This window comes from Neodiprion fabricii, chromosome 7, assembly GCF_021155785.1.
Source record: "Neodiprion fabricii isolate iyNeoFabr1 chromosome 7, iyNeoFabr1.1, whole genome shotgun sequence".
In the NCBI taxonomy this organism is placed as follows: Eukaryota; Metazoa; Arthropoda; class Insecta; order Hymenoptera; family Diprionidae; genus Neodiprion; species Neodiprion fabricii.
The window spans coordinates 19,599,701-19,739,507 of record NC_060245.1 but is presented as its reverse complement, the minus strand read 5'-3'; the positions used below and the strand labels follow the sequence as shown (position 1 = coordinate 19,739,507).

General features: G+C 38.6%; 13 protein-coding genes across 28 annotated transcripts; 10 read left to right on the top strand and 3 right to left on the bottom strand.

The window, feature by feature from the left end:
• Positions 1–30,837: 30,837 nt before the first annotated feature.
• LOC124186238 (EH domain-binding protein 1) lies at positions 30,838–40,482 on the bottom strand. The gene is made up of 18 exons (XM_046577766.1): positions 39,660–40,482; positions 37,689–37,896; positions 37,294–37,475; positions 36,999–37,210; positions 36,656–36,797; positions 36,320–36,553; positions 36,044–36,233; positions 35,802–35,968; positions 35,483–35,705; positions 35,115–35,309; positions 34,889–34,978; positions 34,696–34,809; positions 34,398–34,607; positions 33,955–34,101; positions 33,632–33,849; positions 33,335–33,523; positions 32,947–33,088; positions 30,838–32,788 (listed from the first exon to the last, which is right to left on the bottom strand). Exons 1-17 carry the CDS (start codon positions 39,761–39,763, stop codon positions 33,007–33,009), a joined length of 2,907 nt encoding a protein of 968 aa, XP_046433722.1. The 5' UTR covers positions 39,764–40,482; the 3' UTR covers positions 30,838–32,788; positions 32,947–33,006.
• Positions 40,483–44,384: 3,902 nt separating this feature from the next.
• On the top strand, positions 44,385–54,032 carry LOC124187074. Its single transcript, XM_046579325.1, has 13 exons — positions 44,385–44,888; positions 45,022–45,237; positions 45,327–45,696; positions 45,793–46,130; positions 46,204–46,437; positions 46,525–46,776; positions 46,853–47,016; positions 50,594–50,879; positions 51,838–52,207; positions 52,296–52,633; positions 52,756–52,986; positions 53,077–53,328; positions 53,398–54,032. Exons 2-13 carry the CDS (start codon positions 45,051–45,053, stop codon positions 53,559–53,561), a joined length of 3,186 nt encoding a protein of 1,061 aa, XP_046435281.1. The 5' UTR covers positions 44,385–44,888; positions 45,022–45,050; the 3' UTR covers positions 53,562–54,032.
• A 1,456-nt stretch (positions 54,033–55,488) lies between these two features.
• LOC124187072 lies at positions 55,489–65,849 on the top strand. Its single transcript, XM_046579322.1, has 17 exons — positions 55,489–55,913; positions 55,972–56,258; positions 56,322–56,512; positions 57,295–57,478; positions 57,865–58,175; positions 58,256–58,625; positions 58,679–59,019; positions 59,084–59,317; positions 59,399–59,650; positions 59,732–59,893; positions 60,221–60,248; positions 62,759–62,970; positions 63,050–63,419; positions 63,488–63,822; positions 63,895–64,128; positions 64,206–64,457; positions 64,523–65,849. Exons 5-17 carry the CDS (start codon positions 57,986–57,988, stop codon positions 64,684–64,686), a joined length of 3,144 nt encoding a protein of 1,047 aa, XP_046435278.1. The 5' UTR covers positions 55,489–55,913; positions 55,972–56,258; positions 56,322–56,512; positions 57,295–57,478; positions 57,865–57,985; the 3' UTR covers positions 64,687–65,849.
• LOC124187073 (cytochrome P450 6k1-like) lies at positions 55,508–56,224 on the top strand. The gene is made up of 3 exons (XM_046579323.1): positions 55,508–55,571; positions 55,680–55,913; positions 56,007–56,224. Exons 1-3 carry the CDS (start codon positions 55,508–55,510, stop codon positions 56,222–56,224), a joined length of 516 nt encoding a protein of 171 aa, XP_046435279.1.
• Positions 65,850–66,014: 165 nt separating the features above from the next.
• LOC124185930 (probable cytochrome P450 6a14) lies at positions 66,015–68,796 on the top strand. 3 transcript variants are annotated; one of them, XM_046577155.1, is made up of 7 exons: positions 66,015–66,191; positions 66,469–66,761; positions 66,852–67,221; positions 67,453–67,790; positions 67,857–68,090; positions 68,190–68,441; positions 68,515–68,796. In XM_046577155.1, exons 2-7 carry the CDS (start codon positions 66,575–66,577, stop codon positions 68,679–68,681), a joined length of 1,548 nt encoding a protein of 515 aa, XP_046433111.1. In that variant the 5' UTR covers positions 66,015–66,191; positions 66,469–66,574; the 3' UTR covers positions 68,682–68,796. The 3 variants fall into 3 exon arrangements, with proteins under 3 accessions (XP_046433111.1, XP_046433112.1, XP_046433113.1); XM_046577156.1 differs by lacking the exon at positions 66,469–66,761 and having other exon boundaries at positions 66,017–66,191; XM_046577157.1 differs by lacking the exon at positions 66,015–66,191 and having other exon boundaries at positions 66,621–66,732.
• Positions 68,797–71,471: 2,675 nt separating this feature from the next.
• Positions 71,472–73,844, top strand: LOC124186806 (probable cytochrome P450 6a13). Its single transcript, XM_046578828.1, has 6 exons — positions 71,472–71,794; positions 71,881–72,250; positions 72,622–72,959; positions 73,038–73,268; positions 73,346–73,597; positions 73,663–73,844. The coding sequence occupies exons 1-6, from the start codon at positions 71,605–71,607 to the stop codon at positions 73,833–73,835; spliced, it is 1,554 nt and encodes a 517-aa protein (XP_046434784.1). The 5' UTR covers positions 71,472–71,604; the 3' UTR covers positions 73,836–73,844.
• Positions 73,845–76,228: 2,384 nt separating this feature from the next.
• On the top strand, positions 76,229–79,392 carry LOC124187071 (cytochrome P450 6A1-like). Its single transcript, XM_046579321.1, has 6 exons — positions 76,229–76,826; positions 76,918–77,287; positions 77,657–77,994; positions 78,068–78,301; positions 78,396–78,647; positions 78,692–79,392. Exons 1-6 carry the CDS (start codon positions 76,640–76,642, stop codon positions 78,898–78,900), a joined length of 1,590 nt encoding a protein of 529 aa, XP_046435277.1. The 5' UTR covers positions 76,229–76,639; the 3' UTR covers positions 78,901–79,392.
• Positions 79,393–79,959: 567 nt separating this feature from the next.
• Positions 79,960–89,899, top strand: LOC124187070. Its single transcript, XM_046579319.1, has 13 exons — positions 79,960–80,113; positions 81,156–81,403; positions 81,481–81,850; positions 82,202–82,539; positions 82,611–82,844; positions 82,939–83,190; positions 83,255–83,418; positions 86,729–86,927; positions 87,016–87,385; positions 87,809–88,146; positions 88,220–88,453; positions 88,549–88,800; positions 89,646–89,899. The coding sequence occupies exons 2-13, from the start codon at positions 81,217–81,219 to the stop codon at positions 89,810–89,812; spliced, it is 3,105 nt and encodes a 1,034-aa protein (XP_046435275.1). The 5' UTR covers positions 79,960–80,113; positions 81,156–81,216; the 3' UTR covers positions 89,813–89,899.
• A 145-nt stretch (positions 89,900–90,044) lies between these two features.
• On the top strand, positions 90,045–96,782 carry LOC124186801 (probable cytochrome P450 6a14). 5 transcript variants are annotated; one of them, XM_046578815.1, is made up of 8 exons: positions 90,045–90,220; positions 92,499–92,595; positions 93,010–93,230; positions 93,903–94,272; positions 94,340–94,686; positions 94,749–94,982; positions 95,248–95,499; positions 95,573–96,782. In XM_046578815.1, the coding sequence occupies exons 3-8, from the start codon at positions 93,044–93,046 to the stop codon at positions 95,737–95,739; spliced, it is 1,557 nt and encodes a 518-aa protein (XP_046434771.1). In that variant the 5' UTR covers positions 90,045–90,220; positions 92,499–92,595; positions 93,010–93,043; the 3' UTR covers positions 95,740–96,782. The 5 variants fall into 5 exon arrangements, with proteins under 5 accessions (XP_046434771.1, XP_046434772.1, XP_046434773.1 ...); XM_046578813.1 differs by lacking the exon at positions 90,045–90,220 and adding an exon at positions 91,457–91,720; XM_046578816.1 differs by lacking the exon at positions 92,499–92,595.
• An 883-nt stretch (positions 96,783–97,665) lies between these two features.
• LOC124186804 (cytochrome P450 6a2-like) lies at positions 97,666–101,128 on the top strand. 2 transcript variants are annotated; one of them, XM_046578824.1, is made up of 6 exons: positions 97,666–98,291; positions 98,906–99,134; positions 99,219–99,556; positions 99,641–99,871; positions 99,964–100,215; positions 100,717–101,128. In XM_046578824.1, the coding sequence occupies exons 1-6, from the start codon at positions 98,105–98,107 to the stop codon at positions 100,881–100,883; spliced, it is 1,404 nt and encodes a 467-aa protein (XP_046434780.1). In that variant the 5' UTR covers positions 97,666–98,104; the 3' UTR covers positions 100,884–101,128. The 2 variants fall into 2 exon arrangements, with proteins under 2 accessions (XP_046434780.1, XP_046434779.1); XM_046578823.1 differs by having other exon boundaries at positions 98,765–99,134.
• A 152-nt stretch (positions 101,129–101,280) lies between these two features.
• On the top strand, positions 101,281–105,194 carry LOC124186803 (cytochrome P450 6k1-like). 4 transcript variants are annotated; one of them, XM_046578820.1, is made up of 9 exons: positions 101,281–101,997; positions 102,107–102,178; positions 102,389–102,521; positions 102,611–102,884; positions 103,200–103,569; positions 103,648–103,985; positions 104,074–104,307; positions 104,386–104,637; positions 104,712–105,194. In XM_046578820.1, exons 4-9 carry the CDS (start codon positions 102,698–102,700, stop codon positions 104,876–104,878), a joined length of 1,548 nt encoding a protein of 515 aa, XP_046434776.1. In that variant the 5' UTR covers positions 101,281–101,997; positions 102,107–102,178; positions 102,389–102,521; positions 102,611–102,697; the 3' UTR covers positions 104,879–105,194. The 4 variants fall into 4 exon arrangements, with proteins under 4 accessions (XP_046434776.1, XP_046434775.1, XP_046434778.1 ...); XM_046578819.1 differs by lacking the exon at positions 102,107–102,178; XM_046578822.1 differs by lacking the exons at positions 101,281–101,997; positions 102,107–102,178; positions 102,389–102,521 and having other exon boundaries at positions 102,743–102,884; positions 103,235–103,569.
• On the bottom strand, positions 104,839–114,056 carry LOC124186805 (odorant receptor 13a-like). 2 transcript variants are annotated; one of them, XM_046578826.1, is made up of 6 exons: positions 111,764–114,056; positions 109,963–110,348; positions 109,788–109,887; positions 109,393–109,503; positions 105,415–105,570; positions 104,839–105,279 (listed from the first exon to the last, which is right to left on the bottom strand). In XM_046578826.1, exons 1-6 carry the CDS (start codon positions 112,133–112,135, stop codon positions 105,229–105,231), a joined length of 1,176 nt encoding a protein of 391 aa, XP_046434782.1. In that variant the 5' UTR covers positions 112,136–114,056; the 3' UTR covers positions 104,839–105,228. The 2 variants fall into 2 exon arrangements, with proteins under 2 accessions (XP_046434782.1, XP_046434781.1); XM_046578825.1 differs by lacking the exons at positions 109,393–109,503; positions 109,788–109,887; positions 109,963–110,348; positions 111,764–114,056 and adding exons at positions 105,679–105,789; positions 105,871–105,970; positions 106,312–106,697; positions 106,860–107,257 and having other exon boundaries at positions 104,839–105,570.
• Positions 114,057–114,291: 235 nt separating this feature from the next.
• LOC124186800 (ADAMTS-like protein 4) lies at positions 114,292–139,536 on the bottom strand. 5 transcript variants are annotated; one of them, XM_046578810.1, is made up of 13 exons: positions 139,519–139,536; positions 129,394–129,668; positions 122,753–122,906; positions 121,728–121,897; positions 119,282–119,378; positions 119,093–119,144; positions 118,512–118,657; positions 118,209–118,338; positions 116,990–117,254; positions 116,377–116,601; positions 115,827–115,985; positions 115,154–115,330; positions 114,292–114,562 (listed from the first exon to the last, which is right to left on the bottom strand). In XM_046578810.1, the coding sequence occupies exons 2-13, from the start codon at positions 129,448–129,450 to the stop codon at positions 114,305–114,307; spliced, it is 1,890 nt and encodes a 629-aa protein (XP_046434766.1). In that variant the 5' UTR covers positions 129,451–129,668; positions 139,519–139,536; the 3' UTR covers positions 114,292–114,304. The 5 variants fall into 5 exon arrangements, with proteins under 5 accessions (XP_046434766.1, XP_046434768.1, XP_046434764.1 ...); XM_046578812.1 differs by lacking the exon at positions 139,519–139,536 and adding an exon at positions 139,372–139,451 and having other exon boundaries at positions 118,512–118,654; XM_046578808.1 differs by lacking the exon at positions 139,519–139,536 and adding an exon at positions 139,372–139,450.
• Between the last annotated feature and the right edge of the window lie 271 nt (positions 139,537–139,807).

Here is a 139,807-nt window from a genome sequence, read left to right as displayed (position 1 = left end):
CACCCAGGAACTCAGAAAACGCAGCGAAAAGAGCGTGGGATCAACAGGAGAGAAATTACGAAGGAAAATGCACCTGCTGAAAAATGTCGAAAACACAGGTTTTCGATTTTTGGCTGTAACTTTTGATGCGTTGATCGCAGCGTATCGGGACTGCGCCCAATCGATTTCTCCTGCAAAATTACGTCCGAATAGTGCCGCAATTAATTTATTCCAGCACTTTTCAAAATCGCGAAAATTTTCGCCAAAAATGCAAAGGGGTTAGCCTTGCTTTTTTTTTGGCCGAAAAATTTTTGGTCTCAGATTTGATTCAAACGACCGTTTTCTGACCAATCGGACACCCAGGAACTCAGAAAACGCAGCGAAAAGAGCGTGGGATCAACAGGAGAGAAATTACGAAGGAAAATGCACCTGCTGAAAAATGTCGAAAACACAGGTTTTCGATTTTTGGCTGTAACTTTTGATGCGTTGATCGCAGCGTATCGGGACTGCGCCCAATCGATTTCTCCTGCAAAATTACGTCCGAGTAGTGCCGCAATTAATTTATTCCAGCACTTTTCAGAATCGCGAAAATTTTCGCCAAAAATGCAAAGGGGTTAGCCTTGCTTTTTTTTTGGCCGAAAAATTTTTGGTCTCAGATTTGATTCAAACGACCGTTTTCTGACCAATCGGACACCCAGGAACTCAGAAAACGCAGCGAAAAGAGCGTGGGATCAACAGGAGAGAAATTACGAAGGAAAATGCACCTGCTGAAAAATGTCGAAAACACAGGTTTTCGATTTTTGGCTGTAACTTTTGATGCGTTGATCGCAGCGTATCGGGACTGCGCCCAATCGATTTCTCCTGCAAAATTACGTCCGAATAGTGCCGCAATTAATTTATTCCAGCACTTTTCAAAATCGCGAAAATTTTCGCCAAAAATGCAAAGGGGTTAGCCTTGCTTTTTTTTTGGCCGAAAAATTTTTGGTCTCAGATTTGATTCAAACGACCGTTTTCTGACCAATCGGACACCCAGGAACTCAGAAAACGCAGCGAAAAGAGCGTGGGATCAACAGGAGAGAAATTACGAAGGAAAATGCACCTGCTGAAAAATGTCGAAAACACAGGTTTTCGATTTTTGGCTGTAACTTTTGATGCGTTGATCGCAGCGTATCGGGACTGCGCCCAATCGATTTCTCCTGCATAATTACGTCCGAATAGTGCCGCAATTAATTTATTCCAGCACTTTTCAAAATCGCGAAAATTTTCGCCAAAAATGCAAAGGGGTTAGCCTTGCTTTTTTTTTGGCCGAAAAATTTTTGGTCTCAGATTTGATTCAAACGACCGTTTTCCGACCAATCGGACACCCAGGAACTCAGAAAACGCAGCGAAAAGAGCGTGGGATCAACAGGAGAGAAATTACGAAGGAAAATGCACCTGCTGAAAAATGTCGAAAACACAAGTTTTCGATTTTTGGCTGTAACTTTTGATGCGTTGATCGCAGCGTATCGGGACTGCGCCCAATCGATTTCTCCTGCAAAATTACGTCCGAATAGTGCCGCAATTAATTTATTCCAGCACTTTTCAAAATCGCGAAAATTTTCGGCAAAAATGCAAAGGGGTTAGCCTTGCTTTTTTTTTGGCCGAAAAATTTTTGGTCTCAGATTTGATTCAAACGACCGTTTTCTGACCAATCGGACACCCAGGAACTCAGAAAACGCAGCGAAAAGAGCGTGGGATCAACAGGAGAGAAATTACGAAGGAAAATGCACCTGCTGAAAAATGTCGAAAACACAGGTTTTCGATTTTTGGCTGTAACTTCTGATGCGTTGATCGCAGCGTATCGGGACTGCGCCCAATCGATTTCTCCTGCAGAATTACGTCCGAATAGTGCCGCAATTAATTTATTCCAGCACTTTTCAAAATCGCGAGAATTTTCGCCAAAAATGCAAAGGGGTTAGCCTTGCTTTTTTTTTGGCCGAAAAATTTTTGGTCTCAGATTTGATTCGAACGACCGTTTTCTGACCAATCGGACACCCAGGAACTCAGAAAACGCAGCGAAAAGAGCGTGGGATCAACAGGAGAGAAATTACGAAGGAAAATGCACCTGCTGTAAAATGTCGAAGACACAGGTTTTCGATTTTTGGCTGTAACTTTTGATGCGTTGATCGCAGCGTATCGGGACTGCGCCCAATCGATTTCTCCTGCAAAATTACGTCCGAATAGTGCCGCAATTAATTTATTCCAGCACTTTTCAAAATCGCGAAAATTTTCGCCAAAAATGCAAAGGGGTTAGCCTTGCTTTTTTTTTGGCCGAAAAATTTTTGGTCTCAGATTTGATTCAAACGACCGTTTTCTGACCAATCGGACACCCAGGAACTCAGAAAACGCAGCGAAAAGAGCGTGGGATCAACAGGAGAGAAATTACGAAGGAAAATGCACCTGCTGAAAAATGTCGAAAACACAGGTTTTCGATTTTTGGCTGTAACTTTTGATGCGTTGATCGCAGCGTATCGGGACTGCGCCCAATCGATTTCTCCTGCAAAATTACGTCCGAATAGTGCCGCAATTAATTTATTCCAGCACTTTTCAGAATCGCGAAAATTTTCGCCAAAAATGCAAAGGGGTTAGCCTTGCTTTTTTTTTGGCCAAAAAATTTTTGGTCTCAGATTTGATTCAAACGACCGTTTTCTGACCAATCGGACACCCAGGAACTCAGAAAACGCAGCGAAAAGAGCGTGGGATCAACAGGAGAGAAATTACGAAGGAAAATGCATCTGCTGAAAAATGTCGAAAACACAGGTTTTCGATTTTTGGCTGTAACTTTTGATGCGTTGATCGCAGCGTATCGGGACTGCGCCCAATCGATTTCTCCTGCAAAATTACGCCCGAATAGTGCCGCAATTAATTTATTCCAGCACTTTTCAAAATCGCGAAAATTTTCGCCAAAAATGCAAAGGGGTTAGCCTTGCTTTTTTTTTGGCCGAAAAATTTTTGGTCTCAGATTTGATTCAAACGACCGTTTTCTGACCAATCGGACACCCAGGAACTCAGAAAACGCAGCGAAAAGAGCGTGGGATCAACAGGAGAGAAATTACGAAGGAAAATGCACCTGCTGAAAAATGTCGAAAACACAGGTTTTCGATTTTTGGCTGTAACTTTTGATGCGTTGATCGCAGCGTATCGGGACTGCGCCCAATCGATTTCTCCTGCAAAATTACGTCCGAATAGTGCCGCAATTAATTTATTCCAGCACTTTTCAAAATCGCGAAAATTTTCGCCAAAAATGCAAAGGGGTTAGCCTTGCTTTTTTTTTGGCCGAAAAATTTTTGGTCTCAGATTTGATTCGAACGACCGTTTTCTGACCAATCGGACACCCAGGAACTCAGAAAACGCAGCGAAAAGAGCGTGGGATCAACAGGAGAGAAATTACGAAGGAAAATGCACCTGCTGTAAAATGTCGAAGACACAGGTTTTCGATTTTTGGCTGTAACTTTTGATGCGTTGATCGCAGCGTATCGGGACTGCGCCCAATCGATTTCTCCTGCAAAATTACGTCCGAATAGTGCCGCAATTAATTTATTCCAGCACTTTTCAAAATCGCGAAAATTTTCGCCAAAAATGCAAAGGGGTTAGCCTTGCTTTTTTTTTGGCCGAAAAATTTTTGGTCTCAGATTTGATTCAAACGACCGTTTTCTGACCAATCGGACACCCAGGAACTCAGAAAACGCAGCGAAAAGAGCGTGGGATCAACAGGAGAGAAATTACGAAGGAAAATGCACCTGCTGAAAAATGTCGAAAACACAGGTTTTCGATTTTTGGCTGTAACTTTTGATGCGTTGATCGCAGCGTATCGGGACTGCGCCCAATCGATTTCTCCTGCAAAATTACGTCCGAATAGTGCCGCAATTAATTTATTCCAGCACTTTTCAGAATCGCGAAAATTTTCGCCAAAAATGCAAAGGGGTTAGCCTTGCTTTTTTTTTGGCCAAAAAATTTTTGGTCTCAGATTTGATTCAAACGACCGTTTTCTGACCAATCGGACACCCAGGAACTCAGAAAACGCAGCGAAAAGAGCGTGGGATCAACAGGAGAGAAATTACGAAGGAAAATGCATCTGCTGAAAAATGTCGAAAACACAGGTTTTCGATTTTTGGCTGTAACTTTTGATGCGTTGATCGCAGCGTATCGGGACTGCGCCCAATCGATTTCTCCTGCAAAATTACGCCCGAATAGTGCCGCAATTAATTTATTCCAGCACTTTTCAAAATCGCGAAAATTTTCGCCAAAAATGCAAAGGGGTTAGCCTTGCTTTTTTTTTGGCCGAAAAATTTTTGGTCTCAGATTTGATTCAAACGACCGTTTTCTGACCAATCGGACACCCAGGAACTCAGAAAACGCAGCGAAAAGAGCGTGGGATCAACAGGAGAGAAATTACGAAGGAAAATGCACCTGCTGAAAAATGTCGAAAACACAGGTTTTCGATTTTTGGCTGTAACTTTTGATGCGTTGATCGCAGCGTATCGGGACTGCGCCCAATCGATTTCTCCTGCAAAATTACGTCCGAATAGTGCCGCAATTAATTTATTCCAGCACTTTTCAAAATCGCGAAAATTTTCGCCAAAAATGCAAAGGGGTTAGCCTTGCTTTTTTTTTGGCCGAAAAATTTTTGGTCTCAGATTTGATTCAAACGACCGTTTTCTGACCAATCGGACACCCAGGAACTCAGAAAACGCAGCGAAAAGAGCGTGGGATCAACAGGAGAGAAATTACGAAGGAAAATGCACCTGCTGAAAAATGTCGAAAACACAGGTTTTCGATTTTTGGCTGTAACTTTTGATGCGTTGATCGCAGCGTATCGGGACTGCGCCCAATCGATTTCTCCTGCAAAATTACGTCCGAATAGTGCCGCAATTAATTTATTCCAGCACTTTTCAAAATCGCGAAAATTTTCGCCAAAAATGCAAAGGGGTTAGCCTTGCTTTTTTTTTGGCCGAAAAATTTTTGGTCTCAGATTTGATTCGAACGACCGTTTTCTGACCAATCGGACACCCAGGAACTCAGAAAACGCAGCGAAAAGAGCGTGGGATCAACAGGAGAGAAATTACGAAGGAAAATGCACCTGCTGAAAAATGTCGAAAACACAGGTTTTCGATTTTTGGCTGTAACTTTTGATGCGTTGATCGCAGCGTATCGGGACTGCGCCCAATCGATTTCTCCTGCAAAATTACGTCCGAATAGTGCCGCAATTAATTTATTCCAGCACTTTTCAGAATCGCGAGAATTTTCGCCAAAAATGCAAAGGGGTTAGCCTTGCTTTTTTTTTTGGCGAAAAATTTTTGGTCTCAGATTTGATTCAAACGACCGTTTTCTGACCAATCGGACACCCAGGAACTCAGAAAACGCAGCGAAAAGAGCGTGGGATCAACAGGAGAGAAATTACGAAGGAAAATGCACCTGCTGAAAAATGTCGAAAACACAGGTTTTCGATTTTTGGCTGTAACTTTTGATGCGTTGATCGCAGCGTATCGGGACTGCGCCCAATCGATTTCTCCTGCAGAATTACGTCCGAATAGTGCCGCAATTAATTTATTCCAGCACTTTTCAAAATCGCGTAAATTTTCGCCAAAAATGCAAAGGGGTTAGCCTTGCTTTTTTTTTGGACGAAAAATTTTTGGTCTCAGATTTGATTCAAACGACCGTTTTCTGACCAATCGGACACCCAGGAACTCAGAAAACGCAGCGAAAAGAGCGTGGGATCAACAGGAGAGAAATTACGAAGGAAAATGCACCTGCTGAAAAATGTCGAAAACACAGGTTTTCGATTTTTGGCTGTAACTTTTGATGCGTTGATCGCAGCGTATCGGGACTGCGCCCAATCGATTTCTCCTGCAAAATTACGTCCGAATAGTGCCGCAATTAATTTATTCCAGCACTTTTCAAAATCGCGAAAATTTTCGCCAAAAATGCAAAGGGGTTAGCCTTGCTTTTTTTTTGGCCGAAAAATTTTTGGTCTCAGATTTGATTCAAACGACCGTTTTCTGACCAATCGGACACCCAGGAACTCAGAAAACGCAGCGAAAAGAGCGTGGGATCAACAGGAGAGAAATTACGAAGGAAAATGCACCTGCTGAAAAATGTCGAAAACACAGGTTTTCGATTTTTGGCTGTAACTTTTGATGCGTTGATCGCAGCGTATCGGGACTGCGCCCAATCGATTTCTCCTGCAAAATTACGTCCGAATAGTGCCGCAATTAATTTATTCCAGCACTTTTCAGAATCGCGAGAATTTTCGCCAAAAATGCAATGGGGTTAGCCTTGCTTTTTTTTTGGCCGAAAAATTTTTGGTCTCAGATTTGATTCAAACGACCGTTTTCTGACCAATCGGACACACAGGAACTCAGAAAACGCAGCGAAAAGAGCGTGGGATCAACAGGAGAGAAATTACGAAGGAAAATGCACCTGCTGAAAAATGTCGAAAACACAGGTTTTCGATTTTTGGCTGTAACTTTTGATGCGTTGATCGCAGCGTATCGGGACTGCGCCCAATCGATTTCTCCTGCAAAATTACGTCCGAATAGTGCCGCAATTAATTTATTCCAGCACTTTTCAAAATCGCGAAAATTTTCGCCAAAAATGCAAAGGGGTTAGCCTTGCTTTTTTTTTGGCCGAAAAATTTTTGGTCTCAGATTTGATTCAAACGACCGTTTTCTGACCAATCGGACACCCAGGAACTCAGAAAACGCAGCGAAAAGAGCGTGGGATCAACAGGAGAGAAATTACGAAGGAAAATGCACCTGCTGAAAAATGTCGAAAACACAGGTTTTCGATTTTTGGCTGTAACTTTTGATGCGTTGATCGCAGCGTATCGGGACTGCGCCCAATCGATTTCTCCTGCAAAATTACGTCCGAATAGTGCCGCAATTAATTTATTCCAGCACTTTTCAAAATCGCGAAAATTTTCGCCAAAAATGCAAAGGGGTTAGCCTTGCTTTTTTTTTGGCCGAAAAATTTTTGGTCTCAGATTTGATTCAAACGACCGTTTTCTGACCAATCGGACACCCAGGAACTCAGAAAACGCAGCGAAAAGAGCGTGGGATCAACAGGAGAGAAATTACGAAGGAAAATGCACCTGCTGAAAAATGTCGAAAACACAGGTTTTCGATTTTTGGCTGTAACTTTTGATGCGTCGATCGCAGCGTATCGGGACTGCGCCCAATCGATTTCTCCTGCAAAATTACGTCCGAATAGTGCCGCAATTAATTTATTCCAGCACTTTTCAAAATCGCGAAAATTTTCGCCAAAAATGCAAAGGGGTTAGCCTTGCTTTTTTTTTGGCCGAAAAATTTTTGGTCTCAGATTTGATTCAAACGACCGTTTTCCGACCAATCGGACACCCAGGAACTCAGAAAACGCAGCGAAAAGAGCGTGGGATCAACAGGAGAGAAATTACGAAGGAAAATGCACCTGCTGAAAAATGTCGAAAACACAAGTTTTCGATTTTTGGCTGTAACTTTTGATGCGTTGATCGCAGCGTATCGGGACTGCGCCCAATCGATTCCTCCTGCAAAATTACGTCCGAATAGTGCCGCAATTAATTTATTCCAGCACTTTTCAAAATCGCGAAAATTTTCGGCAAAAATGCAAAGGGGTTAGCCTTGCTTTTTTTTTGGCCGAAAAATTTTTGGTCTCAGATTTGATTCAAACGACCGTTTTCTGACCAATCGGACACCCAGGAACTCAGAAAACGCAGCGAAAAGAGCGTGGGATCAACAGGAGAGAAATTACGAAGGAAAATGCACCTGCTGAAAAATGTCGAAAACACAGGTTTTCGATTTTTGGCTGTAACTTTTGATGCGTTGATCGCAGCGTATCGGGACTGCGCCCAATCGATTTCTCCTGCAGAATTACGTCCGAATAGTGCCGCAATTAATTTATTCCAGCACTTTTCAAAATCGCGTAAATTTTCGCCAAAAATGCAAAGGGGTTAGCCTTGCTTTTTTTTTGGACGAAAAATTTTTGGTCTCAGATTTGATTCAAACGACCGTTTTCTGACCAATCGGACACCCAGGAACTCAGAAAACGCAGCGAAAAGAGCGTGGGATCAACAGGAGAGAAATTACGAAGGAAAATGCACCTGCTGAAAAATGTCGAAAACACAGGTTTTCGATTTTTGGCTGTAACTTTTGATGCGTTGATCGCAGCGTATCGGGACTGCGCCCAATCGATTTCTCCTGCAAAATTACGTCCGAATAGTGCCGCAATTAATTTATTCCAGCACTTTTCAAAATCGCGAAAATTTTCGCCAAAAATGCAAAGGGGTTAGCCTTGCTTTTTTTTTGGCCGAAAAATTTTTGGTCTCAGATTTGATTCAAACGACCGTTTTCTGACCAATCGGACACCCAGGAACTCAGAAAACGCAGCGAAAAGAGCGTGGGATCAACAGGAGAGAAATTACGAAGGAAAATGCACCTGCTGAAAAATGTCGAAAACACAGGTTTTCGATTTTTGGCTGTAACTTTTGATGCGTCGATCGCAGCGTATCGGGACTGCGCCCAATCGATTTCTCCTGCAAAATTACGTCCGAATAGTGCCGCAATTAATTTATTCCAGCACTTTTCAAAATCGCGAAAATTTTCGCCAAAAATGCAAAGGGGTTAGCCTTGCTTTTTTTTTGGCCGAAAAATTTTTGGTCTCAGATTTGATTCAAACGACCGTTTTCCGACCAATCGGACACCCAGGAACTCAGAAAACGCAGCGAAAAGAGCGTGGGATCAACAGGAGAGAAATTACGAAGGAAAATGCACCTGCTGAAAAATGTCGAAAACACAAGTTTTTGATTTTTGGCTGTAACTTCTGATGCGTTGATCGCAGCGTATCGGGACTGCGCCCAATCGATTCCTCCTGCAAAATTACGTCCGAATAGTGCCGCAATTAATTTATTCCAGCACTTTTCAAAATCGCGAAAATTTTCGGCAAAAATGCAAAGGGGTTAGCCTTGCTTTTTTTTTGGCCAAAAAATTTTTGGTCTCAGATTTGATTCAAACGACCGTTTTCTGACCGATCGGACACCCAGGAACTCAGAAAACGCAGCGAAAAGAGCGTGGGATCAACAGGAGAGAAATTACGAAGGAAAATGCACCTGCTGTAAAATGTCGAAGACACAGGTTTTCGATTTTTGGCTGTAACTTTTGATGCGTTGATCGCAGCGTATCGGGACTGCGCCCAATCGATTTCTCCTGCAAAATTACGTCCGAATAGTGCCGCAATTAATTTATTCCAGCACTTTTCAAAATCGCGAAAATTTTCGCCAAAAATGCAAAGGGGTTAGCCTTGCTTTTTTTTTGGCCGAAAAATTTTTGGTCTCAGATTTGATTCAAACGACCGTTTTCTGACCAATCGGACACCCAGGAACTCAGAAAACGCAGCGAAAAGAGCGTGGGATCAACAGGAGAGAAATTACGAAGGAAAATGCACCTGCTGAAAAATGTCGAAAACACAGGTTTTCGATTTTTGGCTGTAACTTTTGATGCGTTGATCGCAGCGTATCGGGACTGCGCCCAATCGATTTCTCCTGCAAAATTACGTCCGAATAGTGCCGCAATTAATTTATTCCAGCACTTTTCAAAATCGCGAAAATTTTCGCCAAAAATGCAAAGGGGTTAGCCTTGCTTTTTTTTTGGCCGAAAAATTTTTGGTCTCAGATTTGATTCAAACGACCGTTTTCTGACCAATCGGACACCCAGGAACTCAGAAAACGCAACGAAAAGAGCGTGGGATCAACAGGAGAGAAATTACGAAGGAAAATGCACCTGCTGAAAAATGTCGAAAACACAGGTTTTCGATTTTTGGCTGTAACTTTTGATGCGTTGATCGCAGCGTATCGGGACTGCGCCCAATCGATTTCTCCTGCAAAATTACGTCCGAATAGTGCCGCAATTAATTTATTCCAGCACTTTTCAGAATCGCGAGAATTTTCGCCAAAAATGCAATGGGGTTAGCCTTGCTTTTTTTTTGGCCGAAAAATTTTTGGTCTCAGATTTGATTCAAACGACCGTTTTCTGACCAATCGGACACACAGGAACTCAGAAAACGCAGCGAAAAGAGCGTGGGATCAACAGGAGAGAAATTACGAAGGAAAATGCACCTGCTGAAAAATGTCGAAAACACAGGTTTTCGATTTTTGGCTGTAACTTTTGATGCGTTGATCGCAGCGTATCGGGACTGCGCCCAATCGATTTCACCTGCAAAATTACGTCCGAATAGTGCCGCAATTAATTTATTCCAGCACTTTTCAAAATCGCGAAAATTTTCGCCAAAAATGCAAAGGGGTTAGCCTTGCTTTTTTTTTGGCCGAAAAATTTTTGGTCTCAGATTTGATTCAAACGACCGTTTTCTGACCAATCGGACACCCAGGAACTCAGAAAACGCAGCGAAAAGAGCGTGGGATCAACAGGAGAGAAATTACGAAGGAAAATGCACCTGCTGAAAAATGTCGAAAACACAGGTTTTCGATTTTTGGCTGTAACTTTTGATGCGTTGATCGCAGCGTATCGGGACTGCGCCCAATCGATTTCTCCTGCAAAATTACGTCCGAATAGTGCCGCAATTAATTTATTCCAGCACTTTTCAAAATCGCGAAAATTTTCGCCAAAAATGCAAAGGGGTTAGCCTTGCTTTTTTTTTGGCCGAAAAATTTTTGGTCTCAGATTTGATTCAAACGACCGTTTTCTGACCAATCGGACACCCAGGAACTCAGAAAACGCAGCGAAAAGAGCGTGGGATCAACAGGAGAGAAATTACGAAGGAAAATGCACCTGCTGAAAAATGTCGAAAACACAGGTTTTCGATTTTTGGCTGTAACTTTTGATGCGTCGATCGCAGCGTATCGGGACTGCGCCCAATCGATTTCTCCTGCAAAATTACGTCCGAATAGTGCCGCAATTAATTTATTCCAGCACTTTTCAAAATCGCGAAAATTTTCGCCAAAAATGCAAAGGGGTTAGCCTTGCTTTTTTTTTGGCCGAAAAATTTTTGGTCTCAGATTTGATTCAAACGACCGTTTTCCGACCAATCGGACACCCAGGAACTCAGAAAACGCAGCGAAAAGAGCGTGGGATCAACAGGAGAGAAATTACGAAGGAAAATGCACCTGCTGAAAAATGTCGAAAACACAAGTTTTTGATTTTTGGCTGTAACTTCTGATGCGTTGATCGCAGCGTATCGGGACTGCGCCCAATCGATTCCTCCTGCAAAATTACGTCCGAATAGTGCCGCAATTAATTTATTCCAGCACTTTTCAAAATCGCGAAAATTTTCGGCAAAAATGCAAAGGGGTTAGCCTTGCTTTTTTTTTGGCCAAAAAATTTTTGGTCTCAGATTTGATTCAAACGACCGTTTTCTGACCGATCGGACACCCAGGAACTCAGAAAACGCAGCGAAAAGAGCGTGGGATCAACAGGAGAGAAATTACGAAGGAAAATGCACCTGCTGTAAAATGTCGAAGACACAGGTTTTCGATTTTTGGCTGTAACTTTTGATGCGTTGATCGCAGCGTATCGGGACTGCGCCCAATCGATTTCTCCTGCAAAATTACGTCCGAATAGTGCCGCAATTAATTTATTCCAGCACTTTTCAAAATCGCGAAAATTTTCGCCAAAAATGCAAAGGGGTTAGCCTTGCTTTTTTTTTGGCCGAAAAATTTTTGGTCTCAGATTTGATTCAAACGACCGTTTTCTGACCAATCGGACACCCAGGAACTCAGAAAACGCAGCGAAAAGAGCGTGGGATCAACAGGAGAGAAATTACGAAGGAAAATGCACCTGCTGAAAAATGTCGAAAACACAGGTTTTCGATTTTTGGCTGTAACTTTTGATGCGTTGATCGCAGCGTATCGGGACTGCGCCCAATCGATTTCTCCTGCAAAATTACGTCCGAATAGTGCCGCAATTAATTTATTCCAGCACTTTTCAGAATCGCGAGAATTTTCGCCAAAAATGCAAAGGGGTTAGCCTTGCTTTTTTTTTGGCCGAAAAATTTTTGGTCTCAGATTTGATTCAAACGACCGTTTTCTGACCAATCGGACACCCAGGAACTCAGAAAACGCAGCGAAAAGAGCGTGGGATCAACAGGAGAGAAATTACGAAGGAAAATGCACCTGCTGAAAAATGTCGAAAACACAGGTTTTCGATTTTTGGCTGTAACTTTTGATGCGTTGATCGCAGCGTATCGGGACTGCGCCCAATCGATTTCTCCTGCAGAATTACGTCCGAATAGTGCCGCAATTAATTTATTCCAGCACTTTTCAAAATCGCGTAAATTTTCGCCAAAAATGCAAAGGGGTTAGCCTTGCTTTTTTTTTGGACGAAAAATTTTTGGTCTCAGATTTGATTCAAACGACCGTTTTCTGACCAATCGGACACCCAGGAACTCAGAAAACGCAGCGAAAAGAGCGTGGGATCAACAGGAGAGAAATTACGAAGGAAAATGCACCTGCTGAAAAATGTCGAAAACACAGGTTTTCGATTTTTGGCTGTAACTTTTGATGCGTTGATCGCAGCGTATCGGGACTGCGCCCAATCGATTTCTCCTGCAAAATTACGTCCGAATAGTGCCGCAATTAATTTATTCCAGCACTTTTCAAAATCGCGAAAATTTTCGCCAAAAATGCAAAGGGGTTAGCCTTGCTTTTTTTTTGGCCGAAAAATTTTTGGTCTCAGATTTGATTCAAACGACCGTTTTCTGACCAATCGGACACCCAGGAACTCAGAAAACGCAGCGAAAAGAGCGTGGGATCAACAGGAGAGAAATTACGAAGGAAAATGCACCTGCTGAAAAATGTCGAAAACACAGGTTTTCGATTTTTGGCTGTAACTTTTGATGCGTTGATCGCAGCGTATCGGGACTGCGCCCAATCGATTTCTCCTGCAAAATTACGTCCGAATAGTGCCGCAATTAATTTATTCCAGCACTTTTCAGAATCGCGAGAATTTTCGCCAAAAATGCAATGGGGTTAGCCTTGCTTTTTTTTTGGCCGAAAAATTTTTGGTTTCAGATTTGATTCAAACGACCGTTTTCTGACTAATCGGACACCCAGGAACTCAGAAAACGCAGCGAAAAGAGCGTGGGATCAACAGGAGAGAAATTACGAAGGAAAATGCACCTGCTGAAAAATGTCGAAAACACAGGTTTTCGATTTTTGGCTGTAACTTTTGATGCGTTGATCGCAGCGTATCGGGACTGCGCCCAATCGATTTCTCCTGCAAAATTACGTCCGAATAGTGCCGCAATTAATTTATTCCAGCACTTTTCAAAATCGCGAAAATTTTCGCCAAAAATGCAAAGGGGTTAGCCTTGCTTTTTTTTTGGCCGAAAAATTTTTGGTCTCAGATTTGATTCAAACGACCGTTTTCTGACCAATCGGACACCCAGGAACTCAGAAAACGCAGCGAAAAGAGCGTGGGATCAACAGGAGAGAAATTACGAAGGAAAATGCACCTGCTGAAAAATGTCGAAAACACAGGTTTTCGATTTTTGGCTGTAACTTTTGATGCGTCGATCGCAGCGTATCGGGACTGCGCCCAATCGATTTCTCCTGCAAAATTACGTCCGAATAGTGCCGCAATTAATTTATTCCAGCACTTTTCAAAATCGCGAAAATTTTCGCCAAAAATGCAAAGGGGTTAGCCTTGCTTTTTTTTTGGCCGAAAAATTTTTGGTCTCAGATTTGATTCAAACGACCGTTTTCCGACCAATCGGACACCCAGGAACTCAGAAAACGCAGCGAAAAGAGCGTGGGATCAACAGGAGAGAAATTACGAAGGAAAATGCACCTGCTGAAAAATGTCGAAAACACAAGTTTTCGATTTTTGGCTGTAACTTTTGATGCGTTGATCGCAGCGTATCGGGACTGCGCCCAATCGATTCCTCCTGCAAAATTACGTCCGAATAGTGCCGCAATTAATTTATTCCAGCACTTTTCAAAACCGCGAAAATTTTCGGCAAAAATGCAAAGGGGTTAGCCTTGCTTTTTTTTTGGCCGAAAAATTTTTGGTCTCAGATTTGATTCAAACGACCGTTTTCTGACCAATCGGACACCCAGGAACTCAGAAAACGCAGCGAAAAGAGCGTGGGATCAACAGGAGAGAAATTACGAAGGAAAATGCACCTGCTGTAAAATGTCGAAGACACAGGTTTTCGATTTTTGGCTGTAACTTTTGATGCGTTGATCGCAGCGTATCGGGACTGCGCCCAATCGATTTCTCCTGCAAAATTACGTCCGAATAGTGCCGCAATTAATTTATTCCAGCACTTTTCAAAATCGCGAAAATTTTCGCCAAAAATGCAAAGGGGTTAGCCTTGCTTTTTTTTTGGCCGAAAAATTTTTGGTCTCAGATTTGATTCAAACGACCGTTTTCTGACCAATCGGACACCCAGGAACTCAGAAAACGCAGCGAAAAGAGCGTGGGATCAACAGGAGAGAAATTACGAAGGAAAATGCACCTGCTGAAAAATGTCGAAAACACAGGTTTTCGATTTTTGGCTGTAACTTTTGATGCGTTGATCGCAGCGTATCGGGACTGCGACCAATCGATTTCTCCTGCAAAATTACGTCCGAATAGTGCCGCAATTAATTTATTCCAGCACTTTTCAGAATCGCGAGAATTTTCGCCAAAAATGCAATGGGGTTAGCCTTGCTTTTTTTTTGGCCGAAAAATTTTTGGTCTCAGATTTGATTCAAACGACCGTTTTCTGACCAATCGGACACACAGGAACTCAGAAAACGCAGCGAAAAGAGCGTGGGATCAACAGGAGAGAAATTACGAAGGAAAATGCACCTGCTGAAAAATGTCGAAAACACAGGTTTTCGATTTTTGGCTGTAACTTTTGATGCGTTGATCGCAGCGTATCGGGACTGCGCCCAATCGATTTCTCCTGCAAAATTACGTCCGAATAGTGCCGCAATTAATTTATTCCAGCACTTTTCAAAATCGCGAAAATTTTCGCCAAAAATGCAAAGGGGTTAGCCTTGCTTTTTTTTTGGCCGAAAAATTTTTGGTCTCAGATTTGATTCAAACGACCGTTTTCTGACCAATCGGACACCCAGGAACTCAGAAAACGCAGCGAAAAGAGCGTGGGATCAACAGGAGAGAAATTACGAAAGAAAATGCACCTGCTGAAAAATGTCGAAAACACAGGTTTTCGTTTTTCGGCTGTAACTTTTGATGCGTTGATCGCAGCGTATCGGGACTGCGCCCAATCGATTTCTCCTGCAAAATTACGTCCGAATAGTGCCGCAATTAATTTATTCCAGCACTTTTCAAAATCGCGAAAATTTTCGCCAAAAATGCAAAGGGGTTAGCCTAGCTTTTTTTTTGGCCGAAAAATTTTTGGTTTTAGATTTGATTCAAACGACCGTTTTCTGACCAATCGGACACCCAGGAACTCAGAAAACGCAGCGAAAAGAGCGTGGGATCAACAGGAGAGAAATTACGAAGGAAAATGCACCTGCTGAAAAATGTCGAAAACACAGGTTTTCGATTTTTGGCTGTAACTTTTGATGCGTTGATCGCAGCGTATCGGGACTGCGCCCAATCGATTTCTCCTGCAAAATTACGTCCGAATAGTGCCGCAATTAATTTATTCCAGCACTTTTCAAAATCGCGAAAATTTTCGCCAAAAATGCAAAGGGGTTAGCCTTGCTTTTTTTTTGGCCGAAAAATTTTTGGTCTCAGATTTGATTCAAACGACCGTTTTCTGACCAATCGGACACCCAGGAACTCAGAAAACGCAGCGAAAAGAGCGTGGGATCAACAGGAGAGAAATTACGAAGGAAAATGCACCTGCTGAAAAATGTCGAAAACACAGGTTTTCGATTTTTGGCTGTAACTTTTGATGCGTTGATCGCAGCGTATCGGGACTGCGCCCAATCGATTTCTCCTGCAAAATTACGTCCGAATAGTGCCGCAATTAATTTATTCCAGCACTTTTCAGAATCGCGAGAATTTTCGCCAAAAATGCAAAGGGGTTAGCCTTGCTTTTTTTTTGGCCGAAAAATTTTTGGTCTCAGATTTGATTCAAACGACCGTTTTCTGACCAATCGGACACCCAGGAACTCAGAAAACGCAGCGAAAAGAGCGTGGGATCAACAGGAGAGAAATTACGAAGGAAAATGCACCTGCTGAAAAATGTCGAAAACACAGGTTTTCGATTTTTGGCTGTAACTTTTGATGCGTTGATCGCAGCGTATCGGGACTGCGCCCAATCGATTTCTCCTGCAGAATTACGTCCGAATAGTGCCGCAATTAATTTATTCCAGCACTTTTCAAAATCGCGTAAATTCTCGCCAAAAATGCAAAGGGGTTAGCCTTGCTTTTTTTTTGGACGAAAAATTTTTGGTCTCAGATTTGATTCAAACGACCGTTTTCTGACCAATCGGACACCCAGGAACTCAGAAAACGCAGCGAAAAGAGCGTGGGATCAACAGGAGAGAAATTACGAAGGAAAATGCACCTGCTGAAAAATGTCGAAAACACAGGTTTTCGATTTTTGGCTGTAACTTTTGATGCGTTGATCGCAGCGTATCGGGACTGCGCCCAATCGATTTCTCCTGCAAAATTACGTCCGAATAGTGCCGCAATTAATTTATTCCAGCACTTTTCAAAATCGCGAAAATTTTCGCCAAAAATGCAAAGGGGTTAGCCTTGCTTTTTTTTTGGCCGAAAAATTTTTGGTCTCAGATTTGATTCAAACGACCGTTTTCTGACCAATCGGACACCCAGGAACTCAGAAAACGCAGCGAAAAGAGCGTGGGATCAACAGGAGAGAAATTACGAAGGAAAATGCACCTGCTGAAAAATGTCGAAAACACAGGTTTTCGATTTTTGGCTGTAACTTTTGATGCGTTGATCGCAGCGTATCGGGACTGCGCCCAATCGATTTCTCCTGCAAAATTACGTCCGAATAGTGCCGCAATTAATTTATTCCAGCACTTTTCAGAATCGCGAGAATTTTCGCCAAAAATGCAATGGGGTTAGCCTTGCTTTTTTTTTGGCCGAAAAATTTTTGGTCTCAGATTTGATTCAAACGACCGTTTTCTGACCAATCGGACACCCAGGAACTCAGAAAACGCAGCGAAAAGAGCGTGGGATCAACAGGAGAGAAATTACGAAGGAAAATGCACCTGCTGAAAAATGTCGAAAACACAGGTTTTCGATTTTTGGCTGTAACTTTTGATGCGTTGATCGCAGCGTATCGGGACTGCGCCCAATCGATTTCTCCTGCAAAATTACGTCCGAATAGTGCCGCAATTAATTTATTCCAGCACTTTTCAAAATCGCGAAAATTTTCGCCAAAAATGCAAAGGGGTTAGCCTTGCTTTTTTTTTGGCCGAAAAATTTTTGGTCTCAGATTTGATTCAAACGACCGTTTTCTGACCAATCGGACACCCAGGAACTCAGAAAACGCAGCGAAAAGAGCGTGGGATCAACAGGAGAGAAATTACGAAGGAAAATGCACCTGCTGAAAAATGTCGAAAACACAGGTTTTCGATTTTTGGCTGTAACTTTTGATGCGTCGATCGCAGCGTATCGGGACTGCGCCCAATCGATTTCTCCTGCAAAATTACGTCCGAATAGTGCCGCAATTAATTTATTCCAGCACTTTTCAAAATCGCGAAAATTTTCGCCAAAAATGCAAAGGGGTTAGCCTTGCTTTTTTTTTGGCCGAAAAATTTTTGGTCTCAGATTTGATTCAAACGACCGTTTTCCGACCAATCGGACACCCAGGAACTCAGAAAACGCAGCGAAAAGAGCGTGGGATCAACAGGAGAGAAATTACGAAGGAAAATGCACCTGCTGAAAAATGTCGAAAACACAAGTTTTCGATTTTTGGCTGTAACTTTTGATGCGTTGATCGCAGCGTATCGGGACTGCGCCCAATCGATTCCTCCTGCAAAATTACGTCCGAATAGTGCCGCAATTAATTTATTCCAGCACTTTTCAAAATCGCGAAAATTTTCGGCAAAAATGCAAAGGGGTTAGCCTTGCTTTTTTTTTGGCCGAAAAATTTTTGGTCTCAGATTTGATTCAAACGACCGTTTTCTGACCAATCGGACACCCAGGAACTCAGAAAACGCAGCGAAAAGAGCGTGGGATCAACAGGAGAGAAATTACGAAGGAAAATGCACCTGCTGAAAAATGTCGAAAACACAGGTTTTCGATTTTTGGCTGTAACTTTTGATGCGTTGATCGCAGCGTATCGGGACTGCGCCCAATCGATTTCTCCTGCAAAATTACGTCCGAATAGTGCCGCAATTAATTTATTCCAGCACTTTTCAAAATCGCGAAAATTTTCGCCAAAAATGCAAAGGGGTTAGCCTTGCTTTTTTTTTGGCCGAAAAATTTTTGGTCTCAGATTTGATTCAAACGACCGTTTTCTGACCAATCGGACACCCAGGAACTCAGAAAACGCAGCGAAAAGAGCGTGGGATCAACAGGAGAGAAATTACGAAGGAAAATGCACCTGCTGAAAAATGTCGAAAACACAGGTTTTCGATTTTTGGCTGTAACTTTTGATGCGTTGATCGCAGCGTATCGGGACTGCGCCCAATCGATTTCTCCTGCAAAATTACGTCCGAATAGTGCCGCAATTAATTTATTCCAGCACTTTTCAAAATCGCGAAAATTTTCGCCAAAAATGCAAAGGGGTTAGCCTTGCTTTTTTTTTGGCCGAAAAATTTTTGGTCTCAGATTTGATTCAAACGACCGTTTTCTGACCAATCGGACACCCAGGAACTCAGAAAACGCAGCGAAAAGAGCGTGGGATCAACAGGAGAGAAATTACGAAGGAAAATGCACCTGCTGAAAAATGTCGAAAACACAGGTTTTCGTTTTTCGGCTGTAACTTTTGATGCGTTGATCGCAGCGTATCGGGACTGCGCCCAATCGATTTCTCCTGCAAAATTACGTCCGAATAGTGCCGCAATTAATTTATTCCAGCACTTTTCAAAATCGCGAAAATTTTCGCCAAAAATGCAAAGGGGTTAGCCTTGCTTTTTTTTTGGCCGAAAAATTTTTGGTCTCAGATTTGATTCAAACGACCGTTTTCTGACCAATCGGACACCCAGGAACTCAGAAAACGCAGCGAAAAGAGCGTGGGATCAACAGGAGAGAAATTACGAAGGAAAATGCACCTGCTGAAAAATGTCGAAAACACAGGTTTTCGATTTTTGGCTGTAACTTTTGATGCGTTGATCGCAGCGTATCGGGACTGCGCCCAATCGATTTCTCCTGCAAAATTACGTCCGAATAGTGCCGCAATTAATTTATTCCAGCACTTTTCAAAATCGCGAAAATTTTCGCCAAAAATGCAAAGGGGTTAGCCTTGCTTTTTTTTTGGCCGAAAAATTTTTGGTCTCAGATTTGATTCAAACGACCGTTTTCTGACCAATCGGACACCCAGGAACTCAGAAAACGCAGCGAAAAGAGCGTGGGATCAACAGGAGAGAAATTACGAAGGAAAATGCACCTGCTGAAAAATGTCGAAAACACAGGTTTTCGTTTTTCGGCTGTAACTTTTGATGCGTTGATCGCAGCGTATCGGGACTGCGCCCAATCGATTTCTCCTGCAAAATTACGTCCGAATAGTGCCGCAATTAATTTATTCCAGCACTTTTCAAAATCGCGAAAATTTTCGCCAAAAATGCAAAGGGGTTAGCCTTGCTTTTTTTTTGGCCGAAAAATTTTTGGTCTCAGATTTGATTCAAACGACCGTTTTCTGACCAATCGGACACCCAGGAACTCAGAAAACGCAACGAAAAGAGCGTGGGATCAACAGGAGAGAAATTACGAAGGAAAATGCACCTGCTGAAAAATGTCGAAAACACAGGTTTTCGATTTTTGGCTGTAACTTTTGATGCGTTGATCGCAGCGTATCGGGACTGCGCCCAATCGATTTCTCCTGCAAAATTACGTCCGAATAGTGCCGCAATTAATTTATTCCAGCACTTTTCAAAATCGCGAAAATTTTCGCCAAAAGTGCAAAGGGGTTAGCCTTGCTTTTTTTTTGGACGAAAAATTTTTGGTCTCAGATTTGATTCAAACGACCGTTTTCTGACCAATCGGACACCCAGGAACTCAGAAAACGCAGCGAAAAGAGCGTGGGATCAACAGGAGAGAAATTACGAAGGAAAATGCACCTGCTGAAAAATGTCGAAAACACAGGTTTTCGATTTTTGGCTGTAACTTTTGATGCGTTGATCGCAGCGTATCGGGACTGCGCCCAATCGATTTCTCCTGCAAAATTACGTCCGAATAGTGCCGCAATTAATTTATTCCAGCACTTTTCAAAATCGCGAAAATTTTCGCCAAAAATGCAAAGGGGTTAGCCTTGCTTTTTTTTTGGCCGAAAAATTTTTGGTCTCAGATTTGATTCAAACGACCGTTTTCTGACCAATCGGACACCCAGGAACTCAGAAAACGCAGCGAAAAGAGCGTGGGATCAACAGGAGAGAAATTACGAAAAAAAATGCACCTGCTGAAAAATGTCGAAAACACAGGTTTTCGATTTTTGGCTGTAACTTTTGATGCGTTGATCGCAGCGTATCGGGACTGCGCCCAATCGATTTCTCCTGCAAAATTACGTCCGAATAGTGCCGCAATTAATTTATTCCAGCACTTTTCAAAATCGCGAAAATTTTCGCCAAAAATGCAAAGGGGTTAGCCTTGCTTTTTTTTTGGCCGAAAAATTTTTGGTCTTAGATTTGATTCAAACGACCGTTTTCTGACCAATCGGACACCCAGGAACTCAGAAAACGCAGCGAAAAGAGCGTGGGATCAACAGGAGAGAAATTACGAAGGAAAATGCACCTGCTGAAAAATGTCGAAAACACAGGTTTTCGATTTTTGGCTGTAACTTTTGATGCGTTGATCGCAGCGTATCGGGACTGCGCCCAATCGATTTCTCCTGCAAAATTACGTCCGAATAGTGCCGCAATTAATTTATTCCAGCACTTTTCAAAATCGCGAAAATTTTCGCCAAAAATGCAAAGGGGTTAGCCTTGCTTTTTTTTTGGCCGAAAAATTTTTGGTCTCAGATTTGATTCAAACGACCGTTTTCTGACCAATCGGACACCCAGGAACTCAGAAAACGCAGCGAAAAGAGCGTGGGATCAACAGGAGAGAAATTACGAAGGAAAATGCACCTGCTGAAAAATGTCGAAAACACAGGTTTTCGATTTTTGGCTGTAACTTTTGATGCGTTGATCGCAGCGTATCGGGACTGCGCCCAATCGATTTCTCCTGCAAAATTACGTCCGAATAGTGCCGCAATTAATTTATTCCAGCACTTTTCAGAATCGCGAAAATTTTTGCCAAAAATGCAAAGGGGTTAGCCTTGCTTTTTTTTTGGCCGAAAAATTTTTGGTCCCAGATTTGATTCAAACGACCGTTTTCTGACCAATCGGACACCCAGGAACTCAGAAAACGCAGCGAAAAGAGCGTGGGATCAACAGGAGAGAAATTACGAAAGAAAATGCACCTGCTGAAAAATGTCGAAAACACAGGTTTTCGTTTTTCGGCTGTAACTTTTGATGCGTTGATCGCAGCGTATCGGGACTGCGCCCAATCGATTTCTCCTGCAAAATTACGTCCGAATAGTGCCGCAATTAATTTATTCCAGCACTTTTCAAAATCGCGAAAATTTTCGCCAAAAATGCAAAGGGGTTAGCCTTGCTTTTTTTTTGGCCGAAAAATTTTTGGTCTCAGATTTGATTCAAACGACCGTTTTCTGACCAATCGGACACCCAGGAACTCAGAAAACGCAGCGAAAAGAGCGTGGGATCAACAGGAGAGAAATTACGAAGGAAAATGCACCTGCTGAAAAATGTCGAAAACACAGGTTTTCGATTTTTGGCTGTAACTTTTGATGCGTTGATCGCAGCGTATCGGGACTGCGCCCAATCGATTTCTCCTGCAAAATTACGTCCGAATAGTGCCGCAATTAATTTATTCCAGCACTTTTCAAAATCGCGAAAATTTTCGCCAAAAATGCAAAGGGGTTAGCCTTGCTTTTTTTTTGGCCGAAAAATTTTTGGTCTCAGATTTGATTCAAACGACCGTTTTCTGACCAATCGGACACCCAGGAACTCAGAAAACGCAGCGAAAAGAGCGTGGGATCAACAGGAGAGAAATTACGAAGGAAAATGCACCTGCTGAAAAATGTCGAAAACACAGGTTTTCGATTTTTGGCTGTAACTTTTGATGCGTTGATCGCAGCGTATCGGGACTGCGCCCAATCGATTTCTCCTGCAAAATTACGTCCGAATAGTGCCGCAATTAATTTATTCCAGCACTTTTCAAAATCGCGAAAATTTTCGCCAAAAATGCAAAGGGGTTAGCCTTGCTTTTTTTTTGGCCGAAAAATTTTTGGTCTCAGATTTGATTCAAACGACCGTTTTCTGACCAATCGGACACCCAGGAACTCAGAAAACGCAGCGAAAAGAGCGTGGGATCAACAGGAGAGAAATTACGAAGGAAAATGCACCTGCTGAAAAATGTCGAAAACACAGGTTTTCGATTTTTGGCTGTAACTTTTGATGCGTTGATCGCAGCGTATCGGGACTGCGCCCAATCGATTTCTCCTGCAAAATTACGTCCGAATAGTGCCGCAATTAATTTATTCCAGCACTTTTCAAAATCGCGAAAATTTTCGCCAAAAATGCAAAGGGGTTAGCCTTGCTTTTTTTTGGCCGAAAAATTTTTGGTCTCAGATTTGATTCAAACGACCGTTTTCTGACCAATCGGACACCCAGGAACTCAGAAAACGCAGCGAAAAGAGCGTGGGATCAACAGGAGAGAAATTACGAAGGAAAATGCACCCGCTGAAAAATGTCGAAAACACAGGTTTTCGTTTTTCGGCTGTAACTTTTGATGCGTTGATCGCAGCGTATCGGGACTGCGCCCAATCGATTTCTCCTGCAAAATTACGTCCGAATAGTGCCGCAATTAATTTATTCCAGCACTTTTCAAAATCGCGAAAATTTTCGCCAAAAATGCAAAGGGGTTAGCCTTGCTTTTTTTTTGGCCGAAAAATTTTTGGTCTCAGATTTGATTCAAACGACCGTTTTCTGACCAATCGGACACCCAGGAACTCAGAAAACGCAGCGAAAAGAGCGTGGGATCAACAGGAGAGAAATTACGAAGGAAAATGCACCTGCTGAAAAATGTCGAAAACACAGGTTTTCGATTTTTGGCTGTAACTTTTGATGCGTTGATCGCAGCGTATCGGGACTGCGCCCAATCGATTTCTCCTGCAAAATTACGTCCGAATAGTGCCGCAATTAATTTATTCCAGCACTTTTCAAAATCGCGAAAATTTTCGCCAAAAATGCAAAGGGGTTAGCCTTGCTTTTTTTTGGCCGAAAAATTTTTGGTCTCAGATTTGATTCAAACGACCGTTTTCTGACCAATCGGACACCCAGGAACTCAGAAAACGCAGCGAAAAGAGCGTGGGATCAACAGGAGAGAAATTACGAAGGAAAATGCACCTGCTGAAAAATGTCGAAAACACAGGTTTTCGTTTTTCGGCTGTAACTTTTGATGCGTTGATCGCAGCGTATCGGGACTGCGCCCAATCGATTTCTCCTGCAAAATTACGTCCGAATAGTGCCGCAATTAATTTATTCCAGCACTTTTCAAAATCGCGAAAATTTTCGCCAAAAATGCAAAGGGGTTAGCCTTGCTTTTTTTTTGGCCGAAAAATTTTTGGTCTCAGATTTGATTCAAACGACCGTTTTCTGACCAATCGGACACCCAGGAACTCAGAAAACGCAGCGAAAAGAGCGTGGGATCAACAGGAGAGAAATTACGAAGGAAAATGCACCTGCTGAAAAATGTCGAAAACACAGGTTTTCGATTTTTGGCTGTAACTTTTGATGCGTTGATCGCAGCGTATCGGGACTGCGCCCAATCGATTTCTCCTGCAAAATTACGTCCGAATAGTGCCGCAATTAATTTATTCCAGCACTTTTCAAAATCGCGAAAATTTTCGCCAAAAATGCAAAGGGGTTAGCCTTGCTTTTTTTTTGGCCGAAAAATTTTTGGTCTCAGATTTGATTCAAACGACCGTTTTCTGACCAATCGGACACCCAGGAACTCAGAAAACGCAGCGAAAAGAGCGTGGGATCAACAGGAGAGAAATTACGAAGGAAAATGCACCTGCTGAAAAATGTCGAAAACACAGGTTTTCGATTTTTGGCTGTAACTTTTGATCCGTTGATCGCAGCGTATCGGGACTGCGCCCAATCGATTTCTCCTGCAAAATTACGTCCGAATAGTGCCGCAATTAATTTATTCCAGCACTTTTCAAAATCGCGAAAATTTTCGCCAAAAATGCAAAGGGGTTAGCCTTGCTTTTTTTTTGGCCGAAAAATTTTTGGTCTCAGATTTGATTCAAACGACCGTTTTCTGACCAATCGGACACCCAGGAACTCAGAAAACGCAGCGAAAAGAGCGTGGGATCAACAAGAGAGAAATTACGCAGGAAAATGCACCTGCTGAAAAATGTCGAAAACACAGGTTTTCGATTTTTGGCTGTAACTTTTGATGCGTTGATCGCAGCGTATCGGGACTGCGCCCAATCGATTTCTCCTGCAAAATTGCGTCCGAATAGTGCCGCAATTAATTTATTCCAGCACTTTTCAAAATCGCGAAAATTTTCGCCAAAAATGCAAAGGGGTTAGCCTTGCTTTTTTTTTGGACGAAAAATTTTTGGTCTCAGATTTGATTCAAACGACCGTTTTCTGACCAATCGGACACCCAGGAACTCAGAAAACGCAGCGAAAAGAGCGTGGGATCAACAGGAGAGAAATTACGAAGGAAAATGCACCTGCTGAAAAATGTCGAAAACACAGGTTTTCGATTTTTGGCTGTAACTTTTGATGCGTTGATCGCAGCGTATCGGGACTGCGCCCAATCGATTTCTCCTGCAAAATTACGTCCGAATAGTGCCGCAATTAATTTATTCCAGCACTTTTCAAAATCGCGAAAATTTTCGCCAAAAATGCAAAGGGGTTAGCCTTGCTTTTTTTTTGGCCGAAAAATTTTTGGTCTCAGATTTGATTCAAACGACCGTTTTCTGACCAATCGGACACCCAGGAACTCAGAAAACGCAGCGAAAAGAGCGTGGGATCAACAGGAGAGAAATTACGAAGGAAAATGCACCTGCTGAAAAATGTCGAAAACACAGGTTTTCGATTTTTGGCTGTAACTTTTGATGCGTTGATCGCAGCGTATCGGGACTGCGCCCAATCGATTTCTCCTGCAGAATTACGTCCGAATAGTGCCGCAATTAATTTATTCCAGCACTTTTCAAAATCGCGAGAATTTTCGCCAAAAATGCAAAGGGGTTAGCCTTGCTTTTTTTTTGGACGAAAAATTTTTGGTCTCAGATTTGATTCAAACGACCGTTTTCTGACCAATCGGACACCCAGGAACTCAGAAAACGCAGCGAAAAGAGCGTGGGATCAACAGGAGAGAAATTACGAAGGAAAATGCACCTGCTGAAAAATGTCGAAAACACAGGTTTTCGATTTTTGGCTGTAACTTTTGATGCGTTGATCGCAGCGTATCGGGACTGCGCCCAATCGATTTCTCCTGCAAAATTACGTCCGAATAGTGCCGCAATTAATTTATTCCAGCACTTTTCAAAATCGCGAAAATTTTCGCCAAAAATGCAAAGGGGTTAGCCTTGCTTTTTTTTTGGCCGAAAAATTTTTGGTCTCAGATTTGATTCAAACGACCGTTTTCTGACCAATCGGACACCCAGGAACTCAGAAAACGCAGCGAAAAGAGCGTGGGATCAACAGGAGAGAAATTACGAAGGAAAATGCACCTGCTGAAAAATGTCGAAAACACAGGTTTTCGATTTTTGGCTGTAACTTTTGATGCGTTGATCGCAGCGTATCGGGACTGCGCCCAATCGATTTCTCCTGCAAAATTACGTCCGAATAGTGCCGCAATTAATTTATTCCAGCACTTTTCAAAATCGCGAAAATTTTCGCCAAAAATGCAAAGGGGTTAGCCTTGCTTTTTTTTTGGCCGAAAAATTTTTGGTCTCAGATTTGATTCAAACGACCGTTTTCTGACCAATCGGACACCCAGGAACTCAGAAAACGCAGCGAAAAGAGCGTGGGATCAACAGGAGAGAAATTACGAAGGAAAATGCACCTGCTGAAAAATGTCGAAAACACAGGTTTTCGATTTTTGGCTGTAACTTTTGATGCGTTGATCGCAGCGTATCGGGACTGCGCCCAATCGATTTCTCCTGCAAAATTACGTCCGAATAGTGCCGCAATTAATTTATTCCAGCACTTTTCAAAATCGCGAAAATTTTCGCCAAAAATGCAAAGGGGTTAGCCTTGCTTTTTTTTTGGCCGAAAAATTTTTGGTCTCAGATTTGATTCAAACGACCGTTTTCTGACCAATCGGACACCCAGGAACTCAGAAAACGCAGCGAAAAGAGCGTGGGATCAACAGGAGAGAAATTACGAAGGAAAATGCACCTGCTGAAAAATGTCGAAAACACAGGTTTTCGATTTTTGGCTGTAACTTTTGATGCGTTGATCGCAGCGTATCGGGACTGCGCCCAATCGATTTCTCCTGCAAAATTACGTCCGAATAGTGCCGCAATTAATTTATTCCAGCACTTTTCAAAATCGCGAAAATTTTCGCCAAAAATGCAAAGGGGTTAGCCTTGCTTTTTTTTGGCCGAAAAATTTTTGGTCTCAGATTTGATTCAAACGACCGTTTTCTGACCAATCGGACACCCAGGAACTCAGAAAACGCAGCGAAAAGAGCGTGGGATCAACAGGAGAGAAATTACGAAGGAAAATGCACCTGCTGAAAAATGTCGAAAACACAGGTTTTCGTTTTTCGGCTGTAACTTTTGATGCGTTGATCGCAGCGTATCGGGACTGCGCCCAATCGATTTCTCCTGCAAAATTACGTCCGAATAGTGCCGCAATTAATTTATTCCAGCACTTTTCAAAATCGCGAAAATTTTCGCCAAAAATGCAAAGGGGTTAGCCTTGCTTTTTTTTTGGCCGAAAAATTTTTGGTCTCAGATTTGATTCAAACGACCGTTTTCTGACCAATCGGACACCCAGGAACTCAGAAAACGCAGCGAAAAGAGCGTGGGATCAACAGGAGAGAAATTACGAAGGAAAATGCACCTGCTGAAAAATGTCGAAAACACAGGTTTTCGATTTTTGGCTGTAACTTTTGATGCGTTGATCGCAGCGTATCGGGACTGCGCCCAATCGATTTCTCCTGCAAAATTACGTCCGAATAGTGCCGCAATTAATTTATTCCAGCACTTTTCAAAATCGCGAAAATTTTCGCCAAAAATGCAAAGGGGTTAGCCTTGCTTTTTTTTTGGCCGAAAAATTTTTGGTCTCAGATTTGATTCAAACGACCGTTTTCTGACCAATCGGACACCCAGGAACTCAGAAAACGCAGCGAAAAGAGCGTGGGATCAACAGGAGAGAAATTACGAAGGAAAATGCACCTGCTGAAAAATGTCGAAAACACAGGTTTTCGATTTTTGGCTGTAACTTTTGATCCGTTGATCGCAGCGTATCGGGACTGCGCCCAATCGATTTCTCCTGCAAAATTACGTCCGAATAGTGCCGCAATTAATTTATTCCAGCACTTTTCAAAATCGCGAAAATTTTCGCCAAAAATGCAAAGGGGTTAGCCTTGCTTTTTTTTTGGCCGAAAAATTTTTGGTCTCAGATTTGATTCAAACGACCGTTTTCTGACCAATCGGACACCCAGGAACTCAGAAAACGCAGCGAAAAGAGCGTGGGATCAACAAGAGAGAAATTACGCAGGAAAATGCACCTGCTGAAAAATGTCGAAAACACAGGTTTTCGATTTTTGGCTGTAACTTTTGATGCGTTGATCGCAGCGTATCGGGACTGCGCCCAATCGATTTCTCCTGCAAAATTGCGTCCGAATAGTGCCGCAATTAATTTATTCCAGCACTTTTCAAAATCGCGAAAATTTTCGCCAAAAATGCAAAGGGGTTAGCCTTGCTTTTTTTTTGGACGAAAAATTTTTGGTCTCAGATTTGATTCAAACGACCGTTTTCTGACCAATCGGACACCCAGGAACTCAGAAAACGCAGCGAAAAGAGCGTGGGATCAACAGGAGAGAAATTACGAAGGAAAATGCACCTGCTGAAAAATGTCGAAAACACAGGTTTTCGATTTTTGGCTGTAACTTTTGATGCGTTGATCGCAGCGTATCGGGACTGCGCCCAATCGATTTCTCCTGCAAAATTACGTCCGAATAGTGCCGCAATTAATTTATTCCAGCACTTTTCAAAATCGCGAAAATTTTCGCCAAAAATGCAAAGGGGTTAGCCTTGCTTTTTTTTTGGCCGAAAAATTTTTGGTCTCAGATTTGATTCAAACGACCGTTTTCTGACCAATCGGACACCCAGGAACTCAGAAAACGCAGCGAAAAGAGCGTGGGATCAACAGGAGAGAAATTACGAAGGAAAATGCACCTGCTGAAAAATGTCGAAAACACAGGTTTTCGATTTTTGGCTGTAACTTTTGATGCGTTGATCGCAGCGTATCGGGACTGCGCCCAATCGATTTCTCCTGCAGAATTACGTCCGAATAGTGCCGCAATTAATTTATTCCAGCACTTTTCAAAATCGCGAGAATTTTCGCCAAAAATGCAAAGGGGTTAGCCTTGCTTTTTTTTTGGACGAAAAATTTTTGGTCTCAGATTTGATTCAAACGACCGTTTTCTGACCAATCGGACACCCAGGAACTCAGAAAACGCAGCGAAAAGAGCGTGGGATCAACAGGAGAGAAATTACGAAGGAAAATGCACCTGCTGAAAAATGTCGAAAACACAGGTTTTCGATTTTTGGCTGTAACTTTTGATGCGTTGATCGCAGCGTATCGGGACTGCGCCCAATCGATTTCTCCTGCAAAATTACGTCCGAATAGTGCCGCAATTAATTTATTCCAGCACTTTTCAAAATCGCGAAAATTTTCGCCAAAAATGCAAAGGGGTTAGCCTTGCTTTTTTTTTGGCCGAAAAATTTTTGGTCTCAGATTTGATTCAAACGACCGTTTTCTGACCAATCGGACACCCAGGAACTCAGAAAACGCAGCGAAAAGAGCGTGGGATCAACAGGAGAGAAATTACGAAGGAAAATGCACCTGCTGAAAAATGTCGAAAACACAGGTTTTCGATTTTTGGCTGTAACTTTTGATGCGTTGATCGCAGCGTATCGGGACTGCGCCCAATCGATTTCTCCTGCAAAATTACGTCCGAATAGTGCCGCAATTAATTTATTCCAGCACTTTTCAAAATCGCGAAAATTTTCGCCAAAAATGCAAAGGGGTTAGCCTTGCTTTTTTTTTGGCCGAAAAATTTTTGGTCTCAGATTTGATTCAAACGACCGTTTTCTGACCAATCGGACACCCAGGAACTCAGAAAACGCAGCGAAAAGAGCGTGGGATCAACAGGAGAGAAATTACGAAGGAAAATGCACCTGCTGTAAAATGTCGAAGACACAGGTTTTCGATTTTTGGCTGTAACTTTTGATGCGTTGATCGCAGCGTATCGGGACTGCGCCCAATCGATTTCTCCTGCAAAATTACGTCCGAATAGTGCCGCAATTAATTTATTCCAGCACTTTTCAAAATCGCGAAAATTTTCGCCAAAAATGCAAAGGGGTTAGCCTTGCTTTTTTTTTGGCCGAAAAATTTTTGGTCTCAGATTTGATTCAAACGACCGTTTTCTGACCAATCGGACACCCAGGAACTCAGAAAACGCAGCGAAAAGAGCGTGGGATCAACAGGAGAGAAATTACGAAGGAAAATGCACCTGCTGAAAAATGTCGAAAACACAGGTTTTCGATTTTTGGCTGTAACTTTTGATGCGTTGATCGCAGCGTATCGGGACTGCGCCCAATCGATTTCTCCTGCAAAATTACGTCCGAATAGTGCCGCAATTAATTTATTCCAGCACTTTTCAAATTGGCGAAAATTTTCGCAAAAATGCAAACGAGCAAAGAGCCTAGGACCAACAGCAGAGTTATTACGGTCCAAATCTCTCCTCTTTCAGATGTACGTGTCTACTGATATAGCTGCTTAACGTCGCTACTATTTTCGCAATCTCACGTTGCCTCCTTTCAGCGGTTTATTGTTTCGTTCCAAGACCACGAGCAATTATTCTTCTTTGAATATCGAGTTGCCGCAACTCTTGAGACACATCTGAGAATTCTTGCCTTTCATAAGTTTAGTATGATATTGTTTCAACTTCGGTATGTCGTTCAAAAGGAATGAATCTCGCCTCCAGCAAGCCATGACATTGCAAGCATTGACATGTTTCGAGTTTCTCTCGACTGAAGCGTTCTACACAAACTTTCCCGCATTGCCGTAAGGATAAAACTAAACGTACTAATGATTCAATCATCTAAAGTAATTGGGTGCAGACCGACAGAAACTTGCAGCAGTCATCATTGACCGATTCAATAATCTTGTACAGTCAATTGATCAAAATAGTTTGTCCCAAGACGAATATCAATGAGAAAATAGAAATGTTAACACACTGTAAATAACGCCAAATAGTCCAGGATGCATCATCATTGTGCTTTATTACCAATGTTTTATAGATATATATATCATATATATGTATGTAAACAAAGATAATGCGTGAATTTCTACTAAGAGTAAATTATGAATCATAATTACACATACGTACATATATCACAGGTAGCAATTCATGGAGATTAATTCTTTAGCTAACATAGATAACTGTAACAATGGGTTACACATTGTTGGCAAGAATAAGTATATTTCTTGTATTTTTTGTATACAAACACATGAGTAGACATTCACGATGTCCTTGTATGATGACATAAATAAAAATTTGTCTGAGCGATGAACGAATGGATATTATAGTTTAAACAGTATGCTTTGATAACCAAAAAATTACATTGATACAGTATTACAATGCCGCTATAATAAATGTTATTTAAATAATCACATGTGAGCTCGCTGATTTACGATCTCTCTTGCCAAATTTCATGTGGAGTTAGAAATTGAGTGGATCAATTAAAAACCAAAAGTTGATTCAATAGAATTTTTCAGACCACTCAACTCGCTATAAATACATGTCAAGGAAACGATCAGTCTAGAAACAATGCTATTTTTCACAGTTTTTCATTCTTTCACACGATTTCGTTAAACTCTTATTTGAGTAAGTAAATCGATTCACATTTAAATAACATGGAGGCATGTCGCGTACTTTTAGAACTGGTGTTACTAGTAATAGCATGAATAACGAAGAGATAAATATTATTGTTTAATCTTTGTGTGATTGTAAAATTCAGAAGTAGTTTAAAATGCGTGATGTAATTTTTGTTACAAAAAACTGTACTCAATTGTAATTATTATACTATTTTGTATGTACAATACACAATGTTAATAAATATTTTCTGAAACTATGATTGCCAAGATATTCGTGTAATATATAGGTATTCTTTCTCCGTTTCAAATAGTGAAGCGTGACTGTAATTGATTGTACGTGTTTATTATTTTTCTTTGCTTTTCAAAACTTTTCTTTCGTGACTCGTTCGTCATATTCACCATATATTTGGTTCTGCCTTGGATCATTCGCTATTATATTGCCAGTCAATTAAAATATCGTCGTAGCGACGTTTATAAGTATGCCCTTAGTAACAGAGCACCGTTAATTTAAAGCTCATCATTTATTTATGTATATAAGTAGTAAGAAGTATAATACCTATGTAACAGAGTTGCGTCGTTATTTGATGTAAATAATATATTTAAAAACCGGATAAATTTTTGTCTGTTTCATAAATTATTTTTTGCTCTTTCTGTCAGCATTACAGCTAGAAGAACACGACGATGATCTGTATATAATACAAGATAGTCTTGTGTTCTAGTGAGATATGAGTAACTAATGAAAACTATGGTATTCAAGACATCGACTCAAATATTACAATAGTATTATAGATGAATCAGAGTAAAAAGTAATAGAAAAAAGAAAAAGAAAAGACTAATCAACATACGTATGTATGTATGTATGTATGTATGTATAATACATTATATACTATGGCACCGTACTTGAGTATGCTTCTGATATTTTTATAATAATACAAAAAAAAAGAAAAGACTGAGTAACAATAACAATAAGTAACTAGAGAGAAAAACGAGGGTATAAACAAGAATACAGCACACACGAAAAGACAACCTTCAGAATTTCAAACAATTAGGAATTAACAGCTACTTATGCCATAGATATAAACTTAATAAACATAAATTATTTATAATTCAGTAGCCAACTATTATAACTAATCAATAAATTGCTTTTCTTTTTTTTTCCTCATGTTTACGAGTTGCAGATTGCGAACATGAATAGAGGTGATGCACAAATCGACAAATTTTGTTTTCCTCAAATAGACTATTCAATTTTAAAAATTTTTAAACTGTAATAATAAATCAATGCGTGAATACAATAATAAAACTTTCTATTTAAGAATTTATCAATATTTTAAATTTACACTCGTTGAAGATATCAATAAATGAATCTATTGTACAGGTGTAACCTATACGTTTAATTGTAAATTATTTACTAACCGTTGTGTTTTCATTTTCTTTTTTTTAATTCCTACTGTCATATATTATATTATCAATAGGCTGATTAGGACAGATTAAGTGTGTATTCATTCTTTGGCAGCTCCACAGCAACACTGGACGTACCTTAACAAACAATTCGAGTTATATGTAAAAGCTGTTTGTTCAAGTAAAAAAATACGTATATACAGAATATATGATCTTTAGGAAATGTTTTCAAAGTACAAACTAACAACGTCACAGCAATGTCAATAAAATTCATTAAATCAAAACTACCGACAGACCTTGACCACATGACGTATCGTCATTCTTGAAATAATCTTTGACAAGCAGTATAGGCATTCTCACTGGACGACGCAGTTTTTGTTACGTTGAGCCAATCCAGCTCGCGAAAGATCACGCTCGATCTCATCGTCATCCTCGATGCTGTGTTGAGAAAAAATACGACACAAATGTTACAAATAAATATTACAACAGATAGTAATTTTCTTGATTGTACCAAAAACTCTGAAGACTAAAGCATAAACTTATGAAAATGTTTTTATTAAGAAATAATCAGGTCAATAATCCTATTATTTCAGGATACTTAAAATGATATTTCACGTGTAAATCATTGTCACATAATACCAGTGAAAATTATGTTTGATGAAAAATAATATTAAAAGCACTTACGCTCGTTCCTGATTATCAAGGTGATGCACAAGTTCGTCTCTCTTGTTTACTATCGATACCAATTCTTCCAAAAGAAGATTCTCGCGAATCTTTTGCTCTGGCGTTTTTTGCCAATCACAAACGTCCAAGATGCTGCGAAGTTCTCGGTTCAACAGTTCTGAACGACGTTCCAGATCATCTTCTTTTTCTCTGCAGGCGTGAAAAGAGAAAGGAAAATAGAAAATTATAAATATTGAATAGAACATGAATCAGGATGCGTATAAATGCGTTAGGTGTATTTCTTTCGTCTGTGCTTACAAAATATTCAGTTGCATCTGCCTTCTAAGAAGAGCATTCTTCTTGTTGACTAGAGTGAACCACAGAGACATCAATCTTTCCGTTTCTTCTTCGTTATCGCTTTCCATCGCCGCTCTAAGCTGTTTTTCCAACTTTCCAGCCTGTACGTCTATCTGATTCTGCTCTCTCTCGAGAGCCTCCAACTCGTTTTGGATGTACGTTGTCATGTCCTTTCCAAACTGCGTTAAAATAAGTATTGAATATATTAGGTAAAGAGATACTGAAATTGAACTAACACCGAGTCTCAAAAGTTGTTCAATTGACAATATTAACGAGCTACATACCCCACGAGTTGAATAGATGCTACCGTCAGGACTAGTATGCTCAGGTGATATTCTGTCCATAATTTTCGAAAATGACGACAGCGGCGATTTCTTTTCTCCGTCTGTTGTCCCTGTTGCACTTGTAGGAACATTGCCATTGTGTTCAGACTGAAATTTGAAGGACCAAGTGATTCGAAGCTCGGTATTTAAAATATATTTGTTTAATAGCATTATTTCACAAAATTTCACAGTTAAAAACCATGAGGTATGAGACTGTATCGCAACTTTAGAATTATTTGCAATTCAGTGAAAAATAAAAACATGCAAAATGTACTTTCATTTTGCAAACCCAACAACTCGGTCATTCTGAAATTGCAAAATCGTAATCGATGTTCTTTCAATGCTTTGCTGTGTTAACTCACCAACTTGAACTTCGTTTAAAATCATATAAACATTTGAAGTACCTTAATGCTCAATCTATCCCCAGGAGTTGAAGGTGTAGAAGGAGTAGTGCTGCGACGTGGACTGTTGTTTTGATCGTCGATGTTCCTTGTTTCGGTAGAATTTTCATCACCGATTTGACTAGTATTTACCGCTGCTCCCATTCTGGCTTCAGCTATCAAGCGCCGGGCTCTTTCGCGTAGCTGAAGCTGCCTCTCAGCGTCGCTTTGCCCCTGAAAGTTGGTGCATGACACAAGTCATTTCATTCTCGTGATATTGTTACGCTGTACTTTTAATACACGGGTACTTTTCTATACCAACCTCAACGGGACTTGCGGCAGCAGAATTGATTGGTGGTTGTTTGGCTTGATTTCTTGCCTGTTCCAAAAGTTGTCTAGCTCTTTCCTTAAGCTCATCATGTCGAGTGACAAGAGGCTGAGCAGAGAAACACAGATTAACTGATGCATTCCCATTTTCATACCATAGATTCAATCGCTAAATAATCAATAATTACATGCGGTAGTCGTGGGTCAGTAGAAGTCGGAGATGTGCCACGGCATTCCGAACTCCCTCGGCTACTTCTGTCAATCGAATGCAACGAGTCCTGAAACGAAATGTGATCTTTGTCGTTACACCAGTTACTGACAAAAAAAAACCCATCTTTTCTTTTTCATTCAATACAAGATTCCTAAGCATTAACGCGAAAGGCTTTGCTAATTACACAAAATAAGCACACTAACGGTGTCTCGTGTAGAGGACTGTGATTTTGCTATGGAAATCGATTGCGACGATTTATCCTGGACAACTTGGAGCTCTTCCTCGTCATCGGAACCGAAGGGATCCGTTAGTTGTCTGCGTGTCATTAAAACTGGCCTCTGCTGCTGCTGCGGTGGTTGTGGTTGAGTTATTTGACCGGTTCTAGATGGGGATTTACTCTGAAATAAAATATCGAGTCAAGTAACAGAGAACTGTCTAATCGATCGGGATTCAGATGTTCAGAGGAAATATTTCATTGCCATTCACCTGGCTCAACGAATTTTTGAGAGAAGAAAGTTTACCGAGTGTTGTAATTGTGCCTGAAACAAAAATAAAGTATCTAAAAATGCACCTTTTCTCTCGCCGCATGCTTTTCTTTAGTGGGCGACAGAACTTTGCCCAGAAAACTTTTCGAGCCAGCCAAAATTATGTCCTTAACGTCTTTCACGCTTGAAGGTGATTTATCTTTGCCGTGCTGATCGTGATCCATAAGATCGGTATTAAGACTCAGATGTAGTTTGTTCTTAAGACTTTCTATACCGCTTTCGTCCCGTTTCAAGTCGAACGGATTTGATCTGCAAAGTACAACGGATCTGAATTATACCAGATTCTTTGTCATCACAAAAAAAAAAAAATATATTCAAACGATTAAGAATTTTGAATCCCCTTACCTTCTGTTACCGTCACTCTTGTTATTCCGTTGCTCACTCTGCTCTTTTTTACGTAAATTTATTATTTCCTGACCAAACAATTGTACCGTAACATCAGTGTTGTTGTCTGTATTAAATCTGCCGATCATGTAGGAAGATTCGTCCGCTGTTTTGCCAATTTGTTGTACCTGAATTAGATAACGTTCAGATTATTATAAACTACGTAATATTCGTCTGTTGGCGGAATAAATTTTTTCACAAACCTCAAGCTCGTGTCCAGTAAAGTGAGCTCTGAGTTGGTACAGGTACGTCATGACGGCCAGTTTGTCAGGTACAGTTAAAATTTCCATATCAGCCGGCTCTATCACTCGGGGTATGCCCAATGCTTCTCCCGCATCAAAAGCCTTTTTGCAATTGCCCTTGACATCGTGCAGCAATAAAGTATCAACATCTCTGTAAGTGAAAATAAAACAAAGGTGTGTCATTTCATCAGTTCAAGGATAAAATGCATGATGGGATTTATCCAGAAGTTAGCTAACATTAAATCAGGTCTGAAATGATGGATAATAGCGCAGAAAGCCATGCCGTTGCGCCAGGAAGTGGTGAGGTTGGTAACTTTGACTCCTGGGTAATTTTTTGTCACATCTTTGCACCACTCGAGGAGATCTTGACCAGGCGTTGTCTCCCGAAACCTTGGAGGGACGTCCGAAATTCCCTTTTTCAAATCCAGCGGCTGTAGCGATAGTCTCACCGAGGATTGCTCAACGTTTTTGCTAAAAAGTCAAGCAGATATTTTTATTCTCGGACTGAAAAAGACCAGTTATTTGTATTTTTATAAACAATTAGAATATTTATCTTGCGCAACAGACACTTACTCGTTCTCAATCGCAACGTTATCTTTGGACGGAGATTTTTCTACTTTATCATCACCGCCGCTTCCCATCTGAGCGATGTCTCTTGTAAACGGATTGTTGTTATCATTAACCGGTGTTGTCTCATCCTTTGACAAGCTAGCAACTGATTAATCAAAAGCAGAGGAAATATTGTTAGCGATTTATCACGATCGTCATTTGCCATTTGAATATATCCGCATCATTCGACTAAAAATTTATTCATAAAAACAGTTACTACATTTCTTTGTCACGGTATTTTAGCGGATTCATTCAAAAAGGCTTTAAAATTAATTGTAGTCAGTTAGAAACTGTTCTAATCAATTACCGCTTATCGGTGTGCTGGCAATTTCACTCTCTGTTAGGCTGTTAGTGAGTAGATCCAACTGCGCGGAAATGTCGAGAACCTCTTCCAGAGATTTACCACCAATTTCCTCAACGTCCTCAGGGATATCTTCATTGTCAAAATCGTCCAACGGCGCGATGTCGCTGTTATTATTAACCGACATCAAACTGGCCATGCTTTGCATGTCCTCGTCCCTATCAAATGAGAAAGGAGCATTCTGTCAGGATAGTTTTGAACATTTGATCATAAATTTGTATCGATCGAGCAAATTTCTTACGTCGCCTTTCCCTCCCTGAGAAATACGCATGACAAAGTGCACTCCAATGTGGCGCTGACAATTTTTTTCGACGTTGGTTTCAGTTCTAATTTTAGTTGCTGCTGACTCGATTCAAGGGAAGCATATTTTTTCATATTTATACTCGTCGCTGCGACGTGTCGCCGTTTTCCTGTTGTTGAAACCTGAATTTATGTGCATAAGAATTAGATACTCGAGAAGTGTTTCTCAATTTTGCAATAAAAATAATATCGAGGTTTCTCGTAATTTAATTTTTCAACCAGCATTAAGTTCAACGCACGAATTTCGATTGAAAATAAGACTACCATTATGTTCATACATATACTTTATAGAGACAGTAAAACCTGGATGAAAGGTTTTTGCAAACATTGCCTTACATCTTCGATGACAAAAGTCCACTCTTTGTCTTCCAGTTCGTGAGTTCGTGGATCCTTGAATAGGGTAACGGAAACTATGTGATTGTCTGGTACAGGCCAGCTGATGTTTCCCTTCAAGGGATCGCTGAGGGTCGGTTCCCATTGCAGAGGCTCAGAACTGACTCTTCTACTACGCCTGGTCCACACAACGCTCAACTTATTTGGCGTCCTGCATCAGACATAAACATAAACAATTAAAATATAAACTAGAACGACTAAAATTTGTACTAGCTCATTAAAAATCTGTAAAAAAAAAAATAAAAAATAAAACTGGACGATCAACATCCCAAGTCAAATTTTGTGTCTCCAAATTTTAGAATATACTTGGAACGGTGTAAGGAAAAAGTCTTTCTAATGCATCGAAATTTTAGCCATGATTCTTTATTTTTTGTGCATCGTTGGTTTTGATCACTGAGATTGATCTTTTGACTCAAAGTATCGACTGCAGGATCAGGGTAAATATAAAACATCTGCTTTTATTTCTTTGAAATAATATATGAAATTAATGTATGTGTATTCAAAGAATACTTTACGTCACTTGGTATGTTATCTGATTCTATATGAGCTAATTCCGCTTGTCGATAAATAGAAGAATGATAAAATACTACCTCTGGTTATTTAGAAGGAAACGTTTGATTTGACGTAAAAGTAAGAGATAAGATTTGCAAGATTATTATTCTTGGAAACTTTATTTTGCACTAAATTCTCATGATCTTCAAGCTCCTTTTCTTGCCCAGTTTGTTAGTTTTTCTATTATACGTATATTCAATTGACTTAGGATATCTCGGCGACTTATCAATATTTACAAATATTGACAAGCTTGAATTTCAATATTTTCTGGTCAAATTTCAACAGATTTTGGTAACTCAGAAGTGACTTTCAGACAGATGTTTCATGTGATGATTTTAGTAACGTACCCAGCGTAAATTTAGGCACAACTTTAACACACGTGTCGATAATAAACGAGGTTGAAGTTAGTAACGTTAACGTAACGAAACGTCGGGAAATACTATTTTCTTATTTTTGCAATGATTTTAAAAGAACTAAAATTACAAAATATGAATGCGTTTTGTTTTATTACGGTTTACTAAATTTTAAACAGTTCCAAAACTGTACAATAACCATTTTTTCTCGGTATAAATCTTTACAGTAATGTTACTAACTTTAAAAAGATAATAACAAGTTGGATTTGAAATGAGTGAATATATTATCATGTTGAGAAGTCACAAACAGGAAACAGACATAGAGCTGTTTATTTATACCTTGTGTTGCGTCACTTAGATTCCTTATCAACTGGACGGAATTTCCCTAATGCGACATTAAAATTAGTTCTTTCGCCAGAGATATCCGTCGTAAAATAAAACTGATTGTTGACGAACAAGAGGGCAAAACAAATGTCGAAACAATAACAAACGTACGCCTTTTTGATTCTAGATCCAAAAATACCTCATGCACCAAGCTGAAAGTGGAGGGCTTCTGTAATAAATCGTGCAAGTCATGGAACGGAGATATCGTCCACAAAAAGTGGAGGAAAGAAAAGAGGAAAAAACTAATTTGAGTTAAACGTAAATGCGTAGATGCGAATCATCGTGGGAATGAGTGACATGCACAAGGACGAAAATATTAATAAAAATTGAAACGTATACGCGTTGAAATTATTCCAAAGCACGCTGAGAGACAAAGTGTCAAATTTCGGCTGCTGTCGTTGCAGATATAAAAGAAGGCTGAAGTTAGTAATGTCAACGTAACGAAACATCGTGTTTATTTAAAACGAATTTCAAGCAGTTGTCTTTTCAAAATATGAACATGTTTACTTTGCTATTATTTAATAGCTGAATTTCCGTAAATGCCAAGGGTCCAAGTAAAAACTTTTTCTGAACATGTTGCTTTGCATCATAAATATTTTACTTTCTCTCTCTCTCTCTCTCTTACCATTTCGACGTAGTTTCCAAATTTACTTCGTGATAAGATACGGTGAACTGAAACTTTGCGGCTCTTTTGTTAACCCTTTGAAGTCTCTTCCACACGGAGCTCATACTTTCTTCACTTCTATTATCTCTCTGTTACCAAGTGTTGAAAATCTCCTTTGCAACAGCAGTGTTCGAGATCGAATCATAAAAAAGTGAATCACCAGCTCTCCACCGGCTGTTAATAATATTCTAGGATAAATTTGAGCCCGTTCATTTCTCGGAATATTATGACCAATACTGGTACAGGTGGGCAGGCAGGTAGAACTAGAATGTCATGTATTCGCTGTAACAGTCAAATAATCACGTGGGTGAATCGAACCTCGGTTAGATCATATACCCTTTATTCCCGAGATTCCGAACGATTATTCGCTGCTCATGAATGTCTTAGGTCATCGACGCAAGGTTCTTTAATCATGCATCAGCGTTTGACATTTCGCATCGCATGTGTTGTGTGTGCCAGGGTATATATCACACTCTTACACTTTTAGACATCTATCGTGCCTCGACCCTGAACCGAGCTTGAGCTATATTCCGTCTGCTTTTTTACACCACTTTTTACGCAATTGCAGACGATTATCGGATCGCGCGAATCGACCTGCCTTGCGGCTCACGGGTTGGACTCGGTTTTTATCTTATTTATTTATCACTCGGCGTTCACGTTTCACAAATTCTCGATGCGCCAAACCCGACCGCACAACACATCGTCGCAATGTGCCTCCGTTCCTAATTACGATGCACCGAATGTGCCTAGCGCTACTACGGCTCCAGGGTATCAAGAGGGGAATATACCGTCTATTGATCGCAGATTACGCTGTTACGTGATGAGAAACTCCTAAGAGAAACTGGGAGCTCGATTATGACGTTACGTCATCAGCGGGAAATACTTACAACCCAACATGACTACCAACTGTCAGTTAAAAATCACCATGATAAACGCACGAACCTACTACCTACATTACCGACGCTTGGTTACGTTCAACTTAATCAGTAAAGACGTTGACTAATCATTGCTATTGAATGGTATGAGTTCGTGTATTCCTCGGTCGGTAATGATAGCAGCCGTAAGGTGCTTTGAATTGATTCTATTTGTCGGTATATCATTTTTCCGACTAGGTAAAATTCGGTTTTCGGTACGTTTCTGAAATGGTATTTGACACTTTGTTGAACTACTGAATTACAAAATTTGATGAATAATTTATCATCATTCAAGGGCATAGAGTGTGGGAGGACGAGGACAGGCCCGAATCACTCTAGTTTTTCACAATTATTCCCACTAATGGCTATGACGTGATTTACTACGTCACTTCTAATTATGGCTTAAAGAGGAAATCTCTGAGATTTATTGATATGCATAGGCGGTTACACGAAGTTCAAAAAAGTTGCGATTACTCAACGATTTGGCGACTGGCGAGGATATTCCGAATTATGCGCTACACTTTTTACTTACAATAAAAAGCATCCTCGCATCACAATTAAAATGCGTGAAAAATTATTTATCAGTTCAAGAATCATTTTCGAATGAGTCGGGAAACCGCATGTCAAGTAATTCATATGTAGGAGAATTCGCAGTGTTATCCCAAAACCGCATATTCAGTCGCCACTTGAATTTCAGCGGAAAATCATGATTGTCCCTATGTTTCCATCTCGCACTCGTGCAGTGACATTGCGACTCCACTTGTTTCACTTGAGCCGCACTAAACACGCACTGACGCGGGAACTGTAGAGTGTACAAAATTACTAGTGCAAAGTGGTCGCGCTCTAAGTGCCGTCAAGTGGTAAACGCTAATAGACAGAAAGTGTAAAATCATCGTAACATGATGGAATGTAAACTAGATATCATTTTATTTACGAATCTGTACGAGGACAGATTACCCTTTAACTCCATATCTAGTATTATAACGAACCTAAATCTGATTATTTATAGATTAATTGAATTTTCGTTACTTCGTTGAATGTAAATAATAGTCCTTTAAAATTTAACAAAATGTCAATCGTGAAAGATCCTTCTATTATTTTCAATCTGCTGAACAGGATGTGCACCAGTACGGTCAAAAATTTCCGTAAAATTCAGGTGGAAAGGGCACACAATATATATAGGAATGACTTTGTGACGATCCTCAGTTTAATCATATCAATTCAATCACACGGTTTACGATGGACATTTTTCTATATCACTGCAACTATGTAAATCAAATTGAAAAAGAAAGTTCTCATGCTACAACTGCATTCTTTTGAACAACAGTAAATATAATATTGTCAAGTCAACTTTGTCATTTCGATCCAATGTCTAAAAGCTCCGTTACATAGAAGCTAGAAGGGGTAATGTAAAACCCTAAAAAAAAATCACACACCAAGAATAATTTGTTCCCAATACTTCAAAAGTGTTCCCAATACACAGACAGTTGAAACCGAGAAGCTACACGCATAACATGTAGGCATAACAGGCACACAAAGTATATAATCAACCAATAATGTGATAAGAAATATTTATACAAAATATTTATCCAACATATTCCACCGTGCGCTTACAATCAACCAAAACTCATATCCATCTCCACTTTCAACGACTGTAATCATCAGATACGCAAAAGTCACGCTGAATTTAGTAACATGCAACATCGTTCTGTACACTGTTCTCATCGTTCAGGAATCCAGTTGGTGATACTCACCAATTTATTCCTTCTAATTTCAGAATGTATTTCTTTTTTCAACAATGGGTCACTTACAAAGTCTTAAATCATCGTCTTCGCTTCTCTAACGTAGCTTTTTCGATTAATGTTTTCATTCACCATATACATACCTACATAAATTTCAACGTCTCTCTGTCTACGTGTCCGTGTGTTCGCTTATAACTGCAGAACTGCTGAAAACCGACTTTGATTCTTTCTTTTTTCTGCGGATAGCTAAAAACGTCTGACAAGATTTTAGGCTATATTTCGTTAGAACCGGTTTAACAGTTTCGAAGATAGAACGATTTTTGGAAGCCAAGTCGGAACGGGATGCCACACTTGTGCGAACGCTGATCAAACTCTTACAGATACGGAAAAGATATTTTCAAAAGTCTTCAAGGTCTTGATGAGCTCTACAATTAAAGTCTACGAGAGCATATGGCGATATATAATAATTTTGCAACAACAAGTATTAGAAAATATTCTTCGGTGGAGCTGTAACGGGCTGGTAATTTAGTACGTATGAATATGATGGTTATTATAGTCATATATAGTCATATAGATAAAACATCACCAATGTATTAACTATAATAAGCAGTGTATTCATATAATAAGCATTCTACAATGTCACGCAATGTTTTTCCGCTGACAAGTCAAAATGTAATACACTTTGCAAATTTACATTGTATAATCTACAACACTGGTCACATAATAAAAGGATTTATTCCCACCAATTTGCGTTAGTTCTTTTTTTTTTTTTTGCAGTGCAAACATTAGATTTGGCGCAGATATTCTCTCGTGAACGAAGGCCATGAAAACAAAGCATCCTCTGACATTTACCGGCTAGAAATATTTCGCGTGCCACAAATAATTAAGTTGATGATGAATGGTGCCTTCGGGACTTTCATCAACAATAAAATAATAATAATAATAATAATAATAATAATAATAACATGCGTGAAAAATAGTTCGATATGGTCAAGCCATGCTCTTTGTTAATCATGCGGCAAATGGCTGCCGGGAACTCGGAGCAGGAATTGTAGATTTTTGTTTTTTTTTACGAAAATTGCAAAACAAACTTTTCTCGGTTTAACTGTTTAAATACGGTGGAAAATTGATATCCGAAAGTATAAATAAGCTAAACCGAACTAAAGAATCTTCTATACCGATATTTTGATCAAATCTATTCACGATTACTTCATAGGAGTAAGACTGGTTTTTGTTTGTTGAATTTATTTCATAAAATATCAGTCAGAACTGATTACCGAGATAATTGACTGCCGACCTTACTCAAATGACACACGAAGACTCGAGAAACACGAAAATTTTGTTTCAATTATCGCGTCCATTCGTTACGAAATAAAAAATTCCTCATGTACAAAAAACAGATTTTTGTCCACTTTGAAAATTTCTTGCGGTGTCGATACAAATCGTTCCAATTCCGTGCTGGATACATATAATGGATGTAGAAGCGACTCAGTTGTGTAGGGAAGCTGTCCAAAATTATTACAGTTATTATCTTGCTGCCGAAACCCAGATTCGTTCAACGCATGATGACTGAGCGAAAATTTGACCTGTAATTATTTGCATACGGTACAACAGCATGATGGATATCTTGAGCAAAAACTTTGGGGATTCTACTTTTTACGCCGTTGGGATTATCCGATTTATAAAATATTTAAATATTTTGATGATGTGAGGATGAAGATCAATGATGAACAAATTCTCGTTCACGATGCAGAATCATTATTCTACCGAACTTCAAGTTCAACTTCGTACATCTATCAATCCGATTCAATCGCATATAAATCAACAGCTAAACTATCAATGGAGATACTTACGTAGTTGAAGATACATATATGTAAATTTGTGCGTAATTTTTGTTATTTTTTACCAAGGCTATTCCTATTTGGTCCGCTGTGATTATCAGCCACTCATGTTTTTATAGATAGAACGTGCTAGCAACCGAATACCCAAGTGGGGATTCTGCTGATATAAGGATCTATTCTTTGGCCGAAGATTGGCAGTCGGAAATTCTTTTCTACCTTAATTTGAACCGAAAACCCGGAGATCGTGCACATGGAGTAAAAAATTATTAAAAAGTCGCGAGTTTACGCGATTGTGAGAAACATTATTTCGGTATAAACATAATCGGAATACTGTTGAATCATCGTGAGTATTTGGCGAAATTAATCTGCTGGTAGGTCGTGAACGTCACACGTCGTTAGACGAATCACTCTCAAGACTTGGGGGAAATATTTGTTGTTAGTCGGGTCACCGTGGGGTTATCACGAGAGATTCGCAGAGGCATTTTGATTTGCTAAAACCCCGTATAAAAGCCGCGGAGGACGGCAGTGTGGAGCATTGTTTCGCGAACAATCTCTAAGAACTTATCGTTCCTTCGTCAAAGCAGCGATACGATTGTATAAAGAGAATCGCTCCAAGAAATTTGAAGTGAACATCCAAGAAGCGTAAGAAGAAAGCATTGCGCGACACAATAGGTGAAAAATATCAAATCATCCGTGAGTTTATCCAGGCCTAATTTTGCTCGATATTGCCTCAGAAGGACATAAAAGTAGATTGCAAGTGTTCCCGGATTGATCACGAATCTTTTCTCCACAAAACTATATAAGTAATTGTGTCGAATATTTTCAGCCCTCTGATTGGTATCGGATATCGAAACGATGGCGCTTTACTCGGCGTTCTTTCTTGTTGAATTCTTGGGGATAATAATTGCGGTCCTCTGTGCCATTTACGTCTACTTCAAGTATGTGGCCTTCGATTATTGGAGTTCAAGAAATGTCGTATCCTATGAGACAATTGTTCCTTTTGGCAGTATGTGGCCTGTGTTTTCAGTCAAATATTCGATGGGTGAGTCAACGGTCTTTCCGATACAAATTTACTTTGGTTCCGAAGTCATTTCGAAACACTATAGCACAAACTTCGTATCTCTGTTACAGGTGAATTTTTCCGCGATGCGTACTTGAAGTTTAAGAAAAACCCTTTTTTCGGTGTCTACACCTTTCACAAGCCTGCGCTTGTGATCAACGATCCCGATATCATACGCCTTGTTCTTACAAAGGATTTTACGCACTTTCACGATCGTGGAGTATATTCCGAGGAAAAGATCGATCCTCTGTCGGCACATCTGTTTGCGGTCCCTGGTGCGAAATGGAAGTACTTGAGGACCAAGTTTAGCCCCACATTCACTTCAAGTAAAATGAAGCAAATGTTTTTCACCGTCAAAGATTGTTCTGAGACACTCGCCGCGTTTGTGGCGGATAAAGCGAAGAATTCGGAATTGGTCGAAGTGAAAGATCTCGTAGCAAGGTTGGTTTATAATTGGTTGAATAATTACAAATTTAATTGAAATCAATTTAACGTTGTTTAGTGGGAATTAACGTTACCTTATTTTTTTCAATGAAGGTTCTCCACCGACGTTATAGCCTCAACGGCCTTCGGTCTAGACTGCAAAAGCATTGAAAATCCTGATGTGGAATTTCGAAAGATGGGTCGAAAAGCTTTTGCGACCAGACCATTGACAAATTTTCTATCATTTTTCGCCCCGTCCATATTGAAAACATTCCGTATGCCTGTAACCGACAAGGATGTTACCAAGTTCTTTATCAGTGCATTCAAGGAAACCGTCGAGTACAGGCAAGCCAATAACATAGTTCGAAAGGACTTCATGGATCTTATCATGCAGCTGATGAACAAAGGCTACGTGAAAAATGACGACGAGCTGAAACCGGCGCAATCATCAGGTAATCTTTCGTTTCGTTGATTTTCAAATAATTGAAACGGGGAAATGAACTGAGAATTATTTTGCCTGCGCAGCGCTTGACTCTGAAAGAATCACAATGATGGAAGGAGCTGCTCAAGCTTTCGTCTTCTGGTTGGCTGGCTTCGAGACATCTTCATCAACCGTGACCCACTGTCTTTACGAGTTGGCGTTACATCAAGACTTGCAAGACAAAGTGGCCGATGAAATAAACACAGTTCTACAAGAATTAGGAGGCGTATCTTACGACAGCGTCAAGGCGATGCCCTACCTTGCCAAGGTCGTTGACGGTTGGTTTCTTTCAATAACAATTCCTTCAACCACAACCACCGAGTCCCATAACGAAGTGCTGTACAATGTTCTCTCGCTTTTTTCAGAAACCCTGAGAAAGTATCCATCAGTACCAATTCTGAACAGAGAGTGCACGAAAGAGTTTGAGCTGCCCGGCACTGGTTTGCGTATCGAAAAAGGGACTGCGATAGTCATCCCAGTCCTCGGGATTCAATCGGACCCAGACATTTATCCAGAACCAGAAAAGTTCGACCCCGAACGATTCAATGAGGAGAACGTCGCAAGTAGACATCAGTACACTTATTTACCGTTTGGTGAGGGGCCGAGGAACTGCATCGGTAAGTTGATCTTGTGGCTCTCAAATATGACTAATTCGATTGGATATAAACTGATTGATTTTTGATGTTTTCGCAGGCATGAGGTTCGGTCTGGTACAGACGAAGGTTGCGATCATCAGTTTGCTTTCCAAATACCGTTTCAAACCTGGACCAAATCTGAAAGTACCGATGGTCATGGACAAAGGAAATCTCGTGCACTGCCCTGACAGTAATGGAATAGTCCTTCGCATCGAAGAGCGATAATCAGCTTTATCATAAACATTCTTTTATATCACCGTAACTACGTAAGTCAAGTTGAAAAATAAAGTTCTTATGCTACAACTGCATTCTTTTGAAAAAAAAAGTATATATTATACTTGATTGCCTTTACTTTCGGACAAACTTGTTCAACACACTCAAGTCAATTTCGTCATTTTGGCTCAATGTCTAAAAGCTTTGTTACCCGGAACCTAGGCGAGGTTTAAAAGCTTGTAAAGAGATAGAATAAAACCTTCGAAAGAATCACAGATGAAGAATCGAAGAAGAATCGAGATGAAGTAGTGCTTCGCGCCGAAGAGCGATAACGTACATTGGCCGTACTTGTAAAAGTAAAATAGAAAATGCTAGTCTTTTTATGACAAAAATTTAGTCCATCTAACCGTATCAGGGTGATCCTTATTTGGTGGTGGAGAAATTTAGATTGGAACGCCATCCCAATCTGTTCAAAATCATTGAACAAATCTCTGTGTAAAGTCTCAAGCCGCTACATCAACCGGAAGACATGCCTCAAAACTGCGAAAGCTTGAAATAAAAAATACCAGTGATTTTTATAACAATTTATTTCGTTTTTTATGACTTTGGTATAAATAAAAAGAACGATTTGAAACTTGACAGAGTTGTTGCTTAAAATGATGGGAACAAACGATAAAAATTAAAAAATGTTGAAATTATTATTTTATTATATGTATACTACTCCAAAGATATAACTTCTGACGAAAATGTCTTTCAGGTCCGAGAAATAACATCTTTATAGATTCTTAGGAATTTCGTAATAATGATTTGTCACCTAATTAGAATCTATAAAGCAAACCCTGGCCGGAACCAAAATCAGAACAACGTACAGCAACTTTTCTGTAAACCTGGGTGCTCAGCGCGACTAGATAGGCAACTGAACCAATGTAAGAGGTCCGCCACGCTATTTATAAAAGCACGTGACTTGGCAGCTGACGCAAACTCAGTCGATAAGGTATGCAAATCTTTTCAGAACTGGTAGTACAGACATAAGATGTAATTTCGGTTGCTTATCTGTTGGCGCTGGTTTACAGATAACTCCTGGTAGATACGAAATGACTATACGAATTCGCACGTGGCTTTTTATCAATCCTACTTACTCTTATCTGCCAAACGACACGAAACGAGTATTGGTATCGAGGTATTACGCGTATGAAGTGTTTGCGTAATCGTATGATAATGTTACAGTTGCAGTAAAATGTTAGGTTCCATTGGCATCCAAACTAAGATAGAGTATTTGCATCGAAATTTTATCGAATCACGTGAATGTATTTCGAAAGTGGTTGGACGGGATTTGAAAAATGTCTCAACCCAACACCAAATTTAAACTGCATCAGCGCCTTTCTGACAATGACGTTTAAATTCGCAAAATCTTGCATTATATGCTCTCTGTCGATAAGATTTATAACCTTTGGCTAAAGGAGTTTGAAAAACATTGATAACAAACCGGTAGTTCCTATTGAAAGCAATTGGTGCCGATCGACGGCAGATAGCGATCAATCGATATGAGAAATTTGTCAATTACTTCGAACCTCAAAATAATCTTCGGCTGGAGAATTTACGAGTCAATTTTTCCACGATGCGTTCTTGTAATTAACAAACCAGCCAGTTTTCGGATGTTCCTCCATTTCACAACTGAGATTACTGACTGTTTCATGTTTGACATTTATGATTCAAAATCATTCGTATTAACCTGTGCAGGGAAAAAAGAGTACGATTTAACTGTTTTGAATTTAGACTTAAGCCCGGTTTACAGATCTTGTCGTGTCCAGGTTTACGAACTTTGATGATCTGCTCGTGTGCATTTCTCGCTCAGCATGTCCATGCCAACTATCAATACGCATGATTTTAATTATTCTTTTTTTTACAGAACACTTCAGTTTAAATACATATTCATAAACAAGCACAGATTCTTTGAATCGATTCTCAAGGTTCGAGCTTACAATACTTTTACTCACTGAATTTTACAAAATCTGATTTTTGATTCGTAATCACCGACCTCAATACCACAGAATACTATCCTGTTGTAAAAAAGTTGACTCGGCACAGTAACTTGTGAATAAAAAGGCTTATCGCATACCAACCGCAAGATTGTATCGGGATTCTCTAGAAAGTCTGAAGTGCGTGAAATCTCAAGGAACGTTGTAACCTTAATCGTCAACGGATATGTGAGGACTGATTGCAAGTCATTCCACTAGGGGGAACTTATCTGGCTTAATCTTTTAATTCACGCTGGGACACTCAGCGTCCCACCATTCTTTTGCAGCGTTTTAATTACTCAACTACAGTTTTGGTAACACCTGCCGAATCTTTTTTGTTGCACATGATCGCTGAAATATTTATAAAAATTTCTAAAAAAAACACAAAATTTATTTATTTATTTATTTATTTATTGCAAAAATAGCACATGGAAACAAATGCTCGAAATTAGTACTTTTCCACGAAAAAAGCATTTTCTGCTAATCTACCGTGAAAATTCAAATGTCAATTTTTGCGCAAACTTAATACAAACCGAAAATTTTTTCTTGTTTCTGTCTGTACGTCATATTGAATCCGCGATTTTGAATTCTCGAATTTCGAGTTCAGATTCGTAATCAGTGACCCCGAAAACCAAGTACCGTCAAGTTTTTATCAAAATCAAATCACTTTTTGAACATATGTTCGCCATATTGAATCCGCCATTTTGAATTTTGGAATTTCACGTTCAGATTTATAATCAGCGACCCCAAAAGCCCATGGATACAAAATTTCAAGTGAATCACATGTACGGAAAAATGTATACATGAAATGGTTACTTTTCTTAAATCATTTGTCTGTCAAATTGGAACTGATAAGGATACTCAAAGTGAAGTGAGGTTATGTATCATGCCTTACAGCATATTATCACGACGTTTTTGGGTGACTTGACCAGCAGGTTATCTGAAATGATTAGATATCGCGATGAAACATCAAATACGTTTACGGCACTAACTCTGTCTTACTCAAATCTTCGGAACTTGACAGTGTTTTTTTTTCCAAATTCAGTGAAATAAACATATCGCTGAGTGCGCGAAAGTCTCGATTCAATCTCATCAAAATCATGTTCCAGACAAAACCTACTCACAGTACCTACTCAAGTAACTACTCATCTTGATCATTTGATGAGGGTACATAATTTTGTCAATATAGAAGTTCGAATGAACGAGGTGCTCAGGCCATGTTTAATTCTTTAGTGAATGTATGGTAGGCACTTTTGTAAACACGTTCAACATTTAAGAATGGAATTATCTCGTCACTGTTTGCACTTCCTCAGATAGCTATGCATTGAGAGTAAGGCAGTGGAGGAAGTCACCTGGAAATTCCGGGAAAAACCGAGTGGGGGAAGAGGGGATGGCAAAGTATATAACCCGATAACATGTTTCACGTAGAGCTCCGGTCTCGAGTGGAGGTTGACTAATATTGCGACGATGCATGGAGTTGGTTTCGCGTTGTTTCGAACAAAACAAAAGAACTGAACAAAGAGATTTTTCTGCGCAGGATTAAAGATTCACGAAATCCGGTGCTGTGAGAAAAGTTTTATCGAAGTGAAGATTTTCAGGTTGAAAAGCCTGACAAACGTAGAAAAGTTTTTAAATTATATTTCTGTACATTGGAAGGTACAGAAAACATGGTGGTTCACTCCAGCTATTTCCTCCTGGAATTTGCCGGGATAATAATTGCCCTTGTCATATCTGTCTATGCCTACCTAAAATATGTGTCCTTCAGCTACTGGAGTTCGAGAAATGTAATTTCTCCAAAGCCGATCATTCCTTTTGGCCACATCAAGCCCGTCACAACAAGAAAACGTTCAATAGGTATAACAAAGTGCCGTCAAGTGTTTTTGCATCAGCCGAACTATAAATGATTGATTTGTATATACAGAGTGATTCAATTCAAACTGTAATAATGGGAGGAGCTGTGTCGATGAATGAAGCCCAACCCCTCAGCCAATCTAACGAATGTTCAGTATATACGCCTGTGAATAAACATGACTTTCACATGCCAAGGTGAACCTAATTGTCGACATTTCGTGCTGCCGTCTTTTCATTTTTGCCACATCTTCGTTACCGTTTGTTATTCACGGTGGTTATCTATATGTAGTCTTCGAATCTTACTTTGACAACAACAATAATGACTTCTCGACGTTATACCAAAGATTTGCCAGATTGGCTTGATGAGTACGGTGCTAATTCATCCACTAAGCTCCTTCCATTTCTGGAGTTTCAAATGACTCACTCCGTATCGACGACTGCGTCGATCAAGCGACTATCTCGGGTTTCGCTTGCAAAACCGGTTATCTCGGTTTCCGCTTGAAGAACCGCCTATTCTGGACTGCACGTGAAGAACCGGTTATCTCCAGCTAAGGTTGAATGAAAAACCGGCTGTTTCGTTCGTGAAATTTTTGCGGCGTAAATTTAGTTGGTAGAATAGTTAGACTCCATACAAAACTCCTCGCTGCAAGAATGCAAATAATACCTACTCCAACCATTGATTCAAATCTCCGTTCGAAGCTTTTTCTCCTTAATGGGCACATTTTGTCACCTCGCCCCTGCATGTAGAAATATAATAATACAATATCCCCAAAACGGAGCTTGCATGAATTTCGGAGCGCAACGGCGAGTTTTGTACGGAGTCTAACATTGATAACAACTGAATTTACGGTGAAAAAATGTCACGAGCGAGACAGATAATTTTTCCACCCAGCCATTGGTATGTGCCCTTTTAACCGAGGATTAATTTCGTGAGTGTAAATAATTTTCTGGTATGTCGCAGGTGAACTTTTCCAAGATATCTACTCGGAGTATAAGAAACATCCAATTATTGGCGTTTACTTGTTTACCCGGCCTAACCTCGTCATCGCCGATCTAGACCTCTTACGCTTTGTTCTTACAAAAGAATTTCCGCATTTCCACGACCGTGGGGTTTACTGCGATGAAAAGACTGAACCACTGTCCGGACATTTGTTCTCACTGCCTGGTGCCAAATGGAGATTTTTGAGGAACAAGTTCTCTCCCACGTTCACTTCCAGCAAGATAAAACAAATGTTCCCTACGGTTAAAGAAACTTCCAACAGACTTTCACTGATAGTCGAGAAAAAAGCTCAAAACTCTGAAGTGATTGAGATAAAAGATCTTATGGCAAGGTCAGTTTACCTCTATAGAGGTCCAGGTTTCATTGAGCTGGTAGAAATGTATCCAAGTACTAACCATCTTCCGTTTCTCTCGTCAAAGGTTTTCCACCGACGTGATCGCTTCAGTGGCTTTCGGTATTGATTGTAACAGCCTAGAAAATCCAGATGCTGAATTCCGGGCGATGGGTAGAAAGTTTTTTGCCCCAAGAAAGGGTATACTCGGACTTGTTTTTGCTTTTCCAATTTTGCGTAAACTGGTTAAATTTACCGCGATTCCCGAGGATGTCACCAATTTTTTCATGGGCGCTTTCAAGGAAGCAGTAGAATATAGAACGGCCAATAACGTCGTTCGAAGAGACTTTTTAGACTTGGTCATACAGCTTATATATAAAGGCTACGTTCATAATGACGACGAAAAAGCACCGCTGCCTGGGACAGGTATTTTGCCAATTTTTGCTTTGGATTACTTACATAAGATTCCTCTCTCATGTGTAGTAGTTTCTGTTTTACAAAAAATAGAAGAGAGAAAGTTGTCATAGTTTTTATTTAAAAAAAAAAAGTCGACGAGCAGAAGATTACCATGGACGAAGGAGCAGCGCAAGCATTCGTCTTCTGGGTTGGTGGCTTTGACACATCATCGTCAACGGTGACCCATTGCCTCTACGAGTTGGCGCTGAATCAGGAATTGCAGGAGAAAACAGCCGCGGAAATAATCAGAGTCCTTGAAGAATACGGGGACGTAACTTACGAGTCCATCAGAGCGATGCCCCATCTTCACAAAGTCGTTTCTGGCAAGTTGTTCTCAACAGTATATTTTACACATTGCGGAACGGCTCGGTCCTTTGACCAAACATCAGTTAATGTTCAACCGTGATCCACAGAAACGCTGAGGAAGTACCCAGTCGTTCCGTTGCTCAACAGAGAGTGCACCGAGGATATTGACCTGCCTGGTACCGGCTTCCGAGCAACCAAAGGTACTAAGATTATTGTCCCGGTTCTTGGAATCCATTGGGACCCCGACCTATATCCAGAACCAGAGAAATTCGACCCGGAACGGTTTAATGAGGAAAACATTGCCAAGAGACACCCGTACGCTTACTTGCCATTTGGCGAGGGCCCAAGGAACTGCATCGGTACGTTGGTGTTGTAGCCTTCGATTATTAACACAGGTTCAAACTGATTTGATTCCGTTTTAATTGCAGGTATGAGGTTCGGGTTGGTGCAGTCTAAAGTTGGCCTGATCAGGATGTTGTCAAAGTTCCGTTTCACTCCAGGTCCGAACTTGGACGTGCCTTTAATAATGGACAAGGCAAACTTTGTGCAGATGGCCTTAAACGGGGTAACATTGCGTGTCCAAATGCGATAATGCGACGGAGTCAATGTGTAATATTTGTGCCATGTAAGTTTAAGATTCCCTGTTTGGAAAAACGATACCTGTATATACATTTCACAGGTTTCGAGAACAAAACTTTTAAAGAAGGTGGTGGAAAAAATTTTTTACAGTTACCGCTGGGATTTAGTGATTATCTGAGGTTGATAACGTCACATTTTAGCTATCACAATATAAAATCCATCCGCCGTAAGATCAGTCGTTTCTTACAATATTACTGTATATGCTCTAAGATGTACAGTTATAGTGGCAGATAATGAAAAAGCAACTTCTTACTCTAATTGGTTATTACGGTTATAATACGTTTGGTGGATGCTTTGAGTGAAACTGGATGCTCGGACCAAATATCCCAGGCTACACTTGATGTTCTAAAAAATCCGCAGCAAACATATCTCTGCAAGATTTTAAATATTTCAGTTACAAAATAAATAAATAAATAAAAATCAATTTTTCACTACTTACGTCGGTTGCGCATGAATTAGTCTCTTAGTCTCTTCAGTTTCAAAATAACATATTATCGAAGACTGACACGATCATTAAGGCAATTTGGAAAACAAAATTACAAATTCTAAAGTCAAACAATGAAAATTTTTCTCGTTTCTCGTCTTTTCTGAGTTTCATGTGACTTGAACAAATTAGAGATCTACGATTGTCAGCAGTGAAATGGTGAATGAAATTATTATTTTAGTTGAAATGATAAGTAATATGACAAACCCTTCAGATCATGTTTTCTACCCAAATAAAGTACCATTATATCACTCTCCCAATATCGATTTGTACCAACAGATAACTAAACCATTGTTCCAATACTTCACAAAATGGTTTAAGTGCGAGTACTGCTAAAACATTCAAAAATCATAAGTACTTAACATCCCAGCCAACATCTGCGCACGGGAAAGAGCTAAGTCACAGAATTTCTATCCGCACCTAATGCATTTGCGATTGTATCGAAATTCTTTTCTACGATAACGGGTGACCAAATTTTTTGATGGATTAAGTCAACAATGACATGTCTTTATTCTTTCTTTCACGCAAGGATAACTTTGATACTGGCGATTAGACAACACGAGAGTGTATTTTCTTCGGTATTCAAGTTGTGTTAATTGATTTTTGTATCTCTTGAAGAGTCAAGAGCTAATTGTTTTGGTTGTTATACCTTCCAGTACAATTTATTACCAACGTTGAGAAAAAAAAATGCTGCATTATCCATCAGAGATGAGATGAAACATGCTGTACGTTCCTTTCAGTTACGGAACGCCTTTGCTAGATCCCATTTACTTCTGTTATTTATAATTTTTATTTTATATTGAACAACTTGACCCTTCATTTTGTTTGTTTCTTCCACTTCCTACTTATTTTTCCATAATCTTAAAATCTGATATGTGTTGCAATACTCGACGTTTCCTAACATCGTCATTGTAGTATTGAACATAATTATCTCGGCAGATAACCATACGAGGGTTCCAGTAAAGTTAGTAAACAAATACTTATATTTATGCATAACGAAGTGATTTTGAAGAGAAACGGTGGGAGATGTATCCGTGTTAGACTGAGTTTTAAAGTGAACCGTTGCATCCACGAGAAATCATACGAATAGATGCATCGTTCGTTAAAACAACTTCCGCATGTTGAAGCCACGCATTTCCGAAAGTAAGGTATTAATCGTCAGTGAATTACCGTCTCAGTGACGGGCTGATGCCAAGCGACTCAAAGAATTTGTAATCGAAAACGGAAAAAATCTGCAAAAGCATTTTGAGATTCCTTTTTTACGTTAATAAAAACTGAAAAAATGATCATTTGTTCCGACTATTTTCTCGTCGAATTTATCGGCGTAATAATTGCTGGCACATTTGCCGCCTATGCTTACGTCGAAGGTATTCGTTATTCAGCTACTGGGGTTCAAGAATTTTTTGGACTCGGTTATGCAGTTGATGAACAAAGGTTACATAAAAAATGACGATGAGAGGTCATCAGCGGCCGTACCAGGTAAAAATAATAAACTTTTCGTAATTGATGAACTCCAAGATTCTTTAAAGACGCAGTGATTTCCATATCACTGTAGATCAACATTCTAAGAATTTTGTCTCACCCAAGATGATCGCGAGGAAAAAATCACAATGCTCCAGGGAGCCGCGCAGACTTATATCTTTTGGGTTGACGGCTTCGACACGTCATCATCAACGATGACGCATTGCCTCTACGAGTTGGCACTGCATCGAGAGATCCAGGACAAATTGGCCGAAGAAATCAACGACATCCTTGAAGAATTCGGAAGCCTTTCCTACCAGAGTGTGAAGGCGATACCGTATCTTCACAAAGTTGTTTCCGGTAAGCGTTTCGTAGTTTTTCTTCCATTTCAATAAAAAACATGCTTTTCTTTTAACAGGTGTACCATCAATTTTTTCTTCACCATCTACGCAGAAACACTGAGAAAGTACCCGGTCACTCCGATACTCAACAGAGAGTGCATCGAAGAAATTGAGTTACCGGGGACCGGGCACCGAATTACAAAGGGAACTCCATTGATCATTCCTGTTTTTGGACTCCATTCGCACCCCGAAATATATCCAGAACCAGAAAAATTCAACCCCGAAAAATTCAGCGAGGAGAATATCGCCCAGAAATATCAGTACGCTTAATTACCGTTTGGTGAAGGGCCGTGGAATTGCATTGGTACGTTGCGACCAACATTTTTCGTCGTAAGATCATATGAATTAGTTTTTCTTTCCATTGCAGACTAAAGTTGGACTCGTCAGCTTGCTGTCCAAGTATCGCTTCACATTAGGCCCGGGTGTGAAAGTACCTCTGATGATAGTCAAGACTAACTTTGTCCAGGTTCCCGCAAACGGAGTGACACTCCGAATCCAAATGCGATAATACCGTGCAGTAGTAGAGACCTGATATTTAATCGTGACTACAACGAACAGGTGGACTTTTTTTCTCGAATACATTTGACATGAAATTGTGTTGCTGCAATTCGAGAACGATTCGTGAGTCTTTGGGCAAGTGTATTGATTAAAATTTTATAAGGTCTGTAAGTAAAGTAGAAATGGCAAATATGGAAAAAAAAAAGTTTTGAACAATTGATGAATAAATTTAAATAGTTATGAACTTAATCCGACTCGTAACTTTAATTTGAAACACCAAAAAATTGTTTTTCTGTGGCAACAAATAGTTTTCGCAAACCAAACCGATAATCGTAAAAGAAGATACACTTGCTTGTTTAGAAACATTGATGAAGATGAAAAAATCTTATATTTCGCAAAATCTGACGCTGGCGTCGGAAACAGTTTTTTGCTACTTTTCAGCTATACCTTTTTTTTGTCATGATAGTTTAAATAACCTGAATAGCACGTGTTAATTATAATAGATATTTCTCCTCTGAGAAATAATCAAGTTTGATTTAATTAAATTGCCAATGCTCGGATCAGTTCATAACAGCACTGTACGTTGAATTTGATTTACAAAATTAACACACTTCTCGGCGCCGGTCACTTCGTTGTATTTGAGATTTGCTTCGAGGCTGAAGCTCTACCAAATACCGAGAAATAAAGTAGCAGTTAATCGTCAAATCGTCCAAAATTATTCAAAAACTCGTGATAACAGAACACGGTACGCGAATGCATAACCTTTCCTACCTCGCTCGCTCTATTGGGACTCATCATTCGCAAAATATACTGATGTTAATTGTGTGGATACCTGATTCCAGATTTCATTCACCAGCCTGAGCGAGAAAGAAATAGAAAAAGTAAGAAAGACTGTGGTCAGATTAGATTGTAACGGAGTTAGGTTGACCTTGTAGATGCGGATATATTACCAGTCGCATCATGGATTCTCCAAGTATGTAACATGCAAATGCATATACTAAAGTCGTAAATATGGAAATCAGTAAGGTAAAAGTCCCGAGTTCAGTAGGAGTTTTAAAACACATTCGACATAGCATGTGATAAACATTAGCAAGGAATAATCAGCATTTGCAATTCAATGAGATCACTCTTGTTTGTCCTGAGAAAGAACGCGTGGTGAACACTGATTTACGGTCAGCATATAGAATGACAATTATGCTTTGATGAAAACTTCGGTTTTTACCTCACGAACCACGGATTATTACCTAACAATTTGACCTTCTCTTTTTCAATCGATCAATGTGCATGATACACGGATTTGGATACCAGCACTAATATTTTAGACTATACATAATCTTGAGTGCGAATACCTCGACCGTTGACTTGTTGAATCATTCTAAAGCGTAGTCTGTTACATAATCCAAAATTCGCAGTATAGCTTAGGCCATGGATACCAACACGAAAAAAGGAGTGTATAAAGTGGCCGAACTAACTTGAGGTGGTCGTATCAGCAGTCACAGCTCGACGTCAATTGGAATCTTGCATTATAAAAACATGGGGAATCACTTGGAATATCTGCTCGTTGAACTATTCGGATTGACAATCGCTGTGGTCGGTGGTGTGTACATCTATCTGCAATATGTGACCTACAATTACTGGCATTCGAGAAACGTTGATTACGTCAAGCCAATAATTGTCCCATTTGGAAGCTTGTGGCCCGTATTATCAGTCCAGACTTCGCTTGGTGAGTAAAACTAATCGATTAGACGATGAGGTTAAGATAATTCGATTTCCGAACAATCTTTACTTTTGTTCATATGGCAGCCGAATTCCTTCGCGAAACGTACATGAAATTCAAAAACAGCCGAGTCGTCGGTATCTACACGTTTTACAGGCCCATGCTTGTCGTAAACGATCCGGAGCTGATACGTTTCATTCTGACGAAGGAGTTTTCCCACTTTCATGACCGTGGCTTATACATAAACGAGAAAGCCGATCCTGTTCTTGGGAATCTCTTTTTGGTACCAGGGGCGAAATGGAAGCATCTGAGGACCAAGTTTACTCCGACCTTCACTGCAAGCAAGATGAAGCAAATGTTTTTCACCATCAAAAACTGTTCCGATACTCTGGCTTCCTCCGTTTTGAGTACAGCCAGCAAATCTGAACTTATCGAGGTCAAGGATCTGATGGCAAGGTCAGTCTACTCTGATGAACCAATTTCACGATACGTAATGATCGCGATTGCAGGTTTTCCACTGACGTGATCGCGTCAGCAGCCTTCGGCGTCCAGTGCAACAGCATCGAGAATCCAGATGCAGAGTTCCGGAAGTGGGGCAGAAAGGTCTTCGAGCCAAGACCATTGAGAAACGCGCTTGCGATAATGTTCCCGAGCATCATGCATCTCCTCAACATCCGAGTAATCGACCAGGAAATATCCAACTTTTTCATAAACGCTTTCAAGGAGACGGTGCAGTACAGAACGGCCAACAACGTGGCTAGGAAGGACTTTTTGGGTCTGGTTATGCAACTCATCGACAAGGGCTACTTACAAAGTGACGAAAATACGGAATCGGTTGACACAACGTCGGGTATGATGATAATCAAACTCGCGAAAAACGCAGAAACTGTATTGCCTTTAATCCCGACTCGTAGATGCCGACAAAGTGAAGATTACAATGTTGGAAGGAGCTGCTCAAGCCTTTGTGTTCTGGCTGGCCGGCTTTGAGACGTCTTCAACAACGGCAACCTACTGCCTTTACGAAATGGCACTGAATCCTGATATCCAAGAAAAAGTTGCCGAGGAGATAAACACCGTGTTGGTCAAGTTTGGGGGCATAAATTACGAAAGCATCAAGGAGATGCACTATCTTCACAAAGTTGTGTCCGGTACGTTTTTTCGAATAATTATCACTCAATTTCGTACCGCAAATAAAGACAATCGCTAGTGACAATTTTTTCCGCCAACAGAAACGCTGAGGAAGTATCCTTCGCTTCCGGTTCTCAACAGAGAGTGTACCAAGGATATTGAACTTCCTGATACCGGACTTTGCGTCACAAAGGGAACTCCGATTCTCATTCCCGTATTGGGGCTTCACCGAGATCCCGAAATTTATCCAAGCCCGGAGAAATTCGACCCCGAAAGATTCACCGAAGAGAACATCGCCAAGAGGCACCAGTTCTCTTATTTGGCATTCGGCGAGGGGCCCAGAAACTGTATTGGTATGTTACTTTCGTCACTCTGCATATCGCGAAGCTTCAACCAATGTCGTTCGCTTGCTTTTATTTTCCGTATCGTTTTAGGCATGAGGTTCGGTTTGATTCAGACGAAGGTTGGCCTCGTCAGCCTACTCTCCAGATACCGATTCAAGCCAAGTCCGAACTTGAAAGTACCGATCGAACTGGACAAGGGGAACTTTGTTCTTAGTCCGAAAGGAGGAGTGAAACTTCGAATCGAAAAACGATAATGCTTCAAAGCCTAATTTAGCATTTATAAATATTTGAATTATAATTCAAATCAATGGAAATGGAAATATAATACTATAAAATCATGGTAAAACTAACAAGTAATGCATAAATAATACAAAGAAGAATAAGAAATTACGCAATTCAAATTATATCCTATACATACAATACCATCTCAACGCATCCAGCCGCTACTACCAAAAGTTGAAATTGCTGTCTCTGCTGACCTCATAAATTATGTAATACGAAAACACGCGGCGTTCTAAATGCTCAACATATGAAAAATATGGTTTTACCAATGATCATACTTACTGTATCCTGATTCAGCTGTAATATTTACGGTTATGTTGGCTGCGTCAGTCGTTCCAATTTGCGTTGTGCGCCACCGAAATTCTGTATGGTGTTACCTTACAAGAAGCATAAACAATTACGGGAATTTATATTATTTCAGGATCAAACAAACAAGTTTATACACATTGGACCTGTTGGTTCACTTCACGATAGCGTGGTGGAACCACATTTGTTTACATAAATGCCTGATCGGACAAAATGGGAAGCCTGGGTGCAGGGTAAACTGGAGATATTGGCTCGTGTATATTCATGCCCTATCAATGCGGTAAACAAATAAAAGTCAGGGTATTGAACCAAAGTGGATTATTTATCGATTCCAAATGCCCAGTAATTACAAAAGCAAGTCAAACCGGCAGTCATAATCCGACGATTATTCTAATGTTGACGATGCGAGCGCAGACAATGTGTGTGACTGTTCAGATAAATAATAAATGGTGTTTTTGTAACTTTTACTCAACTGCAAGAGTAATTGTCGTTTGTGCAATAAGTTATTTCATTCCCACTGTAAGTAAATATTTTTTTTCATCATTTTCCCGTGGTCCCCATTTTACCTGCACCTTCGGGCAAAATGGGGATTTCTCTACTTGAAGATAAAATAATATTTTTGATCCAATGATAAAACATTCGTAATTTACCTCTTGATGGTGGCCAGATAAAGTTCCACAGATGACGGAAATGAGTAGACAATGTCTCATTCATCGGAATAGCCAAATTATATCCATTCCCTTACTAACGTCCCCATTTGACCCGGCTCTCCCCCACGTGAAGAAGAATAACGTTTCAACTCGTAGAAAATTATCATCGAGGCTAGCTGGAGTCTCTCACTAATTGTGAAGTATCATGGATACTTCGGTACCCACCCATCGTTACGAATAGAATGCATCGACACGTTGAGTCATTTCGGTGCTGCAGCGCATTGGTTTCCTAATCTTTAGGCAGATGAGATAATTCTTCGTAAGCGTGTCGGAGATATTTTCATGAATAATGTTAACGAGTCTATTTTCATGTTATCAAGTTCGAAATAATCCACAAGTCACGGCGTCAAAACACTTATCTTGGACGTGCAGTTAATGAGGTAAAGAAACAAAGAACGGCCTTAAGGGTACCAGTACATCCTCTTTCAAAAGATAATCAACGTAGTTCTTGACCAAAGTTCATTTCATATCGAAAGAACGTTTTGTGAAAAAAATTTCTGTCGCACGGATTTTTCTACACCGATGACCGAATTCGTTCTTTTGACGCATCATGTCCTTCGAAGTCACCATTCCTCATCGTATTAACGTAAGGAATTGGAAAAGAAAAATCTGTCGATTGATTTATGTTTAAATTACTATGCGTTTCTACAGAGTTTCAATAAGTTCAAAGGTTAAAAAGAATTAGTCCATTTCCAAAACCACAACTCAAATCGATTCCTTGATAAATACGTTAAAGGTGACTGTATCACTCCCAAATCTAGAATAAATTAGGCTTCGCTTTCCGTAGAAACGAACTCTGAGGGATCGCATTCTGTAGAGTAAGATTTCTCCAGAAAAAATCCTGTAAGATATTTTCCGTAGGACTTTTACTCTGCAGGATAGATTTTTGCAGAATCAGAGGCCTGGTCGTTTTTATTTTCGATGCCCTATGTTCGACAATAAGGAATGGTTGATTGAAAGATATGAGGCATCGTGAGGATGAATTGCATCATCGAGGTAGAAAATTTCTTGTCAAACAAATTTTGTATTTTCAACATTTTTTTTTTTTTTTGCTGTTAAATAAACTTTGATTATGAAACAAGTCGTTTTGGACTACATTAATTTATTGTAAAAAAAAAAACTGTACTGGGCGCCTTAGTTAAAAATTGTTTCCTTCTCTTCTTTCAGAAGCAATTATTAGCAAATTGAGTTTTTGGCTATTATACAATTCGATTGCGTTATTAATCCTAAAACAAGTCATTCTCACATGCTACTTTTGGCCCACGGGTTCCACAATATGTTTCCAAGTTATTCTTGCCCACATTTAATTACTCATTAGATTTTAGATAGGTCTTAAGATAAGACGCAATCGTTTCTCAGTCCGACTAAACGTCTCTTGGCCATGTACGGTGTTTGTTTGAGTTTCGTATACTTTGAAACTGTTTTCTTCAAATTGCTCTGAAAAACAATATCGTGATGATTGGAAAAATTTGAAAACATGATAACGCCGACGTCGAGGCTCTACCGATATTGTCAACCATTCCAATGAAGTAACTGAAACTAAAGTTACAGCTATTACTTACCACACTCCACAGTGCGCTTGTCGATACGGAAGTGGTTCGATGTCTATATAAAGGCTTTCTGTAAGCCTATGTGCTACGTATTTGACGGGATATGAAAAGTATCGAACGACCGTTGCTACTCTCTAGTTTATCAACTTTTGATGTGCCAAGTGCGTTTCCAACACTATAGTCCTTGGATGTAGTGCCGCTACCTTTGATTTCCTATAACACCCTAGATGTAGTTGATTACATTTGTGAGCATCCTTATCTGTCTGAAGAATTAATTCTCCAGTGTCTATCATGATGGTGTTTTTCACGGACAACTATCTTCTCCAAATTCTTGGTGTGATAATTGCAATAATCGGTGCCGCCTACATGTACCTAAAACACATCGTCTACAATTACTGGAGTTCGAGAGGGATTATTCAGGGTGAAACAACAGTACCGTTCGGCAACTTGTTACCGGTCCTCATGTCCAAGCAGTCAATCGGTGCGTTACAACTTGATATTCAACAGCCGAAATTCCATCTAACATCCATTTTTAATCCATCCGCTCGTTTTGTTCTCAGGTGAAATGCTGCGCGACGGGTACGACCGATTTAAGAGCAAACGCGTCTTCGGTATCTATTCATTCCATAGACCAACCCTGGTAATCTGTGACCCAGACCTGATCCGCTTCGTGCTGACAAAGGAGTTCACAAAATTTCACGACCGCGGAATGTACGTAAACGAGGAAGTGGACCCGATGTCGTCCCACCTTTTCCTACTTGGTGGTGTGAGGTGGAAAAAGATGAGGGCAAAGTTATTGTCAACGTTCACGTCCGTTAAAATGAAGAACTATTTCGGCGCGGTTAAGGATTGCACTGATAATCTCGTCCGGTGCGTTGCCGATGAAGTGGAGAAGAGCGATCTCGTTGAAGTGAAGGACATCATGGCCAGGTGAGTGATCGACCTTGCGGAACTGGGAGTCGTTCAGCGATGGTTCAGCGAAGAATCCTCGGTTACAGGTTCACCACTGACGTCATCGCCTCCATCGCGTTCGGAATAAACGGCAACAGTCTGCAGAACCCACATTCTGAGTTTCTTTTTTGGGGTCGTAAGACGTTGGAGCCAAATCCAATCAGAAACACGCTGCTGTCAGCGTGCCCACCGATTTTGAAGCTGCTGAATCTCAGCACAACCGACAAAGGAGCTTCAGACTTCTTTATGAAAACGTTCAAGGACATGGTGGCGTATAGAAAGTCTGCTAAAGTGGTGAGAAATGACTTTATGGACCTGCTTATGCAGCTGATGGATAAGGGCTATGTCCAGGTTGACGACGGCAAGGACACCCAGGGCTCAGGTAGGACGTCAAGTCGCTCGAAAAAAGTCAAACTGCATTGACGATGGTTCTTCTATTTCTTGCATCGTGCAGAGGAAACTGGTGGACGGATCACTGTCGAGGAAGGAGCTGCTCAATCCTTCGTCTTCTGGTTAGCCGGATTCGAAACTTCGTCAACAACGGCAACCTACTGCCTCTACGAAATGGCACTGAATCCTGAAATCCAGGAGAAAGTTGCCGAGGAAATAAACAGCGTCCTCAAACAGTTCGGGGGAATAACTTACGAGAGTATCGCAAAGATGGTTTACCTTCACAAAGTTGTTTCTGGTTTGTTGATCCAGCCTCTGTTTATCAAATCATCTATCGGGATTAAATGCTCACTTCCTTTCTCTCGCGTTTCACAGAGACCCTAAGGAAGTATCCTATCGTTCCGCAACTCAACAGGGAGTGCAATCAGGACGTTGACTTGCCCAATAGCGGCTTCAACGTTCCGGCGGGTACCCCGATATTCATTCCGGTGTTTGGCATCCACAGGGATCCAAAATTTTACCCTGAGCCAGAGAAATTCGACCCGGAACGTTTCAGCGATGAGAATATCGCCAAGCGGCACCGTTACGCTTATCTACCTTTTGGCGAAGGGCCTAGAACTTGCATCGGTGAGTTTCTTACGTGAATATCAAACATAATGCATCACCGTTTTTTCCTAAATTTATTTTTACAGGAATGAGATTCGGCTATCTTCAGACGAAAATGGGCCTCATTGTCCTGCTTGCAAAGTATCGCTTCAAGCCCGCTCCGGATATGAAAGTACCTCTGCCTCTGGATAAAGGAAAGTTGTTGCATGGACCCATAGGCGGAGTAACGCTTCTGCTCGAAGAAAGATAGTGGAGGATGAAACAATATTTGTCCGACTGTAGTAACGAGATGTTTACTTCGTTTAATTAACTTTGGATAGACTGGGCCGCGTGCTGCCACTTGACGATAACAACTGTCCATATGGACATGCGTCTCGATTTTCCTTTTTCTCCTTGCTCAGTGAGAGAAAAAAAATGTTCAGCAACTATTGTGGAACGTTGACGTCTGTGTATAAATCTGAAACTATAATTTAATCGATACGCAGATTATAAAGAATAAGTGATATTGATTGTTGAAACGTTTGATCAACTTACATTTTCACTGTTAGAACTTTCCAAAACAATTGTAATGTCAGGAAGCACGTTAGAAAACTGCACGCTAAAGAATGAACTCTAAGGAGCGATGCAGTAGGCAAGGGAGGAGTACAAAAATGCGAAGGACCAAAAAGTCGACGAAACGAAATCCTGAAAGTCAAACCACCAACAATTAAAAACGTAGAGAAACAACAAATACGAAAAGATGACTGGTAGAAAAATAAAAATTGACAACGCAAAAATGCATAAAGAAAGTTGTAGCGCAATTTTTTTGTTTTTGAGTATGGCCAAGATTGCGAATGGCAAATAACATGAGTCATGTCTTTGTACGAGAGTTAAATTATTGTGGCGAGTTTTGGTCTTCCGTAAATAAATAATGGCCATCCTAAATCCGACCCATAACGGTATGTGTTTCCTCGAGTACTCGTCGAATAAATTGTTTCATAACGTTATCGAAACTATGCAGAATGTATTTTACGACCATTACTTAGTTATGATAATTACTTCTTATTTCATACTGTATAATAGGCTGCATCTTCAGCGAGTTGACTGTGCGAACTGGCAGGAAGCAAATATCATACGTATACTTATATCCAGAATATTGATGCTCGTGTAATATCAGATAACACTGTAATCTTCGAGAAATTGACGCGTTCTATCAAAGTCAGAATTTATAAAACTTGAAGAAATTCTGGAGCTTTTTTCGAATAAATATAGCGAAAGCATATTGCTGAATTAAACATAAGAAATGACGTTACAAACAGCTTTATAATCTAAGACCATCATGCGGAACTCCATTCATAATATTGGTAATGAATAACGCATCAATTTTTTTAAATGCTCCAAATTTCTTGCAACACGGTATGAAACTGACACATTGTACAAGTCACGTTAAACATTGAAGAATAAATATTTTATGTAAACAAACCGATAAGATAATATGATAAGAATTTAATTAACGTCATTTTATTTCCATATTCTTTCCAAATTAATCATACATATAGCAGCAACATCTTTGTTTTGTTTACACATAATTCCAAATACTCACGGTCTTTCGCAACCATCGGCGATAACATTAACATCAACGCGCCGTCTAAGTGATCAGTAGACTAGACACCACCGATAGAGCGTACTCAAAACACTAAGGCTCATTCATTCCGCGTTAGGACATCTTGAATTTTACCCCAGGAAAACTGAACCATCTCGATGCGCAATATTAAGGTACGAGGTCGACGGTATAATAACATTTCCTAAAACCGTGAAAAAAAGATTTCATAATTAATCATATGGCGGTATTTACTTTGGAGCTCGATGGAAAACTGTTGCAATCGTTTACCGAATCGTGAAATCGGTTGGAAAAGCATAGTGTATTTACTTTCTCAAGTGTGTTTAATTTTTTAGTAATATGTAGAGTGAAAAAATGTCTCCAAATTTGATAGACACTATCAGCATAAGAATTAGTGCTCTAGTTGAAACATTTGATGACCGTTCATTGCAGATGAGCCTGTATCGTCAATCATAGAGAGCCGATCTTGAGCCGGTTACACAGCGTTCGTCTCCAAATTACAAACATAAGTCATTGATCGTACGAAGTTAGTGGAACAATGGGGCTGATTTCGACGAACTTACTTTTCCATCTTTTTGGAATAACGATCACGATCGCTGGTGCAATATATCTGTACCTGAAACACGTCACTTATCATTATTGGAGATCTAAGGGAATCGCGCAGTCCGAACCTGTAGTTCCGTTCGGGAGTGTATGGCCAGTACTCACTGCAGAAAAATCTGTGGGTAAGGGGAATCAGTTTATAAGAAATTTTTATTCTATGGGCATGCGTAGTTGCAGACGTAGTTGAAACATTTATCATTCACGTGTTCCAGGTCAACTGATGCGCGACCTGTATTTGGAGTTCAAACGGAACCGTATCTTTGGCATCTATTCCTTCCACAAGCCAACACTGGTGGTCTGCGATCCTGAGATAATCCGGTTCATAATGACGAAGGAGTTCACGGCCTTCCAGGACCGTGGCCTGTACCACAACGAGAAGATCGATCCGATATCGGGCCACTTATTCCTCCTCGGTGGTCCGAAGTGGAAGCGCCTAAGAGTTAAGTTCACGCCGACCTTCACGACTGGTAAAATGAAGCAAATGTTCGGAATATTGAAGGAAATCGCGGAGAAACTCAGCAAGTGCATTGCCAAGGAGGCCAACCAAAACGGCGTTGTAGAAATCAAGGATATCATGGCGAGGTACGTGAAGTCAATACGTATTGTAGTGCATAGTATCGAGATAGGTCAAAGTGAATTGTGGTCAAAGTGAAAAAACGGCACTCTAACCACGGCAATATTTGACACCTTCGGTATTTTCACCGTTCGGAATGAGGTTATTCTACGTATACTTGACGATGCAAAATTGTATAGTTAAAAAGATTGATGTGCACAAGCACTGTGATACTCACCGTTTCTGATTCGTAAGGGCAGGTTTTCCACGGATGTGATAGCTTCGGTGGCGTTCGGAATTGACTGCAACAGCTTAGAGAACCCAGATGCGGAGTTCCGCGAATGGGGCCGGAAACTACTTACGCCCAAGCCAGTGAGGAATACACTGATGAGTTTGTGTCCGTCGATCATGACAATGTTACATGTCAAAACCATTGACACAGGTCCTTCGAATTTCATAATAAACACCTTCAAGGATACCGTCAATTACAGGATGGCTAACAATGTGGTACGAAACGACTTTTTGGACCTGGTTATCCAGCTGATGACCAAGGGTTGCGTAAATTCGGATGACGGAAATGAAGTGCAACGGGATCCAAGTAGGTGATCGTTTACTTTTCTTTCAAGTTTCTCGCACAGCGAAAATATAGAATATAACTATTCAGTCGGGGCCAGTGAAACGATTACCATGCTGGAGGGAGCAGCTCAAGTCTTCATTTTCTGGCTTGGCGGTTTCGAAACGTCTTCTAGCGCTGCCACTCATTGTCTCTACGAGATGGCAATGAATCAAGACATTCAAGAGAAGCTTGCCAAAGAAATTAATACCGTGTTAGAAAAGTTTGGAGGCTTGACGTACGATACCATCATGAAAATGCCCTACCTGGACAAGGTAGTTTCTGGTCAGTGAACGAGAATAATTTTCAAATATTTATCTTCGTGCTATCTGAATCACCCTGTCGTCAGTTCCCAACCAAAGTACTATGATCCATGTTTCACAGAAACGCTCAGGAAGTATCCTTCCTTCCCTATCCTAAACAGAGAGTGCAACAGGGAAGTCGAGCTGCCGGAAACCGGATTCATTGTCCCAACTGGAACCCCGATAATCGTTCCAGTATTGGGGATCCATTGGGACCCCGAAATTTACCCTGACCCGGATAGATTTGATCCCGAACGTTTCAGCGAAGAGAACATCGCTAAGAGACATCGTTATTCATATTTACCATTTGGCGAAGGGCCCAGAAATTGCATAGGTGAGCAATAACTGCGATCTCAACTTATCATGAGATGTACGTCCACTGGTAGTCATTTTTGTCTGTTTCAAAGGAATGAGGTTCGGCCTTCTTCAGACAAAAATCGGTATCATCACCTTGCTTTCCAAGTTCCGTTTCAAGCCAACACCGGACACCAAAGTTCCTCTACCTCTGGATACAGGAAACTTTCTACTCATGTCGCTTGGTGGGGTGACATTACGTCTCGAGAAACGACACTGAGGGTCAATAAAAATAGTGTCTTATCACACGTTCACCTCTGCTGCTCAGGAATTCAGCAGTTTTGTCGGTGACTTGTTCTTACAGTGAAAAATAAACTGGCCTTACGTTGAAAGAATTGTTATTGCATTTCATTGTCCGTTTTCCGACCCTGCCAATTCTCACTTTAAATTTTTTTGCTACTCCAGAAGGGATGAGTGACCATATAAATACCATGTGACCGTAGAGTAACATTCATATCATCGACGTTTGTTGACAATACCAAAACAGCACTAACCTTGGTGTACCACTAAGGATATTTGATTACCATTCATTGCAAATATGTAATTAGCTTTTACAGTCACCGTGAAGTACACAATTTGAACCACGGTCATGCGTATTTGGTCAAGTTGATTTGTTCAGAGTAGTTGGATGTCGGTAGTAAAGCAATTCGTTTTGGTACAAGTGTCAAAAACTAGGATTGGAGCTACATTTTTGGCATATTGAGAGATGAGTATTTCAAGTGACGTTTAAAAAATTTATAATCAACTTAAAAGAGGTCGTAAACGATCCCAGCCGACTTTAAAACTGCGCTCTTCAGCTACAAATGGACATTATCGAATGGGGACCATGAGCATAATTCAGTTCAATATCTGACAGTGAGGTTGAGCCGGCGGGAGCATCAGTTGCTTGCTGGCTATAGCGCAGAACAATTAAAAGGAACAGCTGGGATCGCTAACGACCCCACTCTCATGCTGCCCTTGGTGTTTCGTGGCAGTGAGTGAATTTTACTTGTTGCACTTAAATAAAAATATTGGAAACCTGGATACCTAATTGAATTTTTCACCAACCATAGTTCGGTGAAATTAAATTCGCACTTCACCATTCGTTTCCGTATTAAGAAAAAAACAAAACGATCGATGTACTTACAAGTTTCATTTTTGCTTTAAGAACGATTTTACGAACAAGAAACGTATGGGATCGACACCACTCACGAGATGGAATTAAGGTCAAGTGAAATAAGATAGACCCCACCCCCACGCCCTCCTGCCATTTTTATTTTCGATCACACCTATCAATAGACATGTCGCCATAACATCATCAGCGTTGTATACAAAAAAAAAAAAAAAAAAACTTCATATTCACGGGAAAAATACATTTTCTAATGAAGTTTTGATGTTGCGACACTAATTTTGTTATAACGAGTCGTGGAATTCCAAGAAATCAATTCTCACGAAATTTAGTATAACGTTACACAGCAAAATATGTTTCCCAGATTAACCGTAGAATTTGTCAAGATTGTTTCTTCGAAATCACAGCGTTATTATGAGATTTTTAAAAATACTACTATCACCATGAACGCTTTCAATTTTAGTGAAATTTAGTCCCTCGGACGGGTGGGGGGGCTGACTATACACGGCACTCGGCCCTCCTCTCCTTGATCATGAAAATTTTGAAAAATTGCACAAGGATTTTTTAAAAGCGAATTAGGTGCTCCCTCAGATTATGGTACGATAAAATTTCGCGTCAACTATCCCTTAAAATGATGTTTTTATAACGAAAAAACGACTTGGAAGAACGCATGGATGAAAACCATGACCATATGTACCGAATGATGGAATATAATTTCAGGAATACCATGTGCAATTCGAAAAAGTTTTAACTAGCATCAAAAAATTGATGCACAATGAATTTGCTAGTGATATAACTATCCATTTCTTCCAAGGTGAAAGGATATTGAAACGATATGGCGTTTCGCTATTTCCTTGTATTCAAAACCATCACTCCAAATCACAACAATTCCCATTGTATAAATTTCCGATCTTAAACCGCCGTTACTTCACATTCTCTAACTATTTTCGATATTGCCACTCCAATCTATTGTTCATTCTATATTCAACTAATTGGCTGTACCTGGAATTCATTTTGACTCGAACGGTGGTCAGTAATAAGCAGGTTCGACATCGCTCATCGTCAGAATCGGTGATGGATGTTGAATGGCTTTCATTCCACTTTAATTCGTAAGTTGAATCGCACACACGTACGAAGACTGAGTAAGTATGATTTCTATTGACTACACAAAGCGTATTTTCATAATCGGTCAACGATAAAACGACACAGTCCGAATATCATCTGACTGAAGTCGGAGATCTTTCATACTCGGATCATCTCTTTGCTGACACCGATGGTATACACCATATATAACATGTTATAATGCAAAGAACTTTTAAAAAAAAAAGTAACACGAAAAATTTTGAGGCTTGATTTGCGTACAGGATTTGGTGGAATGGCCCATATATTTAAACAACCTGTTGAGAATAATCTTTACTAATATTAGGTAGAATTTTCAATAAAATTCTCACTCCAATTTACAGTTCACATTTCTTTACGGTTCATGTGATGTACTTATTTGTGACTTCGAAAAGAATACGGTTCTATCACTTTTGTATCATGACGGTATAACCTGGTTACCAGGTATTAACCATGTTTTGTTTTTTATCACTAACCCAACTTCCTTCTTTAATAATGTGAAAATCAAACAGGCTTCCTCGCATTTGAATAAAATTTTTGCAATGAAAACAATTGTTGAATCCGTTGTGAACTGTTGAATGAATCATGAAATCAAAACATATTTCATCATTTCTATAAGCCGCATTTAATCAGCTTAAGGCTCGAACGAACGTGAGCTGATGAGTCTATCCTTGAAAAATATACTCTTCGAAATTGATGCTTATTAGGCAAAAGTGAAAGTGAAAAATATAAATCATGACACGTCTTATCGAAAAGCTCATTCATCCAAGATACAATCCCTTCTCCCCTTAATTTGAACGTTCAACGGTGTTCTTTATTTCATCCACAAAATCTTGAATATCATTTCAGGTTGCACGGTCAGTAATATAAGTCTCAAAATCTCCATGGTCAGGGACATACCTTACCAGTGCGTTGAATGATGGGGCTTGTTTCGGAAAATTTGCTTCTTCAGCTTGTGGGAATAATAATTACAATCGCTGGTGCGATATATCTTTACCTGAAACATGTCGCTTACCATTACTGGAGTTCGATGGGAATCGCGCAGTCTACACCTACTATTCCATTTGGAAACCTGTGGCCGGTCATTACTGCAAAAAAGTCCGTGGGTAAGGAAGCCAGTTGACAAATTTTCAAAACATGCAACGGAAAAGTGCCGAATATGAACTCTATACTTATCGTTGACGTGTCTCAGGCCAACTGATGCGTGACCTGTACTTGGACCGCAGGGAGAACCGCATGTTTGGAGTCTATTCCTTCCACAAGCCAGCACTGGTGGTCTGCGATCCTGAGATAATCCGGTTCATAATGACGAAGGAGTTCACAGCGTTCCAGGACCGAGGGTTGTACCACAACGAGAAAATTGATCCGATGTCTGGCCAGCTATTCTTGCTCAGTGGTCCGAAGTGGAGGCCCCTCAGAGTGAAGTTTACGTCGACGTTCACCACCGGGAAAATAAAACAGATGTTTCCACTGGTGAAAGAAGTCGCGGAGAAACTTGGGAAGTGGACGGCCAAGGAGGTGGACCAAATCGGCGTTGTCGAAGTCAAGGATCTCATAGCCAGGTCGGTCGAATCAATAACCCGTACTATTTGATTGAAATGGAGATGGGGCAGAATGTTCAGATCGATGTTTCTGTCGGTTATCATGAGGCTGAAAAATCAAAATTGCTGAAAGTTTCGGTAGCCGAAGATTTTTTTTCTCTGATTAATGGTGTTAATGTCGTACGAATATATTTTACTGTGAATAAGATCTGTAGATAAATACATACTTTCATTTGGGAGTTTGAATGCAAGCCTTGTTTTTGAAACCTTTGAGATTTTGATCATCTGACCCGGAGAGATTTGACGTAATTATCGACCTGAATTTATGCCAGTCGAGATTTTGACCCGCATTAGCACCCTGAGACATTACCATTTTTTATTTACGAGTGCAGATTTAACACGGATGTAATAACTGCGGTAGCCTTCGGCCTTGACAGCAGTAGCTTGGAGAACCCGGAAGCGGAGTTCCGCGCTTGGGGCCGGAAACTCCTTGAACCTAAAATTTTTAAAAATATGCTGATGACACTGTATCCGTCGATCATGACGGCATTGAACATCAGTTTTAATGACAAAGGTACTTCCGATTTCATAATAAATATCGTCAAGGACACTATCGCTCATAGAACGGCCAATCACGTGATTCGAAAGGACTTCATGGACCTGGTTATCCAGTTAATAACTAAGGGCTTTGTGAACTCTGACGACGGCAAAGACAGGAGTCAAGATCCAGGTAGACGATGTTTTGCTTTCTTCGAAGTACTGTAAAAGTGAAAGTTTAGATACTTAATGCCGTTTGCCGATAACGTAGCTGCCAGTGAGAAGATCACTCTATTGGAAGGAGCAGCTCAGGTCTTTGTATTCTGGGTTGCCGGCTTCGAGACGTCTTCTAGCGCCGCCACTCACTGTCTCTACGAGATGGCGATGAATCAGGACATTCAGGAGAAGCTTGCCGAGGAAATTAATACCGTGTTAGAAAAATTCGGAAGCTTGACATACGACAGCATTATGGAAATGTCCTATCTTGACAAGGTTATTTCAGGTCAGTTAACGAAAGTACTTTGCAGATAATCATCTTCCCACCAATTGAATCAAAGTGTCATAATCAATGTTTCGCAGAAACGCTCAGGAAGTATCCTTCCTTCCCAATCCTAAACAGGCAGTGCAACAGGGAAGTCGAGCTGCCCGAGACCGGGTTTGTGGTCCCAGTTGGAACCCCGATAATCTTTCCAGTGCTGGGAATCCACCATGACCCCGAAATCTATCCCGAGCCGGAGAGATTTGATCCGGAACGTTTTAACCAAGAGAATATTGCAAAGCGACACCAATACGCTTACCTGCCTTTTGGAAAAGGGCCCAGAAATTGCATCGGTGAGTTTTTCCCCGTGTCTCGACTTAGATACATGTCTACTCAGTCATTTCTATTTCTTTTATAGGCATGAGGTTCGGACTCCTTCAAACGAAAATCGGTATCATCACTCTGCTTTCCGAGTATCGTTTCAAGCCAGGACCGGACACCAAAGACCACCTACCCACCGAAACAAAAAGTTTTTTTCTCACTCCTCGTGGTAAAGTGACGCTACGTATTGAGAAACGGCAAAAAAAATGAGTAGAACTGAAAAATATGTATGTTCTTTTCAATTACAGTTGTGTCTATACTTTTCAGAGATCTTGTACATTCAATGATGAAAAATGATACGAAAGTAAAATTACATTATTCCGAAAATTTCTCACTAGTTTTCATCGCCCATCACACATATTGACATAGCATAGTATCATTGAAATCAATAAATAGAGTATTTTACTACACTTTCGTATGAGCTGTTCAAGGATTGAACAGTTTTGTAAGTTATTCGTTGTAACGTATGAATTACTTGAAAATGCATTGCGCTTTGCTCAGAGAAATATTATCGCGTTTCATAATCCATCCTCTACCAGTACTCGACGCAAGTATAGGTACAGTTAGAACCAGGACCTATTCGTCCAGATTTCACTGAACTGTTCAGACAGATGCCAAAATCCAAACAGCCCCAATTCCAGAAAATCCTCGCGATTTTGTCTAACCCAGAAATGGCACAGGATTTGCCGGGTACAAATTTCCGAGCGTTCATCGTCGGTACTTCAATCTCTAGCTAATATGAATATTCCCATTATAATCTATGAACTCTTTTATATTTATGATAAAATTATAATATACATATTTCATCATTCTGTTAGCCACATTTTACTTACCTAAGGTTCAAATTTCAACGTAATCTAATGAGTCTATCCGTGTCAAATATGTCCCCTCATAATTGATGCCATTTTCTGTGGTGAGATAAAAAAAAAAAAATGCGGTTGATCAGACTGATCATGAGACATCTCATTAATTTTTGGAAGATCAATCGCTCGCACAAGGCACTCTGATTACGAACGACCGGCGTTAGAAAAAGAAGTCTGTTGTTACTCTCTTGCCAATGGTGCTTAGAAATTGAGTTATTTTGTATGTTGATCGCGTTCATGATGTAGAAAAAAACTGACTTTAGTCGAGGTAAGTATTGTTGAAATTCTTGATTCTACTTTCAAGATATTCAACTACCATTCATTGATAATTATCTGCCTGAACTGTTACTCACATAAATATTTTATCGCCACGACATGATTACGCACGCATGAATCTCCGATCTTCAAGCGCAGTTTGTACAGTCTATGTACCTATTTTAAATTTTGCCCATATAGTCTAGCGATTACTCTACAGTATACTTATTTGGTGTATTCGGAATTCAATTTGACCTATACAGTGGTGAAGACGAGTGTACGCATTAGCACATGATGGATGGCTCTCACTTTACCTCTAGTCGTGGCCCGAGTCACATGCATTTACGAAAATTGTGAAAAGTCCGACTTCTATTTACAACAAACGGTATATTTTCATTGCCGATTACCGAGAATAAAACAATTCAAGTACCATCGGAACTGCGACTAGAATACTCAGCTGTATGAAGGATTCCATCTAGCCGAGTGAAAAGCTTGAATATTCGTATAATAGGTACGTTGTTATTGATATTGGAAAACAAAAGGCACGTCACGTTACGGGGTAATTTTCTGAAATAGTTGACCTGAAACACCTAAACTCCTGAACTCTGTTTCGATCTTGAGAAGACGATATCATTTTGAAATTTCCAAATACTTCGAGTGAGATCAGCCATTTAATTTTCACCTCAACGATGTGTCGTCCAAATATTTCGTATAAAAAAATTTCCACCCTTCATACTGAAAGTAGATTATTCCAAGAATAATTATGCATCACATTTGAAAATATTTTACGTGTTCCTATTCATTAATAAAACATTTCAGCGTTGGTTTCACTCAAATCCATCAAGCGTATCAAGAAATCACCCCGCTGGGTGCCCATATTTGGGGGGTCGTTTTCACCCCTTTGAACCATTTATTAGCAAATAAATAAATAAAATTGTCTCTTAGTTTTCGATGCATAAAAACGGACATGAAATGGATTAAAATCGGAGGAGTTCCTTGTGAGACAGTTTTCATGATCATGGGTTTTATTGACATGAAAAATATTACGTAGAGACAATTGAAATCGTACCCGATAATCGACACGTCGTTATAAGATTATTAATAACGTGTGTTACAATAACTGAAGCCAGGCTTTCTATCGCAATCGTGAACCGGGATTAAGTAAACGACAAAAACATATATTTGAAAAACCGTCCGAGTGCGCATCGCTAATTTCGAACTATAATGTGTTATTCATTTGAAATTGAAGGTAGTTAGTTTGAGATTATTACACTTGGCGTTGTTAATGTAACCTAGAGATTACAGCGTTCTAGCGCAGACGTAATAGACTGTATTTTCATATGAAACAAACCAATTACGTTGGAATTTTGAAGGCTGCAGTCGAAATACAAATGTGTCGCATTCTGTTCTATACAAATATGCTGGTATGAAAACCTTATGAATTGTACGTGCTGTAAAGAAAAGTACTCCCGTAATAATCTCGATATATTCAATGACGTTACACAATTCATTGGACACTCGTATGCGAAATTGTGTTCATGACAGACAATTGTTTGACTCATTGCTGATTATGCAATTCAACATACAGTCAAAATGACTTTCTGCATTTTTCTTGTGCTGGTTATAATATTCTATCAACGTGAGGTGAAACATCAGCGCAATCTAGGGAGTCTATCCGTACAAAAGATGCACCCTCAGATTATTGCTAATGAAAATAGTGATGAAAACAAAAACGATTCATTGTCCGAGTAGAAATAAAGTTTACAATGGGGGATTCAATAAAAGTCTCAATTGAATCAAGTTAGTGATAAAGTGTAATTCCAGGTTGCGTGGTCAGCAACATAAGTCCAGGAATAGCCTTGCAATCAAGGGGCCCCCTGATTAATTTTTGGAACGATGGGACTTTTTTCGGCAAACTTGCTCCTCCAGCTTCTGGGGCTGATAACTGCGATCTCTGTTGCGACATATCTTTATTTGAAACACGTCGCTTATCATTACTGGAGTTCAAAAGGAATCACGCAGTCTGAACCTGTCATCCCGTTTGGTAGCTTATGGCCGGTTCTTACGACGAAAAAATCTGTGGGTAAGGAGAATTCGTTTGAAACATTCGATTTTATGGAAAAACAAAGTCCCAGATAAGGTTCGGATATTCATCACTCGTAACTATGTTCCAGGTCAACTTATGAGCGACCTGTATTCAAAATTCAAGAAAAACCGCATATTCGGAATTTACTCGTTTCACAAAGCCAGCCTCGTGGTCTGTGACCCCGAAGTGATCCGGTTCATACTGACGAAGGAGTTCAGTGCGTTCCAGGACCGCGGCATGTATCGCAATGAAAAGCTCGAACCACTTATGGGAAACATATTCCTAGTCGAAGGTTTGAAGTGGCGACGTCTCAGGGCCAAGTTCTCACCAACGTTCACGACCGTGAAAACGAAGAACATCTTCTCGACGGTAAGAAAAATTGCGGACAACCTCAGCAAGCAGATAGTCAAGGAGACCAACCGGAGCGACCTCGTTGAGATGAAGGACCTCATGGCCAGGTAGGTCGGATGAAAAAATCGACACGCTTGTTTTTTTTTTACGTGACAGCTAGAAGATGATCAGACACTCATCGTTGATGTTTGTTTCGAATTTCAATAGTCTAAGCGGTCAAAAGTATCAGTGGCTCCGAGTTCCAAAAATTTTTTTTTCCACTTTGGGTAGTTTTTATGGTTTATCAGAAGGTTCGACCTTCTGGAACTTCGGACAGGTGCGAATCCTTATTACCTTAGGATTTCTACGATTCTGTTCTAATGCTATATCTGTATAGATTGGTCATAATGGTCGGCATGGTGTTATACTATTTAAATCTATAACTAATGGACAATATGGACAATTACCGATCATTATTTATTGTGCCATGCTAAAAGATTTTCCACAGATGTGATCGCGTTGGCTGCTTTCGGGATTAAAAGCAAAAGCCTGGAGAATCCGCAAGCGGAGTTTCATGTCTGTGGCCGAAAGCTCGTCGAGCCTAAGCCAGTGAGGAATGCACTTGCCACACTGTGTCCATCGGTGATGAAGATATTCAACATAAAATATCTTGACAAAGAAATTTCAAATTTGATAATCACCGTCTGTAAGAACACCGTCGAATACAGGAGGACGAACAACGTCGTCCGAAACGACTTCATGGACCTGGTCATTCAGCTGATGACCAAGGGTTACGTGAACTCTGATGACGGTAAAAACACGCAACAGGATCCAGGTGAGCGATTGATTCTTTCTTTCTTGATAGTCCACAGTGGTGGAAATCCAAGAAGTAATTCATATTGATCTAGTGACTGACAATGAGAAGATCACCTTGCTGGAAGCAGCGGCTCAAGTCTTCATTTTCTGGTTTGGTGGATTCGAGACCTCTTCTACCGCCGCCACTTACTGCCTCTACGAGATGGCAATGAATCAGGTCATACAAGAGAAGCTTGCCGATGAAATTAACAGCGTGATACAGAAGTTCGGCAGCTTAACATACGATTCCATCACGGAAATGACGTATCTTGACAAAGTGATCTCAGGTCGATAAACGAAAAAAGTTTAAAAATACTGATTCGTATAGTTGCACCAAGTTACTCGTTTTCCCATCAATGATTTTATATTCGTTCCTCACAGAAACCCTCAGAAAGTATCCATCCTTCATGATCCTGAACAGGGAGTGCAACAGGGAAGTCGAGCTGCCCGAGACCGGGTTTGTCGTCCCGGTTGGAACCCCGATAGTCGTTCCGGTGTTGGGTATCCACCACGACCCCGACATTTACCCTGAACCGGAAAAATTTGATCCGGAACGCTTCAACCAAGAAAATACCGCCAAGCGACACCGATACGCGTACCTCCCGTTTGGCCAAGGGCCCAGAAACTGCATAGGTGAGTTGCAACCGCCATCCCGACTTGGATACACGTCCACTCAGTCGTTTCTGTCCCTTCAACAGGCATGAAGTTTGGCCTCCTTCAAACAAAAATTGGTATCATCACTCTGCTCTCCGAGTATCGTTTCAAGCCAGGACCGGACACCAAAGTTCCCCTACCTGCCGATACAGGAAATTTTTTTCTGACTCCGCAAGGTAGAGTGACGCTACGTGTTGAAAAAAGGGAGAAAAATAAAAAGAATCAACTGTAACAATAGGTCATTTTTTGCATCGCTATGTATATATTACCGTCTATGTTCTACAAAAATTTTCTAATTCCGAGAAAGAAAAATGGTGTGAAAGTAAACTCACGTCATACCTTACATTCTTGCTACATCTCAGTACCCATTGACTGAAATTTTCGTCACATAGCATACGGCCAATACCATATAAGATTGGTAGATCAGATGACCCTGAATCCAAAAGTGCAAATTTCAAACACCTTACACGCAGCATACAATCCCCGCGCATCTTAAAGAATGCCAAAAAATTAGCCTATCTCAAAATTATCATCTCTTCTAATTTTCGAAATGTAGGTAAATGATAGTTCTGAGGTACCGAAAACATGCTTTCGGCTATCGACAGCACAGCGCTTATGAATTGAAGTTGAAGGAACTTCCAAATAAATTGTATAAAATGAAAGTGCATGACAAATGGGTGCCTACACTAATCGTCAATAGAATGGCTATGTTATGAGAATGTACGTTAGGCTATGAAATAACCTCCAATAAAACTTTCAGAAAACTTGTAATTACAGTAACTTAGCATGTGTAAATAGATTCGTATCTTCGTCGTTTACTTTTGTCACTTACTCTACAATACTTTGATTTATCAAAGTATCAACAAGAAGAGAAACAATTAAATCAAACAGCTTATAAACAATCTTGACAGTAAGCAATTCCCCCAAATTTCAATATAACAGCAAAAAGTAGATCCATTTGTTTTAATTTTTCAGTCAATAAAATAGAGGCGCTTAAATTGAAGTTTTGCCGGAAGCACCAATTTCGCCAATATAAAAATAATATGATTCATTGTTATTACAGTAGGAGATTTCCAAGTTTGATTGCTTGTCGAGGCATGAAAAGTTACCGCGCAATTTAAAATATCCGATTCAGAGGATCTTCCATAGATTACATAACGCTGTAATGGGATAGTACGTACATAGGCTTCCCTTTACTGTACCGTAGAATTTAGCGTTATGTAATTTATCGAACCTCGCTTGCCGTTTACTTCAGATAAGATTACGTTCACTCGGTGGCGTCATCGTGAAATTCACAATTTTAACTGCGACTGTTCCTCTGATATCTGTTCGAAGAGGGGATTCACGGTCAAGTTTGCATATGGATGTTTCGCGAGAACACAAGCCTCGATCATTAAGCAACTGTTCGGTTCGCATCGACATTGTAATAACATTTCAACTTACCGGTGAGTTGTATTTTTCTTCATAATATTAATTAAAAAATGGTTTTATAATTACGAATTTCGTGAAGTATAACGTAAATGTGTTTTGCTGCTTGGGAATAAATACTCGAAGTAAATAGCGAGGAATAAACTTCTAAATTATACCATGGATCGATCGTGTTAGCACAACGGTTATTGTTGGGACACTCCTTGCCAATTTGATCTGGGTTTGGCCATTTTTTATATGTATGACTCTTCTGACTCCGGAAGACATTCACTATTTCTCAACTTCCTGTTCCTGTATTTTTTTTTTCTGGTTTTAAGAAAAAAAAAACCATAAGAGGTTATTACAATCATCGGGAAAGTAAAAACTTGTATTTTTACTATGTCTAGACATTTTAAGGTCTAGAGAATAAGCTCTGAGCATTTTCATATGGACGCGCGTGTGTGTATGTATGTAATCGCTCGATCAACAGGATTTTTCTTAACTTGGAACTGATTAGATTTTTAATTCAATCAGTCGAGCGGTTTTCAAGTTATTCGAATAACAACACAAAGTTAAAAAAAAAAAAAAAATTATGATATCTCGAGAATGGAATACAATCAGCGCAACTTTTTCTTAGCCTAGAACGTTACGTAATTTTAGAAGTATCAAAACGTTCGAAAAAATTTCGATAATCCGAATCAATTCCGAAACATGTAAAATACGAAAAACACCGAATGCCTTTGACAGTTGGGACAATTATATAAAAAATCGTCTCGTTCCGAGAGGTCAAAAGTTGGACCCACGTCGAATCGGCATAGAATGATGGTGCATTCATAGCGTTGAATCTTAGCGTTGAAAGTCCTATTCAAGCGAAAGAAATGAGCAAACCGATTTACGTTTTATTTTTTCATCGGAATATCAATGAATAAATTTTCTTACGTCAATAACAAGTAGAAAGAAATCACCGTAAAATCCTAATGAAAGTTACTGCGAACCACATGAGAAATAATGCGAATAATATTATTAAGAATCTCGTAAATATACCAAAAAACCGATTATCCGTAATTCTTGTCTGTGCAGGAAACAGAACAAATGTTTAAATAACGTGGGTCAGGATAATTCCAAAAAATTTCGTAAAGCGATGGGGTTTGTTTCGGCAAACCTGCTTCTCCAGCTCCTGGGAATAATAATTACGATTGTTGGTGCGATATATCTATATTTGAAACATGTCGCTTACCATTACTGGAATGCGAAGGGCATCCCGCAGGCTGAACCTGTCATTCCATTTGGGAATCTGTGGCCCGTCCTAACGGGGAAGAAATCCATTGGTAAGTCTGAACCTTTTATCCTATAGCAAAAAGAAGCCCCATGTGCGGTAGGGAAGCTTATCATTCAAATGAGACAGGTCAACTGATGGGCGAACTGTACTTGGACTTCAGGAAGAACCGCATCTTTGGAGTCTATTCATTCTACAAGCCCACACTGGTGGTCTGCGACCCCGAGATAATAAAGTTCATGATGACGAAAGAGTTCACGGCTTTCCAAGACCGCGGCATGTTCCACAACGAAAAAATTGATCCAATGTCGGGTCACCTGTTCCTTCTCGGTGGTCCAAAGTGGAAACGCCTGAGAGCAAAGTTCACGCCGACCTTCACAACGGGAAAAATAAAGCAGATGTTCCCGACAGTGAAGGAAATCGCGGACAACCTCGACAAACGCATGCGTAAAGAGGCCAACCAGAGCAGCGTCGTCGAAGTCAAGGATCTCGTTGCCAGGTAGGTTCGAATCAGTATGCACACTACTGATGAAAATGGAGATGGTTAAAAGTGTTTGGAAAATGGTGTTATCAACGAAACGCATCAATCCGGATCTTCGAAATTCTGCAGAGTTCTAATTTCTAAAAGTGTACTGGGATTAGTAGTATTTAAATATCTTGCACAGATTTTTTATGGTAAATCATTAATTCCCACCAGTTGAAATTTTAAAACGTTACTGGTTTTGACTGGGCTGATTGACGTCGGGACTAAAGCGATTGAACGTAATAGTAGACCTAGGTTTATACTATTGGAGATGTTGAACCGCACTTGCATGTTTAAATGCTTGTCGTTTCTGATCCATCCGTACAGGTTTTCCACGGATGTAATAGCTTCGGTAGCTTTCGGGATCGATTGCAACAGCCTGGAAAACCCGGATGCAGAATTTCGCGCCTGGGGTCGGAAGTTTCTCGAGCCTCAACCAGTGAAGAATGTGATGATGACGTTATGCCCGTCGATAATGATGATGCTGCACTTCAAGACCGTTGATGATGGTACTTGCAACTTTATAATAAACACCTTCAATGATACCGTCAAGTACAGAACGGAAAACAATGTGGTTCGGAAGGACTTTATGGACCTCGTTATCCAGCTGATGACCAAGGGCTACGTCAAATCTGATGACGACAAAGACACGGAACGGGATCCAGGTGGATGATCGCTTATCCCCCCCAAGATTCTAATCGAGCAAAATTTTAGAATATGTTCCTTAACGATCTAGCCTCTGCGAGTGAGAAGATCACTATGCTGGAAGGAGCGGCTCAGGCCTTCGTTTTCTGGCTTGGCGGTTTCGAGACTTCTTCTTCGACCGCGACTCACTGTCTCTACGAGATGGCGATAAATCCGGACATCCAGGAGAAACTTTTTAGAGAAATTGACATCGTTCTAGAAAAGTTTGGAGGTTTGACTTACGACGCAATCGCGGAAATGCCCTATCTTGACAAAGTGGTTTCAGGTCAGCCAACTAGAAGTATTTAAAATCAATCATACGTACCATCCGAATTACGGACATGCCTATAACCAAAGTGTTCATAATCCATGTTTTGCAGAAACCCTCAGGAAATATCCTTCCTTCCCAATCTTGAACAGAGAGTGCAACAGGGAAGTCGAGTTGCCAGAAACCGGATTCGTTGTCCCAACCGGAACCCCGATCGTATTTCCCGTGATGGGGATCCATTGGAACCCTGACATTTACCCTGACCCGGAGAAATTCGACCCGGAACGATTCAGCGAGGAGAACATCGCCAAGAGACATCGTTATGCTTATCTTCCGTTTGGCGAAGGCCCCAGGAATTGCATCGGTGAGTTTCAACTACGATCTCGACTAAGATACAGATCCGCTGAATTGCTTTAACTTTTTCACAGGTATGAGGTTCGGCCTTTTTCAAACGAAAATCAGTCTCATCACCCTGCTTTCCAAGTATCGTTTCAAACCAGCACCAGAGACCAAAGTACCCCTACCTGTGGATACAGGAAATTTCCTACTCATGTCAGTTGGTGGAGTGCCACTGCGAGTCGAAGAACGTAATTAGATGCTTGGAAACTTTTGCAGTTGTTCTCTTTTGTACGGCAAAAATAAATTGACCTTTTTTAGAGAATTGTTATTATAATTCATTATACATCCTTTCATTCGTCATTATTCATGTTTTGTTTTTCTTTGTCATCTCCAACAGTGAGTATAATCGACTATACGAACCTTGAAAAGTAATTATATATAGTTGCAGCAGACCAATTGGCATCACAGTACATTAATAATGATTAGCCTTCACAGTTACTCAGGCATATGCGTGTACAACTTAAACCAAGGTTATATTTATTTGGCTACCTCGATTTACTCACAAGCACAATTAATTCCAAATAGTCCCAATCATGCCATTTCCTTGTCATTTTATTCACACTTCTTCGTTCGCCAATTTATTGTAATATCTCTGCTACAGTCTGTTATTTGTTCTAGAATTTATCAATTAACTTTATATAACGCCAGTGTGGTTAACCCGTAATTTTTTCCCTGAGTTCCGTACGTGAAGTAATCATTTCTGCGGCACAACAAAAAAAAAGATCATCGGATTACAAAAAAGCACACTTTTACGTCTTGGTAGTAAAAAGTGATCTTTTTTGTATCCCACTGCAAAAGAAACTTGTAAACCATACTTTTGTTACATAAAGTATCGTGTACACATTGCAGGCAGAGTCTTTCTCACCTCTCGTGCATTTGCAATATATTCGTCATCGGCTCGCGAATGCATTTGATTCACAATCTAGTATTTATAGAAATTTGGATTGACTTGTGCGATGACGAGTGCGTCTTACATATCAGACGGCATCATCGGTATATGTCTAATGGCTTTTATTTCACCTCTGGCAGTAGACTGAATTGCTTAAACATCATTAGTAAATGCGCACTGTAATAATGATACACAAATTGGTTTTCGAAATCGTGACGTACGATTAATTAACGAGAAAAATATACGTACTTAGGGGGCTTCAGGGATTTTATGAGAATCTTCGTGTCGTTAACTTAGTATTAAAACGTTACTTCTCGACGCAACATGTTTTTCTTTAAGATTCGAATTGGCTGGCAAAACTCTGTGACTGTATGTTTGAGATCAACTAATGTCCAACCTGTGCTTCAAAGTTTAGGAAAAACCGCGTTTTCGTAGTCAATTCATTCCGAATTTTGCAATTTTATTTTTTTCATCAAACCGTTTTCGAGATCAACGAAGAACTTTACCTGACTCTACCCATTTCATGGCGATGAAAAGTATTGTGAAATAAATTGTTTCTCAAGCTTGATTTTTCGTGAGGTAAAGACATACTCATTTTATTTCAAAAAATTTTTGTAACTCTTGAACTTACGTTAAAAAAATTTATATAGCAATTTCAAACCTTGTTAGCGTGTTCAGCTACTTAATTTTAGGATTTTGTAAAAATATCACAACACAACGACACTCTTGTCTCTTGAATGCTATATACCATGTACGTACCATGTCAAGCTTACTAAATGCATCGTAAAATAAAAAATATCGATGACTATTTTTGCATGAATAATACGTGTCTAGTTTTATTCACCAGCATAAAACCTACGGAATGACCTCCAGCTGTTTTCAGCGAGCATTTTATAATATACAACGTGAAGTTTACACTTGTTCTGCAATAAGGATTCAATCTACCGAGTGAAAATAAAGATCAAGTAAAATTAGATGATGTATGGTTTTTTAAAATTTAATTTAATTTAATTTAATTTATTTGTCTATTTATTTATCTTGTCTGTATCGAATGCCTTCCGCATATCAAATATACTTTCGAATGCGATTGTTGGATGAGGTACGAAAAATTTAAGTCTCATTGCGAGTTGTTATGTCCGATTATCGCTTGCTACCGATAAGCGTTAATAACCGTTGGTTGTGCGACGCACTTCATCAACAAGGTCAATCTCATTTACAGACAAAATGAAATTCGTAATCTAAGCACGCCGATTCTTTAGGCATGTATTGGGAGAGGGGATTTGATAGCGAATGTGCAGATGAAATTTCTTGAGTCAGTAGTCATTGTCGTTGGCTACAACTGTTCTATTCATGCCTGGATTGCGATAATATTTCACCTTATGCGTGAGTTGAGCATTTTTCTAAACTGATTCTGAAATTGTTGATAAATAAGACGTACGTAATGTTATGTAAATGAATTTTATTTCTCTTGAATAAATGTTTGAAGAAAATTAAATAGGTACAATAGACCTCTGAATTATACGAAAGATCGACCGAATTTTCCAGAATCCAATATACGCTGTAATTCAGACGGTGGGTTTTGGACAAGTAATCGAAAGTGATTTGTTATACATGTTTATTGTACATTGATTTTAATCTAAATTTTTGCGCGGTATAATTCAATAATTGCATTAAAAACAAGTCGGATCTGTAAAAATAGAACATTAACTTTCGCTAAATTTCCCGAATCTGTGCGAATCGGTTTTTACGTTTGGAATGAATCATTTCAACGAAAATTAAATACGCCAACCGCAATTCATCTAAGATTTTCTTCTTACGAAGTATTCATGCACCAATAATAACGAATGACAAGCCCTACGAATAGTTCTTTTCGCGATACTTTTAGCCGCCATGAAAATGGAAGAGTTCGTCTGTCTGTCCGAGAAAATTCCACGATGATTTCGAAAATAGTTGAATGAAAAATCTGAATTTGAAAGAACTTGACAACAAAATGAAAACGTATTGAAATAAGAATTGAAGAAAAATTTTTTTTTCTGAGCGAGCAAGACATTAATAAATTTTTGAAAGAATAACTAAATGCACTCCGAAAAATTTAATCGTTTATTTTGAAACAGTAATAAAGAGGAAAGGATACAAGTTCTTCGGATATACATTGAAAATCGATTCATTTCCGGTAGAAACAAAACTTAAAATTGAACGAGACGTGGCAGTTTTTTATCATCGTTATTTGGTCGTGAAATCCTGTAAGTTTTAGATTTTTTTATTGAGCCGTTTCCGAGATCATCCTGGTAGTTTATCGGAAATTTTTTTTTTAAACCTGTTTTTCGGTTGCCTAGAAGTTTAAAAACGTTAAAATTCGTTGAAATTAGAAAAAAAAAAAAAGTGATTTCGACCGAAACCAATATTTTTGTCACAACCCCAAAGGCGATGAAGAGTAAAAAGAAATCACCATAAACTCATCGTACGAAGTGTGAATAACGTGACGAACAAATAATGTGTATAAATTTATTAGAATTTTCATAAATCCATCAAGAAAATGATCATCTGTAATTTCAGATCGTGCGTTGGGCAAAACAAATCATTAAGTATTTTTGTTCCGTGGAACCCCTGATAAGTTCGTAATACGATGGGACTCATTTCGGCAAACTTGTTCCTTCAGTTTCTGGGAGTAATAATTTCTATTGTCGGTGCGATATATCTTTACTTGAAACATGTCGCTTACCATTACTGGAGTTCAAAAGGAATCGCGCAGTCTGAACCTGTCGTTCCGTTTGGGACTATCTGGCCAGTACTTACAGCAAAACTGTCCGTGGGTAAGGAGAATGAACTGTGACTTTTTTTATTCTATAGGGGAAAGAAGTCACAGATACGATTTCAAGGTTTATCGTTTGCATATTGCAGGTCAACTGATGCGCGACCTGTATTTGAAATTCAGGAAGAACCGCGTCTTCGGTGTCTACTCGTTCCACATACCCAACCTCGTGGTCTGCGATCCTGAGATAATTCGATTCATAATGACGAAGGAATTCACGGCCTTCCAGGACCGCGGCATGTATCACAACGAACAGCTTGACCCAATGACAGGTAACCTGTTCCTGCTTGGTGGTCCGAAATGGCGGCATCTCAGGGTTAAGTTCACGCCAACCTTCACGACTGGAAAAATAAAGTACATGTTCACGACGGTGAAGGATATTGCGGACAACCTCAGCAAGCGGATAGCCACGGAGACCAGCCAGAGCGACCTCGTCGAGGTCAAGGATCTCATGGCCAGGTAGGTCCAATCAAATCATCGACAGTAGTATGACTTAATTTTTAGTCTACTACAACATATTTCAAAAGAAATCAAATCGGAAAGATTGATCTGGGATACCTTCTTTGTAAGTTGGAGGAGGTGTAAAAAATCCGAACTGATTATAACGAATGATCTCATCAGTCCGAATGGTTCTAATTTTGAAGTTTTGTTTGAAACTACATGGCTTTATGCGCAATGAAAATTCTTTGCAATCAGTTAAGTTCGATACGAAAACTTTAGCCTTCCGCGAGTTCTAGCCAGTAGAAATTTTGAATCATCAGAACTTTGGCAATCCAGACCGAAGAGATTCGAAGTGATAATCGACGTAGATTTACATACTGTTCGTGTTTTTTACTTCTCTTAGCAAAATGATTACTTGTCGTTTCTGATTTACGAGTGCAGATTCTCTACTGATGTAATCGCCTCAGTCGCTTTCGGTATCGAATGCAATAGCCTGGAGAACCCGAAAGCAGAGTTTCGCTCCTGGGGTCGTAAATTACTCGAGCCTAATCCACTAAAAAATACAATGATGGCACTGTGTCCATCGATCATGCAGTTATTCAAGATCAAGTTTCTCGACGAAGGCGCTTCCAATTTCATAATAAACGCCTTCAAGGACACCGTCGAATATAGAACGGCCAATAATGTGGTTCGAAAGGACTTTATGGAACTCGTTATCCAACTGCTGACCAAGGGCTACGTCAATCCTGACGATGAAAAGGACGCGCAGCCGGACGCAAGTAGGTGACTGATTACTTCCTTCTCGAGGGTCTAAGAAAGTAAAAATTTAAAACTTATCTGAGAACGCTGCAGTGCCTTCAACCGACAAGATCACAATGCTGGAAGGAGCTGCACAGGCCTTCGTATTCTGGGTTGGCGGCTTTGAGACGTCATCGTCTACCGCGACTCACTGCCTCTACGAGATGGCGATGAATCCGGACATCCAGGATAAACTGGCCGAGGAAATGAACGTGGTGTTGGAAAAGTTTGGCGGTCTTTCGTACGACGCCATCATGGAAATGACCTATCTTCACAAAGTAGTTTCTGGTCAGTGAACGATAAGAATTTGAAAACAGTTATTCTAATGCCATTTGAATCGTTCAATTCACTCTCGACCAAACTTTCATGATCCACGTTTACAGAAACTCTCAGGAAGTATCCATCCATCCCAGTCCTGAACAGAGAGTGCAACCGGGAAATTGAGTTGCCTGGGACTGGATTCGTCGTCCCAGTTGGGACCCCGATACTCTTTCCAGTATTGGGGATCCATTGGGATCCCGAATATTACCCTGAGCCAGAGAAATTCGACCCGGAACGTTTCAGCGAAGAGAACATCGCCAAGAGACATCGTTATGCTTACTTACCGTTTGGCGAAGGGCCCAGGAATTGTATCGGTGAGTTTTAACGGCCGTCTCGACTTAACAAAGAAATACACGGATCCCGGGGTAGCCAAATTTGGTAAAATTTTTCACTCGTTAAACTAGATAGAATTTTATTAGACCCTCTATTTTTTTTTTTTTTTTCGTTGCACGGGCAGCGATACCTGAGACATCACAGAACGCTTATATTGTTTTTTAAAATTTTTTATTCCCTGTATTTTGATAACCTTCATGTAAATTTTCATGAAATTATTTCCTTCCAACAGAATGTACTGGATGGAACTTATCGTTAAAAAAACAACGATATAATGCGGGTATTATCATTATATTATACGCTATCATAAGCAGCACAAAGTATCAATCTTTGTCAGAAATAGCATTAGCACACGCGCGCTGGTGATAATCATCGTAAAAGCATTTAAAACAAAACACAAAACGGAAAGCCGGAGCAGATAATTGATTATGAATCGAGAAATTAATTTTTAAAGAATTTTTCCTTTTGCTCAATTCGAGGTCTTCCACTAATAAAGTCACGTAGTTTTGTATTCCTTTTATTGGAATATTTACATAATATACAAATCGTAAGTGCATCCAGTATCCATTCTGTTGGATGAAAATAATTTCATTAAAATGTCCTTGAAAGTAACAAAAACACGAATAAACAAATTTTTACATAACAAACCCTGTGTGGTTTCTCAAGAACTGCTGTCCATGGGATGGAAAAAAATACGAGTATAACGAAATTCGATCTACTTTCACCAGTTCAAATTTTATCAACATCAATCACCCCCGATTCGTGTATTTCCCTTGTTAGATTGTTAGATACAAGTGCACCGAGTCCTTTCCTGACCTCCTTGCAGGCATGAGGTTCGGTCTTCTTCAAACAAAAATCGGCCTGATCACCCTGCTTTCGAAGTATCGTTTGAAGCCAGGACCCGATACGAAATCACCCCTGGTCATGGACACCGGAAATTTTCTACAAATGCCACTTGGCGGTATGAAGCTCAGAGTTGAGGAAAGATGTTAAGACGAGTAACGATATTTTCCGATAGAACAGTGAATTAAATAATAATAACAACAGAAATAAGATGCCAAGGATTTAATTCTAACGAAATTAGCATTATTTTCTTATTTCTTTACCCAGGAATGGTTCATCCATTGCTCGAGTCAAAAACTCATTTTAGTATAATTTATGTGATTTTTTCACCCCATTTCCTTCAACACTTCAAAACATTTTGCTAATGATATTTTGTGATATCGCCATGTGTGCGTCAAAAAAAGTAAGCCCCGCAGTACCATTCTTACCACGAACAAAACTCCTCAGTATCCCGCTCTGCTTTGAGCAGTGCAGACGGTACTTGAGTTCTGTGTCATTTTGCGCGTTCGTGTTTAATCGACGAAACCGCAGTGTTTCTCCAAGAAAAGCTATTTTCAGGTATGTGTGTTTGAGCGTTACCGGAATGAATGCTTTTCAATTATTTTCGATCACAATCCACTCTGAGTCCATATCGGCCGCATAATGAAATTTAATAATGTGTTTTTCGGTGGAAAATTATAGGAATCAAAAAGTAATTGACAGAAAACTTTGTAACGTAGAAAATTTCAAGAGTTCAAATAAGACCCAATGTTGAAAAGTTCACAAACATCACGCGGTACTGTTGGTAGACAGTCTGACAACAAAATTGAAAGTGGTCTTTTTGAGGGATAGTGCAAAACAACGTCTAGCACATCGATCAACGACGTATTATTAGTTGGACCAACGATTCAACAAGACCTGTTCTCGATTGTGCTACACTTCAGACAGCACAAGGACGCTGTAACAGCGGACATTGAAAAAATGTATCGCCAGATACTCGTTCACCAGGACCATCGAGATCTCCAACCCATAATTTGGAGACGATGGCCTGAAGAATCTTTACGAACGTTCCAAACGAATACGGTGATCTAGGGACTTGCATCATCGCCGTTTCTCGCAATTCGCTGCCTGCACCAATCAGCAAAGGACAACCAGAACATTTTCACGGAGGCTAGTTGCGTAATTACGGAAGATTTTTACATTCCGGTTGAGGATCCCACGCCGAGGGCCCTGCGGATGGGACGAAGGTGTTTCTGGGTCTCTTTCAAACCCTGCCGGAGCACGCATGGAGATATTTGTTACTACCTCCCACCCTCCTAGGTTCAGTCGGTATTTTACATGTTTGTTTAGCCATAAAGTCAGTCGCCGTCTGAGTCATATCGTCGAGTCATCGTCGAGTTATCGTACGCGGAGGTGCACTTTCACTCACGTTATTGAAGACGCGATTTCGTGAATACACTTTATTCTCGAACCACTAGTAACTAAATAACATGACTTGGTTGAAATTCATAAGTGAAAGTTATGTACATTAATTCATTAACACAAATCAAGAGAATACAAGCGAATCAGGAGAACCTGCTCTTGTTCAACGCGTTATTCCAACACACTACAAGGTGTGAAAGTCGAGCAACAGTATATCGCAGGAACAAAATAAACCTTAAATTCCTTATCGCTGATTTTACAGAGTATGAAAAAGCGACTCTAAAGAGCATCGTTTTATTAATTTGCGATATAATCGAGGTTAAACCTTCGATTCGACCTTGAATGAGTTCATACAACAGTATTGTTGCAGTGAGTTGAGTATAATTTATGTGGTTTTTTTCTCCCTATTTTTTCAACACTTTAAAACAACTTGCTAATGATATTTGGTGATATCGCCATGTGTGCGTCAAAAAAAGTAAGGCCCGCAGTACCATTCTTACAACGAACAAAACTCCTCAGTATCCCGCTCTGCTTTGAGCAGTACAGACGGTACTTGAGTTCTGTGCCATTTCGCGCGTTCGTGTTTGATCAACGGAATTATTCCGAGCCGACACAAAGATGAAACCGTAGTGTTTCTCCAAGAAAAGCTATTTTCAGGTATGTGTGTTTGAGCGTCATACCGGTCAAAGATTTTTTTGTCAATAGTTGATTGAAGAACGATCTGCAAAGAAAATTCGGCTAAATAAATTTTCTATACCGAACAACACGTGGTCATCGCTTTCATCCATTTAGATCGTCTCTGCAACTGTATTATTTCATAAACAAATTTTTTTTCAATAAATAAAGTGGAGGTTGGTATCAAAAATTTCAGAATGATACTAAAATAACACATTCTACGAGTTTAATTATTATTCTTTGTTATATTTCGAAAACAAAATTCGTCCAAAACCGTCAGGGTTACAACAGAAGCGTTATACCAATTTGTCCTTCTTTCTTTTGGCGAAATTAAAACCTCCAAGGTAGCTGTCTTGAGAATACTTTCGAATTCTACTCATGCATAGGAGATAATATGATATTCAAGTGGCTGCTCAGTAATTAAATCGTGTTCAGCCGGCTAATTTGCAATTTAAACACCTGATGTTCTCGCCTGTGGATATTTAATTCACGTATATCGTCATTTATCAATGAATTGTGCTCGCCGGATTACAATGATTAAATAAAGCATCGTTCGTGTGCATCTAATCAATTATTTCAAATTCCCATCAATCACAGATAAGATAATGAATAGGACGTTGGTTTCTTGTGACAAAAGTCAATCGAAAGCTTAGAATTAGCAAACTTCTTGTATAACTAACCGACATCAATATGTGCATAAAGAATAATCACTTGTTCTTTTCGTTAATCCTGCACTTTTTTTTACTTTCCCTTTATCAAGCGAGGATTATACAGCACGAATATCGATCGCTGAGTAAAAGTTTCTGCATTCGAACAACTTCACCTGTCTCGCCAAAAGAAACATTCAACTACAAACCGTGAGTCAGATATATTTCTCTTCGTTACGTGTCATTTATTTTACTTATTATACGGTTACGACATCGTGAATGCGATGTTCAAAACCTAAAAATAAACTCTGTTGCTATACCTGCTGTTTCACTCTCGTGTATCAAACCGGATTTGACAGAGAATGAAAATCTTAATTATATAACAATTTTGATAACACGGTCAAACCTCGAATAATAATCACCACTAAAAGGTGCCGAAAAAATATTTCCATTCTTAAAACAAGTGACCGTTTTATCAAATTGTTAAAACGTATTGAATTTTTCATTAAGGAATTTTCCCCCCATCTTTAGCATATTCAATCGCTACCAATTTCCTATCGATAAGATTAATTAACGAACGAATAAACTTTATCGCTGTCATTTAAATGTAATTTGTAATTTCAGATATTACGAACGATAAGATCCAAAATAGAGAAAAATGGCGCTATTTTCAGTCAACCTTGCGCTCCAACTTTTGGGAATAATAATAGCCATAGTCGGGGCAGCGTACATTTACCTCAAGCATGTAACCTACAACTACTGGAGTTCCAGAGGAATTGCACAGCTGGAACCAATACCACCGATCGGTGACTTGTGGCCGCTCCTTTCAGGGAAAAGATCAATCGGTAAAGAAAGAATTATCTTCGTGAGAAAAAAAATGGTATTTCAATCGAGCGAGAAAGAACCAAACTTGACCGTTGTAGACTTACATGATATACGTTATATTGGCGTGGCATCAAAAATATAACACATATCGCATCAAATAGTTCAAGAAACAACATAACTTTTTTGTGTCGGCATTTTTTTTTTTTTATCTTAATCCGAGTTCAATTATCCACTATATACGGGTTCAAAAAAAAAAACGCCATTTCCGAAACGAGTGAACTAAAAAATTTCTTTAGTTTTATACGACACAGAATCAGGTTTATCGGCGCTAACCCAAGTGTAGACCTTGAGTCGAGCAACGACTGTAAGGATTATGATATTTGAAGAGAAGTATATTCGCACTGAGTGTAAAAAAGTTTGTCAAAATTCGAGTTACAAGCGATAACTTGCAGTTTAGTAAACAACTATCAAGAAAATATAAAACTTTATTATATCGAATATCTATATGTGAAAAAATCTACCGTCGATTTGAAAATTTTCATGAAAAAAGCCGCGCATTCGAATTGTGTTTTACGTTTCGCGATTTTTTTACCGTGTTAGTCTACCTCTGATTTCATTCTAACTGGTGTTAAACTGACACCTGCTTTAAAATATCCACACCAAATTTTTATCACATTGTAACTTGTTCCAAGGTCAATTGATGCGCGACGGTTATCTCCGTCTGAGGAAGAAGCGAATTTTCGGTATCTACTCTATCCACAAGCCAAACCTGGTGATCTGCGATCCTGACATACTTCGGTTCGTGCTGACAAAGGAATTTCCGCGATTCCAAGACCGCGGAATGTTCAGTGACGAGAAGCTCGATCCGATGTCGGGTAACCTGTTCCTGACCGGTGGAACAAAGTGGCGACACCTCAGGGTGAAGTTCTCGCCGACGTTCACGTCCGGCAAGATAAAGCACATGTTCACAATCGTCAAGGAGATATCTGACAACCTCGACAAGCGTCTGGCCTACGAGGCGAAACAGAACGAGCTTGTCGAGATCAAGGATCTGATGGCGAGGTAATCGTCTTACCTCGAGGAACGCGAACGAGTCAATGATTACTAAAGCTGGAGTTATTCGATGCAGGTTCTCCACCGATGTGATAGCAACCGTGGCCTTCGGGATCGACTGCAACAGCCTGGAGGATCCCGATGCGGAGTTCCGATCATGGGGACGAAAGTTCTTGGAGCCGAATCCGCTGAAAAATGCGTTAATGGCACTTTGTCCCTCAGTGCTGCAGATATTGAAGATTCCATTCTTCGACAAGGGGGCCTCCGACTTCATCCTAAACGCGTTCACCGACACCGTAAACTACAGGACAGCCAACAATGTAGTGCGAAAGGACTTCCTGGAGCTTGCTATGCAGCTCATAAACAAGGGATACGTACAGGGTGACGAAGACGAAAACAACAAGGAAACGGCCCAGACCTCAGGTATGGGACCTATTGATTTACCCTCGAGTTCCAATTTCATAACCTTGACGAAATCCACCCAGTCAATGCCAGCGACAAAATCACGATGCTGGAAGGAGCGGCGCAGGCTTTCGCTTTCTGGGTTGGTGGATTCGAAACCTCGTCTTCGACAGCGACTCATTGCCTCTACGAAATGGCCCTGAATCAGGATATCCAGGAAAAATTATCCGATGAGATAAATACAGTACTGGAGAAATTCGGGGGCTTGACTTACGACAGCATAAACGAGATGACTTATCTTCACAAAGTTGTCTCAGGTCAGTCAACGAAGGATTTTCGAAACACTGTCGCTTAGAACATAAAAAAAAATTAACGTTGTTAAAACTGACCAAAAATGACCGGCGTGGACTACTGTGGAAAAATTATCGTGGCTAATTCGGCAATTGATCGCCATGTAGTGTTGGATTGAAAATAAGTAGTATTAGGTTGACGTGATATAGCGTTGGTCTAGCACGAAAAAACATTCCATAGAAGTCCACACCGCATTCATCGCCTATCAAACTTCTCTTTCACGTTCCACAGAAACCCTCAGAAAGTATCCTTCAGTAGCCGTCCTAAACAGAGAGTGCAATCAGGATACCAAGCTACTCGACACTGGTCTGGTCGTCGAGAAAGGAACGCCGATCATCGTTCCAGTAATGGGTATCCATTGGGATCCCGAAATTTACCCTGACCCGGAAAAATTCGATCCGGAAAGATTCACGGAGGAGAACATCTCCAAGAGGCACCGTTACGCTTACCTAGCCTTTGGCGAAGGGCCCAGAAATTGCATCGGTATGTTTTCATCATACCGATTTCCTTCCACTGCAAACACCGTTCGAATAATTGTCTTTCAACGTTTTCACAGGCATGCGATTCGGTTACCTTCAAACGAAAATCGGACTCATCACTCTGCTCTCCAAGTATCGTTTCAAACCAGGGCCTGACACAAAAGTACCACTGCCTGCCGATACCGGAAACTTTTTACACATGCCACTTGGTGGAGTGATCCTACGAGTCGAAGAAAGATATTGAAAGAGTAAAAATAGTTATCATCACACTTAGGCCATTTGTTTTTTCACAAATTTAGAAATTTTCAAGTCTTCCATTTTCCAAGTAGTACGAATTAACGTACCTCTCATGCTAGATAATTTTTCTTACGAAAATTTTAATCCACTTTTTGGATTTGAACAATGAAAGATCACTAATTACCAGTTACGAGTATACCATAGGGAAAAAATCAGTGCATATACGCTGACGATCCACCAACTTTTCACTGACATTTCACTAATTTTCAGTGTATATGGAGCACTCCGTGTCAAATTTGTAATCCATGTACCTCACCCCCTTCGATATTGACAATTTTTTATTATGATGTTGCAGCCGGTCCAAAATGGTCAGGAAATTTTTTTCAGTCATCTTTCAGCCACCGGTGAAATTTAAAAAAATAATCAACAAACCACTTCCGAAAACGCCATCTATAAAAATCTGAAAAAAATTCACACTGATTTTATGATTTAAAATATGATTTTTTTTCTCATAAACTCATTTTTTCCAATAGTTTACCGATTCATATTTCAATAATACGTAATATACAATATCCTTAATCTGCTTATGCTTACTATTATCGATGGTATTTCTTTCGACGGGTGCGAAGACCCGTTATTTATGTATTCATTTATTCTTAAACACATTAAATTAATTCTCTAGCATCCTTTAGACGGTTACAATCTCGTCTCGTAAGCCAGTGTTACTGCATATAAAAAAAAGTCTATACATTTGCAAACACAACCCGCTGCAGTATGTGTGTAACATACATAGTAATCGGACGTTTCTTCGCAGAGAATTGTTTATAATCACGATGACTCGGCAAGCCTGAACGTACAACGCACACGAATCACGCTTATTGCTCTATGACACGCCTCCGCCTCGATAAAACTTCTGCGACTCATGCTGCCTTCGCTGTTAAAATGTTTTCGATAGATACTATGGAGCAAAGCGAACTTGCCTGAGCTTACACACCCGCAAAATTCATTATCACACAGTTGGACAACGTTGATTTAATTACGTAATAATTGGTATGCTGGTAAAAAAAACAAATAAAAAATGCTCAGCGATGCGATGAACGAAAAACAAAACATGTTTTTTAAACGCGAGTGATTATCCAGGCTGGAAGTGAATTTTGAAAATAAATGTGTCGAATATAATTACTTTTAAATCAAAGACTACGTGAAGTCTGGCAACGTGATGGAAAAATTTGATACGATGCTTTGAGTCGCATAATAATCACTGTGCCGCTTTTTCACGATCTTGTTGAACATGAATATATTTTCTTTTTTTATAAATTAAGAGAGAGAGAGAATCGGTGAAGTATGACATCAGAATTACCCGTATAGTTTTATACATATATATTACGTTTTTTATTCTAAAAGGTGGTGTCACGCTCAAAGAGCGACTAACGACAGGTTTAATAAACACGATGCTGGAATTTTTCGTTGGTTTGACTTACGTTAGTGTAAATTAACTGAGATGCGCTACCTCTACAAAGTGGTGTCGAGTTAATGGAAAAATTTACTTCTCGGTTATCCTCTTACCGTCTGAGCAACAATCTTGCTGACTCGAATCACACTTCTTGTTTACCGCTTCACAGAGACACTGAAAAATTACGCTTTCGCTGCGTAAAAATTCGACAAATGATATTTCGTATTATAAATTTGCAAAAAAATTCATCCAAACGAAACAACGATGAGTAATTAGATTCAATTAACTGTAGCGTATTTGGTACATACGTACAGTTTAATAAGCTGACATAAGTACGAAACGGTCACTTTTCGCTATGTACGCGATTAGCAATAAAGATTCTGCGACCTTCGAACATTTATGGAGAAGGGGATCGCGAAGCGAAGATACTCGAGGTATATATCGCTGTATCTCAACCAAGAGTACTTCAATCGTCTCGCGAATTAGAGAATCCGAATCAACTCAGTCGTAAATTGCGACATATTTTTTTGTCTCTTCATCGTTCTAAAAAGGCCCTTACGATTTTTCTCACTAGTGGATTTTTTTAATGTGCACGCAATGAAACAGTGTTAAAAAAAAAAAAAAAAAACAATCCTTTTACGCCATTATACACGTGGTACGGAAAAATCGGTATTCAGTCAGTCGAAAAAAATTGCTTTACTGCTGCAGCATTACGTTCAAGTCGATTAGTCAGAAATTGTAGAAAAAGACATTTGAAGACAACTAGAGTCTCTTTGAACATAAACATTTGTGTTTTCAATGCGAAAAAAAAATTTCGACAATCTGATCGAAAAACCGTTAATATTTTGTTCGCCATAATCTTGCGACTTATGGACTGTGTTTCACTCCGAAGTACAAGATCGAGTTGCAGTCGGGAACCATGGCGTTCATTACAACAGGAATTCTCCTTCAAGTTCTCGCATTTCTAGTCACGATCATCGGTGCAACGTACATTTACCTTAAGCATGTTGCCTACAATTACTGGAGTTCAAAAGGGATTGTTCAGTCCGAACCGATGACACCATTCGGAAGCTTGTGGCCGGTCTTCACTTCGCAGAAATCTATTGGTAAGAAAATTGCAAATCGATTTATTTTTTACCGATGGCGAAGCACAATTTTTCAAAGTTTTCGAGATGAGACCGAGTGACAAAGATTCAAGGTAAAACGGTATGAAATAAGTACTTCTATTTACGATTATTGAACTTGTAACCTTCGAATAAGGTAAGTTTAACGGTTATTGATACGTTTAGAGCCAATTATTGACCCTTTTATTTTCCAAACTCACAAATTTACGTCTCAAATTGTAAATTTCCTGGTAACTAAAACCAATTGCTAGAGTGTCAGACACTGTAAATTTATTTTCTTATAATTTTCGAACCAAGGATCAAACAGATACAGCTAAATAAGGTCAATAATTGGAACATGATCAATAACTGGTACACTAACCTTACGGGGTTTCTTGAAATGGATTCTGTTCGCTACTATAAGAAGACGGTTACGTCAAAAGTACCAAAAATTTATTGCCCAACGTGTTACACAGGCGAAATGTTTCGCGACGGATATCTGCGGTTCAGGAAAAATCGCATTTTTGGAATATACTCATTCCACAAACCTAACTTGGTTATATGCGACCCCGACATCATTCGTTTTGTACTGACAAAAGAGTTCTCACGATTCCAAGATCGTGGAATGTACTACAACGAGGAACACGATCCGATGTCAGCGCATCTGTTCTTGATCGGTGGAACAAAATGGCGCAATTTGCGGATAAAGTTTACCCCAACATTCACGTCCGGTAAGATGAAGCAAATGTTCACCACGGTGAAGGACATCGCGGACAATTTGGGCAAGCGTTTAACAGAAGAGGTGCATAAGAACGGACTGATAGAAATCAAGGATCTCGTCGCAAGGTTGGTTTCAACTTTTCGAAAAATCGACTGTTCTACGTTGACTATGTAAAGTTACGAATGTTGATCTTTGCTCTCTGAATCCAGGTTTTCCACAGATGTGATCGCATCGGTTGCTTTCGGAATAGAATGCAACAGTCTCCAAAATCCAAACGCAGAATTTCGCACGTGGGGTAAAAAGTTGCTGGAACCCAAGCCAGTCAAGAACACGTTATTTGCGTTGTGTCCACCTGTGTTGAAGCTATTTAACGCCAGTATCACGGACAAAGGGGGGTCCGATTTCTTCATTAAAGCGTTCAAGGACACCGTAGAGTACAGAACGGCTAACAATATCGTTCGAAAGGACTTTTTGGACCTGATTATGCAGCTAATGAACAAGGGTTACCTTCAGTCAGACGACGGCAAGGAGTCCGTGATCGCCCCGGGTGAGTTATTCGTTTCTTTTACGTCTCAACGTTCGAAAGTGGTCAAGGCACCAACGTTTTTATGACATAACGTATCGTCCGCAGAAACCCGCGAGAAGATCACTATGCTGGAAGGAGCAGCGCAGGCATTCGTCTTCTGGATAGCCGGATTCGAAACGTCATCGACAACGGTGACACACTGCACTTACGAGTTGGCACTGAATCAGAAAATTCAGGAAAAAATGGCCAACGAAATAAACACGGTGCTGGAAAAATTCGGAGGCTTGACTTACGAGAGCATAAATGAGATGCCTTATCTTCACAAAGTGGTCTCTGGTTAGTAGAAGAATAGAATTTTTAATTATGCTCGCTACCACTCGAGCAACGATCTTGTTCTTCGACCAAACTTCTTTTTTACCGCTTCATAGAGACCCTGAGAAAGTACCCATCGGTTCCACTCCTCAACAGAGAATGCAATCGGGAGGTTGAACTGCTTGACACGGGCTTTGTCGTTCCAACTGGAACCCCGATAATCGTGCCGGTTCTGGGGATCCATTTCGACCCTGACATTTACCCTGATCCAGACAAATTTGACCCGGAACGTTTTAGCGATGAAAACATCGCCAAGAGGCACAAATACGCTTACCTTCCATTTGGCGAAGGACCCAGAAACTGCATTGGTGAGTTAGCACCGTGACTTTGACTCACAAGGAAGGTATTCCAGGTCGATCTCTTCGATTTCATTTCATTTGTAATATGTTATAGTAGACTAAAAACTAAGCGACACCCATTTTTTTTTTACCTGCCAACACTTCAAGGGGGTTAAGCCACCCCTCAAAGTAAGGTACGTCAAGGGGCGATTTGGAAGTTTTATCTACAAGAGTATAATATTTTTAATCAATCCAGCTGGAAAAGTTTTCACATAACGAGAAAAAAAAAAAATGTAATTTTGTCAATTAAAAAAAAAAAGAAAAGAAGTGCCTCACTTTGGAGGGTGGTTTATCCCCCTTAAAGTGTTTATTAACAGATAAAAAAAGTACATGTCTCTTAGTTTTTAGTCTATTATAACATATTAGAAAATAAATCAGCTCTGAGAGATTGACCTTGGATACCATTCTTGTCAGATATCCTTTCATCGAACTGTTTCCAATGATTCTCTTTTCCTTTGATCTTTGCGAAAGGAATGAGATTCGGCCTCCTCCAAACGAAAATTGGCCTCATCACGTTGTTTTCCAAGTACCGTTTTAAGCCAGGACCGGACACCAAGGTACCCCTACCAGTCGACAAAGGAAATATATTGCACGGTCCTCTCGGCGGAGTGACTCTTAAAGTAGAAGAAAGATACTGATTATAGACATGGGATAATTTTGTGGTTTTTGCTGTCGCTGTTGTTTTTGTTTTTTCTGTTACGATAAGCCGTTATTTTTGGTATGATAACATTTAAGATTGAGGTTAACTACCTTGTTTTTTACCAATGATAAGGTACCGATGTTTCGTGAATTATCATTATACTAGATGTGAGTGTAAATACGTATACGTCGTATACGACCTGTAGAAGTAAACCTAAAATAAAAATGACTTTCGTTATACGTACGCTGGGATGCGTATTATATATTCTCGGCACAAGAAAAACCTAGTACTAAAGAAGCACAAAGAATCACATAGAAACCTATTTTCCATCAGCCTATTTTGCACAAGTTTGTAACCACATACCTAAATAATTGTCCTATTAACCTGATTACTAGTTTTGCCTGTAAAAGAGGAAATCACAGCATAACACAACCCATTGTGTTGATATTTTTCATTACCGGAATGAATGCTGTTCAATTATTTCTGATTACAATCCACTCTGAGTCCATAGCGGCCGCATAATGAAATTTAATAATATGTTTTTCGGTGGAAAATTACAGGAATCAAAAAGTAATTAACAGAAAACTTTGCAACGTAGAAAATTTCAAGAGTTTGAATAAGACCCAACGTTGAAGACTTCACTTTAATTTCGCTATCGTACTTTGCTTGTACAAACATAATTTGCATGAAAAAAACAAAAATTAAAAAAACTCTATTACGTATATAACAGCAAGCAAAGAATAATTTTCTCCTTCTCTCCCCCCCCCCCCCCCCACCTCTCTCTCTCTCTCTCTTTCTCCGCCCCTCTCCGCGCCTCATCATACTTCTTCTAGCAGCGATCGTAAAGGAATGAACAAATAACGGGATTCGGAATTATTCCTCTGCAGCTACGACCGGTTATAGAATACGCTTTCTGTTTAGAATAACGTCGGTATCTATAATAGTCTACTGTGATGATAGTTTTTTCGTGAAATATATTAGCTCTGTGGAGATGAAGTGCCGCGAGTTCATGTGTAGAAAAAACTATTATAGCAAAATGTTTCAGTACGTTTTGTCAGCATGTTGATAGCCAGTCGACGTGACCGATCACCGTATAGCGCTGAACACACACAGTGAGTCAAAAATACGCAACAAAGTACAGAAACGCTCTTTTCCGTGACCCGTTATCCATGTATTTCATGACACGTGCTTGTATTTACTATTTTTATTTCATTCCATAAGCTTTTTGCCATCGCCATAGATTACATTGATCGAATTACAATGAGGCGAAGTCAATGCTGAAGAAAAAAAGTGGTACAGTATGATAGTATTCCAATCTAGCAATGCATCTTGAGAGATAACATTATCAGTCAACGTTGCAGGGTTACATCTAACTAACAAAGGCATTTTTACATTCTTGTCTTGGCTAACTGAAAAACATTTCGTTATCTATGTCGGACTGCATAGTAATCAAAGACAGTATCTTGTACCACTTCGATGATCATTTAGCAAGAGCATTTCCAGACTGTTCGGGAAAGAGAGAAGAACGACCACATTGTATCCGATCTAAATTATTCGTTGTTGCTACCAGTCGATGTTAGGAAAAACTTCATCAACGTTATAAACAATCCAACCCGGATATTTTCTCATCGTATGGGTAAGGAAGTGGTTTCATTCGAGTGCCTGTATAAATGAACTAATGATTGATACGATGACGTGATGCTAATGAAAAACTATTACCTGCAGAAGGTTTTCGAACCGCTAACCGTCAAAGTGCAAATTGGCATAAAAGAACTGCCAACTCCATCATTTACTCGTGATCGTCTCGTTACCATGGAATTTGGAGTGGTCAACTTTCTGCTTCAACTGCTGGGTATTGTACTAGCCATAGCCGGTGCTGCGTACATTTACCTGAAAAATGTGACTTACAACTACTGGAAGCACAAAGGAATTGCACAAGCGGAGCCTTTCGTTCCCTTTGGAAGCCTGTGGGACGTCGTAAGGTCAAGGAAATCCATAGGTTCGAATTAAATAATCTGGTGTCATAATCCTTTGTATATTCTCCGTGACGATGAAGTTAGCAAGGTTACTGCAGCAATCAATGTTTATGAAACATCCGTACTTCGCACTTTTGGAATCGTCTGAAGTTTGATAAACCATGATAAACAAAACCTACTGATATTCTTAAAAGCTAACTTTCTGAAAGGCATTTAGAAATTGCACAGTAACGATTTTATCCCTGATGTGTCGTTACGTCAAGGTAACTAACTTCAGCGTAGTTATCCTTCACCATGTTAACCATCCTCGAATATCCATCATGAATATATGTTTTCAGCTGGACTAATGCGTGATCTGTATCTGGAATTCAAGGACAGTGCTGTGTTTGGGTTCTACTCGTTTCACCGACCGTCTCTAGTGATCCGTGATCCTGATCTGATACGTTTCGTGCTGACGAAGGAGTTCTCGCACTTTCAAAACCGTGGATTGTACTACAACGAAGAAGTTGATCCACTTTCTGGTCACCTGTTCATGTTAGAAGGCACCAAGTGGAAGAATCTAAGGATCAAGTTCAGCCCGACGTTCACATCGGGTAAAATGAAGCACATGTTCACGACGGTGAAAGAGTGCTCGGACGGTCTCGTTCAATGCGTTGCTGATGAAGTCGATAAGAACGAACTCGTCGAGATAAAAGACATAATGGCAAGGTTGGTAGCACTGACGAACGAGATAAATCGTTAGTGCATATCGTCCAATAATCCATTCCGCAACGATTTGGTTCACAGGTTTACAACCGACGTCATAGCGTCCGTGGCTTTCGGCATCGAGTGCAACAGCCTTAAGAATCCAGACGCTGAATTTCGTGCCTGGGGTCGAAAAATCTTAAAACCTCGGCCAGTACTGACTGCCATGTTGGTATTGTGTCCGTCCCTCTTGAAAATGTTCAACATTGCCACGACTGACAAGGAAGTTACAGACTTCATAATCAAAGTTTTCAAGGAAACGGTGGACTACAGAACAAGCAACAATTTGGTCAGAAAAGACTTTTTAGATCTGGTTATACAGCTGATGAACAAGGGCTACGTTCGCGGTGACGACGACAAGGAACCATTGGAAAAACCAGGTATGAATTTTTTTTATTCCTCCTTTCAACATTTAGGCATCACTCTGTCGTCAGCTAGCACTCAAAACCGTTTTCAATTTCGTTGCAGAAATTTCCAGCGGGAAGATCACGATGCTCGAAGGAGCGGCGCAAGTCTTTGTGTTCTGGATAGCTGGATTTGAGACGTCGTCTTCGGCGGCGACTCACTGCCTCTACGAGTTGTCGATTAATCAGGATGTGCAGGAGAGATTGGCCGATGAAATTAGCCGAGTTTTGGGAGAATTCGGAGGCATAACTTACGAGAGCCTCGCGGCTATGCCTTATCTCCACAAAGTAGTATCCGGTTAGTCGACGAAACTTTCACCACAATTAAATACTCGGTCTTGGAAGCAAGGTCGTGATTCTCTGGTGTGGTTTGCAGAGACGCTGAGAAAATATCCGTCGGTACCGATTCTGAACAGAGACTGTAACCAGGACGTTCAACTGCCAGGCGTTAACCTCGCCATCGCTAAGGGCACCCCTATCGTAATACCACTTTTGGGACTTCACATGGACCCTGAGGTGTATCCGGAACCTGATAAATTCGATCCGGAACGATTTAATGAGGATAATATCGCCAAGAGACATCGTTACGCTTATCTACCCTTTGGCGACGGGCCCAGAAACTGCATAGGTGAGCTCTCATCGTTGATTGCGAAGCACAGTCAAGTCATCCGAGGTGTTGATCCGTTTCTGTGTTTGTTACAGGGATGAGGTTTGGTCTGATGCAAATGAAAATTGGCCTCGTCAGTTTATTGTCCAAATATCACTTCGCCCTCGGCCCAAATACCAAGGTACCATTAGAAATGAGCACTGGTAATTTTCTGCTTGTACCAAAAGGCGGAATAGTGCTTCACGTCACCCGACGGAAATAAACACCAGTCATTTTATCTTCAAGACACGGTTTTTATCGCTTGATGAGCAAAACTTTTCACTTCGTTTTCCACATGTTCGAAAAAATTTTCACTGGTCTATACTGTTCAGTATTTACTAGTCAAAACATTCCACGTTAAACTATTCTCTTATACATCTCTAAGAATCATTTTTCATAATGACGAATCAACTCTAATTTTTGGTAGCTTATGGAGTTGGTGATCACAGTTTTATAACTCGACTAGACTGCTTTTGTTAAGAGAAGTAATACAATGTACATTTATTTTCAAGAAAATGAATATTTTAGCGTACAACATACCTCCTAAAACTGATCTTTAAATGTGGGTGTCATTCATTTTATCGCTTGGAGAACGGAAAAATAAGTTCCGGTAGTACGAAGTATCTGAAAATTACAATACCAATGTGAAGAAGGAATTTTGTAATACTGCATCGCATGCACGTCTTTTGTCGTACTTTTAGTGTAGGTGCCAAAGTTGAATGGATAAGTGTCATCGTAAAAATATCCAGTGACTCTTACATTGGTAAAGCACGAATGTGACATGTCGCAGAATTTCAAAGCGGTGATTTTAAAAGGTGTCTGAGCCCTAGCCTGCATCATCATAAAAGCTCGGGCATCGGATCCTTTCATATCGTACCATGGACATTCGTAGGCAGCTTCGCTCAATCGAGTGCTCTAAAATGGTTGCTCAATTTGCAATCAGTACATCTTTTATTCAATGTACAAATTATCAGCGTCACAGGTGAAACAGCCAGTTATTTCAGACGCATACTAAAAGTTTACCTCGTCGATTAAACACTGCCCAGAGTAGCAGTATAGAAATATTTGCATAAGTATTGCGATGAAGTAGAATGTAAACTTTCCAACATCTGCGGCGTAGCCCCCGTCCAATGACTGTAAGAACGTCAAATAACTCGACTCTTCCAAGTACGTTTTTACTCACGTTGTTGATATAACCCGTAACATTATTAGTACCGTAATGAATTTGTATCCTATACTGCATAAAAGCAGAGAACTGACGATAAGCTGGACGCAAATAAGAGCGGAATAAATGCTTTCCAAATCTTCGACGTATCTGCAGGCATTTTCAAAGTAAAAATCATTCGACAGTTTAAATTTATGCACCGTTAGAAGAATTTAACTAAATATAATATCCCAGCCGGTCTACTTTACGTATGAGTTATTTCTTGCATTTCTGTTAGTAAATACGACACAAAATAACGTAGTTTTAAGATTTAAATTGTCATACCAACATTTAATTTGTACTTTGTTCTTTATTTTTAAGTTAGTGTAAGATTAAAAAAAATTGCTTAAATCAATCCAAAAATTTCAATGGACCTGCTGGGACATTTTTCTTTCCAGCTGTGTGGATAAAATAAATTACCGAGAACAAAAACGAAAATCATATCCACTCACTTCACCAGCCGCAGGTGACGTTCAACGATGTTCCGAATCATTGGCTCCCTTTTACTAACTCTCCGAATCGTGCAACCGAGTATTTCGAGTTGGCTACAAACATGAAGTGCCAGGGCTACGAAAAAACAGTCGATCGCGGAATAAGCTGCGGAGGCTGTGTAGCAGTGTACCGTTTGAGAAAGGTAACTAAATTGGTAAACGGGTGTCGATGTCACGTCGTAAAGATATTTCGACCTCAAAGGCAGTAAAGACATTATTTCCGTTCCATTTTTCGACTGCGTATAAATCGCCTGAGGCGTCAATGCGAAGAACAGACCTGCCGGGATTGCGGATGCAGGACCGACGATGGAGAAAAATCGGCCAATCCTGGCACGATCCATCATCAGCTGAAATACACAGAAATGAAAGATTCGTCAGGTGAAAATATCGAAGAGATAAAGAAGAAGGAAATTGGCTAAATTATTTTTCTTCGAAACTTGTAATAATTTAGAAAATCCGACTGACAGCTAAACCCTCGAAACGATTTCAGGGAAGTTTTATCGACATACCTTAAATTCCTGAATAGTGTAAAGGGCAGACCAATCAGTGCGAACTTTGGCAACAACGTTACGAAGTGTATCGAAATTCCACAGAATCATAGAGAGCTTGATCAGTGCCATCGAGCCGCCTATATTAGCGCTCAGGTTGTCGAGCATCGGATCGAACTGGCCCCAAATTGATACCAAATCGGTCCATTGCGCGATTATAACAACCACCAAGTTCATCGTCAAGAGAACAGTTAGGAAACGTTCAAATACCGATATTTCTTCCGTGTCGAGTGGCCAAATGCCAAGAATTTTTAGAATCCTTCGATTCCACTTAAAGACGTAGTCAAATCTTAGTAAATCTCGAGCAGCAAGTGTTTCAGGTTTCTCCATATTGCCTAGGAAAAAATTCTCAACCAACTTCCGACCCTTTTTATAACAAGACGCACTACATCCAACCTAACCCATCGAAGATGCGTACGGTAAGAAACTTTTAAATAACTTAAGGACTATCTTCCCTCTTTACAAGAGTTGAAAGAATAATTGTCAAAGTGAATGCAGCAAATTGCGATGTACCATCAGACCATTTTAAGTCAGGCTCAATTATATATTTTCCAGGCTCTCGGATAACGAGAACCATTCTTCTATGTATAATGCACGATGCGTTTAACTCAACTCCACTTTAGAGGGAGAATTCAAACCGCAGATTACCGATTAATAGTACATCGTGCAAATGTATAAATGGGATCATTTCCGTCTTATTCATTTTTTACCGATCAAATAGTCAACGTTCATGAAAAATTTACAAGTCCTGCGTCAAAAGCTGCACTATAAAATGACCGGTCGAATGATCGGAGCATCTTAGATGTTCGTAAGGCTGCGTATGGTCAATGCACAAAGAATACACGTGGACATAGAACAAGAGAACTGTATAAACTGACAAGTCTCACCCACTTTTCCAATTTCATTTTCAGAATTTCTCAAAATGCATCATCATCTTGCGATAATGAACAGATTCTGTAATCAAGCTACAGCCTTCGTCTTTCAAACAACACTACGTTTCTCATTCGAATATTGGGTATCCAGTCCGAATCAGACCTATTTTGGCATCGCAAGTAAATTCGACTCTGAATCATTTAAAGGAGATGATGCTGGAAGGAATAAGAAAATTTACGGGTAAGTCGATATGTCCAGAATTTTTCACTCCTATAGATACGCGCTACCAGTTCTCCAATCACTTTGAACTAATTTATTTCCGTTTTTATATTATCACCTATATGAAATGTAGTATCTAATTTCAGGCCAGGATAAAGTTAGAATACTTAAAAAAATTTTGTAGAACTTACCGAAGACAGAAGAAGTTACATAGATTATTTATTTTTTATTTTTTTTTTTTTTTGTTCAACTTGAGGACAATTTTTTCGCAATTATTGGACCGATATAGACTCAACTTCGGAACTTTGTGCTTTGATCATTCGGAACGCCGACTGTTCTGAAAATACTTTTTCGGATAAGAGAGCGTTCGTTTAAATGAACTTTCGGGAAAACATTTATTCTACCGGGTGATTTGTCGTAAATCCCAACCTCGGTACGCTGATCATTCGTTGATTTAAAAATTTTATTCTCAAAAATTTCGGCTTTTCGACCAGTCGACTTTTCGGACTTTCGGGATATTGACCCCTACCCTTTTTTTTTCGTTACTCGTGAAGGTTGAAAAATACATAAATGTGATCCGACGGCTCTACCATTGTAAAAAATGAATTGAGACGTTCGTGAATGTTTGGGACCTGTGACAGACATGAAATTGATAAGTAGGAAAGGATGAAGAATTTTTTAGGATGAGTTCAACGATACACGTATTTTGATTATTATACTGACAGTACTTAAAATATACACATTTCGCAATATCTACAGAGAAATAATATCATTCGTAATTTATTATTTGCAACCTCTTCCAATTTGCCTGAAGCATCCGGATAAAGCGGTTTTACTGTTAAAGAATCCTCGAAGCGTGCAAAATTTGACTATTCTTGTCATTCATTTTATAGCTCGTAGAACGGAGAAATATGTTAAAGAGTTACGAAGTATCTGAAAACAAAATACACAACATTACCGAAAATACACCCATTCCATATATCTGTGAATATCGTCTATTTGAATCCACAAAACTACATGAAATTCTTCCCAAAATCCTAACAACGCCGATATTTAGTTTGCCGTTTGACATAAAGTCAATCACGTTTTATTTCAAATTCAAACTCCGGCTGACAATAGCTTTGAATTTTGAATATGCAATGAGTGACAAAAAAATTCTCACATCTGCAAAGCACGAGTGTGACATGACGCAAAATTTCAAAGCTGTTATTTGAAACGGCGACTGAGCTCTCGATTGTATCATTAGAAAAACTCGGGCGTCAGATCCTTTCGTTTCATACCACGGACTGTTGTAGACAGCTTCGCTGAGACGGATGCTCTGAAGAAGTATATAAATTTTCATTGAATAAATTTTTCTTCAAGCACAATCAGTCGCGGCATTTAAGACAGAAAAGTTATTTACCTCGTCGATTAAACACTGCCCAGAGTAGCAATACAAAAATACGTGTATCAAAACTGCGGATAGATATACCGAAAACTTTCCAATATCCCCAAAATCCTCGGTGTCCAAAGACTGCAACGATATTGTGCAATTATTAAGACGTATGAGGAGAAATAAAAAAAATAAATAAAAATAACTCGTTGGACCAGAAAATTTTAGTGTTAATATTACAGAGACGACAAGAAAATTTCTTGCAGTGATTTACTATTGCGGTGAATATTCTTGTTTCAACGGTTTAAACAGTTCTTACCGTCTTTGTACATTAACAATAAATTTTACTTATTCATCGAATTATTATATTCCATGATTCGAAAGACAGTTTAAAATTTTTTCATAATTCCTGACATATAAGATACCATTGTGAACTTGAATCCAATACTGCATATCGCCAACGATGTTACCAGAAGTTGACCGAAAATAACTGTAGAATAAATGCTTTCCAAATCGTTGATGTACCTGACGATATTAAAAATAAATAATAAGTAAAACGTGACTGGGTACGATAAAATGAGGAAATTCAAATCGCCTTACTCGATCAATCGCAGATGACGTTCGACGAGATGTTTAACCATACGATAATCTTTTCCGTCGAATCCACGAATCGTACTACCGAGTATTTCGAGTTGGCCACAAACGTGAAAAGCTAATGCCGCGAAAAAACAGTCGACACCGGAATAAGCAGCCGATGATGTGCAGCTGGCTACGGATTGCGAAAAGTAAGTGAATTGGTAAACGGGCGTCGACGTCACGTCGTAAAAGTACATAGATCTGAACGGCATCAACATCGATATTTCCGTCCCATTCATCGAGAGCGTAATAACTTGAGGTGTGAACGAAAAGAAGAGAGCCGAGAGCAACGACAAAAGTGGACCTGCGATTGAAAACCAACGACCAATCCTAGCTCGAGCCATCATCACCTGAAACACGTTAATTTTTACCCGAAAGGAGTGGTCAGAAACGGGATGCGGGTTCAAGAGGTGGGGATAAGAAATCAGAAAAACCGAAACTCAGAATGTTCAGAATTCCGAATTTAATAAACTCGAATGACAAATATGAGAGAACAGATACTGTCGGAAATTTTAAGTCCCAAATGGTGCCCAATAAAAATCTGTAGCTTACCTAACATGTATTTAGTAGATGGCTCTACTATCCGAACCCACTTACTTCGGAAAACGTTGATCCAAGAATTCAGAGATGCAGAATTTAATAACGTATAGAGTCATTATTCCAGAGAATGAATTTGTAGAAGGTTTCATATTTTCAAAAGTCCAAATATTATAAAAATAAAAGTTAAAATCCAGAATGTAGAAGGGTCTTTGTTCAGAATCGTACGATTCAGAAAGATCGGTATTCCGAAAGTAACCGTATGGATGACTCACCACCAGAATTTCACATTCCGAGTCTATCCAACTGATCTATTTTGACTTGTAAAATGTTTTATATACAGAATCAAAGAAATTCTTTACTCGATACTTAACGAAGAAGAAAGAACGCAATGCAAACGGACAACTTTGAGTCGTTAAAGCTGTTGGGTCGGGCCTTTAGAGTGTGGCCGACGATGTGCCTGACTCTTCTCATATATTGCGACTCTTCGTTCCGACGATTCTGATTTAACGCAATTCTATATTTCGAGCCTTCTACGAGATCACTACTCGGAGTTCTAACCGTTCTGATTCTTGATCCTTCGCATTTACGAATTCGAATAGATGAAAATTCTACTTTACGATCCATCCGAAGTTTATTTATTCGTGTTTGCGAGCAATCGCATTTTCCTCATTCTGCCAACGGCCTTTCGATATTTTCACTAGTTGTGTATTCTAAATTCTACAACTTCAAATTTCGATACTTTTATATTCTATTTCCATTATTTCTGGCTTAACGAAGATTCACCGCTTTGTTCTTTCGTGATTGTGAGTTTTCGATATATTTATGTTCAGAATTCTGACCATTCTGATTTTTCGTTTTTCTAATTTTTTACCCGCACCCGAGTGAAAGTTCCTAATGGTAAAAGTTCGTACAGACCATTACACCATATAATCAAAATTTCGCACGGCCAAATAACCATATGGTAAAAATTTCGAATGGTCATGACTTTGAATAGCGAAAATTCTGAACACTTAAAACTCCGACGTTTGATCGTTCGGAATTTTGGCCATTGGCTGTAATCGTCTGTCTGAACTTTGACAGTTAGGAACTTAACGAGTCAGACCCAAAAATCGTCACTGAATACGAGTACCACAATATCCACGCTTTTTCTTTTTTCTTTTTTCCATCATGCTGACGTTTCTCCCTTGATAGATTTTCACTCTCGTGAATCTTAAGCAACACCAACCTTAATATCCTCAGCAGTATAACCGACGGACCAGTCGTTTTGAACATCAGCGATGAGGTTCTGAAGTGTATCAACATTCCAGCGTATAATAAAGAGTTTAACCAGTGCCAACGAGGTGCCCAAATTCGCGGTAAGATTGTCAAGCATCAGATCGAAATTGCCCGAAATTTCAATCAAGTCGTTCCATTCTGCGATTACCAAAGTTCCGAGATTCAAAATCAACAAAAATGTACCAAAACGCTCAAGTCTTGATGTCGAGGTGTGATCGAGCGGCCATACGCCAAAGGATCTCAACAGGACTCGGTTCCATTTGAAAAGATAATCCAATTTCGCCAGACCTTCTGACACGGTAACTTTGGCGGATTTATTCATCTCGCCGTGAAGAAAGATCTCAAGGTACTTCTTTAGATACGTGATATATAACGAGACGTAATGCAACTTCTAACATAACCGAACGAGACCGGACGACGAAGAACTCTTGAATAACTAAACGACTTCCTCCCTCATCGGAAAAGTTTTTCGAATAATTATTGGGTTATGGCATGCATTACTCTCTGCATGAATAACGTCGAATGCAGCGATGCGACATGTATACATATAAATGTATACCGTAACAAGAATAGTGCGTCGATAATACTTGACGTCAAGAAATACGATCACTTCCGGGTCGACCATCTCGCCAGTAGAACATTCAAACTTGTGCGTATAACGCTTTCAAATTCAAATCTCTGATCACAAATATATACGATCGTAAATCGATAAATTTTTTGTTTATAATCCGCGAGTTTAATAACGCGTAATACTTATTTTTTTTTTTTTTTTATTACGCAGCAATAATTACCGTATCATTAAGGTATTTTTATACCACGGTAAATATGTATACTTCAATTTTTAATATTACAACAACACAGTTCCATGCATATACACTTTTTTATACACACACGCACAGATACACACGCACACGATTTATATATATGGCACTGCAACTTATACGCAACATATTTGAAAATAATATTTTTGAAGAGAAATGTATTTACATATATATATATATATATATACATTCCCACTTCTGATTATGCAAAAACGCGTAACAATATTATTATACGATTATACGTTATACATTGTATAATTTTATTATATATAGGTATATTTACACCTAATCAATCAAACGTATAGTCACGATTCTATGAGAAATCGGTAACGTGAACCTGTATGTAAGTTTCACTAAACAAAATCACCTCGCCAATTAAATACGGAAGCGAATAAAAAAAATCGATTCGCATCTTGCGTTCAATTGATTCCATCGAAAATGAAATGACATTGAGAAGGAAACATTTCCTTCCGATAATTAATTTCTCTAGTAGAATAATAAAAGGATTTTTCTTTTTTTTGCTTTCTTTCCTTCAATAGAAAATAATTACACAAGGAGGAGAAAATTAATTGTGTCTATGATATTGTGTAATATTCTCGTTGAAAAGAAAGAGAAAAAAAAAAAGAACAATACTGGTTTAGAAATCAAGACGACAAAACTGATCGGTTTAAGTACCTTATCGATATACGTAACGCTATTATATTTCATTCAAAATTTTTACGCATAGTTTCCGTAATTTTTGCCTGATGTTACGAAATTATAACATAATTCGTCATCACGCGATGCTTGCGGATTTCTTGTAAAAAAAAAAAAAAAAATTCAATTCGTCGCCGTTGATAACACAGCGGCACTTTCAAATGTCTGACAATTTTCTTCCCGACGATATAATCAATCAATGTTAAAATTCGCGCAACGAGACGCGTGGTTAAAAATATACAGTAACAATAAAAAGTATGCTGAAAATTCTAGAGATTCTAAAATCACTGCTGCGCTACAGACTGTTCCCAAAAATTTAATATTCAACCGTGCATGGAAAATTCGAATTAACTAAAAACATTTGGGATAATCAGCTTCCCTCTAAATAGGTTCGATTAAGCGATTCGTGAATTGATACTTTTGCTCAAAGTTTCTCGCGGAAACTTTCATAATCTAAAAAATCGAGCCGTCGAAATCGCGTCGCCTTTGAAATTGGGATTCGAGTCAAAAAGCTCTACTCCTCCTCCATACGAGCCTTTGAGCAGGAAAGACAGCAAGTCCTTCGATAGATTTCGTAATTACAGAGCCGAGCCTGAGCCACGAGAGGGCAATTAAAGTTGGTATCTTGGCAGTTCGGATTATCGTCGAGTCCTGAAACAGGGAAGCGAAAAACCACTTGTTGCAAATTTTATTCACATCCTTCGGCGGCTGAAAAATTGAAAATTGGCGCTGAGAGAAAAGTCTATTTATATTCAATCGATTTAGGTCAGGTTGGGTTATTGTTTTTGTATTAAAGAAAAAAAAAAAAAAAAAAAAAAACCAAGCTCATTTCTTTGGATGTTGATCGGAATTGAAAGAAAAATATTTTCTCACAATAAAACAGCACGAACTTCAAAATATAAAAATGTCGGATTGAAATTATAAAAATTTTCTAAAAAGCGAGCGCGTTTTTTCTGATTTCCAGCTCGTTAATTTCATGCTTGTAATAAAAAATTCATCCCCCATCGCTCACTGTTTGATATTTCCGGATCATTCTGGATCTGGACAACGCGATTAACGTTTTCTGCCCCGTAATTGTCGTCCGAATTTCTGCACGGATGCTCGTTGCAGATCAATCTTGAAACCGGACGATCTGCTTCCGGACATTCTCTTCCTGGTTGCGCCGGCCGGCCGTCGCTTTCCAAACATTTTACCACACGCTGTTGCATTCCTCTACCACAAGTCCGGGTACACTGTGAAATAAATGTTCGCGATAGCGATGAGAAATTTTTCATCGAGGTAAGAATCGCGGGTATAAAAGAGAAGAAGAACAGATGTTTGTCAGATAATTTAAGAATTTTGAACATTTTATTCCACGACTTGATGGAACAATTAAATTTTGCCCATTTAAAGTACGTCAGCATTAGAATTAAATTTTTATGAGACCTATCAAAATACATCACGTAAAAAAAAAAAAAATGTCCAAAATTGATTTCTCGCGATGATTATCAACGTTGTATTCTTCATTTCCTGTACGCAAAGTTCTAGAAGTCAGAAATCGAAAAAAAATTCATTCGAAAAACGCTTGCGGAAAAAAATGTGAAAACATTCATAAGTCGTCTCGCTAAATTGAGACAAAGACCCACAAAAAAAACAACGTTATAACAACAATGATTACAATTGATCGGAGAATGCCTGAGAATTTTCTCATGCTTGTGTGCGGGCACAAAACAAAAAAAAAAAAAAAAATTATTAGGTCCCCGTGGCAAAATTTGTGGAAGCTCTGCAGTTCGTCGAAATGTTGAATAATAAAGTTTTCCTATGTGTCCGAGTTTTATACTCACTTCCGACCAGTCGGATGCAAACCAAGCGGGTGGGCATGGGGGGCCCCTGCAGTGTCTTTTAGCGTCCGGTTTTTCAACGGGACAATTCATGTCGAGAGCAACGTGAAGAATGCCCCGAATTTTAGCAACGCAAATCACTTCTCTGGTCTGTTCACCGATTTCGCACGCTGCCGAACACTGGCAAGGAAATAAAGTAGTGATAATTTCTGTAAATTTCATTCGTATAGAGATGATGATAAACCCTTGTAGAAAGATAGAATTTCAAAATTTGAATTCTCTAGACTTAAAAAAGTACACTCTTTTATTTTAACACGTTAACCAAATAAAATCGAAGAATTCAAATAGTATCATGAGCAGGTTTCTGCGTGCAGATCCCGATACCGACATTTTACCGACATTTCCAATAATCGATAAAGTCGACCATAGTGGGCATAACCCCCTAACCGAAAAAAGGGTTTGTGTCTAAGCTGTGGAGCCGCTAAAATGTCGGTAAAATGTCAGTATCGGAATCTGTACGCAGAACACTCTTTATTACACTACTAATTCACCGCAAATAAACTCTCCGAGAATTCTATATTTGGTTAAATTTGATTTCCCAGTGTAAATGAGAGGATTTTGCAAGAAGGTTGAAGTAAAAAACGTCCCATTTCGGGCAGAAAATTGCCAAAATTACCCGTGTCCATGGACCGGAAAACCAGTGACCGCTGCAGCTATCGTCCGTTGTGCATTCTTGGGTTGTTTTCGGTTTTGTCGACTCGTCGCAAGTTTCCGGCGACGATGATCCGCACACGACTCGACGCCATTGAACTCCGGTACCGCAGTCGGCCGAACACTGTTTTACGGATCGCGATATGGGTAAAAAAAACACGAAAATCCTCATAGAATTACATTGTAATATTTACATATAAAAAAAAATAAAACTACTCATTATGCGAGTTGTCATAAATACTTTTTACCCTCGTAGAATTGCGAAGGAAGAACTGTTCTTCTCAGTTATTAAACTAATGGTAAAAATCTTCTGAATCATGAGGAAAAAAATGTCTCCAATGAACGACCAACACTTTTCCGTAAACCAAAAGCGATTATGGAAATTAACGAAAAAATTCTTCAATCAAATAATGAGAACACAAATGGATTTTTTGATGTCTTTCGAAAAAAAAAAAAAAAAAATTGGCCAAAAACGAAAGAACAAGAAACCGTTCAAAACAAACAAATCTGCGAACCTGCCGAGACCATTCAGTGAAGAGCCACCTACTGCCCGAAGTAAATGTGGAAATCGAATTCGAGTGCAGCGTCGGATCAACAGGTGGTGCAAGTTTCGGGCTGCAATTTCCCAAATTGCAGGACTCTTCGTACGGCGGTTTTTCATCGAGGGAACAGGGTCGCCCGGTCGTTGTTATGCAGGAAACAATCCTCGTTCTTCTCCCAGGACCGCAAGTCGCGGAGCACTGCATCATATTTCACAATTTGCTATTTAATTTATCAAAAATACGATGTGACAATTAAGAGTAACGGGTGAATTAAATTAAATTTTCTCGACTGCCTGTAGCAATTGGTCAAATAATTTTCATTGGTCTGGAAACGTTACAGAAAAACAAACTTAGGTATTCCTTGGAAAACAATACTCGATTTTTTCGAAGTTTGGCGGTTCGTTTTGCAAGCAATAAAATTCCCTTCAAATGTATGAAACGAATCAACGAAAACTGCGGAAAATGTTCTTACATATCCCGATCGATTAGTTATTGTATTGTTCAATTATATTCGTAGTTAAAAAAAAATACGAAGCTCGTAACAGTTTCGGAGACAGAATCGAGTTGCAGAGTTAGTATTTTTTACCTCAGACCAAGGCTCGGCGTTCCATTGGGAGGGACGAGCATTTTCCTCGAATACGTTTACGTCTTGGGATTTATCGATGAGCGGATCGTCGCACGGTCGCATAACGCAGCCCTCTCTCAATGGCAGGAGACTCGGCTCGATGCAAGCACCGTCGGCAACTCTCATCGTCAACGCCGAAGTCACTTCCTGGACGCATTCCATTTCGCGAGTGCGATATCCGGTGCCACAACTTACTGAACAATCGCTCCACACCCCTGCCCGCCATCTTGAACATTAATTTATTCGATTCCAGATGCTAAAAGGATGTTGAAATATGGAGATAATGATTCCCCGGTATTTTGTAAAATAATAAAAAATCAAATATCAACGTTTAACGATCTGAATATCGCTGAAAATTCCTCGAAGTTGAAAAAAAAAAAAAAAGTGGACTAAATTTTTATCTAGAACGAAGAAAAATTCGAAAAACTCTATTGACAGTAGATATCCAATGCCAGTTCTAAATACACATTCCTATACCGACATCTTACCGACACTTAGCCAAGACACAAACCCTTTTTAGAATGTTTAACGATGGGAGATATCCCCACTCTGTTCGACTTTATCGTTCATTGAACGATTTAGTTGTCCGATGTTATCGATCGACCGATAATTTTGTTGCTCTACCTTACTAACAATTTACTCTACTCCGCCGTCATTTTACCCCCTTTCCACTATATCGACGTCCGAGGTCTAGCGGAGACTCAAACCTTTTTCTCAGAAAGTTAACGATGTCACTGTGATCGACTTTTTTTCGCGCCCACGCCAATCTATTTCCAGAATGTTTTGTGAGAATTGTTTCGTCGACCTTGAGTGATTTCTGATAAGATATCGAATATAAGATAGAGCGACGAATTCATTGGACCACCGATAAAGTCGGACAACTAAATGGTCCGATCATCGATAAAGTCAATCAGAGCGGTGATATCCCCCAGTTTTTAATATTCTAAAAAAGGGTTTGTGTCTTGGCTAGATGCCCGTAAAATATCGGTAAAGGAATCTGTATCCAGAACCAGCATTTTATACCCACTATCAACTATTTCGATTACATAGGTACCACAGAGTGCAGATTGCATGTTTGTGGTTTCAAAATTTGGAAGATTTTTGTTTTCATATTAAATAAACGATTTGCGAAACTGAAACAAAATTTAATTCTGATCATTACGGTTTTTCTGTTACTAACTTCGCAGGACAGAGTCGAGTGTTGCATCTGACCGTTTGTCCGACCGGTTTTTCCAAATGATGACACCTCTTGTCGGGAACTTGCTGCTGCGACTGTTCACGAATGCAGACAAACTTAGTCGTCTGAATGCCTTGAAAAGAAATAAAATGTATGCAATCATCGAACATCCAACTCGGAAGTATAAAAAAATCGGCACGTTGTAGTAAAATCGGTAGGCAATTATACGACCTTTCGCGATCTTCAACCGAATCTATCATACCGATTAAACGAATTACGAGCCTATTTTTGTCGACCTGCACTCACCTCCGCCACAAGACCTGCTGCATTCGGTGAGGCCGTGATTTTTCCACACAAATCTACGCCTTCGTAACCGTCTTTGTGGCACAACGACTGACAAAGGCTGAGCCTCGTCGTCTGCTATACGATTTTTCACAGGCAAAGTATCTCTTCTAGATATAAAGTTAAAAAAAAAAAAAAAAGAAAAACAAAGGAAAAAAACCGTTAAAATAATTATTTTCCCAAAACGATTTTCTGATTATAGGGTGTTTCGTTTGCAAGTGAAATTTTTTTTTGTCAATTAGCTCCCATAACTGACAAACTTGTGAGTACAGCAAGAAAAAAATCCTCGCAGAAGGATATCGTTAAAATTAAATTTTTAAATCCCACTTTCGTTACTATCAAAATTTTTTCCGTTCAACAACATTAGAGGAAGACGTTGTCTTTTCTCAATTTTTTTTCAAGAGATATTCCTCTGCCAGGTTACTTTTGTTGCTAATTACGACAAGTTTTATAAACGTTTGCCGGAAGAAAAACGTTGCCTTCAAATAAATTCAGCTTATTTACTGCAGCGATAATAGTAATAATATTAATAATTCCATAATCACCTTCTCGCGGTGTATCTACCAGGTGGAAATATGTTCGAAGTCTTGCTCGTCGCTGCAGAATGTGATGTGAAAAAAAAAATGTTACAATAGGTTATTATACATAAGAGGAAATAATCTACGGTATTATTCTCAAATAAAAAATTAATTTTTTTTTTCGACGGATAAATAAAATCGCCGCGTTTCCGATACCTGCCGCAAATTTCGTAGTCCAACGTGAAGCTGTCGGCTGTTGGCCGGAGGTCAAATACCGGTAGACAATACCCGGATTTGGCTCTTTATAGAAAACCTGAGGAAAGAGATAATTTTTATGGTTTATATAATACTTTTTTTCTGCGTTAATACGACTCCTGAAAAGCTTTAAGAATTTTGGCAAATTTTTTCGATCACTCGTCTTTACCCTATCATTTTTTAAACCTATCTCAAAAACAAATTAATTTTTTCTGAAACAAGAGAAGAAAAATATTTGGTTTCCGAAATGAAACATTTTCAAAATTATTACAATACATACCGCATCAACGATTTAATTACTGACTTTTTAAATTGTTTCTCCAATTCTAAAACACTCTCGCGATTTTTTTAAAAACTTTTACCAGAACACTTACTGTGAAAAGTAATAACTGAAAAATTAACCCTGTCACTGAATTTTTGAATGTGTTATTTTTAGCGCGATTTTGCAAGGTGTCCTAATGTCGCAAGAATCAGCTATGTATATTATTTATTATTTCACTCATTTTACACATGCAGCAGGATCTGCTCAGTCCATCACGTGTTATTTTCAGCTCCGGTTGACGTAATATTATTCGTGGAATTACACATTTAGGAGCATTGCTCAAATTAACTCGCTTAACATCCAAGACAATAAAATAGAATATCAATTAAATAAGAGGCTAGAATTTCCGTCAGAAATAAAATACAAGAGTAAATGCGTATATTATATGCATATACCTAGAGGTATATAAGTAAACTAAAAATCTTTTTTGCTAACGTAACGTTTCTTGTTTTTGTTTTTTTCCCCCTCATTTGCCATTTTATATCCCAGCTTTGGATTTTTCCAGAATCGTATGAATTATTCACAAAGTAAAAGAGAAGAAATACCAATGTATAAAGATGTTTAAATTCTGTTTACAGGGTGTTCAAATATGAGAAAAAATCATCTCCCAAAACCATAAAACAACGCAAACCATATTTAACAATTATCATGACTAAAACCTCTGAGATATAAAAGCAAAAATAACGAACGATCGATAAACAATATCGCGTATACGATTATCAGAAAGCTTCAGTCGATAATTGATTTTGTGTATAGTTTGGAAAAAAAAAAAAAAAAAAACTTTACTCGATGAATAAAGTAAATAGAAAAATTCGACGACGACGATAATTGGAGAAATAGAAACACAAAAGGAAAAGAAATCATTGAACTAATTGTAAGTAAATTGTAAGACCTAACCTGTAAGAAGAACAATAATAATCGATGCTCCCCATTAATTGTCAACGATCACGATATAATGTAAAAAAATAGTTATATCAAATAATTAAAGTGAGCGTCGAGTCACTCGTGTTAACGGTACATAATAAGGAAAGAAGGCTTTTCCAAGTGTGTATATACGAATGAGTGAAATCCTTGAGTAAACATTATACCTACTCGGAGGAGATATAAAAAAATACGAGAAGAGGAAGAGCATGTGGCTCTCTTATCGAGCTCCGTAGTAGGCACACAAAGTCTGTTCACGTTGTTGTTGCGTAACGCAGGTAATTTCGTGTCGTTTCAGGTTCGAGAGAGAGAAAAATAAAATAAGAAATGAATTGAAAAAAATAAATAAATGAATAAACACGAGAATACAGACGTGGAGAACAGCGAAAAAACACGTCACGTTGAATTTTCAAAAACCTTGCGCGAGCACTCTTTCGACCAAATCTTCGGGGCGTTCAATTTCCGAATTCGAAAACTTCCGAACGCGCCTTATTCCGAATTATTGGATGGGAAAACTTGAAGTGAAAAAATCAAACTTTTACGAAACAACAAAGTTTTGAACAGTCGAAAACCCGACTACTCAAAGTTCAGAAATGCAAGATTCCAAAAATTCAAGTTACGATTGAGCAAAGTTTCGAATAGGGTAAAATTTCGAAAGTTAAAATATACTCACAGAGCGTAGTTTACTCAACGAGTGGGTGTAAAAATTAAGAAACACCGAAAACCAGAATTCCAAACGTAAAAATATAGAAAATCCAAAACAAAGAAAGATCAAAGTGGTGAAGTCTTATCAAGTCAGAAATTCACATGTTCCACAGAACTGAAAATCTTGGATCATTCGGAATTTTGGATATTTCAGATTTAAAAATATTCTCGGTTTCACACTTTCGAAACTTTGACTTATCGAATTTTTGCCCTTTCGGAACTTTGAGCGTCGAGTTTTGGACCATTTCGATACCTTGATGTTTGATCAAAGTTTACTTTCTTTACTCAAAGTTTCGCCACCAAAAAATTGCGGAATTAGGCATTATTGGAACTTTTCAAATTCGGAATATCAATCGCACTCCAATCTTCACCAACGCGCAAAATAAAACAGCCAACTTATCATTTATACCGTTGTTGTTATAATTATTATTCTTCTTGTTATCGTTATTGCACACTGACCAGTATATCGATCGGCTCTTGAAGAGGTCCTTCGGCGGCTAGGCTTTCCGGATTATGCGAATCATGCCGAGTGTAAACGAACGTGGTTCCCAAGTCTACGAATGAACCGGAATTCGCAAAGGCGTTGTAATTGCCGTTGAGAATGAAATTGCGATCTTTTCGTGTAACGGCTGAAATAACGTTAATAATTGATACTGTGAAAAATTATCCAAGATAACTCAACACGTCACAACCTAGTATAAATTTTACAAATTTGTCTTGAAACAAAAAAAAAAATAAATAAAAATCAGTTCCAAAATTTGTCCAACGGTAATTTTTTTTTTTTTTTTCCTTTCAAATTAAATCTGAGAAGATGTATATATTATTTTGTGTTCTTATATATATATATATATATATATATATATATATATATATATATATATATATAATATTGCCGAATCATTCGCTCGTCTAAAATAATCTTGATTAATTTAAACTCGCTACACGTGTATGCGAATTTTAAAGAACTCGTGTTGCAATCGACATACCAAACCGTCTAGATGAATCGCGCGTGATGTACGTGAATGTTTTTGCAAATATATTTCATCAAGAGCTCGTTCATCTTCGTTTATATTGTACGCAACGATTCAAACTATAAAAATAAATTCACCCGAACTTCTTCTCAATTCTCCGTAGTTAACTAACGCGAAGCTTTTATTACTATTATAGCTTATTCGATCGTCACAAAATGATTTACCGTTCAAGTGATAGCGATTCTTTTGCCATGTCAAATCATCGCAACAACGAAAGACGTTAGAAAATGAATTGAAAAACGGTGAAAAAAATCGAATAAAATTTTTCAAACTATGGAAACAATCACTCGTTTGTTTTTTTTTTTCTTTTTTTTTCTTTTTTTTTCTTTCAACCTATGATCCAACGAATTCTTACCGTCAATTAATTTAGTCGGAACTTTCACTTTTTAGTCGGAACGAGACGAATCGTTTCATTATTACAGGACGAATCGCTATTCGACGGTTGATTCTTACCCAAAATATTACTTGTGTTACCCAGCTGCGTGACATTCAATGCTTTTGCACCCCGCGGCACAGAAGTGACCAAATTATATCCAGGCTTCAACGTAGGCTCTGTGAATATTCCATCGATCAGACGACCGCTTGCAAAATGAATAATAAAAAGTACCTGAAAGATAAATAACTTTACTTCAAATTCAGCTGATAAATGAATAAAACTGATAAAAACGTTACAAAAATCTTTCATCTTTTCTTTTTCCGCTCCACATTTACTCGGACAAATCGCGAAGTAAAATCAACGTAAATTTCTCATTTTTAGATAAAGTTAATTACCTATTATATGAATTTGTTACAGTTCAAGAAAATCAATCCTCAAAGATTTTCGCACAAAGAGAAGGATTTCTTCATCTACGGTAGAAATTAAATCGTAATCCGCAAAAGATTCTGCGATATAATGAAAAACAAAAAAAAAAAAAAAAAAAAACGAAGCTCAACGAAACAATAATTCAAGCGATAATTCTACGAATCCGAATCATGCGTTAACAATAAATATGCAAGTTTGTTACAACAGAGGCAGAGAAATGAGATGTTATTCTTAAATAATTACAATTTATTTTAAGAACGTTGTAAATGAAAAAAAAAAAAAAAAAAAAAAAAGCTTGAACCTTTTTCGAAACCATTACGAAAATGAGATAATTATCTCGACTTGAGCCGATTGCGATTTCGAATGTTCATTTTGTTAATTTCTATTATACGTAATCGTGGCAAGAAATTTGCTGGCAGTGATATAGCAATAGACTAAAACAAGTATGAAAATTAAATGCCTGAGCCTCCAATTACCGCAGCTGATGGTTGTATACTACGCAGAGAAAGATTTAGTGTACGCGGCTTGTGACGCAATATTTAAATAGCGAGTCGTCTTTCCGACGTTTCGTGTGGCGTGCAACAGCTATCTCTAATGTAGTAAGGTGGCTGCTTAGAGGTATATCCTAAATAGAAATAACTATCAAGTGGCGGCGTGTCTCTGGCCACCGAATCAAAGCAACGAAACGGTTCAACGTCAACAGCTCCAACAAACTCGGTAAGAATTGATACCGTAAATCCTAATTTTAATTTAAAAACATGAAAAAAGGTCAGAACAGTTTCGTCGATTTGAATTAAAACAAACCTTTGAGTTAAAACTGGCTGGCTGGATGAACTAACAATTTTCCACTTCTTATTTAACGTAAATAAATTTAATAAATTGAACGAAATAAGATAAAAATTCGAATTCAAACCATCTGAGCTTCTCGAATTAGCTTTTATCATTCGCAAGCTGATTGGATATAAAGAAATTCAAAACACAAGACTAAATTTTGCAAAGTTCGAAGAAATAAAATCAGCAATTTCGAAAATTGTTGCAGACTACGGAAAATCATCGGTGGTTGAATTTTTTCTCATTTTCATTCAAGATCAATATTACACTGAAATTCTATACCAAAATTTGCTACAATCGTTTTGTTTGATCGTTTAATAAAAATTTCCAATTCTTTTTAGTGATATTCTAAACTTGGTAATAAAATCGAAAGCAAAATCAAAGCTGTATGTATAGTTACCTAGACACTGTGAAAAAAGACGAAACGAACCGTCAAATAAGAGATCTCATCAATTTAAAAATAATAAAATTATATTTTCACGTTCGATTGATAAAAAATTATTCAAATCGGATCGAACCGCTTAAGGTTCGTAATCAAAATCTGTATGATCCTCGTGATTCCTCGTTAAATGTTAACAATACGAATAATTGCGTAGGAGAGACTTATTCGGGATAATCTTACTGGCTTTTATTCAGAGCTCTCAAACATGACGCGCGCATCTCAATTTATACGAGGATAGTAATCGTCGAGGTAAGCTTGCGGCGGACTAACGAAAAAAAAAACACTTACCGACAATTTTGATTAACAGAGACAAGTTTAATATTTTTTCTTTTGATTTTTTTTTTTTTTTTTATTAATTTCTTTCACTTTCTTTTCTACAAGCAACAAGCCATTCTATCAATTCCGATTTATTTCAGCTATGCAACAGCAGCGTAATCTGTGTATGTGTGCAGAAAAAATGCATCGAAACTGGTTTTGTTTTTTTTTTTAATTAAAAATTCTAAAGCGATTGAATCGTTTCCGGAGTTTGTTGATTTATATTGAAATGCAAAAAAAAAAGCTTGTGTCATACAATTCCAGAGATAATTTTACAATCGCTCTGGAAAAATTTCTTGTCTGTTTTGCTGTTTTTTCTCCGTTCGATGTTTAAATCGTTGTTTTTTAAATTTCTTTCCTACGTCAAAAAGTGAATAACTTTTCGTAATTTTGTCACAACGTAATCGCGAATTTCATACGAGTAACGTGAAAAGCAAAGTGGACAAAAAATATTGACGCACAACAAAATCCTTAAACTTGAATTTTACAATTGCAAGATTCGTATAAACATTATATTTTTAACGATAAAATAAAACAAATTACGAATCGCCCGATTGAATTTTAAATTACTCAGTTTAATCGCATCGATAAATAAAAATTGAATTATTTTTAACATGCAAAAATCAAATTCAACCAGACTGACCTCAGTCACGAATTATGACGAGTCTTGTTAGTGATGATCGTTTGAAAAAAAAAAAAAAAAAAAAAAAAAACAATTTCCTCTTCTCGCGTTATTGGTTATAAAAAAAAAAAAAAAAAAAAATCCAACGAACAGAGAGAAAATACCAGGCGTAAAATCAGAAGTGAGCAAACCAGCCTCTGTAGGATCCTTGAGGATTATTGAGAAATCATAGAAGCGATCTCCAGACGCCCTAGCCTCTGCATTTTACTAGATAGGTGAGTCTAATTATAATACAACGAGCCACTGGAGGGATTGGTGGCAAGATGATGATGATGATGATGATGATGATGATGATGATGATGATGATGATGATGATGATGATGATGATGATGATGATGATGATGATGACGACGACGATGATGAATACAGGCGCGTAAAACAGCAACATATATACATTCGAGATGCTGCAGAGACTGGAGAACATCCGCGAAATAGCAAAACGAGTCTTGTGGTGTAAATTCAAGATACGTAACGTGCGTTATTTTTCCCTCACGTCTGTCTATTGCGTCATCGAGTGGTCCATTCAGTTTCGGTAACGCGGTCGGTTACGTTACGTTTTACACCGTTTGTATCGTATTGTGAAAACGTATATTCTCTTGAATTAACTACTACGAGTAACCGATTTTATTATCCAAGCACAGGTTAACCATTTCAGTACACACATTTTCACCTGAATTTTCTTACTCGGAGGTTTTTTTTACAATGGCGCTGATTACACGAATCTGAATTCGGAATTTTGATCATTTCTAAATACAAGATGGTGGATCTAATATGGCGTGTGTAGAAATGAAAAAAACTATATCTTGAGGTATTACTTGGACCGATATTCCCAACCAAACGTGAATCTTGATGAGAGTATATTGAACGCTTCGCGATCAGACAGAGAATTTGAAAAATGTCAATCGTATACGGTAATTCGTTTTTAATAATAATAATAATGCCAAAAAGTTCTCAACAAATTGTTTGACCAAAAATTTGTTCAACGCATCTCATATGCAATGAATTCATTGATTTTTCTAAATACCTAACAATTTTTTTTTTTTTTTTTTTCTTTTGAATTTCCGGCGATTTTGAATAATTCCGTTTTCCAAAATTTTCCATCGCTCTATTTATAAAACTATTCGTTCCGTGCCTCTAAAACTTTTTCAGTGTCACGTATACGAAACGATTTACGAAAGCCTATCCAAAAATTCTCAAAAACAGGCTTTTTTAAATCGTCGCAGATGCCAATAAAAAAAAAAAAAAAAAAACACCTATTCGGAAAAATCAATGAATTCATTCTGTGTGTAATAAAAAAAAAAAAAAAAAACGTCACTAGAGGTTTGTTGAACAAATTTTTGTTCAAACGATTTATTAACAACTTTTTGGCATTATTATTATTATTATTCAGAACAAATTATCTTATCGACTCGGTTGCGATTGTTTTTTGTTTTTTTTTTTCTTTTTCAGACTTTTACATGTTTATTTTTTCAACTTAAACCTTACAAACATACCAAACCGCTTTCAAATGAACATTTGAAATTATCCGAGTGATATTATACAACGACCATTCACTCCCGTCTAAACAATTGTCACTCCAAAACATCGTTTTTTATTTATTTATTATTTTACCAACCCAATCGCGGTGCAAAATTTTATCCACATCTTCGAATAATAATATCCACACTTAATCTGAGTTTACGTGACTGGAGGTATAAATATACCGGACGAGTGCGTTATTTTATTTTTCATTTTTTTTTTTTTTTTTTTGTTTTTTTCAAAAACTTTTCACGGACTTTGTGCGATATTCTGAATTATTAAACTTGTCGTAATTGAGATCAGTTTTGAAATTCGATTAATCTTTTTTTCTCCCTTCATTCTTCAACGACGTGAAAAAATGCGTCGACCAAAATCCGTCAAAATATTTTCGTTGTTTCAATTTCCGCTGCCCTGAAGTTTTGACGCTTCTTTTTCTTTTCTTTATTCACCTTCTTTATTCCTCTGAACATTAAGCTCACAGTCATTGGAAACCCGAATCACGTACAAAGTGAAAGACTCGGATTGATGAAAGATTTCTGACAATAAATCTTTATCACCGCCACACAGTTTGTATGATTATAAAAATCTCATTCACGCGATCGATTATGAAATCAGAAACGGCAACGAGAAATCACCACTGTTTTTCCGTCATCGGCTCAAGTACGACTACACACGCGCATATATGCGGAACATTTCATGTCAACTCGATCAAAAAAATTCTGCATTAAATTCTGAATCTTTTGCCACAGGAACGCAAAATCTTTTTTGTAATTTTTCAGAACGTTGAAACATGGTGTTTTGTTTGTTCAAAATGTTTAAAGTGCTTTAAAAAAAGATAGAAGAAAAAATCGCCCCATTGTGGGACGGGTGTCAGAATAATCGGGACGAAATATAAGATTTTTGAGAAATTTTTGAGACTTTTAAGAAATGCCAACATCTTATATATCTAATCTTATAATACACATAAACGGTTAGGTACATAAAAATGGCTTATCTGAAAGCGAGGACCCTCCTCTCAAGAAGATCGCTGGTGAAAAAAAAGGGAAAAAAAAAATGTTGGTAAAATAAAGCAGTCCCTTTTTTTATTACAATCCTTTTTTCTGAGGGTAGGTCGTAAACACATAATTACACAGGTGGCAAACCGTTCTAAAGTTAGATAAGAACTCGACTGTACAACAACGCCGCATCGATGCGTGTTTCGTCTCAAAATTGTCATCCTTTCATCTTTACTCGTCTCAATGTTCAATGTAAATTTGAAACACCAAACATTTTTCAATCTCTTAAATAACGTACGAAATCTCACGTGTGTCTGTGTGTAAATATATATATGTATAAATATTGAAGAAAGATTATTTCAAATTGGAATATATTCATAGAATAGCGGTAAATTTGAATTTTTACAATTTTTCAATTTTCTTATACCAAAATTATCCACGCGTGACACTTTTCTTCTTTTTTTTTTCACGATAATTAACAACATATATTCATTCATAAAGTAAGACGGAAAATGATAATTTCGTTGTTCGTAAGAAGAAAATAGAGAAAAAAAAAACGAAATTATAATGAAACATATCCGAATCAAGTAAAATCGAGTGTAGTTGAAAACGAAAAAAAAAGAAAAAAGAAAAGAAAAAAAAAAATAAGGAAACAGGGTGGAAAAAAATCGGACCTTGACCGAATTTCGATGATCAATCTGTTAGACGTAAATCGTGAATGTGTATACACAACAATCAATCAAACTGTATAATTATACTACCGTATAATGTATACATTATATATATATATATATATATATATACACCTATACCTATTAGTCCCACGTGTTATTAGATTACGTACATTGGAATGATGATAAATTGGCTCGATTCCAATGATTAGCAGCGCTTAAAATCAAACTCCACGCTTATACATATATTAGAAACTGTGAGCGCCAAATTTTGAATAAAAGATTAGTACATTAAAACCATGAGGAATTAGTACGCATAATAAACTAGCAAGATAATTAGTTAAGGTGGGTTAAAAGCAAGTAGCTATCGGGTAAACAACATTCACCGCAAACAAGCAGGTTTTCCTTATCCCGGTGAAAATTCTTCTCTAGAAAATTGTATATCATAGGTACATATACCGTCGAAGAAATGTGAAAATACTTTTGTTTTTTTTTTTTTTTTGGTTTTTTGTTTTTTTTTTTTTTTTAATTAAGAATCGAATCATTCGATATTATCCATGATATCACCATTTTCGTCTGATACCATTCGAGTAGAATATTTTTTCCTTTGAATCCAAAATTTTCTCTCGAAATTCGTTTTTACTAAAAAAAAAAAAAAAAAAAAAAAAAAACATAAGAAAAAAGAAAGAATGATTTTCAAAGCAAAATCCGATTCCACCGGTTTGAATTAATTACAAATACCGTGAACAATGCGTAAGCCTGTAGGAGAACAGAAAAATTGATAAATAAATAAAAAAAAAAAAAAAAAATTGGAATAAAGAAACGAGTGAAATCTTACCGAGATGATCAGAGAATTGAAAACCGACGACCGCTGCATCCTGAATTCTTTTCCCATCGGAAGATGACAAGAATATAAATATTGAACAAAGTTGAGTATAAAAAAAAAATGAAAAAAAAAAAAAAAACAATAAAAAAACTTCAACCTCCCGTAATTCGGTCTCAAAATTATTTCACTCTCGATCAACGTATTGCAATCTTGACTCGCATGTCTGTTTCACAAAACTTTCTCACTGTTTCTTCTTCAACTTCACCACGGATATATTATATGTCCCTCTGGAAAGACAAAATAATTGAAATAAAAAAAAAAAAAAAAAACATTAAAAAAAAAAAAAACGCACAAGCGCGTGCGCGCGCACACACACACACGACGTATTAAAAATGTAAAACATGAATATAAATGTGAATTGTAAATCGAATCGAAACACGTCAACGCGGACGTTTGAATTTCACCATTTATTACATAGACGCGTGTTTAATTAATAAAACGTATGAAATTTCGGGTATATCGTGAGGAATGTTTCGTTTCTTCTTCTTCTTCTTCTTCTAATTATTATTATTATTATTATTATTGTTTATGTAGTTATTGTTGTTATTATTATCATTATTATTATTCCCTCCGTCGATACGACGATTAAGAGACGAGAAGAGAAATAATCAAGCGATTGCCGTTAGGCAAAATAAAAAAAAAAGACGCAGCGGCACACGCCGTGGTTCTTGGGACAATGAGCTCGGACGGTTTGGCTGTCAACCCACTCGGGTACCTACGTACGTACGTGTATGTATAAGATAATACCGAAGAGTATGACAGGCCAGGCCGTGTCTTCCTATATACCGCCTAGAGCTTCTAATCAGACGGCAAATGTAAACAGTCAGCAAGGTTCCACCTTCGTGCAGAAATCTATAGGACTTGTCAAACGACGTGAAACACAATCTGAGCAATATCGACGCGACGTCGACGAGGGAGAAAAACGATAAAAAAGAAGCATGGAAGAAAAAAAAAAATAAAAATCCAAAACACTTTTGAGGCAATTGAATCTAGCGATGAGAAATTAATTTTTTTTTTTTTTTTTTTTTTTTCTACACATCAGGGTGAGCCAAAAAAACTAAACTATCGAGTCTATGGCCTTTTGAAGGGACCGTATTTACCGAGAAGAAAATCTCTCCCGTTTGGAAAAAATTTTCGATCAATTTTAAAAGGTGTCGCTGGCCGTTTGAAATTTCCGATTTAAATGACGGGTTAAAAATTTTTTTGTCTTCGTTAAATATGCTACAACTTTCGAACCGTTTGAGCTAAAAAAAAAATATCAAGGCATATTCATGTGGGGCATAAAATTGTCTAAAAAATCAACTCCAAAGTGTTTTTTATAGAATTTAATGTCCCGCAAGAATATGCTTGGAAATTTTTTTTCAATTCAAACGGTTCAATAGTTACAGCATTTTTAATGAAACAAATTTTTTTTTTTGCGTATTACTTAAATGGGAAATTTCAAATGGCCAGCGACACCTTTTAAAATTGAGCTAAAAATTTCTTCAAACGGGACAATTTTTTTCTCAGCAAATAGGTCCTTTTAAGACCATAGATTCGATATGTTAGCTTTTTTAGCTCACCCTAATATACGTCTTAAAAAGATGTAGTCACAGTTTTTTGACCCTCATAAAATTACAAAGTCTTCGATTTCGTGAATCGAATCTTGCTTTATTCGTTGTTGCTTCTCCGTTTTTTGTTGTTTTTTTTTTTTTTTTTTTTTATCAAACTCTTTTAAAAACGCCACATTGACAGCATCGTTCGTTTACACATCCAGAGACATGGTATCGAAGTTTTTACACATAATACATACATAAATGTATACAACCTGTGTCTGAGAATGCAAGATGTTAATCAACATTCGTCGAGGTATATTTAACACTAGAAAATACAATATTGTACGTCAAATCGGGTCAAATTACGTTATACCGTAATATTATTTATCGCAGAAGCATATCGCCAAGATGAAAAACCACGATATAAAAATCGCTAGGAATGCGAACTGTTTTTTTTTTCTTTTTATTCTTAATCTTCCTCCCCGAATAAAAGCGTGTCGTCGCAAACTAACAATAATACAGGCCTTGACTTCACATCGACATATTTTCGTTATCACGTATACTGCATATATCATCGGTGATTCATTTGCCTACAATAAGATCACTGAATTTTTCATTCCCTCTGTATCTCTCTCGATCTTTCGATTTCAATAAATCAGAGATAAAGAAGCTTGTGACGATAGAAGAAAAAATCAAAATTAAAAAAAAAAATAAAAAAATCCACGAGATACAAATCTCACGTACGTTATATCGCATATAATAAACTGCATACTGTATCTGCTTTGATTTTTTTCCACAACGTATTGGTTTATATGAATAATTATCAGTGCAATAAAATATTCAACTTTTATCACAATTATACCGTGAAATATTAAATTATACGGAACAATTTCATCCGACGAATCGTAAACCGCAGCTTCCGGAACTTGTTACGTTACTCCGTGTCATAAGAATAACAAATCAAGTCGACAACGGGATAACTGGTAAAGAGTATGTTTAAGTTATTCCCCATTAGCGTCGGTTCGTTAGATTCGATCGTTCCCTGATCGTTTTATGCGCCTCGTAGTAGAATAATATATATATATATATATATATATATATATATATATATATATATATTACACCATGTATACATATACTGTACGTATGTGTAACTATTTAGACTGTGATCAGAGCTGATCCATTAGAGCGCTTCAAGAAGAAGGAGAGAAAAAAGGAAGGAAGAGAGAAATAGAGAGAAGTCAGAGAATGAAGAAGAAGAAAATAACCGAAAAATTAGTCTGACAGCAACGATAATTCTGTTCAAGCATATTTAATTCAATCTACGCTGAGAGAAATTTTTACTTCCAGTTACCGCTCAGTCCTTAACTATTTTCATTTTTTACCAAAAATTTAACGCTCGCGCAACGATAAATTGACGTTAAAGCCTTGCTTAACTAAAAAACTAGAGTAAACCTCAAAAACTGATTTTGCGTTGCAATTGCCAAAAAAAATATCGACGATAGCGCAAAATGGTTAAGCGTACCTCGTTTTTCGTAGTTCCAACAATATTCAAACGGTTTTTTCAACGATACCTGTTTTACTCGATTTTTCTAGTTACTTTAACAAATGAAATTTTTCTCAGTACAATCATTAAAGTTACAGATATATATATACGAGTATACATGAGGCAAGGTGAGATAAATTTCTTGAAAATAATTAATCATCAATTTTGGGAAAAATTTCGTGTACACCGTGGTGAAAAAAAAAAAAAAAAAAAAAAAAAAATAAAAAAATAAATAATCAAAGCAATTTTGGGCAATTTTATTTAGTTTTTTTTTTCTTCTTATCCCATCTCGTCATCGTCGTTGAAATTCACATGTGTTTTACGGGTGAGTGGCATAAAATTTCCAGCCTTCGTCCCTGGTATGCACAGTTAATTACACGAAATTAGATTAGATTAGATTAGATAAAACGACATTCTTATTAGACGGCTGGTCTAGATGCTCGTCGTCGTTTCGCCGTGTTTTTAAAAACATAAGAAAATAACTAATGTACCGACAAAGCGTAATGGTATGAATTCTAATTTTTCAAGATTCGTCATTCGCATATACACGCATACATATACATATATATATATACACACACACGCACTAAACACGTGTACCAAAAAATGTCTAATGCAGTCAAGTTTACTCGGCTGAAAAAAAAATACGAACTTGGTCTAGGCATGTGTAAAAAGAGAAAAAAAAAAAAAAACAAAAAAAAAAAAAAAGGAAGAAAAAATATTCTTCCATTTTATAAAATAAAATCAGAGTGAATATTTCGTAGGGTGATCGTGATACGAACGCGAAAAAAATTTATAACATTGGTGAAAGAATCGCGCGACGATCGATCTTTCACATTAAAAACAAAAATTTCAAATTTTACACACACAATCTCGTTTCCAAATTTTTTTTCTCTTTCATACGACCCAGAACAATGACCCAATTTTACATATCATGCAATCTGTAGCAGTTGATGTTAAAACGAATCCAACAACCTACAACAAAGATTATTTATTGCCCTGCAATAATTCACGAAATATATGACTGGTGAAAAATGTCAGTTTAGTTTCGAATTTTTCTCTGCAGCTGTATGATAATACACGCATTAATTTTCCTATATCTGAGAGCCAAACTTTTTTTATCTATTCATTTATCACTGTTATACAATATTCTTTTTTATAATTTCGCAACTTTCAGTTTCGCTTTTCGACAATTTCAGATACATCTTTCGTTTTTGTTTTTTTTTTTTTTTTTCTTTCCGGCAAGTCGAAAGAGTTGTATTTTCTCACCGATGCGAAAATACGTTTTCACGACGATAGAATAATTCAATCGAACTTAAACAGCTCAACGAAAACTTTTCAATTATAATAAATTAATTTCAAATCCTCCAAATTATTGAGTGGAGAAACGAAACGGATTCTAGATCTGGATCGATGAATTTTGGCAATGCAAAAAAAAAAATCTAGACTCAAAACTTTTTCTAGAAATCTCGCCCATATTTTTACGCCTATACGTGTCCAAAGTTGTAAATACATAAGCAGCTGTGTTTAGATAGGCAAGTACGTACATTGAACGCACTGCGAAATATAAATATATACAGTTTGAGAAGAGGAATTCGTGTCTAAGGTGCCTAATTTATTTCAAATACTTACAATCTTGCTATCACGCTGCATAGAATTTTTTATTTTTACCCACAAAATCTAAGGAAAGAATTTTTTTCTCATTTTCACTTCTAATATATAGATCGAGATAAGTTCAGTATTACCGGTATACAATCACGTGAACGAATATCAAAGTCAGTCGAAAAAACGTCACGAACGTGTTCGAATTTTGTTAAATACATTTGTTTTGTTACATTTTTATTTTTTTATTCATTCTATTTTTTATTTTTATTTTTACAAACCACCATTCTATGAGTTCCAGACAAGATTCGAAAATACCGAAATCATTCAAATTCGTTATAACTCGTCGTGGAATCTTTTTTTCAACTCGTTAAAAATATTTTCACCTCGCGAAAAATCATCGATGTCGTATAAAATTTTTTTAAACACCTGAAAATCGTTTCGGCGGAGATTCTAAAATCGATTGAAAAAATTTTTCATCCTTCAAAAAATTTACTTTGAACAAACTATTCGAGCAATTTCTCGGAAATGAAAATTAGTAAAAATCAATCCTCCCAGTATAACGCAAATTCCTATATTACATTTATAACTTTCTAATGTATAAAATATATATATATATACAGGGTGTCCATTACAAAAAAAATATGCTCAAATATATCGAAAACTAAGCATTAAATTGAAAACTATTTCAGGCAAGCGTCCCAGTTTTTGGGCCCGGGGCCTCTGCTGGGCCCCTTGGGGCCCAACTTTTGTTGTTCGAACACGTTCCATTTTTCACTGCATATTCTTATTTCTCGTTGAAAAGTGAGTGACTTTTACGCTTGGTCATATTTTAGTTTTCGTCTTCGAAAAAAGATTGTTCAACATTGAAAAAATGTTCGGGCACTTGTTTGCAACAATTTTTCTCCGAAGCATTTAACAATTTAACGCTTACAGTTTCCGATATATTCGCGTATATTTTTTTTTTTTTTCCAAAATATGACACCCTGTACATAATATTCATATGTAATTTTTTAATAAATCTTCAACGAACAATAAATATCCATCAAACGCAATGTACGCGTGTGTCCCTCCCGCCGATTCCTTGGCCTCTATATTTATAACATAATATATAGTTTCGCACCAGAGTGTCACCTCTGCAGTTATATGCGTTATTTTTAAATTTCTCCCCGGATTCATTATACACAACGTCATAATCCCAATGGAATTTCAAGACTTTTCATGTCATCTCGTTTCCCTGAAGAAAACAACGTTCCGATGCGATCAGGTTGAACGAAGGCAAGATTTTTGGAATCGAGTACGTAACTTCGATACGAAAAAGACGAGGAAAAAAAAATTTATACAATATTCCCAGTGAATTGAGAATAATGAGAATTATATCTCGTGAGTTTTAAAAAACGTTCGTGATTAACGAAAAAAAGAGCAAAAAAAAAAAAAAGAAATTTCAATTTACTCTCTCGATCCCAAATAACAATTCGTTGAGGATGAGAAAACCAGCTGAGAAAAAAAAAAAAAAAACAGAAAAAGAAACGGAAGAAGAAGGAACGAAGGAAAGACAAATGTAAGAAAATTCGAATACCTCAATTACTGGAGATATTAAGACTCGTTCTCTGATTATTATGAGTGTATGCTAATGCTAATGATTGCAGAAAGTTGAACCCGGCGAAGCTAAGTTGAGAGATAAATCGATAATTAAGGTAGATCAGGCATACTATTATAATACGGATTTTGCAGAAATGAAAAAATTTGATATGGTAAAGTGTAGGATAAGTGGTATTTCAGAGGCATTTTATATATATATATATTTTATATATATATATATATATATATATATATATATATATATATATATATATATATATATATATATATATATATATATATATATATAGATATATAGGTACAGAAATATCTGGTCCGTGACATTTATTGCTCAGGCAGGAAAGTTCACGAATGAATGTACGTCCGCGTCTCACGGTTTGATAAAATAATGGATGTATAAAAAGCACTCGAAATAGGTATACCTTTTAGTAAAGCCCGTATTATATACAAAGAATGTGTATGTTTTATCAACATCCGTGCGCTTTATACCAGCCGTAATGAAGCGGTTGTTTTAAACGTCTCTAAATCCCGAGAGAAAGTATAAAAAAAGTTTAACAAAGAAACGTAGAGATGTGAAATGAAAATCAAGAAGTTGCTGGAAGAGAATGAAGTTCAGGAAAATCGTCGACTAGTTCGCCGGTTAAATTATAGTTTGTATAAGCAAATTTTCTCGTTAATTCTATCGAAGAACCGGTATTCGATTTACGATATGCAAATATTTATACCACAGGCAATAATTTACTCAATTACACACGCGCAAACTGTATATTACAATATTCTAACGTGAGTTTGAAAGTAAAAACAAACTTTACCACATACTTTTTGAAAATGTTTTATCTTTATCTAACACGCTGAATAATATACTTTTGTACAATGTAAAATTCATCGCTTACACATGTGAAATAATCAGAAAGATCTTAACCCCAAAGTATGAGAACGAATTCGTCCAATCGTACTTTCTCTAAAATGATCGGTCGGCTCGATTTTCTATCATTTATCAATTTTTATTCATTGCACGATCAAATATTTCATTATTCTGACTGTCGGTATATCAAAAAACAACCTCAAACTAGCTACCTCAATTTTTGTACAATTTTCGCTCACCCCTCAAGTGGGTAAAAAACAGTCTGGAATGAATTGTTCCGAGATGGCCAACAAAGGGTTAATTATTCTTTCTTTTTTTTTTCCTATTATTAATACAGAAACGGCATGGAGTATAAGGACCGAGCGATAAGAGAAACTAAAAATTTCTCTCAGTGTAATGAAACGGTTCGTTCTTAAAGTTCAAAGAATAAATTAGCCAGCGCGAAATGAAAAATAAGTAAATTTAAAAATAAACCATTTTTGAAGCAAACAAATCAACATATCAAAGACTCGCACAATTTTTAGACCAGAACAGTTTAACTATTCACGTACTATACATTTCGCAATATCTCAGGAATAACGAGCGATAAATAACCGTTGTTGTAGGTCGTTGAATTCGTTTCAACGATCATTCGTAACTTGAGAAACCCAAGAATGTGTGCCAAACCGTTTAAAAGAGTTCACCTACGCGTCATTCAGTCTTTTAAGAAAAATTAAACTCAACCAATTCACTGACTGCGTTTTTCCCAACAATCGTCAAAGTAATTATTTCTGTGCTACTCTTATAGAATTCGAAACACTCGTTCCAAATAAAATAACTTGTATTGTGAACGTATTTGTTTATTTTTTTTTTTTCAATTCTTTTTGGACAATTAGGTGAATTACGTTAATTTCGTGACTTGTCAGGAAATGAAAGAAAAAAGAAAAAAATTAAATTCTTTCATAATATTACGAAAAACAAAACGCAGAAACAGAGAACGTATACCTAAATCTACGAGATAGTTTGTCTAAACGACAAATTTTCAATGCTCGTAATTAAATCGCGTACGAGTTTAAATTTTGCCACGGGAAAAAATATCTTTGGAATCAATTTTTATAACTGATCGAAAATATGAAACCCGATTTCTGATAAACTGGTGAGAAATAAAAGTTAAAAAAAAAAATTTAATGTCATCAGATATTCCGGGATGATCGATGACTAATTTCAATCGTCGAACGATCGGCGCCACGTGAATAAATAAATAAACAAACAAACAGAAATGAATTGAAGAAGAACAATCAATCACAGCATGTTACGCGAATACTTATTTAATATATAATTTGACAGATCGTTGTCATGTGTCGTAATAAAAATTCCATATTCTACAATCTTTTGCTACACATGCGTTTTGTGTGTGTGTGTGTGTGTGTGTATATATATATATAATGTTATTATGACAATATATAACAAATAAATAGATAAATCGTCGTTTATTTTACGACCATTACATATACGATTCAGTTACAATTTATCGTCTCTAACCCCTAAACCCTTCTACAAGACGCCGCGACGTCGATTTGTAATTTAAAATCGTCTCGCAAGCTATTTATCATTAATTTCGATTCACAATCACGTCACGTGTTGTTGTACATAATATAAATGTATCGGGTTATACATAAGATAAATAAGCAAAATTGTTTCAATTATTACTGTATGGATCAAGCAAATGTGACGAACAATATGACGAATTTGACTCTTTTTTTTTTTAACAAAATTTAAAAGCAAAGAGAACGTTTACTTATTCTTGATAAAAAAAAAAAAAAAAACGAATTAAAATAAAACACAAAAAAAAAAAACAACGATCGACATAATTTTGCATACACTATACGAGATTATCGTTTGTCAAAAATTTTCACATCAAAATACGTGATAATATGCATATATATATATATATATATATATCATTATATACATATAATTATAACAGTGATCATATGATAATTGCTTTTCAAGTCAATAGCCAATAACGTCGTTTAAAATTCAAAAATTAAATTAATTATCCGCAAATCCAGGCGCTTAACAACATCCGGTAAATCATGGTAGGTATCTATAAAACTTTGCCGTCGATTAAATCCAGAACCACATAAATTACACCACAGATCTGTACATGATTCACTTTATACTCCATATATTCCTCATCTCGTTAAACGTTCAAATTTAACCAACATTAGGGTTATTAAAAATTTATACGTATCACAAGAATCATTACGAACAAAAAAAAAAAAAAAATAAATTAAAAAGAACGTACAACCTGATTACGTTGCAATATAATATTAGGATAAAAACGATCGGTTAAAAAGATTTTTCGCAAGTGTATCGCACTGTTCGTGAAGTGGCACAAGGTTGGAAAAAAAAAAAAATTACTCTGCAATTATTGACGGCAATTAAGCTAAAAAATAGCAGGTACCTAAAAGTCGTTGGTTTAAAAACCGTCTCAAAGCACGTGAGCTAATTTAAACCTCGAGGACACAAATTTTTTTCACATCGTCAAAAATTTATGAAACCGTATCGTTCAAACAAGAAAAATATTCCAACCCTTGTCGAGAGACTGGAAAAAAGGCAAAAGAAACAATAAGCCAAAATTATATTCCTCCAAATTTTTCTTCACCGCGTAGGTGAGAAAAACTGAAAAAAAAAAAAAAAACAAAAAAACCAAAAAACCTTCGATATCAAAGTTACGTTACGCGTGATTATTGTTAAATCCGTGTAAGGATGAAATTTTGCATACATGTATTACGTACATATTATATTATATAATACAGTCGGAATGTCGCGCGTTTATAACACACCGCATTTATACAGTGTGTGTGTGTTTTTTTTTTTGTTTTTTTTTTTATTTTATTTTATTTTTTTTTGCGTAGCTGTGCAATTGTAAATTATGTCCCGACAACCAACGGCAGCTGAACACTGCCTGCAAGCCCACCACGTTCAACTGGAGTCCGAGACCGACGTCGCTCCAACTTTATACGGAACGCCCTGTATGTATGGATGTATGTGTGTATACGTCCATTCTACTACAAAACCAGGGTTACTACTATATGTGTGTATATATATATGTATATATATATACACACACACGCAAACACACAGGCATACATGTGCACATGCATTTATGCATTCATGTACGTATTATGCACCTATGGATGATTATGCAGGCGTTACTCGCACACATTTCAA

What these genes read in the sequence shown, in the direction of transcription:
- LOC124186804 (XM_046578823.1), top strand. Translation starts at nt 98,105, where the DNA reads ATGGCGTTCATTACAACAGGAATTCTCCTTCAAGTTCTCGCATTTCTA. An exon ending in ATCAAGGATCTCGTCGCAAG is followed by an intron (nt 99,135 to 99,218) that starts GTTGGTTTCAAC and finishes CTCTGAATCCAG; the next exon opens with GTTTTCCACAGATGTGATCG. An exon ending in GGAGTCCGTGATCGCCCCGG is followed by an intron (nt 99,557 to 99,640) that starts GTGAGTTATTCG and finishes TATCGTCCGCAG; the next exon opens with AAACCCGCGAGAAGATCACT.
- LOC124186800 (XM_046578810.1), bottom strand. Translation starts at nt 129,450, where the DNA reads ATGGGAAAAGAATTCAGGATGCAGCGGTCGTCGGTTTTCAATTCTCTG. An exon ending in GACTACGAAATTTGCGGCAG is followed by an intron (nt 119,145 to 119,281) that starts GTATCGGAAACG and finishes CACATTCTGCAG; the next exon opens with CGACGAGCAAGACTTCGAAC. An exon ending in TTGCATCCGACTGGTCGGAA is followed by an intron (nt 114,563 to 115,153) that starts GTGAGTATAAAA and finishes TTTATTTCACAG; the next exon opens with TGTACCCGGACTTGTGGTAG.
- LOC124186805 (XM_046578825.1), bottom strand. Translation starts at nt 107,228, where the DNA reads ATGGAGAAACCTGAAACACTTGCTGCTCGAGATTTACTAAGATTTGAC. An exon ending in ACACTATTCAGGAATTTAAG is followed by an intron (nt 106,698 to 106,859) that starts GTATGTCGATAA and finishes TGTGTATTTCAG; the next exon opens with CTGATGATGGATCGTGCCAG. An exon ending in TAGGATACAAATTCATTACG is followed by an intron (nt 105,790 to 105,870) that starts GTACTAATAATG and finishes ACGTTCTTACAG; the next exon opens with TCATTGGACGGGGGCTACGC.
- LOC124186801 (XM_046578816.1), top strand. Translation starts at nt 93,044, where the DNA reads ATGGCGCTATTTTCAGTCAACCTTGCGCTCCAACTTTTGGGAATAATA. An exon ending in ATCAAGGATCTGATGGCGAG is followed by an intron (nt 94,273 to 94,339) that starts GTAATCGTCTTA and finishes TATTCGATGCAG; the next exon opens with GTTCTCCACCGATGTGATAG. An exon ending in AGGGCCCAGAAATTGCATCG is followed by an intron (nt 95,500 to 95,572) that starts GTATGTTTTCAT and finishes ACGTTTTCACAG; the next exon opens with GCATGCGATTCGGTTACCTT.
- LOC124186238 (XM_046577766.1), bottom strand. Translation starts at nt 39,763, where the DNA reads ATGAGCTCCGTGTGGAAGAGACTTCAAAGGGTTAACAAAAGAGCCGCA. An exon ending in CTGCCGCAAGTCCCGTTGAG is followed by an intron (nt 34,608 to 34,695) that starts GTTGGTATAGAA and finishes ACCAACTTTCAG; the next exon opens with GGGCAAAGCGACGCTGAGAG. An exon ending in CTTGATAATCAGGAACGAGC is followed by an intron (nt 33,089 to 33,334) that starts GTAAGTGCTTTT and finishes TTCTCAACACAG; the next exon opens with CATCGAGGATGACGATGAGA.
- LOC124187073 (XM_046579323.1), top strand. Translation starts at nt 55,508, where the DNA reads ATGCAGTTGATGAACAAAGGTTACATAAAAAATGACGATGAGAGGTCA. An exon ending in GTCATCAGCGGCCGTACCAG is followed by an intron (nt 55,572 to 55,679) that starts GTAAAAATAATA and finishes GTCTCACCCAAG; the next exon opens with ATGATCGCGAGGAAAAAATC. An exon ending in TCTTCACAAAGTTGTTTCCG is followed by an intron (nt 55,914 to 56,006) that starts GTAAGCGTTTCG and finishes CCATCTACGCAG; the next exon opens with AAACACTGAGAAAGTACCCG.
- LOC124187074 (XM_046579325.1), top strand. Translation starts at nt 45,051, where the DNA reads ATGGCGCTTTACTCGGCGTTCTTTCTTGTTGAATTCTTGGGGATAATA. An exon ending in GAAACCGGCGCAATCATCAG is followed by an intron (nt 46,131 to 46,203) that starts GTAATCTTTCGT and finishes TTGCCTGCGCAG; the next exon opens with CGCTTGACTCTGAAAGAATC. An exon ending in ATAAAAGATCTTATGGCAAG is followed by an intron (nt 52,208 to 52,295) that starts GTCAGTTTACCT and finishes CTCTCGTCAAAG; the next exon opens with GTTTTCCACCGACGTGATCG.
- LOC124187071 (XM_046579321.1), top strand. Translation starts at nt 76,640, where the DNA reads ATGGGACTTTTTTCGGCAAACTTGCTCCTCCAGCTTCTGGGGCTGATA. An exon ending in AAACACGCAACAGGATCCAG is followed by an intron (nt 77,995 to 78,067) that starts GTGAGCGATTGA and finishes ATATTGATCTAG; the next exon opens with TGACTGACAATGAGAAGATC. An exon ending in TCTTGACAAAGTGATCTCAG is followed by an intron (nt 78,302 to 78,395) that starts GTCGATAAACGA and finishes CGTTCCTCACAG; the next exon opens with AAACCCTCAGAAAGTATCCA.
- LOC124187070 (XM_046579319.1), top strand. Translation starts at nt 81,217, where the DNA reads ATGGGGTTTGTTTCGGCAAACCTGCTTCTCCAGCTCCTGGGAATAATA. An exon ending in AGACACGGAACGGGATCCAG is followed by an intron (nt 82,540 to 82,610) that starts GTGGATGATCGC and finishes TTAACGATCTAG; the next exon opens with CCTCTGCGAGTGAGAAGATC. An exon ending in AGGGCCCAGGAATTGTATCG is followed by an intron (nt 88,801 to 89,645) that starts GTGAGTTTTAAC and finishes ACCTCCTTGCAG; the next exon opens with GCATGAGGTTCGGTCTTCTT.
- LOC124187072 (XM_046579322.1), top strand. Translation starts at nt 57,986, where the DNA reads ATGGGGAATCACTTGGAATATCTGCTCGTTGAACTATTCGGATTGACA. An exon ending in GTCAAGGATCTGATGGCAAG is followed by an intron (nt 58,626 to 58,678) that starts GTCAGTCTACTC and finishes TCGCGATTGCAG; the next exon opens with GTTTTCCACTGACGTGATCG. An exon ending in CCTTCACAAAGTTGTTTCTG is followed by an intron (nt 64,129 to 64,205) that starts GTTTGTTGATCC and finishes CGCGTTTCACAG; the next exon opens with AGACCCTAAGGAAGTATCCT.
- LOC124186806 (XM_046578828.1), top strand. Translation starts at nt 71,605, where the DNA reads ATGATGGGGCTTGTTTCGGAAAATTTGCTTCTTCAGCTTGTGGGAATA. An exon ending in TCTTGACAAGGTTATTTCAG is followed by an intron (nt 73,269 to 73,345) that starts GTCAGTTAACGA and finishes AATGTTTCGCAG; the next exon opens with AAACGCTCAGGAAGTATCCT. An exon ending in AGGGCCCAGAAATTGCATCG is followed by an intron (nt 73,598 to 73,662) that starts GTGAGTTTTTCC and finishes TTTCTTTTATAG; the next exon opens with GCATGAGGTTCGGACTCCTT.
- LOC124185930 (XM_046577155.1), top strand. Translation starts at nt 66,575, where the DNA reads ATGGGGCTGATTTCGACGAACTTACTTTTCCATCTTTTTGGAATAACG. An exon ending in CCTGGACAAGGTAGTTTCTG is followed by an intron (nt 68,091 to 68,189) that starts GTCAGTGAACGA and finishes CATGTTTCACAG; the next exon opens with AAACGCTCAGGAAGTATCCT. An exon ending in AGGGCCCAGAAATTGCATAG is followed by an intron (nt 68,442 to 68,514) that starts GTGAGCAATAAC and finishes TCTGTTTCAAAG; the next exon opens with GAATGAGGTTCGGCCTTCTT.
- LOC124186803 (XM_046578819.1), top strand. Translation starts at nt 102,698, where the DNA reads ATGGAATTTGGAGTGGTCAACTTTCTGCTTCAACTGCTGGGTATTGTA. An exon ending in ATAAAAGACATAATGGCAAG is followed by an intron (nt 103,570 to 103,647) that starts GTTGGTAGCACT and finishes TTTGGTTCACAG; the next exon opens with GTTTACAACCGACGTCATAG. An exon ending in TCTCCACAAAGTAGTATCCG is followed by an intron (nt 104,308 to 104,385) that starts GTTAGTCGACGA and finishes TGTGGTTTGCAG; the next exon opens with AGACGCTGAGAAAATATCCG.